We start from the raw sequence: 142,604 nt of genomic DNA on the forward strand, positions 1-142,604 counted from the left end.
AAATCTACAATATATAGAAATGCAGTCTAGAAAAATAATATAAATGGGCAAAAATATATATAGAATCACTTAATATGAAATAATTAATTTGGACACTAGAGTAGAGAATGTTACCCAATGTTGCCCCGATGGAGTAGTCCTGTTTTCAGCCACCCACCCATCCAAAAGCCATTCGTGGCCAGCAGAAAATCTATCATAGTAGACAGAAATTCTTCTCCTCCCTTTTGTTTTTCTTGCCCTTCTGTGAAGGGCATAACATGTATCAATAGTTTCTTGATGTAAGAGATGATCGTGCCCATTTATATTTCCATTCACAAGCGATGCAATTGCCTCTTCTCCGTTAGGCATAACATAGCGTACTAAATCCCGCGGTGGTGGTGGCGGCGGCCTTGGGGGAGCCACTAGCCGCCCTGTGCGGTAGTCCCACACAACGGCGTTGGAAGCATGGATCTTCAGGGCTTGGTAAGGGGCCATGATCAAGGATTCATGTGTATGAGAATAGTGACTAGCAGAAACGAGTAAATGTTAAGGGTTGGTTATATATATATATATATAGAAGAGAGAGAGAGAGAGAGAGAGAGAGAGGAAAGGAAGCTGGTAAGATTAAGTTACTAGAGTTTGATGAAGTTTTGGTTAATTTATTTTTACCGCCAAGTGTGAATATGTTACATATGGGAAGCATGCAAGCATGGTAAGAAATCCAGGTGAAAAATCCGAGCTGTGTAATTGCAGACCTTCCATTTGGTTGTCATTGGACGCATGAAAGCCATGCAATAAATAATATATTTGTCTTTTTGGTAAAGTCGCAAAATATTTATGGAAGAAAATATATATGTAGCGCTTTTTAAAAAGAAAAATATATATGAAACGAAATGTTCAAGTGGATATTTAATGGAGCCAGCTTTTATGATTTTGTTCTTATCTAACTAATTAAAACAAATCTATGGGCTTCTTGCTTTAAAACAAATCCATAGACTCGGAGTGTATTTAATTAGAATTTTAAAAGATTTTAATGAATTTATAAATTGTGGATTTTGATAGAATTTAATTAATTTTTATCGATTTATGCAAAATTTTGATTGAATTCTCTCAAATTTTCAGGGAGTGAGGTGAGATTTGAAAATGCAGAAAATATACTATGAAATCTGTCGAATTCTCTCAAATTCCTAAATTTGTTAAAATACTTTAAAATTATATTCTAATTGAATACACCTAAATGTTATAAACGTTTTTGAAATCCTGATTGAATACACCTAGGCTTTCAGATAATCACTTAAAATTCTAATTAAACCCCTGGATTTGAACTAAATTAGTGTATCTGACATATTTTGTGGTTTAATCCAAATCCTTCATTCTTTTAATGAAATATAATGTTATATACACAGTATATTTATACATAGAGCATTAAATTCAAACATCTCAATAGTGCATTAAATTCAAACATCTCAACTTTTTTACTTATTTTTATATTTGCTAACCCCCTTAAATAAAATGAAAAGGAGGGAAAAAAAAGAGAGAGACGGAATTGAATATTTAATGTAGCTGGATTGTATTTGTCGTTATCCAAGTAAGAAAAACGTGAGTCGCTTGCATTAGGCTTTCTCGTGTTCTTACAAGGAGGTTAAAACCGAACCAATCAGGTTATCGATGCAAGTAACTGCCATGATTTTCAATTTTATACTATGATTTTCTTTTAAAAAAAAATCGTATTTTTATTTTAAAAAAGAATAAAATCCTTAATTTTTTTAGTATGTAATTAGGAGGCAAAAATTATATATATATATAGTCATTGTTGTGCCATAAAATAATGGCTTATTAATCAAAATGCCTTTTGAAACTGTCATTGAGTCTCAGTTACTTTTTGAAATTGGTTTTGTCTCACTTTGCCATCTGAAACTGACATTTTCAACTCGTTTGTCTCACTTACCCACTTCCGTTAATGGACTGCTAAATTTAAGGGTATTTTAGACATTTTAATTTTTACACATTTATTTGCCTCTATACTACACACTAAACAAGTCCCAATTTTATTTTTGACAACTCTAATTCAAACGCATAAATTTTGGGCATTTTAAAAAATAAATTATTTAATCAATAGAAAAATTTCAAGCAACAAAATCATTGTATCAACCAAAATAAGAGTTACATTTGTTCGTAGAGCATCACTTGCAAGACATCCATGTATTGGCTCGAAAATTTGCAATTGAAAAATATTAATTATAACAAAATCATTATACCATAAAGCTATCATATTCAAAATAAAAATCATTTAAAGCAAATGTGCATAGTATGAAGCAAACAATTTCAAATTGTTGAGCACTGATTCCACTAGGCATGAGCTTATTCAAACCGTGCACATTTGCTTTAAATGATTTTTTTGGTTTGGAAAGTATTTTGCTTGGGTAGGATAGCTTAATGGTATAATGATTTTGTTGTAATGAATATTTTTCAACTGCAAAGTTTCGAGCAAATACATGGATGTCTTACAAGTGAAATGACTCTATGAACAAACGTAACCCTTATTTTGGATGATACAATGATTTTGTTGCTCGGAAATTTTCTATTGATTGAATAATTTTTTTTTTAAATGCCCAAAATTTATGTGTTTGAATTAGAGTTGTCAAAAATAAAATTGAGATTTGTTTGGTATGTAGGCTAGAAGCAAATAAATGTGTAAAAATTAAAATGTCTAAAATACTCTTAAATTTAACAATTCATTACCAAAAGTGGGTAAAGTGAGACAAAAGAGTTAAAAATGTCAGTTTTAGGTGGCAAAGTGAGACAAAACCAGTTTCAGTGGATAAACTGAGAGTCAATGACAGTTTTAGGAGGCATTTCGACTAATAAGCCTAAAATAAATACTAAGAAGTGCACATTGGAACCCTTAATTCGAATCCCTTTTTTAGTACAAAGTATGGTGTGAATAATTTATGGCACTACCCTATCGTTTGTCTGGCGAAAGTTTGTATTTGCAAGTAAATTGAGATGCACGCTCAAGAAGATGAGTTAGCCAAGAGTTTCATCTAACCTTTATACACCCAGATGTGCTCATTCTAAGGTTTTTGGATCAATGACGAGTTAGAAAACTAAAATGGGCGAAATAACAAAAATACTCTTAAGGCCAATCGACGATCAAATGGTCAATTTAAGTTTAGCACTTGTCGAATGTGAATTGCATAACTTAATAATAGGACGATTTTACGGAACTTTGATCAAAAAGCCAAATCTTTGTCAAAGCCCTAGAATATCACTACCGATCATGAAATCGGCGGCCAAACATAATTTTCGTTCAAATGAAAGAATCTTATGAAAACCGAGCAAGGGTTAGACTCACAACAATGTAAAGAATTATGTGTTCTAAAAACAAGCCATGAACTTCGGCCCCAAACGCAGTGGCAATTTTGAAACCCAATTTCCAAAACACAACATATACACAGTATTTCTACATGGATAGGTAAATCACAAAAAGAGAAGTGAATTTCATACTTGTGTCAACTAGCGAAAGTGGTCGAAAACGGTCCAAATCGTCGAGAAACGCGTGGTGGCAATATAACGTCGCGACTCGATCCTCACATACAGTTGTTTGGTGGCTTAGTCTTTGATGGATATTGCTCATGCAGTGATGTGCTACAAGCCAATGGTGGCGGTGCACATCGCTGCCAGAGCAAAAATATCAAACTGATTCAGTTAGGCTTGGCAGTTCGATCGCCTCTCTCCTTTAAAAAAAAAAGATTTTCCTCATTTTTATTTTATGTTTAGTTATATTCTGATCAAAACAATTTCGAAATATTCCCCTTTATTTATAGTTATTAACTAATATTATGTATTTTATTTTAAATTTGAATCTATTTTGTTCATTTTATAATATAAAATTTCTCGGAATCAAATATACTTATATATTAAAAAGGACAAGAATATAGTATACCACAAAATTAATTAAATTTATACATTAATCATATCAACTATTAAGAAAGAACAATAAATTTTATGTGCGGTAAAGTTCAAGAATATTAAAAAAATTGTAAAATATATGAACTACCAAAGCATGTTTCGAAATTTTGAGATTACTCTGATACCAAACTTTGAAATTTTGAATTTGAAAATTATGATATGATCAAATTCTTAATTTTAGAATGAAAATTAAAAACGTTGTTTCCGATCTGATATGATCCCAAACTTTAGAATGAAACTTGGAATGTTATTTTTGATCAGATCCTGAAATTTTAGAATGAAAATTGGAAATGCTGTGTCCGAATTTCCGAAAATCACCCCTAATTTTCTTTATAATGCGGCTGCCATTGTCCCATTTCCTTTTATGTTGTGCTATGCTTTTGTTTTGAGCTGCTTTTTTGGGCTTTTTTTCTGCCTTGTATTAGTTGAAACTTATTGTGCTTGACACAACAAAAAAAAATTGCAAATTTTGGCAAAACTAAATAATTACCAACAACAAAAAAATGTAATTACGCATTTATCCAAAAGACAACAAAATAAGAAAAAAGATTTTATTTATTCAGCTTTTTTTCTCTTCATTAAAATCCGGATCAGGACAAAAAACCGAACCCTTCTGAACAGCGTCTTAACGTCGTTAACGAGACACAAAGCGGGAATAAAATGAAAAGACAGGAACAATATCGGTATCAAAAAATTAGGAGCTGGGGTATCGAAAGGCAAGCAGGACACGCGGCCCCATCGCATTGGATTTGGACGACGTACAATGCCATCATCCCTTGCGTCCGTACGGCTGCCGCGTCACGAAGAGAGCGCGCACAAAACAGACAAAACAAACGTTGCAGGAAGCAGCAGCCTTTTGTGAGACCACTCTCTCCGTTTGCTGGGATTCCCATTCGCATATAAATACAGTGTAGGATATATAGATATACTCTTATTTCCAAGGACCCCAAAAGCCATAGCTTGCAAGCAGAAAACCCTAATCGCTCTGTGATTTTGCAATCTGGGTTTTGTTTTGCTTTGCTGGGTTTTGAGTTTCTCTCTCTTCTGGTGGGTCTCTCTTTCCATCTTCTTCGTACTGTTTGTTCTGGTTTAGGCCTCTGATAGGCCTCAATGTGCTTGCTATGTGAAAACCCACTTGCTATGGAGCTCTGAAATGCTCGTTCTAGCAGTGGGTCTTCTTCTTTCTTTGATTTTTCTTAGTCTCTGTAAACTTATGGATTTTTGTGGGTTTCAGAGAACGATTGGCATTTTGATTTTTTTAAGATTTTGGTTATGGTATTATTGACTCCCACTGAAAAGCTCTGATATGCTCACTACGCTAAAAAGCGATTTTCAGAGCTATCGTGCTTATATCAGCAGTGGATCGTCTTCCTTCTTTGATTTTTGTTGTCTGTGTTTGTAGATTTCTGGGTTTTTTGTGTTTATGAAAACGATTGGGATGTCGAGTTTTTGGTTTTAGTATTTTTTTCACTCCCACGGGGAGCTCTGATATGCTCACTGCGTTAAAAAGACAATTTTCAGAGCTCTCATGCTTATTTCAGCAGTGATAGCGTTTTTTTTGGTTTGATTTGTGCGTTTAGATTCTGGGTTTCTTTGGTTTCTGAGAAAGATTTGGATTTTGGGTTCTTAGTTTTTTGTTTTGGTATGTTTTTACTCCAGCTGAAAAGCTCAGATACGCTCACTAAGCCAGATTTTCAGAGCTCTCATGCTTCCTTCAACAGTGGGTATTTTTGCTTTTATTTTATTTTTTTAATTTATTTATTTATTTTAAATTTTTAGCCTTACTGCTACAGAAACCATATGAGACATCGGACGACTGGGAATTGCTTTTGGAATTTGAAACTTTTGGTGATGTTATTGCATGCTTTTGGGCTTTCGTTTTTGTTTTCACTCTGGCTTCACGTTTATGCCAAATACGTGAAAGCTAAACGTTGTTTCAGAGCTGGGTCGTCTCTGATTTCTCTGAATCTGCGCTTACGGGTTGTTTTTGTTGCTTCTGACGACTGAGATTTGCATTTGGGGCTTCACAAGTTTGGGTTTTTCTGATTCCTTTTCATTATTTTTAAACCTTTTGTCTCTTTGCTTCCTACGTGAAAGCAAATAATAATATTTTTATTATTTTAGGGCTTGACCTTTTTTTTACAAATTGAGTTTGATTTTTGTAATTTTATATTTTTTGGGTGCTACTATTAATTCTGTACTCTCAAAGGTCTCTCTTTAAATGCCATTTTAGAGGCTTGCCTTTTGGTTTATGGAGCTTAGATCTGAGTAATAAAGCACATAATATGTGTATATATATACACATCCATATATATATATATGTGTATATTTTCTTGGGTTTTGGCATATTCTTTTGTGTATGTAAAAAGATCAGAAAATTTTCTGAGCAAGAAAATGGTTTTTTTTTTCCTTGTGAAAATGTGTGTGGATGTTTTTTTGCTGTTTTACTGCAACGTTTTGTACGAATGTTTGATTGTTCTGCTGCCATTTTCTTACTTCCATTGGCTTAATATTGGGCTTTAATTAGCTTTTTTTTTTTAATGTTTCCATAACACCGTTATTGTTCTTTTCTCTTCATGAATGCTGTGTTTTGATTATATGTAACCATTTAATTAAGAAGCCTTGAGCTTACAGTTTTCATGTTTGTATATATATTTTTAATTTTACTGTCGATACATTACTCTATTTGCGAAGTTCCGGTTCTTGGTTGTCCTTGAGATTTATGAAACTCTTGGTTGCCTTTAAGATTTATGAAATTCTTTCAGTACAGATTTGATACTGTGGTAGGCCAATATGGTACAAGTTTTTATAACGTTTTCCCTCACGAAAATTCCTTTTGCTTGAATGACACACAATAATTGGTTTTTCGAATGTTTGAGAATTCCTTCATGTGAAGTCTTGCAGACTGAAAATGAAGTAAATGAGTGAGACAAGAAAACATTACTCTAACGAACATTTATATTTGAAGAATCGCATTTGAACACATTCGGTAGAACGTTTTTCCGTTAATTTATCTGCTTTGTCCTAAACTGTTCCTAACGAATAGTATCTACACAAGATTTGTTTTCGTAACGCTTTGTTTCCTCTCCTCCGATGATTTTCCTTTTAACGGAGCTCATCAAGTTTATAAATGCGGATTCAACCTGTTCATTAAATTTAGTGAAGTTATCTAATTAGAGAAATAAACTCCTCCTGTTTTCCCCTGCATCTAAGAAATATTGACAGTGCGCACATCATCTTACTTGTCTGCCATGATTGCCACAATACATGGGTTCGGATCCTCTTGCAATTCCCTGTGTCGACGTCCTTTGATCGAATTGGCTTGTGGTTGAGCAGGTCTTAGGACATGGAGCGCTTGAATCCCGATAGACTCGAACTTCCTCCACCACCACCCATTATTCCTCCAAATGTTGTCCCAACTGTGGCAGAGGAAAAGTCTCTTGAACTATATAAGAAAGCATCAACTCCAAAACGTGTTCCCATGGCAAGGAGTGGGAATGGAACTAAAGGGCAAAAGATCCCTCTTCTGACCAACCATTTCAAAGTGGCAGTGAACAAGTCTGATGAGTACTTTTTCCATTACAGTGTAATTACCTATACTCGTTGTCTCTTGCTTTATACTTTGAAGATAAGTTTATGTTTGTATAATTGTGTTGGTGTTAAATACTTAAATGGTGGTACAGATTGCGATGTCTTATGAAGATGGTACCCCCGTCGATGGGAAAGGCATTGGACGAAAGGTCATTGATAAAGTGAAACAGACATACGCAATGGAGCTTGCCGATAAAGAATTTGCTTATGACGGAGAGAAAAGCTTGTTTACCGTTGGCCCTCTTCCTCACAACAGACTTGAGTTCACAGTTGTACTGGATGACATCTCATCGACCAGGTACTGACATGTCGTTTATTATGTATTTTTCCTGCTCTTGTTTCCGATCAGGAAATTGTCTCATTGGTCCTTTCGCACAAATGTCTAGGAGGACTGCAAGCCCAGGAGGTGGCTCCAACCGTGCTGACAGTGAGGGAGATCGGAAGAGAGTTAAGAAGCAATTTCAATCCAAACAATTAAATGTGCTGATCAACTATGCTACTAAAATTCCAATGCAAGCAATCGTGAATGCAATACGTGGTCAGGATTCAGAACATTTTCAGGAAGCGGTGAGGGTTCTTGATATCGTACTGAGGCAGAATGCAGCGAAACAGTAAGTACTTGACTGTTGTTGTATCTTTCCTCAGTGATTGTCTACTATTTCATTTGGTGTATAATAATGTGTTTTTCTACAGGGGTTGTCTTCTTGTCCGACAGTCTTTCTTCCACAACAATCCAAGGAACTTCGCGGACTTGGGATCAGGTGTGTTAGGCTGCAGGGGTTTTCATTCAAGTTTCCGAGCCACCCAAGGGGGTCTATCTCTTAATATGGGTAAGCTTCTAAGCGAGAATGCTTGGATTGTTTTTGTTACTCTACTGTCAATCTAATCTCTGTCCTTGACACCTTGTTTCCATGCAGACGTATCCACTACAATGATTGTAAAACCTGGCCCCGTTCTAGACTTTCTGATGCTAAACCAGAACGTTAAAACTCCTTACCAGATCGATTGGACGAAGGTAATATTGGTTGCTTACTTTTTTTATATTGCACTGGTGTGGCATTGTTCATGGTCTGAGCTTTCTTTAATCTCATACTAGGCTAAGAGAATGCTGAAAAATCTAAGGATCACAACCTATTCATCTAAGATGGAGTACAAAATCACTGGACTGAGTGATAGACCATGCAAAGAGCAGAGGTGATCTATTTCTTTATTCTTATATCCATGCCATATGAGAAGTAGGCTTTATAGATCATCTCAATTTCTGGTTTCTTGTTTAATCTAATAATTTACTTCTACACATTTTTGTCTAGGTTCTTCCTGAAATCGAAAAAAGGACAGGATGGTGATGGAGAAGAAATTACGGTTTCTAAATATTTTGCTGTGTATAAAAACCTACCATTGCGGGATTCAGCAGACTTCCCGTGCATCAATGTTGGGAAACCAAAGAAGCCATCTTACTTTCCACTTGAGGTTTTAACTTTCGACTACTTATTGTTAAGCTTAATTCTAGAAACTTTCTCATTCTTATTTGCCTCTGTAGCTTTGTAGCTTGGTTTCACTGCAACGCTATACAAAATCTTTAACCAATTTGCAAAGGGCTTCACTAGTGGAGAAGTCTCGGCAGAAGCCCCAGGAGAGGATGTCAGTTTTGCGTGATGTAAGTAAAGTTATGTGTGCCATCTATATGGTACTGTTCTATCTTTGTATCTAAAACTCACTGACTCCTCAAATTTTAATTCTCTCAGGCACTGAGGACTAGTAATTATGATGCTGACCTGATGCTTCGTTCTTCTGGAGTGTCCATTGGTGTTGACTTTGTGCAGGTTGAAGGCCGTGTATTGCCAGCTCCAAAGGTAGACATCTTTTATTATCATTTTTGTTTCCTTCATAATTGATCTGACTTGTCTTTTGGGTGCTGTAGAAGTTCTTACGTTCTGATCTTCTCTGTTTATTGATACTTCCCTGCAGCTAAAAGTTGGGAACGGAGAGGACTTTTTTCCACGCAACGGGAGGTGGAATTTTAACAACAAGGTACCACTCCTCCTATTTATTTTCTGTTTCTCCAGAATCAAGATTTATTTTTACCTCAATTCACCTTAATTTTTTGTGTGCAGAAACTGGTACAACCTGTGACTATAGATCGTTGGGCTATTGTCAATTTCTCTGCTCGCTGTGACACTCGGAACCTGGTCAGCAATATGATGAAGTGCGGAAATATGAAAGGAATTGTAAGAGTCTCTCTCTCTGAACTATATTATAAAAGAACTATTCCTTTACTGTAAATCAATTCCTTTGGTTATTTGTTATTCTAAAAAGAACTATTCTTTAATATAGGCCATAAAGGAACCGTTTATGGTATTTGATGAAAGTAACCAGCACAGACGTGAACCAGCTCCCATTAGAGTGGATAAGATGTTTGAATACATAAAGTCAAAACTTCCTGGACCACCTCAACTTCTGTTGTGTATTCTTCCTGAGAGGAAGAATTCTGACATATATGGTTAGCTCATTATTCTTTTCTTATATCATTTTATCTGCACCTTTATGTTGAGGATTCATGTATTGATTATTCTTCAAATTCAAGGTCCATGGAAAAGGAAGAATCTTTCTGAGCTTGGGATTGTAACACAGTGCATTGCTCCTACAAAAGTGAATGATCAGTACATCACAAATGTGCTCCTGAAAATCAATGCAAAGGTAAATTTCCGTTTACAAATCTAATTTGTGGAATTGTCTTGTGGTTTATGACTCATGCATTAATTTTGTCTTCCTTGCTTTATATGAGCTTGTGCAGATGGGTGGAATGAATTCGTTGCTAAGTGTGGAGCATTCTCCTTCTATTCCATTGGTTTCCAAGCGCCCCACTCTGATTCTCGGTATGGATGTGTCACACGGCTCACCTGGGCGGTCAGACGTGCCTTCTATTGCAGCGGTAATATTTTCCCTTGACACTGAACTTGTTATAATTATGTTCTCTGCCATAATTGTTACTATTCTTTTTGGACTAGTTAGAGAACTTCACTCTATACCGTCAACCTGGTAGTTGCTGCTGTGTCATGTTGTAAGTGTCTATTTAATATGTAGCTCTCTGCTTATCTTGGGAATTTTGTAGGTGGTGAGTTCCAGGCACTGGCCCTTGATTTCTCGTTACCGAGCTGCTGTGCGTACTCAATCACCAAAAGTGGAAATGATAGCTTCTCTGTTCAAGCCTGTGTCAGATAAAGAGGATGATGGCATAATCAGGTTGGCTCCCCTGGGGCTTTCACCACTACATTCAAACTGCCACTTGATATTTTTGCACCCAGTTTTTCTTATCCGATTACTATTAAAATTTTACAATATATGTTTCAATCAATCTTGTAACGTTTGGGTTCTTTTCAGGGAACTGTTGGTAGACTTTTATGCTACTTCAGGAAGCAGGAAGCCGGATCAGATAATTATTTTCAGGTGTGGTATTCCTAATATATTCAAGGAGTAATAAATGAGCCACAAATGAACAACTGCATTTCTAGTTTGTGCCTTCTCTAGAATGATCTGCTCTCTTTGTTATTAATCTCATATCGTTACCATTTGATACCCCAATGAATATGGCCTAATTTACTATATAATCAAAGGATGAGGAACCTGTTAATGTTAGTCACTAGAAATGTTTTGTAATACTATGAATATCAGCTAGTGTTATCCCTCTTATCACTCTTTCAACCCTTTCATTCAATAATCCTCTAATGTGTATTTTATCTCTTATTGTTTGCATTCAATTAAAACTTACCATTTAAATGCATGTTCCGATTAACTCTAGTTTCTGTATGTGTACGTGTAGCGTACATTATTTTCTGTACCAATTTGCCAACATCTTTTTTGATTCTTTGTTTTGTAGTTTCAAAACAGGCTTCTCAACGTGATACGTTTTTCAACAAATCAATGAACTTTCAATTTCATATTTATTAACTAAAAGACCAGTGGTTTCAACAGTTAAAATGTTGTATCACTTATAATGGTTTTGAAAAGATTGCACATTAACACTCAACTCTTGCTAATCTTCCTGTCACTTGGTTTTTCTCCTATTTAGGGATGGAGTGAGTGAATCACAGTTCAACCAAGTCTTGAATGTGGAACTGGATCAGATTATTGAGGTTTTCACGATGCGAATCCACATTTTTCTTATTAGTTTTTACATTCTTTACTTGCAAGTGGAAATGTCTTAACTGTAATTTGGTGTTTTTAATCTTTTTGCAGGCCTGCAAATTTCTTGATGAGACTTGGTCTCCAAAGTTCATGTTGATTGTTGCACAAAAGAATCATCACACCAAGTTCTTCCAGACGCATTCACCTGACAATGTTCCACCGGGTTAGTCATTTTACCACCAATTGGATTACAGAATACTAAAGAACAAAGAAATGTTCTTTTGTTTCTAAATCAAGTTTTTTCCTTGATTACTTGAACTCAGGAACCATCATAGACAACAAAGTCTGTCACCCCAAGAACAATGATTTCTACTTGTGCTCTCATGCTGGGATGATTGTGAGTATCCTAAACCAAAACCTGCCACTTATTATATAACAAATTTACTCCATGTTTCTTGGACATTATTGCTTATTACGGAAAGGAATAAACAAAACTTGAGTCCTGAGTCCCTTTCTGCTGATTTGTTTTAGACAGTATTGTTATCTGATTCAGCTACTCTGAATGGAGATTAAACTGACTTTGGATTGTTCATGCAGGGGACTACTCGGCCTACCCATTATCATGTTCTGTATGATGAACTTGGGTTTTCAACGGATGACTTGCAAGAATTGGTTCATTCTCTGTCTTATGTGTAAGTATTCTCTCAAGTCACTGATGAAATTGAGGTTCCATCATAAAACCAATTGGCAATCAGAGCGGGTTATCCTCGTGTGAAGCCAAACGGTCACACGCGCTTCACGTCACTCAGTTGTTGTCCACGTGTAGGCTTGAAAATCCGCCACACGTGCGGGGGCGTGTTGAGAGTTGTCCCGCATCGGTGAGGAACAAGGCCGGTTTGCTATGTGCTTATATGGTTGGGCTACTTCCCATATTGCCAATTGGTTTGCACAATGAATTCCATCCCAGGAAACAATAGCTTTTTGTATATTTATCTGTCAAGTAGTTAGCGTGAGTTTTAAACCTGACTCCTTACTTTGAGTTTTGTACAGGTACCAAAGAAGCACGACAGCCATATCCGTAGGTAATATAAGCTGTCCTGTTTTGTTTTCTGCTCCAATGTCCAATTGACTTCATTCTTGCTAGCGTGACTACACTGATTAATGTTCCGATAAGCCTTGTTCTGCAAAGGAAATCACAGAACATGCTGTCTTTTGTACATGTAGTTGTTTGAAAATTTAAATGGTAGTAATGACTAGAAAATTAAGTAAAGGTTATGAGACGGTCTTCAGAAGTTGCTCTTTATTTTCTCCTTTGCTCTGTTTTCCGCACGGTATTTTATGAGATCCTTGATAAGTTTTTTTCCGGTTTCTCTATACCGCAGTTGCTCCAATCTGCTACGCCCATCTAGCTGCTGCCCAGATTTCCCAGTTCATCAAGTTTGATGAAATGTCGGAGACTGCCTCAAGCCATGGTGGTGGAATCACAGTTCCAGGTGCTGTGCCGGTGCCCGAGTTACCCAAGCTGCATAAAAATGTGATCAACTCCATGTTCTTCTGTTAAAGATTGGTTGCAGACTTCAGTTTCTTATCCCTCGATGCCGTTAGAATAACATATGAACTTTGACTAGTGGTTTTGACAGCAACTATTTAAGCCTTGGGGAATTTTGGCAGGAACTTTCACTAATATATCACAGTGCTCATATAACATATATATATATATATATATATATATATATATATATATTATCTGTCTGGTCTGGTGTTTGACATTCACCAGTATTTTGAGAATATCTGGTGCTGGAACACTTCAGAAATTATGTATGGATGATGTCTGTTTCTGAGAATTAATCTTGGAGTTTATTTACTTGTTACATATACTCTTATATATGCTTAATCATAAATTGGCCTTCTCCTCATGAGAATGACTTGTATGAAACGGATTCACCATCACTCTATCGTCCCGTTTTAACAAAATAATGATGTGTAAGTTTTTCAACACATGCCATTGTAATTATCGGATCGGGACACTAAGTGGGGGTGAAACCTTTCAATGTAAATTGTTCTTAGTGGTGGTGAAACCGTTTTAAAACTTGACATTTATCTTTTGACATCTAGATTGGAGATGCTCTAATCATAGTTGTCGGATTCGATCAAATAGGGTTCGAATTATGTATTGGTACAGACATATCGTTACTTCGACAATTGGTTTTAAATTTGGTGGATCTGTAATTAGATTAGGAAAATTGAAGAAAAGAACAGAAAAATGCACATGTCCTCCTTGTGAAATTCGCCGTTGTTTTTTGCTGTAAAATTGAGAAGGAAGAGAAAGGAGAGAGAGAAAAGGAAAAGTGATCATAAGTTTCTTCTTTGTGATTGTCGGGAAGGAGAAAAAGGAGAGAGATGAGGGAGAATGAGAAGAGGGAATCACAACTCACAAGTGATCCATGGCAGGTTTATTATTTTTTAAGAGATGATTTTGGTTCTGGTCCCTAATCAACGTAATTGTTAGACTGTAACCTTGTTTGTTTAAATATTTTGATTGACGTCCTTAGCCTCATTTAACAGATTTAACTCATGCATTTATGCATTTAATGTTCCACAAATTTATGAAATTTAAACAAATCAAATAATATTTTTTAAAATATAATAAATACTTAAAAAATCAATTTTAGAGTAATATTGTTCTTTGCAAAAATTATAGCAATAAAATAGTGTACCCACATAATTATTAACATATTTTAAAAAATAACTATTGATATATTTTAAAACATAAAATAATACATATAATTAGCATGGGTACAGTTACCAAAATTAAAAATGGGTACAAATACAAATAAAAGTTTTAAAAAATATGGTAATAAAAAAGAATTAATATATGGGTACAAATAAAACTAAAAAGAAAATTTGAACAAAAAAAAAGGGATTGCAAATTAAAAATGGGTACAAACTAAAAATAAAAATATATGATAAAAAATTTAGCCATAAATATAAATATATCAACGGTAACGTTTCTAATACTAAATTAATATATTTAGAAATAAAAAATATTTTATTATTAAAAAAATTAATGACATTTATTAAAATCTAAGGACGTTGATCACAAATTGAAAATGAATAAGGTTTTAATCAATAAAATAGGAAAAATAGGGATGAGAACCTAATTTTTTTTTCTTTTTTAAATGTGGATTTTCATCACAAGTGATCCATGAGGTCGACCCATAGCCTCAAGACAGTCCTTGCTAATGAAAATTGGTCGTTGTTGTCCTTCAATATGAGTGTCGCAAGTTAATGTGGTAATTCCGTTACAATTTCGTCAAAATTTTTGTTGATGTGCTGATGCGGCATATATGTGGACCCATAAGTCTATTAAATTTTGTTAGAAGAAGCACATCAACACACACATATTTAAGGGTTACATTGATTAATTTTCGCTTTGAGGGATCATCTTGATGTTATGAATTAATTTCAAGGACAAGTGATAAAAATCTTTTTTTTTTTTTTTGAATTTTGAAATTGTTAGATTGAAAGTTTTAAGACTTTGAGCTAGGAATTTATAGGTTTAGGCTTTTGAGTTACCAAATTAGGTTGTCCATTGTATGGTTTAGCTGAACTCCTCATCTCCTTAGTGTAAAAATATAGATATACTCAAAAAAAAAAAAGTTGGGTCATGATCACATCACGATGAATGGTTATTCAGTTAATATGTTTATAATTTTCTTCCTAATGTTTCTTTAAAAATATTTCTTTGGTTTTAATTTCGTAATAAGCGCATGTTAAAATATAACCAAATCAAATCAAACACAACAGTTGCTGAGCCGATCTAATCAGTTATAAACCATTGTCGTTCAATGGTGTGCTTAAACTGAACTAACCCAAATTGTACCCGCCTTTAAAATAAATCATGCATCTACATTTTTTTCTGAAAGAAATCATGCGTTTACATGATCCTAAATGATTTCACAACTCTGTATGTCCCACGTCATGTGAAAAGTTTGAGATAATGGTTGCATAATTTAATGACTGAATTTGTGCATATCCACTTGTCTTATTTTTTACGAACTCGTCTAATGTAAAAGCTAGTTTGGTATTGCGGTGTTTTTTTTTTTTAACAAACGATAGTATATACACTAAATAATTGAGAAGTGAGCTAAGTTTCACACTAGTATTATTGTGCTTTTAAAAAAAATTACTTCTATTGTGTTGTATGAATAAACAGCTGTAAAATAAAGTTGTTGATTGTTCGATAAACTTATTTTTGTAAAAGTGCTTTTAACAAGTGTTTGAATATATGGTAAATTTTTATATAGAAATGCTGTGTATATGGTATTCGATATGATATAATAATTGCCAAAGAAAAATAATACAGGAACAAAAATTGTAATTTGCAAAATGCGGGGTATACTTGCCATCTCAAAATTTCATTGCATGGGACTGTGTACTATAATCCCAAATTAGCCTTCAATGTGCATGAAAAAAAGTACTTATAAAGGGGATAAAAAAATAAGCAAAGTAGGTGAAGTCTAATCGCAAATTTATTTGGGTTAATTGATGAGAAGGCTCACATAACACCTCCAATTAATTTTTAATTTTTTTTTTTCGCATGAGCCTGGCAAAAGTAAGGAAAGCGAAAGGTTGTAAATTTCAAAACGGAAATGTTAACTGAGGCCCAAACGGCGTTAAGATGACAAAACCGGAAAGGAAATTAAAAGGCAGGGTCAATAAAGGAAAGTAGAAAACAGAGAGGCTTGGCGTTGGGAAGGCAAACGAGAAGCAGAGACACGCGGCACTAGACAATTGGGCGGAACCCCACATATATCCATTTGTAGTAGCCTGCATTTTTCGATGCTCTTTGCCTTATTGCGCAAGGAACACACACCCAGCTCTCTCACAATACACCCTTCTCTCTCTCGCTCACACAAGCCACTCCCTCTCTCTCTCTCTCTCTCTCTCGCTCACACAGAAACCACCCTCTCTCTCTCTCTCTCTCTCTCTCTCTCTCTCTCTCTCTTACTCACAGAGTCACAAACAGGTCTTTCTCTCTCTCTCTCTCTCTCTCTCTTACTCACAGAGTCACAAACAGGTCTTTCTCTCTCTCTCTCTCTCTCTCTAAACTTCTGTTTATCTTGGTAAAAGCCATTAGTTAATAAAGTAGATCTGGGTTTGTATGGTTTGTATGTGATTTTCTTAGTTTTGTGTGTGTGGGTTTTACCTTTTGGTTTATGAGTCTGAGTGAGAAGAGGGTAAATTTCCAAACTTGTGCTAATTTGTGGGTTTTATTTTGCTTTTATAATCAGAGTTTACTTGCTTCATACTTAATTTTACACTAAAAAATTCCCTTTTTTCTCCGAAAGAAACAACTAGTTTTATTTTGCTTTTATAATCAGAGTTTACTTGCTTCATCCTATTATTTCTTAATTTAGTGCAACATTAAAGTGCAATCTTTTTTCTAAAGGCTGTTTCTTTTCTTTTTTTTATTTATTTAAAAGTGTGTTTGCAGTTTGTACAACAGATCTGCTCGGTGGTGGAGCAATATTTTTAAAGGTTTGTTTTTTCCCTTGCTTTCGTTGGGTTTTTTTGTTATATGTAGCTTGTTTTTTTTTTTTTTCTTTGTTCTTGTCTGACCACCGTTTCTTTGTGATGCAATGTTCTTTGGCTGGCTTTACATTTGAGTATTAGATGAATTGTTTCTTTTCTTTATCTATTTTCTTGTTTGTATTAAGATTTTCAGTCTTGAAAAATATTAAGGGCCTGTTTGATAACCAGTTCAATTTTTTTTCATTTTTTTCGTTTTTCATTTTTCGGAACATTGAAAACAAACAAGTTTTCAAAAAAAGTGAATCCAAAAAACTGAAATTGAGAATGAAATAATTATCAAACAACCCCTAAATGTTCTAAGTTTTTTGCTTTTAGATCGGAAGCAAATGATGAGATAATGGACTTTAAAAAAATAAAATAATAAATAATAAATAATAAAAAAAATTTAAAAAAACTTTCCATTTCTTAGCAATCAATAAATCAATAAATTAACAGATTAAGATTATAGTTTGAAGAATGTTTGAGTGTGATCCAAACTGCAATTTATTTGTTATTTAAATCCTTGAAACCATCATCTTGTTCCTTTGTAAGAGAAACTGTCTCAAGTTTGAATTTGGTAGAGATGTATCTCTTTGTTACCTGCAGTTTACACCTACATTGTTTATCAATTGCGGGGTTGGCAGGTATAAGGTAATGGAGTCTTCCGATCCCAAAGGAGCTGAGCTTCATCCTCCTCCCGCCATTATTCCTCCAAAAGTTGTCCCAACTGTGGCAGAAGGAAAATCTGTTGAAGTGTTTAAGAAACCATCAACTTCTAAACTTGTTCCCATGTCAAGGCCAGGCTTTGGATCTAGAGGAAAAAGCATCCAACTAACAACTAACCATTTCAAAGTGGGAGTGAAAATTTCGGATGGCTACTTTTTCCATTATAGTGTAACTTGCTCGTCCCTACCTATCTTAATTAGCATCTATTTTGCAGCTTAATGTTTGTATAATGTATTGATGTTAGATATGTTGTTAGTACAGATTGACATGTTTTATGAGGATGGAACCCCAGTTACAGCGAACGCTATTGGACGCAAAGTTGTTGAAAAAGTTAAAGAGACATATGACAGGGATCTAGGACGAAAAGAATTTGCTTATGATGGACAGAAGAACTTGTTTACTGTTGGCTCTCTCCCTCATAAAAGACTCGACTTTGTGGTAGTATTGGACAACATCTCGTCAAGCAGGTACTTATTTGTGGATGATCATGTTGAATTTATCTTGCTCTCATTTTCTCTTGAGATCATTGGCTCAGTGGCTATTTTTCACACACTAGGCGAATTGGGAATGTTGGAGGTAGTAGTAGTTACGACCCAGCTGAGAGTGGAAGCGATAGGAAGAGACTTAAGCATTCATTTCAATCCAAAACAATAAAGGTGCTGATAAATTATGCTGCTAAAATCCCAATGCAAGCGATCGTAAATGGATCACGAGGTCAGGATTCAAAGGAGTTTCAGGAAGCAGTTAGAGTTCTGGACATCATTCTAAGGCAGCATGCAGTAAAGCAGTAAGTAGTTGAATGTTGTATCTTTCCCTCGATCAGTCTTCCCTTGTTGGTTCATCATACACTGTTTCTGTCCAGGGGTTGTCTCCTTGTCCGACAGTCTTTCTTCCGTAACAATCCAAGGAATCCAGACTTGGGAGAAGGCTTGTCAGGCTGCTCGGGCTTCCATTCAAGTTTCCGAGCTACCCAAGCGGGTCTTTCCCTGAACATGGGTAAATTTCTAAGCTTTCATTTGTTTTCTGTCATTTTACTGCCACATTAATCACTATCCCTGCCTGAATGCAGATGTATCCACTACAGTGATCATAAAACCAGGTCCCGTTTTGCACTTCCTCTTGGAGAACCAAAAAGTTAATCACCTTCGCCATATTGATTGGATCAAGGTACTTAAAAGTGATTTCATACAGTATTGGCATTGCATTGATATGACTTCATTCATGAGTCTTAGGCTCTGAGCTTCTTTATTTGATCATAGGCTAAAAGGACGCTCAAAAATCTACGGATCAGGATCGAATCCTCTGGTATGGAGTACAAAATCACTGGATTGAGTGACGATTCCTGCAAAGAGCAGACGTAAGTTCTTTCTGTGTTGTGCTAGGACAGCACCAAACCTTATGGAACCAACTCAAGCTAACCCACAGGAAATTTATCAAATGAAAATGCAAGAACAAAATATTAAAGAACACCAAGATTTTAACGAGGTTCCTCAACAGTCAGTGTAACTGGAGTACGTCCTCGGAGCAGTAGGAGCTCACCCAATAATCCACTATCAACCAAATGGGAGTTTACAAAGTGTTGGCAATCTCACAACCCAAATAACCCAATACACCCAATAGCTCTCACACACCACAGAAACAAATAGAGAAAGAAATATAATGTATAATTTCTTCTCTATACATATAGCTTAAAGTTATTACAACAACAATTATGATGGATGATTGCTAACAAAAAAGAAGAGCACTTTCTTCTTCTCTTCAACGAAGGGTTACTGCACCCTTTATATTTTTCTGATGCTCTGCAGCTTGCAGCTCTCTCCTATCTCTTCTCTAAAACAAAATGAGCTTTTATTTCTCACCCTTTCTTCTACCCGTGACTTCTCACATGGACCAAAGAAAAAGTTTAGACAAAGCGTGCTTTTCTTTTCCCCAAAACAAGGAAGAAACATCATCATGTTGTCTTTTTTTCTTTTGAATTGTTTATAGCCAAGAGTTGGCCACTTGGCCACATACTCCAACAATCTCCACCTTGGCCAAGTTCCGAAATCACCGTGATAAGCCAACCAACACAAAAACACACAACATCACTCTCAAACACTAGCAAGAGAACAACTCATGCCGAGCCAAATGCTCTAAAAAACTCCTACTGCTCAACGCCTTCTTTATATAGGCAAAATGTGAGCCAAGTTCAAGCAATGAACAAACTTGGCGACACCAACAACCTTAGTCAACATATCAGCGGGGTTGTCTTTAGTTGGAATCTTCTGGAGAATGATTTCCCCTTCACCAACAATTTCACGAACAAAGTGATAACGCACATCTATGTGCTTGGTCCTCGCATGATGAACCTGATACTTAGCCAAATAAATGGCACTCTGACTATCACAATGTACCTCCACCTGCTTCTGATCAACCCCCAAATCTCTAATCAGCCCATGTATCCAAATGGCCTCCTTTATAGCTTCAGCAACTGCCATATATTCAGCCTCTGTAGTAGACAAGGCAACAGACGACTGCAAAATGGACCTCCAACAAACTGGTCCTTTAGCCATAGTAAACACATAGTCTGTAGTAGACTTCCTTCCATCCAGATCACCTGCATAATCTGAATCAACATAACCAACTGCAAAATGACCAATACCAGAGTCATCTCTCTCAAAGCATAAACCAACATCTCGAGTACCATGGAGATATCTCAATATCCACTTAGCTGCTTGTCAGTGCTCTTTACCTGGATTATGCATATATCGACTCACCATGCCAACTGCATGAGCAATATCCGGTCTAGAGCATACCATTGCATACATCAAACTACCAACCAAATTTGCATATGGTATATTTTTCATTTGCAGCTTCTCTTTATCATTTTTAGGACATTGTAGAGAACTCAATTTAAAATGAGGAGCCAAAGGGGTACTAACCGGTTTGGTTGAATCATGAACTCCAAACTTCCGAATCAACTTCTCAAGGTATTGTCTTTGATTCAAACTGACCAAACCCTTCTCTCTATCTCTAGTGATCTCCATGCCAAGGATCTTCTTCGCTTCACCAAGATTCTTCATCTCAAACTCATTCTTCATTTGCTTCTTCAATTTTTCAATCTCTTCAACATTCTTTGAGGCAATCAACATATCATCAACATATATCAACAAATAAATGAAAGACTCATCTTGCCACTTCTTGAAGTACACACAATGATCATATTGACTTCTAGAATAATTTTGGCCTCTCATAAATTTATCAAACCTCAAATACCATTGCCTTGGAGATTGCTTCAAGCCATAAAGTGATTTCTTCAATTTGCAAAACAAATTCTCCTTCCCTTTCACTATATACCCATCCGGTTGACACATATAAATCTCTTCATTCAAATCACCATGTAGGAAAGCCGTCTTCACATCAAGTTGCACAAGCTCAAGATCATATTGTGCAACAAGAGCTAACATAATACGAATTGAGGAGTGTTTCACAACCGGAGAAAATATTTCATTGTAGTCAATGCCCTCCTTTTGTGCATACCCTTTAGCAACTAATCTTGCTTTGAATCTCACATTGCTTTTCTCATCAGCATCTTCCTTCTTGGCATACACCCATTTGCAACTGATAGCTTTCTTGCCCTTAGGCAATTTAGCTAACTCCCAAGTCTTGTTCTTCAAGAGAGAATTCATTTCATCACCCATGGCATTGCACCACCTCTTCTTCTCCTCACTCTCAATAGCTTCCTCAAAATTGGATGGAATCTCTTCAGTGATAATAGGAAGAGCAAAAGCAACATAGTCACTATACCGACCTGGCTTGGTAATTTGTCTATTTCCTCTGTTCTTGGCAATAGACTCTTGAGGTGAAACTTCCTCTTCAACTTGAATAGAATCTTCAAGTTCAACTTCTTCAACATCCTCATGGTCTCCAACTTCTTCACTTGTAGTGGCATCGACATCAGCGGAAATAGGATTTGAAGTACTAGAGGCAACTTTCTCAAGCTCCACCTGTTGGACATCTTTCACATTCTTCTCAGAGTCTTTGAACATACTTTCTTCATCAAATGTCACATCTCTGCTGATTACAAGTTTTTTCATCTCTGGGCACCACAACCTGTAACCTTTGACACCACTACTAAAACCAAGAAAGATAGCCTTTTTGGCTCTAGGATCAAGTTTATTTTCAGTCACATGAAAATATGCAGGTGAACCAAAAATACGGATATAGTCATAATCAGAAGAAGGTTTTCCAGTCCATACCTCCATTGGTGTCTTACCCTGAATAGCAGCTGAGGGTAACCGGTTGATGATGTGACATGCATAATTAACTGCTTCTGCCCAAAATGACTTGCTTAAACCCGACTGAGACAACATACATCTAACCTTCTCAAGCAAGGTTCGATTCAATCTTTCTGCAACTCCATTTTGTTGTGGAGTTCCCCGAACACTGAAATGTCTCACAATTCCTTCTTCTTTGCAAACTTTAAAGAAAGGATCGGATGTGTATTCACCACTATTATCCGATCTCAAAATCTTAATCTTTCTCCCAGTCTGGTTCTCAACCATTTTCTTCCAACCCAAGAAAATGCTTAACACCTCACTCTTGTGCTTCATAGTGTAGACCCAAGACCTTCTTGAATAATCATCAACAAAGGTCACGAACCAATGTCTACCACTCAAAGAGGGAGTCTTTGTAGGACCCCAAACATCCGAATGCACATAATCAAGAATGCCCTTCGTTTGATGTACAGCAATACCAAACTTCACTCTAGTTTGCTTTCCCAAGACACAATGCTCGCAGAAATCAAGCTTACAAGTCGTGGCACCTTTTAGAAGACCTTGTTTCACAAGCCCTTGTAGAGCTTTCTCACCAGCATGGCCTAATCTCATATGCCACAATCTAGTAGTATCTGAATCAGATGTGCCCATATTTTCAGAGACTACAGATGCTTCACCTTTCACAGTGCTTCCCTGCAATAAATACAAATGGCCACATCTAGGAGCTTTCATCACAACAAGTGCACCATAAGTAACTTTCAATGTCTGTCCATCTGAATGAAACCTGAAACCCTTGGATTCCAAAGTACCCAAAGAAATAAGATTTTTCTTCAAATTCTGTACATACCGAACACCTGTCAACTCTTTAACCATACCATCATGCAACTTCAAACGAACTGTACCAATCCCTTTTGTTGTGCAAGGATTGTCATCTCCCATGAACACAACGCCACCATCAAACTCTTTCAAGCTTGAAAACCAATCCTTGTGAGGAGTCATATGATGAGTACAACCCGTATCCAACACCCACTTAGTAGCACAATCAAATGATGAGGAAGTGGTTAAAGCAAAATCAAAAAGATCTGTTTCAACCTCAGCAACATTGGCTTCAGAACTTTCTTTTCCTTTGGTCTTCAACTTAGGACAATCTTTCTTCCAATGGCCCTTATTATGACAAAAGGCACATTCATCCATTTCCAAAGGTTTTCTACCTTTAGAGTTTCCTCTAGGTCGAGACTGTGATTTTTTTCTACTAGAAGATGATCTCCTCTCCGATGATCTACCTCTAACAAATAAAGCTTCAGAGGTACTATCATGATTTTTATCTCTATGCCTCATTTCATAATTCATCAAGGCATTTGACACATCTTCAAATTTCACAGTTTCTTTACCATGCATAATAGTGGTAACAAAATGCTCATAAGAGTCCGGCAAGGAATTCAACAATATTAAGGCCTTATCTTCATCCTTAATATCCTCATCTAAATTTAACAAGTCGGCAATCAACTTATTAAAAGCATCAAGGTGTCTAATCATTTTTGTACCTTCTTTGTATTGAAAGCGGTAGAGCTTTTTCTTCAAGTGTAGCCGGTTCTCTGCACTCTTCGTCATATACTTATCTTCCAATTTTTGCCACAACACACTTGCTACTGTCTCCCGCATCACAAAATATTTCTGAGTTTTTGCAAGGCACAACCGAATTGAAGAGCAAGCCCACAAATTTAATTTCTCCCATTCCGGCTTCGACATAGCTTCCGGCTTCTCTCCCAAAGCAGCAAGTAGATCTTGTTGAGCTAACACATCTTTGACCTCACATTGCCACATCCCGAAGTTGTTTGTGCCATCAAACTTTTCCACTTCGAACTTTGCATTTTGCACCGTAGTTCTTGCAAACCCGGAGCTGCTTCCAAAAGGATTCTCATCTTGCCCGTCTGACATCTTTGGCAACTAGACAGTACCCAAGAGCAACCAATGCTCTGATACCAATTGTTGTGCTAGGACAGCACCAAACCTTATGGAACCAACTCAAGCTAACCCACAGGAAATTTATCAAATGAAAATGCAAGAACAAAATATTAAAGAACACCAAGATTTTAACGAGGTTCCTCAACAGTCAGTGTAACTGGAGTACGTCCTCGGAGCAGTAGGAGCTCACCCAATAATCCACTATCAACCAAATGGGAGTTTACAAAGTGTTGGCAATCTCATAACCCAAATAACCCAATACACACAATAGCTCTCACACACCACAGAAACAAATAGAGAAAGAAATATAATGTATAATTTATTCTCTATACATATAGCTTAAAGCTATTACAACAACAATTATGATGGATGATTGCTAACCAAAAAGAAGAGCACTTTCTTCTTCTCTTCAACGAAGGGTTGCTGCACCCTTTATATTTTTCTGATGCTCTGCAGCTTGCACTCCTTTTCTCTGCAGCTCTCTCCTATCTCTTCTCTAAAACAAAATGAGCTTTTATTTCTCACCCTTTCTTCTACCCGTGACTTCTCACATGGACCAAAGAAAAACTTTAGACAAAGTGTGCTTTTCTTTTCCCCAAAACAAGGAAGAAACATCATCATGTTGTCTTTTTTCTTTTGAATTGTTTATAGCCAAAAGTAGGCCACTTGGCCACATACTCCAACATTCTGTGCATTACCAATGCCATCGAATCCTCTTGTATGTATGAACCTGTTTATCTGAAATATTTCACCATGTTTTCTCTATGTGAAGGTTTTTTCTAAATAAGAGAAAAGGACAAGATGGTGACGGAGAAGAAGTTACTGTTTATGAATACTTTGTTCGCCATAAACACATACCTGTACGTGAGTCAGCAGATTTTCCATGCATCAATGTTGGGAAAGCAAAGCGGCCATCTTTCTTTCCACTTGAGGTGATACATTAACTTCAAATGATAACTACTATGGTTAATATTGGAATTATTTTTCATGCTCCTTTGCCTGTATAGCTTTGTACCTTGGTTCCATTGCAACGCTATACCAAAGCCTTGTCCACTAAGCAAAGGTCTACACTAGTGGGGGAGTCCCGGCAGAAGCCCCAGGAGCGGATTTCAGTTTTGCAACGTGTGAGTTATTTCTCTCCATGTGTTATAGTTTAAACTTTGAAATTTTGAATCTAACACTTTCTTTCGTCTCATATGTTATATTCTTGCAGGAGCTGAGAAGTAGTAACTACAATGCTGACCGGATGCTTCAATCTTCTGGAATATCAATCAGTCCTGAATTTATGCAGGTTGAAGGCCGTGTGCTGTCAGCCCCAAGGGTAAAAATTTTGGATCCTTTCTTTTCATGTCTCTACTATTATTTTATTGATGTATGTCCCTTTTATCATCTCTCTTTTGTTGCAGTTAAAAGTGGGCAATGGGAATGAGTTTTTTCCCCCGGAATGGGCGCTGGAATTTCAGCAATATGGTGCTCTTCTTTTCTTGTGCTTTCTTGTTTCACCACTTTCAAATTCTGAATTTCTTGTACTGAATTTAGCTTGCTTACCTGCATGTAGAGTTTTGTGGAACCGGTAAAAATTGAGACGTGGGCAATTGTCAACTTCTCTGATTTCCGTGACATTGATTTCCTGATCAAAACTATGTTGAAGTGTGGAGATATGAGAGGAATTGTGAGATTTTCCCTTTCCTCTGAATTATATTATGAGATCTACTCCAGGCTGTACATCTGATCCCTTAATTCTTTGTTCTAAACATTTTTTGTTGTTTTTCGGTAGGCCATACATCCTCCAAGTCATGTATTTCAAGAGAAAAATCAGCATAAGCGCGAGCCAGCTGCGGTCCGAGTGGACAAGGTGTTTGAAGAAAGAGGATTGAGAATTAAGAAAGAAATACCAAAGCTTCTGCTGTGTATTCTTCCTGAGAGGAATAACATATATGGTCACAATCAGATCACAATTTTTTTTTTCATCTATTTATTGTTTTCACATTTTAGTTTGGGAGTATATATTCTGTACTAACAATTCCTTACACTTAAGGTCCATGGAAAAGGAAATGTCTCTCCGAGGTCGGGGTTATAACACAGTGCATTATCTGTAAGGGTAAAAGGATGAATGATCAGTATATCACAAATGTGCTCCTCAAAATCAATGCTAAGGTATTTGTGGAAATTGGCTCTTGTCATCTCGTCTATGGTTTGGTTTTAGTTATTAGTCATGCCTTAATCTTATTGTCTTAATGTCGCATATGCAGCTTGGTGGAATGAACACCTATCTAACAGCGGAGTATTCTCGTTCTATACCTATGGCTTCCAGGTCTCCTACTATGATTTTGGGTATGGATGTGTCCCATGGCTCACCTGGGCGGTCAGATGTTCCTTCTATTGCAGCGGTAACCATTTCAACCTCTAAACTGATTTTTTTTTTTTTTTCAATCATGTCACCCGGGAAGTTTGCTGCTGTATCATGTCATGTGCATTTGTTGATGCATACCTCTTTACATATTGTAAGTTGGAGGTTTGTAGGTGGTTGGTTCGAGGAAATGGCCCTCAATTTCTCATTATCGCGCCTCAGTTCGTACTCAATCACCGAAAGTAGAAATGATTGCTTCTCTGTTCAAGCCTGTGTCAGAAAAAGATGATGAGGGCATAATCAGGTTGGCCTCTCCCACCACTTACATTGACCTCGCCACTTTAATATTTTTGCATCCAGTTATCTGTTATCTGATTATTTAAAACTTACTTCTGGTGTACTTGTTTCATTCAATTCTGTAACATATGTGCTCTTTTCAGGGAACTGCTACTAGACTTTTATCGTTCATCAAACAGCTGTAAGCCGGCTCAGATAATAATTTTCAGGTGTAGTATTATTCATAAGAGTTATGCCACATATGTAGGGAGTTATAAAATTCATTTTGATTATGCCCTTGATCGTCACCAGCGAACTATTGCGAGTCCTTTTTTGTACTTTAAATAAAAAGCTAGAAAATTTTCTTGAGGTATAGTAGTATCGTTGTATTGACATTTTACAACAATTATTCTGACATATATAATCACAGATCTACAACTGCAGGCTCTCTGTGGTATTGTTCTTTGCCTGTTTAGGCAATGTCCTACAACAATGAGTAGAGAAATAAAATAAAATTTTGTTAATGTTCTCTGTGATTAAGTGTAAGAGTTGTTATGCGTTTCATCCTTATATCCAATTTTTATTAGTATCATATCTTGAAAGGTTAGCATCTCAAGCGATCGGTGTTGATGACATCCCATTCCCATTTAAATGAATCTTCAAATTAGCTCTGGTTCATATTTGTCTAACAATGTTGAATCATTCATTGAATAGTTTCACAAAGGTCATGTACAATTCCTGCTGAACTTGTTTTGGTTTTCTTTTGCTTAGGGATGGAACGAGCGAATCACAGTTCGACCAAGTCTTGAATGATGAAATGAGCCAGATCATTCAGGTCTCTCTTGGTCAATTTAAATTTTCTTTCTAATTCTTTCCTGGAAATAGAAGATGTTCATATCTAAATTTTGTTATATCTATATATATGTATTTCAGGCCTGCAAGTTTCTTGATGAGGGGTGGTCTCCAAAGTTCATGGTAATTGTAGCACAAAAGAATCACCATACAAAATTCTTCCAGACCGGTTCTCCTCATAATGTTCCACTGGGTTAGTCATTTTCCCATCGCTGCATGAATTTTTGAACAGAAAACCAGAAGGAAATGCACTTTCAGTAATTGTCCCATAATCAGAAGTTTCCTTTCATAACTTGAATGCAGGGACTATCATTGACAGAACGGTTTGCCATCCAACTAACAATGATTTCTACCTGTGTGCTCATGCTGGGATGATTGTGAGTATTCTTAAGAACCCGTTGCTCTTCTTATTGAAGATAATATACCTCAGCAGATAAACTAGAGAATGTATTTCCTGCGATGCAAGTTGGTCGTCCCCAGAACGATTTTTATCTGCTAATTTAATGGAATCGAGAAATTTTAACTTATGTCTAATAATTTGTTTACTGGATTATGTTTATCTACTGTAACCAGCACATATTATTGCTTGTCTACTCGACATTGTTCTGCGTTTTGGATTGTTTTACTCCGTATAACTATCTGATTGAGCTACGTTGAAGAGAAAACATTCAGTCGACTTTGGATTGTTGATGTAGGGGACTACACGACCTACTCATTATCATGTTCTACTTGATCAACTTGGCTATTCAGCAGATGACTTGCAAGAACTTGTTCACTCTTTATCGTATGTGTAAGTATACTCATATTCTCGTTTTGCGTAAAAAATCTTTGAAGTCGGGAAAAATAGGTTCTGGTTATGTTTTCCGAAGTATGAGTTTGCTTCAGACCTGAAACCCTGCTATAATTTATATACAGGTTCCAAAGGAGTACCACAGCCATATCAGTAGGTAATATATTCTCTTCCGGTTATTTTTCCCTACTTTTTTTCTGCTTGGTGTATGATGAAGTTGTTGGTGGTTGCTGTTTTCTCTTTACTACAGTTGCTCCGATACGCTATGCTCATCTGGCAGCCGCCCAGATGTCGCAGTTCATTGACTTCGATGAAATGTCGGAGACTTCCTCAAGCCGAGGTGGTAGTGTTACAGTAGCTGGTGGTGTGGCGGTGCCTGAATTACCAAAGCTGCATGAAGATGTCAAGAACTACATGTTCTTTTGTTGAAGATATTTTGGCCTTACAGTAGCAAATGAACTTGTGTGATATTTATGTTCAGATACTATTTCGGAAACTACTTGTGCCATTTATGTTTGACGTTCTTTACTTTCGTAAATTTCCAGACAAACATTCAGAATTTGTCCCTCTGATACTTGTCATATATGTCTTTGATTAAGAAGACTGGTGCACCATACGCGAGCTTTGCTCAATTAATTAAATCTCAACCGTTCACTTGTGAAGAAAAAATGTGCAAGTGAAAGTTTCTGACAGTTAGCTGTTTTCTCTTTACCACAGTCGAACCAGTACGCTGCGGCCATATTGGTAGCCGCTCAGATGCAACGTCAGAGACTCCGTGAAGTGACGGTGGCGGCAGTGGTGGATCCAAGAAATAATATTAGGGGGTCAGTAAGAATGGCGTGCAACACGTAGATTTTTTATACCAAAAATAGCATGCATATCGTCATTTCATTGAGTCTTGGTAGACCTAAAGTCATTTGGAAAGGCATATTGCACACCTGTTAATGTATGCAAGGTATTCATGGACATTCACCGAGTCTTAGTAGGCCTGAAGTTAATTGGAGGGCATGTATGAAGCCAACTCTAATCTTCAAAAGGGCAGCATCCAAAATAATATTATGGATATTCACCGAAGTTCGGAAGGTTAACACCCAAGGTATCCATGGATGTTCACCGAAGTTCAGGGGGTCAGCTAACCCCCCCCCATCGGCGCCCCTCAATGCATCCGCCATTGGTGGTGGCAGTGTGGCAGCGCCAGAATTCCCCAAGATAAATAAGAATGTGATGACCCCAATGTTTTTCTGTTGAAAATATTGGATACCCTATGGCTTTCAGAGGTCATTTTTCCAAGAGTTATTTCTGCCCTACCTTCTCTTCTTCATAAACATCTTCTGGGAAGAATTGACAATAGAATGGTGACTCGGACTCCTTGTAAACCCAAACACGGTTTCTTAACTTTCCGATGTAGAACAAATCTTAACATCTCCACAAGAATTTATACAGCTCCAATAAAGGAATAATACTAGGTACACCAAATGATGCGGCATCAATCAAATTTGTTCGTTAGAATTTGATTAATAATTGTAATAAAAATTTATATGATGTAGAATGTGCGACATCATTTAACGCATAAATTTAATGTACGTAGCACCACCCCGAATAAAACCTGAAAATGGCGCTTCGTGCCAACCCTCAACCCCTGATGTCAAAGAGTCATCACTTACCCTAACCAGATATATTTGTACTACGAGTTAGTTTACTAGAACCAGAACCCGAATCCGAACCCCAGCAAAGAACATGGTTTCCAAACGGCATGGGTTGCAGCAGGCAGAGAGAGACCATGAACACAACAATTTCGAAAACAACTCTAAAATTTTCTGGACAAGTCTTACAGACAATTGAGTAAAATGGTTCGACGAAAATTCCTAACGAGACTAATGTCACAAAGTGAAAAAAAAGGAAAGCACAAGCAGCTGGTGCATATAGATACAAATTTCAGAGTGGAGCTGATGATGTTCTCCGAAGCTGGTACTTTGGCTCCGGAGGCGGTGCACTGGGCAACACCTTCTCTAGCTCCTGCAACGACAGAAAGCAATACGAATAAGATATCTATTATATAAAAATAAACGATAATTTCTTTCGTTGCTAATTTAAAATTCAGAAAATTCTCAAGCCTGGTCTGCGAAATTTCTTTATTTTCAATTATATTTGAGTAATGGAGAAAGAGAAATGATATAGAAAATGATCGTTTAATCATGGCGTTATCTCAACGTCGTGCAAAGTCAAGAACAAACTAGGCAACAAGTTTTCTACCAGCTTGGAAAAATGGAAAGCAAGTTGAATGCAAAGTGTAGATAACAAAAGGAGGAGGTAGATCCTCCAAAACAACACTAGTCCAAACTACAGATGAAAATTAAAAACTGGGACATCTTAAGCAGCATTCTTTTAATTACATATGCGGGGGGAAACGAACATTTTATTAAGTAAAATGGCAGTGGACAAGAAGTCCACTTCAAACACAAGCGAGAAGTCCAACAAATGTAGCATTTGGCTTCCCAACTATCATTTTAAGGTACAATTCTGTTTGCACCATTGCTGCCCATTTTGAGTCCTCAATGAAGTTAAAGTTTCTCCACTCTCTCTTCTATAGTAATTTCTAGGAGGTAATTTGAGTTAACACGTGTCGGAATGGGTTGCATCACTAACAACTGGAACAGCAAGGCCCTAACATGTGGGTAATCCAGTCATATTTACAACTTAAAAATTGGTGGCATATCAATCCTTGCAATCTTGCACTTTCACCATAATACTTGGACATGAAATCTTTTTTATGGCCAAACTTTCAAAGAACCAAGTGCTCCTCATAGGGATATCACTAGAGATATTATTATGCTAAATGCTCAGACCCATTCCCCAAACCTAAAGCAAAGTAGAAAAATAAACCCACACACAATTCTACACCTCATCCACAATCTATCACCACTTTCCGAAAAATCATGCCATGTCGAACTTTGTCCTTGAACTTGAACATTCATTAGCAACTAGGAGTATCTGCTTGTCAACAAAAGCATTGAGGGAGCAGGAAACAATCCCAATATTCAAGGTGGAACTAGTAGTAAGAACATTCATCGGCTACTACACAAACTACTACCTAAACTTACAACGCTAAAACTCTAAACTACTAACTCTGGATCACAAGTCTTGAAAGCATGTAGAGTAAAAACATTGATAATAAGTCATAACATCACGGAAAATTCAATAGGGGTACCCAACAATTTACTCAGCATTTACCCACGCACCTTATTTTCCCGAAACTTCCTATCTTTACAATTTGTAAAAGCTTAAGAGAGCAAAAACGAAAAAAAACTTTAAAAAAATGAAAAGAAGAGTCTTCCCTGCCGGCTCCCCTGCCGTTGCAGGAAGGCACGCCGATACCAGAGCCGGCAGCAGAAGCAGTTTAGTTTTTGTTTTCCTGTAAAAAAAGATGATGTTCAGAGGGTGAACGGAGGTTTTGGAGTTTACATAATAGTAGGTCGGTATAGTATGCATTGTAGCATACCTATAGAATTTCTTTCTGTAAACAAACTCTAATGTATGAGGAAAATAGCCATATACGGAAGCCATCCAGACAGAGAGTCTGATATATCTAAGCACAGGTAAAACTTCATCTAGACATTCAAAACTATCTCCTCAGTAATGCCACTTGTAAAGCTGTTCATACCTATCCTTGAGCGATAATCCTTTAAAATGCTCATGAAAATCCTTCAGGAAAATCCTACTCATGCACAAAATAACTGCCTTAAGAAGAGGTATCACCCATAAGATTTAACACTATTTAAGAAAAATCATCTTCATTCAGACAACCACATCATCTACAAACAAACGTGATAGAAAATTGTATTGGTTATTCCAATTACTAGCCTTAAAACATGCAATAAACAAGTGTGTGATGACTCCAATATCTTTGAAATGTTTAAAGTAATTAGTAGATGGCTTTTCCTGGTTAGACATTTGTATCAAACACTTTGGAATCAGTTAGCTAACTAATGGCCACAAGTAAAAGAGGGGGTGAAAAGGGATGAGCCCCCAGCACCTTTAAGGTTGTATAATAGAACAAAAAAAAATGCGCAACCCATCATCACCAAACTGTAATGTATCAGCTATCATGACCCATAAACAGTGGTTTATATGGCAACCTGTGTGGACACCATGCTTGTCCATTACATTTGGCGTACCAAACTGTTTTGCATTTTATCATTTGTACTAGTCCGTAGTACAGGCCAAATACTGGTACCGGCCAGAATGAGTTTTTCTGGTATTTACTAGGTTCATAAAACTGAAAAATACAGTATTCCTGGTTCTTCCATGAGTTTTTCTTTTTGCTTCTTATGTTTCTAATTTGTTGTATATTGGATAATGCCCCTTAGCATTCTTCATTCCTTCTATAGAATTTTCTTAAGGAAAAAAGAATCATGTTTTTCAATCATGCAGCTACCAATCTGTAATATTATCAAACTCTAGCTACTAAATTACCAGTTAAACCTTTTATACAATGGTTTTCAAACCTATCCTAATTCCTACATCACTATTTCTCTACAATCAATGACTCTGCATCAGATTAATCTGATTTCAGCAGTATGCCAATATCCAAAATCAAGAAACATAAAAATCATCCATTGCAACCATGAATTTATGTTAGCGGTGTCTGTGTGCGTTCGTCTCAATTACCTGCAGGCTTGTATCTGAATAATTAAATCTGATGCAAAACAAACAACTTCCTACTACCAAATGAAAGAAAAGAAGCCAACTTAGATTATCTCTTTTCTAACAAGGAAATAAAATGTTTTACTAATTGCAGTTATACTGAAGCAAGCTACAATCATCAGTCAACAATTCAAGATGTATTAAAGAAATCAAATGATGCAAATACAAATATACAACAGACAAAAAGAAACCTGACCTTCTGTTTCCTTAGCCTTTCATTTTCCTCCTCCAGACGTGAAACTTTGTTCTCCAGTTCATTTGTATATGCCTGTTAACAGTTTACAAAATTCAGCTAAAATTGCAAAAAGAAAACCTTGTGGTGGACTAATAAACCAAAAGATAGGAAATATTGACCTGCTTCCTTGCTCGCGAACGCGCAGCAGATTCCCGGTTCTTTATCATTCTCTTTTGCCTTCGCTCAACAGTCTTCTCAACAATGTCCTCAGGGTTGCCCCTTTTCCTCCCAGGTGTCGGCGTATCTGATAGAGCACCCATTAAGGGTGAAGGCAATGGAACTTGGTTGTCAGGATACGGGACTTCCATCATAGCTCCAGCCCCTACGTGCATTGGCGGTGGTATAGGTTGGCTTGGCATGTATACCCCCATCATACTTTGTTGTGGATGCTGATATTGTGGTTGTGAGTACTGCATCCACTGACCTTGTGGAAACTGTGCTGCCACATTCGCATCAACCCCAACAAGAGGACCAGCACATTGTTTGTCCGAAGATGCTTCAGCTTCAGCAACAACTCCGGCTTTGACCAAGAAATCCTCCAAAGTCATCTCTCCCAAAGTCCGTTGTCGTTCTTGAGATTTCTTTTCTTCTTCATCTTTGCTTTGTTGAATATCTCTCCAAACCTCATCGACTGTCTTCTTGCTCAATGCACTAGTTAATGACAGGCTTGCCTGACGCTGCAGTTGAGCTTGATTGACCAGTGTCGTGCCTTCAATATCTATGCCCATGGTCTGATTTGCTTCCACACTCCATACATTTTTTAGAAGCTCATCAAGGTTCATGCTGCTGAGTGGCTTCCCCAAGTCACCTAACTGATTCTGTACCTCATCCAATGTGAGACTGTACATTGAGTTTTGCCGTCCCAAAGGCTGAAACTGTGGCTGTTTGCAATTACCATCAGCCCCACCTTGAGATCCCATTGTCTGTATCCCCATTCACCAATTCTTAATAAGAAATTGTCAGTTACACTGAAAGTCTAAATTTTCAAATATACAAAACGATAACATAGTTCAGCCTTAAACCCACAAGACGCAATCTTCAATCAACCTGAATATCAGAAACCTATATCAAAAAAACATCGACGGTTCAGACTCTGAATTTTCTAGTATTTAACAAGATCATGGTCAAAATACCAGGTAACTAGACGAAGAATGACAACGACGGTGAGTACATATCAACATGATTTGCAAATGAATACAAAGTTGAATGACGGTTAGAATGATTTCATCAGTTCCATGGAATAAAACATGGAGGCATGCAATCAGTAGAGCCATAAGCTGACATTAACAAGACGGAAAAAATGAAGAGAAAAAAAAGAAGAAAAAAAAAAGCTAGATTAATGCCCATAAAATTACAGCTTTCTCCCTTAAATGGATAAGAATTAAGAGCAGTCCAATTTATTCGAAATATAAACAAAAACCAAAAGATTACCAACTTGCAAATTCAACTTAAAATCATGAACCTCTATATAGAGAAAAAAGAATTCTAATAAACCAGGGTCTAAGTGATTGAAACCCAAATCTAATCAAGCACATAAAGATATTTAAAAGCAAAAAAGGTAAAAATTAAGGGTCTAAACTAACAAAAGGATTTGCCAGAAAAAGCGGTGAACTCTTGCATGCAAGTGATTGAAGGAGTTGAAGAGCCTCCATTTGACCCAATGCCTTCAAACCCTAAACCCACCATCAAAATCTCACAAAGAAAAACCCCAAAAATCCAATTTTCCCAGAAAATCAATGAGCAACACTATGAAAAATGAAAAATGAAATTACCTTATTCCTCCAAAAAGGAACAAAATCTCACATCACCTCACCACAGAAAACCCCAAATCCGAGAAATTCGATTTGCATGCAACAGAAATCAGTGTGTTCTTAAATAAAAAAAATTAATTAAACGAAGAAAAAAATCACTGACCCAACTTCATTCCCAAATGCACGAATGTTTATCCTCAGGAAAAAAACAAAAGTTCCAACAAATTCAATTTTTTACAAGAAGAAGAATGACTGACTGAGAGGTCTGCCTGAATAAAGAGCATCGGATACACATATATATATATATAGAGAGAGAGAGAGAGAGAGAGAGAGAGAGAGAGCACTCACTTTAGAGAGAGAGAGAGGGAGAGAGTCCGATCTGAATCGCAGGGAGAGTTTTGGGTTGAAGAGATTGCTGTTTGTTTGAGTGTTGAGGTTGGAATTATCAGCAGTAGCACTCACACATACCAACTGTATCTATTTGTTTAATGTATCCAATTTGCAGAAACACAAACAAAACTCAAAAAGCGCAGTTGAGAGAGAGAGAGAGAGAGAGAGAGGTTTCTGGCTTTCTGCAGAAACCAAAAATTCCCAAATTCATTTTTATAAAATTTAGTGCTTTTTTTTCCTTGCTAGGGTCCTCTACTTGCGCCCTCATGGCTTCAATATGGTCTTTCAAATTTGCTTGGTCCCCTTAAATGTTCATGTACATTCTCACTTGCTCTTAGATTCGATTTTAAATGTGTAGATTAAATCGTGTTTTTAATGTTTTAATTTTAAATTTGATGTCAAATTCAACTATAGATATTAGGTAATCATGGATTATTAGTCACTAGGTGACCAAATAAATGTCACCGTCTATAAAAGTTATCTGATAAGGTTTGACTATGATTGTCTGATGAAACTTATTCAATTTATTCTTATTTTTAGTTTTCTTTGATTTATTTAACTTGTGTCTAAAAGAACTAAGAGAGTGCAAAATCACTACATTTTTTCATACAATGAGTGCTATGTCTTATTTTACATAACGAGAGTTATGTCAGACATCACATAACCGAGCGTTATATCAGATGTCACATAACCAAACGTTAGGTTAGAAGTCACATAACCGAGTGTTATGTTTGATGTCACGTAACCGAGCATTATGTTTTAGTCATATGGTTCGGATCAATTAAAATTTTAAAGTTGTTTACTGGTTTTGATAATGATTGTAATTTTTTAGTTTGAACAAAATAGAAAGTCAAATATTCGACCCCAAAATTACCAAAAAGGAGATTTACTTGTATTGGCTGGAACGGTCGTCCCACAGAAATAAGCGTGGGAAGGCAAGCAGGGGAGCAGGTGTGAATGGAGTGAACTCAATGAACGAGAGTTTTGTCCAAAAGTGATTAAAACGCTGTGGAAGTGGGATATGCCTTGTAGGCACAAAATCAAATTAAAAAAGGAAAACTAATGAAAAGGGCTTGAAAACTTTGAGTTTTAATGATAAGGACAAAATAAAGGGTAAAATGAATAGTACCATGATTGACTTTTTAGTGTAAAAATGTGGTTTTTCGTTAAAGTGAACAGTACCAGGTGCTTTTCGTTAAAGTTCCCAATTAAAAACTCAAATGCAACAGATAACGGCCGCGTGGCACTCCATGCTCCTGCTGCCTATTTGTAAGAGAAAAATTAATAAAAATAGTTTGAAATTTTTGAGTTTTAACTATAAAAATAAAATAAAGGATAAAGTGAATAGTACCAGGATTGACTTTTTAGTGTAAAAATGTGAATTTTCGGTAACGTGAACAGTACCATGACCTTTTCGTTAAAGTTCTCATTTGTAAGTTTTGCGTTTTCAAGACATTTTTAATTCTATTTATTCATTTATACGTACATATATATACAGTAGCGATGGTTGTGGTAATAGTAGTGGAAACGACGGTGATGTAATGTTGGTGGTTGTAGAGGTATATAGGTAGCATGGATAACAACGTTGGATGGTGGTGTTAGTGATGGCAATGTTAATGACGGTGTTATGGTGGTGGTGTCAATAGTGGGGTGTTGACGTTGAACGTGTAAAGATAGCTATGATGGTAGGGACAATGTTTGTGACAATGATGACAGTGGTAGCGGTTAGATGTGGTGACAATTGAGGTGATGGTGGCATTGGTAGGAATTATGGTGATGATGATGTCGGCAACAAAGGTGGTGGTGGTGGCGTAAGGGTGGTGGTTGCAGTGTTAACTGGTGCAGTCACCTTGTTCCTCAAGGGAGAAAAGCATGTGTACAAGGATAAGCAATGTCATTTTCTAAAACTAAATAGGTATTAAAAGTATTAAAGGTGAGTTTTGTTTTTTTTATGAAAATAGTTTTCAAAAGCAATCTACATGCGGCTTTTAAAAGCTACTGTCTAGAAGTCACTTTTTTTTAAGATAAGCTAAATGTGATGACCCGTTCCTACTTTTATGATTTTATTAATTTTAAAAGAGTGAATGGACGAAAATGCCCTTGAGACGAGATTGTTGACCTTCATTGACCGTCAATTCGTGAAGTACTCGACCAGCTGTTATTTTACCATATTCTCGAAGTACTCAACGATACGAACGCGCGGGCACAAACGGATCTTAATTCCGAGTTAGAACGAAGAAGTTACGAGCCTAAGAAGTAGTGAGACCTTTTAGACATGTGGACTTACTATTAGTAGTAAGTCTCTATAATTAGTCAGCCAAATTAGGAAGTTTCCATTTGAGGAAACTGACCCAAAAGCCCAAAAACCCAAACCCAAACCCAATTCGCGACCTAATTGACCCCCGCGACCTCCCATGTTCCAACGCCGATTCCAGCCAATTCCGGTGGAGTTTTTCGACGCCACCACCACCATCTTGAAGCCCTCACTCCCCTCTACAAAACCAAACCAAGAACCACCTTGATTAACCACCGTACGTGGTGGTGCGAGGCCACAAAACCTAATGATAACCAATGGTGCTCCGCCCACCCTTTTCCTTTTTTCGGTGAATCGGCAAAGCGATGGCCGATGCCACCACTTGGGTTTTGTAGCCCATCATCCCAGGAGTAAATCCTGACCAGCTTTGACCTCGTTGGACCATCGTAGGCGACGAATTGACGCCGAGAAGCTTTTGGCACCCACCGGCTTTATCGCTAAATTGATCATCTTCCGTCCATTTTTGGACTTCATGGCAGGTATAAAACTTGTTCCTCTTGTTGAGCTCTATCTTCCTGTAAATTTTGGTAAAATTTGGAGTTAGTAAAAAAAGTGAGTTTTCGGTCGTCGGAAACCACCACGCGCGGCGACACGGGACCAACGGGCTGACGCTACCTTTTGAAGTTAAATTCGATGTTCTGATTTCAATTTGATAACCGTTTGATATTGTCACGTCCCGATCCCAACATACGTTGAAAATCGACACGTGACAAAGAAAATAATGTTCGTTGAATACGGTATAAGTTACAGAATGAAATACTTTAACTGATAACCCAAAATAACGTGAAGGTGGCTAAGTTCTCCACAAAATATTTACAAATATGTACATCCCAAAAAGAAGCATAATCTTTGTTTTACTAAGAACAAGTATGAGGTGCTCAAAAGAAAGTCCCAAAAGATAAAGTACAAGAGTGAAACAAGGGTAACCTAACGCTCCAAACCTCTGATAACTGCACTGCTATCCCCACCTACAAACTTCCCAGAGTCTACTTAAACCTGTCACCTTTATGATCAGTGCCTACACCATCGGAATGGTGCACTAGGCAAACAACAACCTGGATAAGTTGTGAAGTTTATGCGAGTGACAATAATATCAAGTATGTGAGAATAATGCTAATGCCAACCATCAAACACAATTTACATATCTTGAATATAAATCATTCATAAGAAATCAATACCAACTTTTGCAAACCCCGAATGAGTCACCCAAACACCCAACGGTTCATCTGAAACCAATCACAACATCTCACAACCATCTTCTCATACAACACAATGAAAAGTAGAGTTAGAGCGACACAGTTTGATCGCAGCCTACCCCTTTGAAGGCATCTCAATTCAAATTCAATAAATCCCAAGGTGAGTAAGATCTCGGACCTTCACTCAATGGAATCGCGAAATAGGAGGGATTCCAGATCATCTCTCAATGGAATCCAAGTGGATACGATTCCGGACCCTCACTCAACGAAATCGCTAAATACAATACGTAACAATAACTAAATGAAACCCAATTTAGATACGATTCCGGAACATCACTCAAAGGAATCGCAAAATAGAAGAGATTCCGGACCATCTTTCAACGGAATCCGAGTGGATACGATTCCGGACCATCACTCAACGGAATCGCAAAAGACCAACAATCAGAATGTACGATGGCTCAAAGAAATGAGACAAGTACATGCTACTTAATTTACAAAAACTCAACAAATGAAGGTTAGGCACAATTACTAAATTTAGAACCAATCACCAAAGCGGAAGGTGAAACCATATCGAAGCAACAAATCCCCATCATAATGGTTAACGGTCATTACTAGTCCTCACATTAATCTCAACATGCCAATCATACAAATCAAACCACATTTCCAATATACATGCCACACCCCATTTTATAAACATAAATTGATGTCGAAGTATTGGAATAACAATTCAATAGAACATATTCATAAACAAATTCATATCCACACAGGATCATAATTATGACAACCTAGTAATTACCAATATCACATATATTAAAGTCACTCACCTGGAGTCCGTGCTAATGTACCCTAGCACGATAGTCAAGGCATCACGTTCTATCACCGCCTAACAAAGCACAAGTCCACATTTAGATTTCCTTCGATAATTCATATACTCAAAAATTCTCATATGTCTCCCATAACAACATTTAATGAGGAATCGAACCGTCGTTCTAATGAAGGGTCCATGATCTTACGTCATTTGCTTCGTAAAATCCAATCACTAGATTTTCACTTATAAGTCCCTAATGTCCTTAAACAATCTACAATAGCATATTAAAATCTTGTCTCAATTCAATGATAAGATTGTCAATTGTTAAAATAATCAAGTGGCAGACCTTATCGATAATATATACAATCAACAACATTTTCATAAATCGAATGTCACATATCGGAAAATTCGACTTTTTCCAAAAATTCTCAAATTTTACAAGAATGAAGATTTCAACAAGTAGAGTAAACTTTATACCTGTGGCCAAGTCCAATTTGGCCAGGAAGGCTCTCAAACTGGCTCGCACCCAACGAAACCCTAAGGTGGGTGTTCTTCAATTCGGCTTCCTTGGTGTTCCAACGCCCCAACCACCAATTGGGTCTTGTTCTTGGGTCCAAGGGAAACTGATTAAGGGTGATGGTGAATGGTGATACTCTCCGGAATGACAATTCATCGTCGAGAACCCCCTGGTTCTCCTATGGAGTTCTACATGAAATAGACCTTAAAACCCTTGATTTTTTTGTAGAGAGGGAAGGAGGAAGGTAGTGGAGCAAGTTGCAGGTGAATGAGGCAGGACAATCAGAAGAGAAATGGTAGGAATTGGCCTAACATTGGCCAGTTTGAAAATAAAAAGGGTTTGGTGGTGGTACACGGGTTCACCCAATGGAAAAAGAAAATGTCAACCTTTTCCTCCTTCATATTGATCCTTTCTCCTCTTTAAAAAAATCTGCTGGGTCCCCTTAATAGTGGATGCTGCCTAACCTTTTTCCACCACCTAATTTGCCCAATTCCACTTATAATAGCCGGTACGGTTTGGGTCTTTTACCCATAAGTGGAAAATAAAATGATTCCCACAATCTAAAGTTTCACCACTTCAAATGTCCGTAACTATACCGTTATAATTCGGATTCGCAAACGGCTTTCTCTTATGCGTTTGTGGGTTCAAGATTTATTTAAAAACACTAGTTGTAACTTTGAAATGTCAACGAAAGATAAAGATTGTTTATGAAACTTCCAACTCGATAACTAATCAATTACTAAACTTATAATTAGTAGAATTAAAATTAACTAATAAAGATAACGTAATCTCAAAATACGAATTTAAATTACGAAATACGTAATAAATGGTGAAATTCTGGGGATGGGATTTCACAGATATAGTTCGATAGTTTGAACCTAGTATGGAATACTACGCCACTTGACCATTTCTTGATTCGACGATCCGACCATTAGATCGTCACTAAACCTTAATATGTTATAGTACGTAATATTTGAGGACCATAGGAACTGATAAATTGGGAATCCGACGTACGGATCTTCCAAAATTGAATTTCTAAGTTTGTAAAACAAACGTTGATAGCAACCTAATTCTAGCAATTGGCAGGGATCCGACCGTTGGATCGTAAAAAAGTTTTAGTATGTTGTTCTAGAAGCATAGTGTGGACTACGGGAAGTTACGGATTGGAAATTCATGGGCGAATGTTCCATGTTGACTTGTATAAGGTTGTGGACCTCACCTTTGATAGAGACTTGACTTTTGGACACTATGCTAAGAATTGATCTCAAATATTAAAATTAGTATTACTAGAGAATATGTAGGGCTTAGTGGACCTATATTGATTAGTGAGTTATCCCATATAATATATACATCGGCTGACTTTTAGGCTTAACCATTGACCTTTTGTAAAATTTGACAGAGACATTCCTTAGCGTATTTCGACGCGCTAATTCCGAATCCACTGTCTGTTTTTCGAAATTTGACCGTTTTAGGATAGTTCCTTTATTAGTCGTACGTTGTACGAAAACGGTTAATTTCATTAGCACGTTATGTAAGATCCCACATCACCCAAGGGAGTGATCCTTATATGTATATTCTCATCCCTACCTAGCACGAGGTCTTTTGAGAGCTCATTGGCTTCGGGTTCCATCGGAACTCCGAAGTTAAGTGAGTAGCGCGCGAGAGCAATCCCATGATGGGTGACCCACTGGGAAGTTCTCGTGTGAGTTCCTAGAAACAAAACCTTGAAGGCGTAGTCGAGGCCTAAAGCGGACAATATCGTGCTACGGTGGTGGAGCGGGCCCGGGATATGGTCGACCCTGGGCCGGGATGTCAGATTGGTATTAAAGCCTAACCTTGGCCATGGTGTGCCGACGAGGTCGTCGGGCCTCTTAAGGGGGGTGGATTGTAAGATCCCACATCGCCTAGGGGAGTGATCCTTATATGTATATTCTCATCCCTACCTAGCACAAGGCCTTTTGGGAGCTCATTGGCTTTGGGTTCCATCGGAACTCCGAAGTTAAGTAAGTAGCGCGCGAGAGCAATCCCATGATGGGTGACCCACTAGGAAGTTTTCATGTGAGTTCCTAGAAACAAAACCGTAAGGGCGTAGTCGGGGCCCAAAGCAGACAATATCGTGCTACGATGGTAGAGTGGGCCCGAGATATGGTGGACCCCAGGTCGGGATGTGACACATTATATTTACCTAAATGGTTTCATTTCTAGGCGAAATGGATCGCAAGGACTCTTAATGCTACGAGGCGGGTTTGACTAGGTGACATGATCTGTGAGTGGATCGCAAGGACTCTTGATGCTATGAGGCGGGTTCGACTAGGTGACATGATCTGTGAGTGGGTCTTTTCTTTGATACATACATACATATATATATATACATACATACATACATACATACATACATACATACATATATATATATATATATATTGGTTAGTTTCCATATATACATTTGTAAACAAATTCTCTACGTGATGGCCATGATTAAAATAACGTTTATAAGAAATGCCTTATGGTTGGGAAAGTATGAAATAATCATACGGGATACTCAGGTAAGCTTACTATAAAGGGATGCCTTAATTATATTTATGTTCATGAATAATGTGATGTTGACTAGAGTTATTGAGTCATTGTGGCATGACTATATTTAAGTTATTTGCTCATCATTCTTGCACCGATGTTAGTACTCATCCGAGTCAGGGCCATTGTTTCACGTGTATGTGCACATTGCACTGTACACTCACTTTGGATCCATTGTAGCTATTAGTCTTGTCGTACAAGTTGCAATAGGCAACTCCGACTTGTATGTGTTGCACATAGCATTAGTCTTCACGTGATTGTAATACTATAGCGTATATTATTATTACACCCAGTCCGGTTCATGTCAGAATACCTTTGCATGAACTTATGTGCCAACATGTGTCAATGAGCACCAGATATGATATGTTGCTTATGTGAGATGTTGTGATTATGGATGTCATGCCCTTATTTACGAGATATTGTGCCGTAATAAATTCTTGAGATTTTGCAGGTTACGGTAAGTATTCTCTTATTATACGTAGTATGCATATTTTGGATACTATACTTGTTTTACAGTAAGGGGTTATTATGTTTTCAAAAAGGTTTTTACAAATATTTGTTTCTAGGCCCACTCACCCTTATTTTTCGCCCCTCCAGGTTTTATTGCTAAACTTGCATGTTGACGAGGATTCTTAGCAAATCTTGGTGTAGACGATTACCTTCGATGGTATAATTCTCACCCTATCTTACTGTATTGTACTTATGCTCTGACATCACGTGTGAAATAGGTTCATTCCCGCTCATAGCGCACTCTTATATTTAGGCACTTCTAGGTTTAAATTTATTTACATTTTCCACTACACTAAACTTTATCGCTTCATCACCTTCTAGGTGTCGGCCAATACAGCTCGATTTGGATTTCCAAGTGGACATTCCGGGTCAAGGTGTGTCACTAAATATTTTTTTAAACAATCACTTTTTATTGCTTAACTTTAAAATAAAGCAGTTTTTTTGTTTAAAAAAAACAGTAGAAATCTAATCAATAAAAGGATGCTTTATTTTGTAATAATCTAATTCTAATTCGAATTCAACTCTATTTAAATATGAATTGACAAGTTAAATCTGATTATATGAATGCGATTTGAATTCAAAATCTAATCAATAAACTTATGAAATCTGGATTAGACCGTTCTAACCCAAACGTTATAGATATGTCTACTTACAGTGTCTACTATACATGGTTATAGCTTCATTTATTTCAATGAAAATGACTTTAACGCTTCGTTTGTGTTCATTTGCACTCCTTTCTTCTAATAGTTTTCAAGGCGAATCTAGACCAAAAAAATAGAGAAATGCATAGGGAGAAAATAGGAGTCAAAATCATTTCCCTTAGTTCAAACTAGCAATCTCACACATGGTATGCGTGCGAATCAATTATTGTTGAAGCGATAATAGGAAAAAGAAAAGGTTGGAAAGAAAAATAGATATTTTAATTATTTATATACTAAGTTCTTACTACATGCCTACGCGTTTTTTTTAATTGTTTTACTTTATTTTTATTTACCTATTTTAGATATTATTGTGTTGATATTAATTCGATATTATGAAAGTTTCACCAAATTAGTGTGCTCCCTTTATATATATAGACAAATTATAAAAAATTTGTAAAATCAGAACTTCACCTTTATTATATATATTTTTTTATTACAAGTAATATTATTAAACTAAACAAGAAAGGAGAGAGTTTGAAACTCAATGCGATAGATAGAGGTAAAATTGTTGATTTGTCAAAATAGTTGATAAGCAAGTGGTGGATTGCCCTATTGAATAAGATATTCTTCAATAATTCATTGCATCATTGGTTCAAGCTCATCCTATTTCCTTAGTATAACTTAGAGTCGTATTATCGTTTGTATAAAATAAAAAAAAGTGGTTGATAAGGAAAAGTTTACTTAATTTATCATAAGAGATTACAAATCCACACTTGACAATTTAAAAACTTTAGGTCGTCCATTCATTTGACAATTAAATATTGTAGGTACCCTTTTTATCTTTATTTGGAATCTTTTGTTGGGTGGGTTAGTCGGGTTGGACTTCAACCAGTTGGCCAACCCAATAAGCTCGGGTTGACATTATTGAAATTCATTTCCACCCAAGAAAATAGGTAAGTCAACTCACCTGAACCATTCTAAGGCGGGTTGAGTTGGGCGGGTTTCACGGTTTGGGATTATTTACTTTCTTTCTTCTCCTGAAGGTGAGTATGATTGACAAAAAATTCAAATACATATCATATTTGGCTTAAATCATGTGAATTTGGTGTTGCATAATCACTACTTGTTACTTGATATTTAAATTCACTATTGAAATAACAAGTGTGTTTAATAACTTTTAGATTTATATGTATTAATTTGTAATCTACATGCATGTTCAAGAATTGTTATTTGGGTAAGTTAGTTCTGTTCGAATTAATAACACTTCAACCCGACTCAACCCACATATTTAATGGGTGGTCGGGTTAATAATACTACTTTCTATGCTTGACAATTGATTTTGGATACAAAATCGTATGTTTTCAGTGTTTGCATCAACAGTGAGAAAGATTTTTAAAGGTATTCAATAAAGAATAATACTTGGCTACTCAAAGAATGAGTAGGAGTTCCTACTCAAAACTGTTCCTGTGACATCCCACATTGCCCAGAGGAGTGATCCTTAAATGTATATTCCCATCCCTACCTAGCACGAGGCCTTTTAGGAGCTCACTGGCTTCGGGTTCCATCGGAACTCCGAATTTAAGCGAGTAGCGCGCGAGAGCACTCCCATGATGGGTGACCCACTAGGAAGTTCTTGTGTGAGTTCCCAAAAATAAAACCGTGAGGGCGTAGTCGGGGCCCAAAGCAAACAATATCGTGCTACGGTGGTGGAGTGGGCCCGGGAAATGATCCGCCCCGGGCCGGGATGTGACAATTGGTATCAGAGCCAATCACTGGCCGAAAGTGTGCCAACGAGGACGTCGAGCCCCTAAGGGGGATGGATTGTGACATCCCACATCGCCCAGGGGAGTGATCCTTAAATGTATATTCTCATCCCTACCTAGCACGAGGCCTTTTGGGAGCTCATTGGCTTCGGGTTCCATCGGAACTCCGAAGTTAAGCGAGTAGTGCGCGAGAGCACTCCCATGATGGGTGACCCACTGGGAAGTTCTCGTGTGAGTTCCCAAAAACAGAACCGTGAGGGCGTAGTCGGGGCCCAAAACGGACAATATCGTGCTACGGTGGTGGAGTGTGCCCTGGAAGTGATCCGTCCCGGGTCGGGATGTGACAGTTCCTTGCCGATTTATCAAATTTCTTATTTATGACCAAAACCGTTCATATTATAAATTACCCTATAAAGACCAGTTTTGCAGAAAATGAATTAAAACTAAGGCCATTTAGTCATCAAATAGTATAAAAATATATGAACGAAATTGGTAAAAGTATTACGAACCGTCTATGTATTTGCTACAATAGATGGACTAAACGATCTTGTTTTTAATTCACTTTTTGCAGAAATGATCTTTACAGAGTGATTCATAATTACAGAGTGATTCATAATAAGAATAGTTTTGATTATAAGTACAAAACTTTGTGATTCGAATACGAAAAGTTTTAAGTAGGAGTTCATACTCATTTTTGAGTAGCTAAACATTGTTTTTGCATAGATGGCTTCAAGACAAAGTTTGCGGCAAATCATATTAAGGACTTCAAGATCCTTAAAAGGAGTGGAAAAGATGCAGATATAAATTTTATAATTCATAAGTGATTAATAAAACACAAAGTTTGTACAAATTAAAGATTGAAGATTTTACTTAGTCCATATGCAACATCAACATGTTCAATTAGTAAACAAATATATAAACAAGACAAAAGCAATTGAATCCACAATGGCACATGGCCATGCATTTGAAGCATTACATTTTGAGGAAATTGTAGCAATGGTCTCTCAACTTTAATTTTATTGGAATGGTTTATCAACTAAAAATTTATTACTATTGGTCATTTAACTCCACAAAATGTGCAGTTATGGTCTTTTTCGTCAACTCCATCAGAACTTCCATCAAAATGAGTAATGTTAGAAGAATAATTGCTACAATAGGGTTAAAGTTGAGGATCTATTGCTCCAATTGGATAAAAGTTGAGAGACCATTGCTCTAATTGGATTAAAGTTGAGAGACCATTTATACAATTTTCTCATTTAGGTTTTCATATTTGCCTCTTGATTCAATCTCACGTACATTACACCTGACTCATTTTGACAGAAGTTTTAACGGAGTTGACGAAATGATCATAGCTGCACGTTTTGATGAGTTGAGGGACAAATTATCATGAATTTTTATTTGAGGGATCAGTGCTATAATTTTTTCTTAGATTTTTATTTATTTCTTCTTTTAAAAGGAAATTAGCTTGCGGCTTCACCATCATAATTTATTTTTTTTGAAGGCTGAAAAGACTTACAAAGACATTTTAGTCTCATCCTAACCATTATTGTGTGATTTACAGAGGCATTTAAAGCATTAGATTGAACTTTCATAAACACACTAGATGTTGAAATACCATTTGGGTGGTTTTTGGAGGAGATTTTTATATAGTCCTAACTAATTCAAGTTAGTGTGGTGAAATCATCATTTTAGATACAAATAAAGATGTTGAAACGCATGCAAAACATGAGATCTCGAGGTGATCATCATTTTTCATCATTTTTTATTTGTGTTGTTAATGGCGAAGAACCAGTCATCATAGATGACATGATAAAGCTTTGCTGAATGATATGTTATTTGGTTTTAAGGTCTCAAATTTTTAGGGTATCAGTGGCAATTTGATCCACAAGTGCTCCATATCATTCCGTTTGTGTTGTTCACCTAGACGTTAAAGAGCGTGTGAGAATGTGAGACAAAATTCATATCAATAAGGGACCATGCAAGAACTTATGTTGATCTATTCCTTATATTGCCAATTAATTTTGGATAAATTACATAATAACCCTCAGGTTTGAGGTCTATTATAACCTCATACAACATCTTTAAAATATTTCACTTTCATACCTTATGTACTATTTTATTTCAATTTCATACATCCGTTACATTTTCCATCCATTGATCCGTTAAATGCTGACGTGGTTGCCAAATGTGTGCAACGTGGCAAAATTTTTTTAAAACTAATTTAAAATTTTTTTTTTTTAAAACTAAATCTTTTAAATATAAAAAAAATAAAAAATAAAAATAAAAAAACTAAAACCTTATTCCCCTCATCCTCCTATCTTCTCCCCGCAACCCCCAAACCTCTCCCCCATCTTCATCTTCTTCCCTACAACCCAGAAAGAAAAAAAAAAAAAACCCTCTTCAGTTTGTCTTTCCCCCCTTTCCCCCTCTATTCTCCCCCATTTTCATCTTCTTCCCCCGACCCCCTACTTGCAACCCAGGAAAAAAAAAAAAACCCAGATCCCGTCTCGCCATCGCCGAGTTCGTGGAACGGGTGTGGATTTAAGGAGTGGGGGGTGTTTAGAGGAGAGTGGGGATGTGTAGAGAGGAGAAAAAGGTGGGTGGTGGGGTTGCGGATGAGAGAAGGGATGGGGTCGGGTTCTGGGTGACCTACATCGCGGGGGGAGAGGGGTTCTGGGTTGACCTGCATCGCGGGGGGAGGGGGTTCTGGGTTGACCTGCATCGCGCCGCAGGGGGGGCTGGGGTGGCTGGGGTGACAAGCATTGCACCAGGGATATGAGTTTTGGGGGATATAGGGTTACGGGGATATGAGGGACAGATCTGGGCTTTTGTTTTTTTGGGGGGTGGGGGTGGCAATAGGTTTTTTTTTTAATATATATATATATATATATATATAGAAAATTTAGGTTTTTTTAATTAAAAATTATTATTTTTGCCACGTGGTGTGTCACGTTGGCAGGCACGTCAGCACTTAACAGATTAATGGATGAAAAATGTAACGGATGTATGTAATTGAAATAAAATAGTACTTAATGTATGAAAGTGAAATGTTTTAAAAATGTTGTATGTGGTTGTAATAGACCTCAAACATGAGGGGTTACTATGTAATTTACCCATTAATTTATACAAAAACCTCAACTTTCTTATGTGATAAACAAAAGTCTAATTATCACACGCGTACCCATAAAAATTTATTCATCAAAATCACAAGAGAGCATGGCCTGATAACCAAGTATAATAATACAATCACATGAAAACTTATAAATGTTTTTTAACCGATTATATTAGTTGGTGCAGCAAGGAAAGAGATCATCTCCGAATCTCTTCTACCAAAACCACTAAATCAAGTGATCCGGACCATTAAAATTTGATTAAACCGTTAAAGTTATTATAACTTTTAAAGAACTCATGTTTTTAACCGTTGAATCAAAATTTTAAGGACCTATATCCCTTAATTTGGTGGCTTTGATGAAAGAGATCATGAAAGAATCTCCTTTCGTGCAGCATCACTATATTCTCAAACATAAAAAAAAGTTTTAACAAACAGAAAAACTAATGAAAATGATTTGAAAATTTTGAGTTTTAACGATAAGGACAAAATAAAATATAAAATAAATAGTATTAGGATTGACTTTTTAGTATAAAATGTGATTTTTCATTAAAGTAAACAGTATCGAGTACCGAGTTTTTCGTTAAAATTTCTTGACAAGCTCATATCCCAAACTTGCCACAGTCGAAAGAGATTCAAACACCAAAGCGCCCAAAACCGTCGCGCCGGTTCGCCCAAATTCCTAATTTCTCATTCTTTTGTTTCTTAAATTTCTGTCAGATCGCTCGATCTCTAATTGGCTCAATCATTTCAAATCAAGCCCAAAATTCCCCCCTTATCTTCTAAATTTTTGCTTTCCCCCATTTTCCCTCGTTTTCAATCCTCAACTTTTCAATTCAAATTTTTTTGATCTAATCCAAGAAAACCCAATTCTCAAATCCAATGTCGGCGTCGACCGTTTCAATAACGGCGAACCCGGCGACGACTCGGCGGCGACACGTCGTGGCCGTCGATAAGAAGACATCCAACATCGAGCTTGTCTCCGCCGAACCCCAAACCCACAAAGCCGACGACACCGCCACCAATTCCAAAGATCTCAGCCACCATTCCATCAGAGGCGAACCGGGTCTTGACCGGTCCGCTCAACCCAAGAAAACCGGCCCCAATTCCACCATTTCGCCGCCTTCCAATCGCCGCTCTCGCAAAACCCTAGACGCTGATCCCAAGCCTCGATGGGTCACAGTCCTCCGAATCGTTTCCAAGAACTTAATTCTGCTTGTTCTGATTGTGGGTTTGTTTCAGATAGTCAGGAGACTTGCTCTTGGGCCTGGTGTAGCGGTTCCCATGGCTTTTTCGGATTTGGAAGGCCGAATAGCGGAGGTGGAAGCGTTTATGAAGACCACTACGAAGATGGTTCAGGTTCAAGTGGAGGTTGTGGACCGGAAGATTGAGAGCGAGGTTGGAGGGTTAAGGAGAGAAATGGAGAAGAAGATAGAGGATAAAGGGGTTGCGTTGGAGAGTGATTTGAGGAAATTGGAGGCCAAGAATGAAGGGTTGGAGAGGTCGGTGAGCGATTTGAGAAGCGTGGAGTGGTTGTCGAAGCAAGAGTTTGAAAACGTGTATGAGGATTTGAAGAAGAAGGTGAAGAGCAGCGAAGATAGCGTATTGGGTGCGACTTTGGATGACATAAGGGCCTATGCGAGGAATGTGGTTGAGAAAGAGATAGAAAAGCACGCGGCGGATGGACTTGGCAGGGTGGATTATGCTTTGGCCACTGGTGGGGCTTCCGTTGTGAAGCATTCAGAGCCATATTTGGTGGGGAAAGGGGGAAATTGGTTCTTGAAGAGTTCCAAAAATGGGGTACATAGCGACGCTGACAAGATGTTGAAACCCAGTTTTGGGGAACCTGGCCATTGTTTTCCCTTGAAGGGGAGTAGTGGATTTGTCCAGATTAAGCTGCGGACAGCCATCATTCCCGAGGCTATCACTCTGGAACATGTTGCAAAGGTGATGCTCATGTTCACTATTTTGTCTTTGTTTGTTCATGCATTGTTTCAGTGTATTTTATCTTTTGTATTTGTTATGCTGGATATAATTTAACTTCCGTCAATCTTCCCGTTAAGAAGTAGCTTTGAACCATCAAAGTAATAAATTCAATAAAATGTAGGCATTGTTTTAAGATTTTTCAAAGGTCTGTTGGTATTATCTTGCAGGCAATAATATGCTAGGAAATGTGGGATTGAAATGTATAGTCAATAACCTTCATGCAAGAGTATATCTATTGTAGTTATTGTTCTCAGAAATTTGAAGTGTTTACCCTATTGGTACCAAGTTGTTTCGGTTATTAGTTATGTTGACAGTTAGACTACAAAATGGTATGCTAGGCAGATTCAGTTCTTAATTTTGTAGCATGTTAGATAGTTAATTTGTTGGGGATAGTTAATGTGTTTGTCATTCTATACAGCATTGTTAGGCACTAGGCGGCTGACCACTGTCCCGATTAATGCCTAGGCATTTGAAAATTAAGAAAGGGCACCTAGATCTGCTAGGCACCTGGTTAGCCCGCCTTGACCTGCCTAGGTTGCGACTCACTTAGACAAAAAATAGATAACTTTCATTTTGCATTTTATTTTTCTCAATAAATTGTAAGAGACATGTTGAATACTTAAATGAACACACATTATATGCTTGTTCCCTATTTTTTCATTATGTTCCAATACTTCATAATATACATGTCATTCTATTTTGTAGTTTACGATGAAATTATACATATTTTAAGTATAAACAAACACTTATTTACACGAAGCCGCCTTGGCGCCCGCTTAAGCCCTGCCTAGCCGCGCCCCAGCCCGCCGCCCGACTAGCGCCTAGCGTCTTTTAGAACCTTACCATATAGCATGTAACTTTGAATTTGCAGAATTTCTGGGACGGGTTGAGAAGTAGTCTAATCTAGGTGAATTATCTTTAGGCTGGGTTTATTTTACCTTAGGTAGAACAGGCTATGCCTGCGTATGTCTTGCCTCCCTAGGCCCTGCCTTAGTAGAAGACTAATGCTCTGGGGTGTTTGTCAAGAGAGATAAAATGGTTGTCAATTTAGTAGAGCTGTCTGATTTTTTGTTGAAGACTCACCTTCATTAGGTCTAAAGTGGTTCCATATCTACAAATTGAAAAAAAAAAAAGACATGTATTACACTGAAGGCTGTATTATGAGACAGATACACGAGGCAGAAGGGTTTTGGACCTGTGAATCTCTCACAAAAAGTGACAAGTTTCATTGCATTTATATTCTCATTTGAAATCCTTTGCTATCTCTGCTATTAGTTTGTTGATGGGCAGCTTTCATCTGCTTCTACTTTAAGCAATGTGGTATGCTATCACAGCGTTGATTTGTATGTAGTTTTATGTGCTGACTTATAATTTATACTAATATAAAATGTCAAAACATAGCTGCTGGTTTTGCATCATAAATCTCTAAAGCCTTTGTAGTTAAAATAAAATTAACAATACATGGAGCAATCTCTAACTTGGTTTGCAAACTAGTTCCACAATTGAAACCCTTTGAACCTACGGAATGGGCTTTAATCATGTCTTTTTTCCTACTATTTTTTGGAGGGTTTGGTCGCATGCTCTTAATTATATTAATATTTTCAAGTCTCCATATTTTGTTTAAGAAGTCTATGTTGGTTTTGAATGGTAGGCTGTTAAAACTGAAACAGAGTTATTACTTTTATGAATTTTAGTTGAGGTAGGCTGTTTACGCTCTTTGCCTCTGGATTCATGTGGTAAAAAGATATGAAAGAGTTGTATATGCACTTTTCTGACAAGAAAAACCTTTGATTCTTCTTGTCTGTTTGCTATTATGCACAAGGTTGTTGGCGTCCTAACTGGAATATGTTTGCAAGTTTATTTGATTTCTTTAATGGACAAACTAGAGTGCTTATGTTACCTTTATTTAACTGATTTAAGGATAATATATGGAAATGGTGCGTCTGAAAAGAAACATGTTTGATTTGGCAGTTAACATGTTTGATAACTTATGTTAGTTATGGTAGGTGACAGGAAAGATTCAGAAACCAGCCTCTATTTGCTTATCGTAGGATGACTTGGGTTGTAAAATTAGGAGATCTGTAGACTTAAGCAGCAAGCAAATAGGAAAGGATTGAACCAGCAGAATCCTCTAGTTGTTACACTGGACTGATGTGGATCATGAATCCTACTATGAACTGGAACTCATAATTTATCAGTGCATAAAAATGGTCAAATAATTTATTAGAAACTTTTTTTCTCTAAATAAGTAATGTTGCCCAGGAAACACTTAGTAGACAAGCAGAATTTCTTAATTTCTAGTGTGTGTATGTCTGTCCTGTTTTAAATGCCTTCCAGTGCCAGTTATGTATGGTTCTGGTCGCCTATTCTTTATACATGTGGTCTTGTGATGTAAACTAGACCCTAAATTCTATTGGGCAGGATATTTTGGTTTAACTGGAGATTAAATTAAGACTAAGGTGTTGCAATGAACTTTAGTTGTAAGGCGGCACCATATTAAGTATGTGAAAATGTTAGTCTTTGGGTACATTTTTCTGAATTTTTCTTTTACTATTTTAGAATGTATTTTGATTCTCCGTCTTTTTCCAGTCCCTACTGGACCAAATAATTGCCGTTCTGATTAGTTATATAAACAATTTACATATTCCCTCTGTCTTGTGGTCTGGCATGGCAAAATTGGTTGCAGATATTGTAGTTACTTCTGCCAATATCTGTCATGGTTTGCTTTCCTTATGTTTAGAAAGCATTACTATAATTATCTTTTGTTAAACATGTGTTGTTTTCTGTGTTATTTGGTTACTAGCAAGGACCTCCATTAAAAAAGAAAAGAACCTGAATAGTCTTACTGATTTTATAACTATGCGCTGAAATTAACTTTTACAATAAATATTTGACCTGCTTGTATACTTCCTTCGCAAAGCAACTCCCTAGGATTACTTCGAGTTACTTCTGTGGCGTGATCACTTTGTTGCTTTAATTGCACCAGTAGCATCTTTCCCTGTCAAAATCTTTTCTGACTTGAGTTCACCATCATTGCATTCGTTCTCTGTGTGTTTGAGCACCTCTTTGTGCTTGTTTTTCTTTTGATTGTGTTGATTGGTAGCGTCCTTAATATATGCTAACATAGTAACATATCTGTTTTTATTTTCAAACAGAGCGTTGCTTATGACAGATCGAGTGCTCCTAAGGACTGCAGGATCTCTGGGTGGCTGCGAGGACAGGATGATCCAGAAGTCTATACAGAGATTCGCCTGGCTGAATTTACTTATGACCTTGAGAAAAGCAATGCACAGACATTCAATGTCTTGGACTCGGCAGTGTCTGGCCTTGTCGACACAGTGAGGTTGGACTTCACATCCAACCATGGAAGCCCTTCTCATACTTGCATATATCGATTAAGAGTGCACGGACATGAACCAAACGCCGTTTCTATGATGGCCATGCAGCAGTAGCGTCAGTGCCATTCCATACCATACTTGTGCAGAAGCATTCTCGGGCCACGTTTGTATTAAGTATGAATTCATTTTCTCTCCCTTTAATTTGTAACTTGGTAGGTAGAGATCTTGTGGTATGTTTCTAGAGTTCTCGATATTGTGTATTGTCTCTGTGACATTTTAGTGTTATCTAGTAATTGTGTATCCATGTACTGTTAGGTGTATGTCATTTTCTCTGTGTTTTCCTCTCTATGCGCTCAGTAATGATATCAGGCACGGGCTACAGATATAGAAGCAGAGATTTTTCTAAATTTCGAGTATATTTTGGAGTATTATTATGGTTTGTCATTTTTTTTTATTTGTGTTTGTTTCTGCATGCTTATTGTTCCATTGATGTGAAAGAGTACTTGACCTCAGACCTCACGAAGGCGGTTCCTCCCCCTACGGAGGAGCTTCTTCACTTCCGAGTTTGGGCGCTCCCTTGAACTGATATGTTTTACTTTTCATCTTGGTGACAAAAATTTACTTCAGAAATTTAATGGTAATCTTATTCTTTCGCACGCGGTCAAAATCCCATCAAAGTTTTAACGAGACCACATATAAACACTCTACCCTCTTTCATTATCAAAACCCTAAATAAATAAATAAAACCGTTGATTTACGATGCAAGGTTGAATGATCAATATCTAAGTCCTGTAATAATCTAAGTATGTTGTTGTGTTCTTTCATTCACTTGCTAAAATGTTTCACTTATCTAAAGCTCTTTTATGTAAAACTTGGGGAAATGGATACCCAAACTAAATACATGAGTAACTTTTGTAACGGGAACGCCTGAAAAATTGGTATGAAACATAAAACAACTTTTTAGCGTGTAAATAAAATGATTAGGGATGAGAAATTTTGCCATAAACCGATTTACTGACCGAATCATACCGGTCGGTTCATAATGGTATGGTATAGTTTTGCTATTTTTTCATAATCGGTTGTCATTATACCGAACCGACAATTAATGGTATGACTTTGGTATTGGATTTTGTATACCAGCGGTATGCCACACCTACCAATATATATATATTTCCATTTAGATATTTTATGTATTTTTTACATGCTTGACATGTGAAGAACTGGAAAAATGTAAGTATTGCTATATATTTGTTTTTCTAATTCTAATTATAGTACTTCAATCCAATGTTTATTGATATTTTTAATTTATTACTTCTTATTTATGTAACATTTGAATTGAAATAGTTGATGGTTCTACATCTCAAGTAACATCAATTCCAAGTGCTTCGAAGAATTGATTCATGGAACATTTCACATGCATTGGTTGCTGCTACTTCAGTGATGTTGCATTATCAAAACAAGTTATTTGTTTTGGGATTATAATAAGGGGATCTTATAACTAGAACTTTTGAGTTTTGAGTTTTTTTTTTTTTTTTTTTTTATACATTAGTTGCTACAATTGAATTTAGACAATTATGTTAGTTAGGCTTTTGAGTTTGTGAACTTGTAACTATTTGGATTATGTTTGTTAACATTGTTATTGGCTTATTAACTTTTGATTTGATTTCCATTTTAATTTGTTAAGTCATGATTATATTGGCCTATCATCAATTGAAAAATTGCAAGAACAACTTCTTTTTCTCTTTTCTGGTTTGTTGTTTACGGGTCGGTATATGGTCTTGAGCTGTTGTTTTTGTAAACCATTGGTTATGCCATGTACCAACTGAACCAACCAATAATTTTGGTTGAACCGATTTTTGACAACCATAAGAAGACGGTTGACTAGCGGTAACTAATTTTCGATAATTATGTATATGTGACTGGCAGATAGCACAAAGAATTTAGCAGGGTTTGCCAACCGAACCCAGCCCTAAAAATGACAATGAAGCCTACTAATAGATGAAGCTTATAGGATGTAGAAAAGAAAAAAAAATTATAAACGTGAAATAAATAGAATGTGATAATAATGGTAAACCATAACTGCTGCTTAAAATATTTTGGTGGGTGAAATCGAATGTGCTTCTACACTAGAAATGGAATTGTGAGCTCTTTCATGTTCATCGTAAGATGAATCCTATGGCTGATGAATTGACTCTTAAAAAATAAAAAATAAAAAGATGGAGGTTGGGGTTGAAGAGGGGAGACCTACGGTGGTAAGAGCCCCCCGTTGCTCTGATTAAGTCAACGGGATTTCCCTTAGAAGTGACCTCTGAGGGTCCAGAACTCTGCCAGCTTCTTTTTTTAGCGGCGGAAGGTCCGTAGGCAACGTCCCTTACAAACAAGGCGGAATGAAGACATCGCGCTTGTTCCAGGGCGGGCTTCTTATCAAATCACGCGCGCGAACACCTGTGTCGGTGCCGTCCAGGGTGGTGGGTGCGCGTGGGATTGGTCTGACGCTCTTCTTAAGACACCTCCCAGCCATCCTTAATGCCCCCACTTGGGTCACAAGTTCACGCGACTGAACTCGGCAATTGCAAATGCACGGGTCAACTATATAAAGGGATAAGTTTCTGATTAGCTTGTCAATGTGGGACTAACAAAACAAGTCCACACTTCACATATTAACGTGAATCTGCTCTCTCTCTCTCTAATCTGCGGACTGCCATCATTCCCGAGGCTATCACTCTGGAACATGTTGCAAAGGTGATGCTCTTGTTCACTATTTTGTCTTTTGTTTGTTCATGCATTGTTTCAGTGTATTTTATCTTTTGTATTTGTTATGCTGGATATCATTTAACTTCCGTCAATCTTCACGTTTAGAAGTAGCTTTGAACCATCAAAGAATAAATTTAACAAAATGTAGACATTGTTTTAAGATTTTTCAAAGGTCTGTTGGTATTATCTTGCAGGCAATAATATGCTAGGAAATGTGGGATTGAAATGTATAGTCAATAATCTTCATGCAAGAGTATATATATTGTACTTACTGTTCCCAGAAATTTGAAGTGTTTACCCTATTGGTACCAAGTTGTTTCGGTTATTAGTTATGTTGACACCCGATTAATGTTTAAGCGTTTGAAAATTAAGAAAGGGCGCCTAGATATGCTAGGTACCCAACATACCGTCTAGGCGCTAGGCCCTAACATACCGTCCGACTAGTGTCTAACGTCTTTTAGAACCTTACTATATAGCATGTAACTTTGAATTCGCAGAATTTCTGGGAGGGGGTTGAGAAGTATCTAATCTAGGTGAATTATCTTTAGGCTGGATTTTTTTTACCTTAGGTAGTACAGGCTATGCCTGCGTATGTCTTGCCCTCCCTAGGCTCTGCCTTAGTGGAAGCCTAATGCTCTGGGGTGTTTGTCAAGAGAGTTAAAATGGTTGTCAATTTAGTAGAGTTATCTGATTTTTTGTTGAAGACTCGCCTTCATTAGGTCTAAAGTGGTTCTATATCTACAAATTGAAAAAAAAAAAAAAAAAGACATGTATTACACTGAAGGCTATATTATGCGACAGATACACGAGGCAGAAGGGTTTTGGACCTGTGAATCTCTCGCAAAAAGTGACTAGTTTCATTGCATTTATATTCTCATTTGAAATCCTTTGCTATCTCTGCTATTAGTTTGTTGATGGGCAGCTTTCATTTGCTTCTACTTTAAGCAATGTGGTATGCTATCACAGCGTTGATTCGTACGTAGTTTTATGTGCTGACTTACAATGTTTTTTATATTGTGTAATCTATACTAATATAAAATGTCAAAATATAGCGGCTGGTTTTACATCATATATCTCTAAAGCCTTTGTAGTTAAAATAAAATTAACAATACATGGAGTAATCTCAAACTTTGTGTGGTTGTGTGTGTGTGTTTGCGCACTTGTATTTTAAAGGATCTCTAACTTGGTTTGCAAACTAGTTGTGACAACTGAAACCCTGTGAACCTACGGAATGGGCTTCAATCATGTCTTTTTTCCTACTATATTTTTTGAGGGTTTGGTCACATGCTCTTAATTATTTTAATATTTTTAAGTCTCCATATTTTATTTAAGAAGTCTATGTTGGTTTTGAATAGTAGGCTGATAAAACTGAAACAGAGTTATTATTTTTAGAGAACTTTAACGAAAAATTATTCGCATCTGGATTCGTGTGGTAAAAAGATATGATAGAGTTGTATGTGTACTTTTCTGACAAGAAAAACCTTTGATTCTTCTTGTCTGTTTGCTATTATGCACAAGGTTGTTTAGTTTTGACCTGGCGTCCTAACTGGAATATGTTTGCAAGTTTATTTGATTTCTTTAATGGACAAACTAGAGTGCTTATGTTACCTTTATTTAACTGATTTAAGTATAATATATGGAAATGGTGCGTCTGAAAAGAAACATGTTTGATTTGGCAGTTAACATGTTTGATAACATATGTTAGTTATATAAACAATTGCCGTTCTGATTAGTTAAATAAACAATTTACATATTCCCTCTGTCTTATGGTCTGGCATGGTAAAATTGGTTGCAAATATTGTAGTTACTTCTGCCAATATCTGTCATGGTTTTGCTTTCTGCATGTTTAGAAAGCATTACTATAATTATCTTTTGTTAAACATGCGTTGTTTTCTATGTTATTTGGTTAGTGGCAAGGACCTCCATTAAGAAAGAAAAGAAACTGAATAGTCTTACTGATTTTATAACTATACTCTGAATTTAACTTTGTGTACAATAAATCTTTGACCTGCTTGTATACTTCCTTAGCAAAGCAACTCCTTGGGATTAGTTCGAGATATTTTTATGACGTGATTGTAACATCCCACATCGTTCAAGGGAATTGATCCTCTATGCCTTATATATACATGCTCACCTCCAATTAGCACGAGGTTTTTTTGGGAGCTCACTGACTTCATATTCAATTGGAACTCCTAGGTTAAGCGAGTTTGCACGAGAGCAATCCCAGGATGGGTGACTCATTGGGAAGTTCTCATCTGAGTTCCCAGAAACAATACCGTGAGGGCATGCTCGGGGCCCAAAACGGACAATATCGTGCTATGGTGGAGTCGAGCTCAGAATATGATGGAGCGGGGTCAGGATGCGACAGTGATCACTCTGTTGCTTTTATTGCATCAATAGCATCTATTGGATGTTGGAGTATCATAGCATGTGAATCAGCTATCATGAAAAGGCATTTTCCCCTCTCAAAATCTTTTCTGACTTGAGTTCACCATCATTGCGTTTGTTCTCTGTGTGTTTTGAGCACCTCTTTGTGCTTGTTTTTCTTTTGGATTTGTTTGTGTTGATTGGTAGCGTCCTTAAAAATATGCTAACATAGTAACATATCTGTTTTTATTTTCAAACAGAGCGTTGCTTATGACAGATCGAGTGCTCCTAAGGACTGCAGGATCTCTGGGTGGCTGCGAGGACGGGATGATCCAGAAGTCCATATAGAAATTCGCCTGGCTGAATTTACTTATGACCTTGAGAAAAGCAATGCACAGACATTCAATGTCTTGGACTCGGCAGTGTCTGGCCTTGTCGACACAGTGAGGTTGGACTTCACATCCAACCATGGAAGCCCTTCTCATACTTGCATATATAGATTCAGAGTGCACGGACATGAACCGAACGCCGTTTCTACGATGGCCATGCAGCAGTAGCGTCAGTGCCATTCCATACCATACTTGTGCAGAAGCATTCTCGGGCCACGTCTGTATTAAGTATGAATTCATTTTTTTCTCCTTTTAATTTGTAACTTGGTAGGTCGAGATCTTGTGGTATGTTTCTAGAGTTCTCGATATCGTGTATCGTCTCTTTGACATTTTTGTGTTATCTAGTAATTGTGTATCCATGTATTGCTAGTTGCAGTGACGAATCCAGGAAATAATATTAGGGGGGTTAGTAAGAATAGTGCGTGCAGCGCGAAAATTTTTTTATACTAGAAATAACATGCATATTGTCATTTCATCGAGTCTTGGTAAGCCTGAAGTCATTTGAAAATGCATACTACAGACATGTTAATGTAAGCAAGGGACAGCACCCAAGGTATTCATGAACATTTATCAGGTTTTGGTAGGCCTGAAGTCGGTTGGAGGGCAAGTATGAAGCCAACTCTAATCTTCAAAAAGGCAACACTCAAGGTATCCATGGACATTCACCGAAGTTCGGAGAATCAACACTTAATTTGTCTATGGACGTTCATCGAACTTCGGAGGGTCAGCTGACCCCCTTGCCCCTTAATGGATCCGCCAGTGGCTAGTTGTATGTCATTTTCTCTGTGTTTCCCTCTCTATGCGCGCCCAGTAATGAAATCAGGCAAGGTTACAGGTAAAGAAACATAGAATTTTCTAAATTTCGGAGTATTATTATGGTTTGCCATTGATGTGAAAGAGTACTTGACCTTGGACCTCACGAAGGCGGTTCCTCCCCCTACGGAGGAGATTCTTCACTTTCGGGGCTGGGCGCTCCCTCGAACTGATATGTTTTAATTTTCGTCTTGGTGACAAAAATTTACTTTAGAAATTTAATGGTACTCTTTCTCTTTTGCACGCAATCGAAATCCCATCAAAGTTTTCACGAGATCATATGTAAACACTCTACCCTCTTTCATTATCAAAACCCTAAATAAAATAAAAAAATCCATTGATTTCTTTCATTCATTTGCTAAAATGTTTCACTTATTTCAAGCTCTTTTATGTAAAACTTGGGGAAATGGATACGCAAACCAAATACATGAGCATTTAAAAGAGGATATTGTAGACATCGAAATTTCGGTAAATAAATGTTGACCGATAAATCAAAGTTTCAACGCTCATGTATTACATAAATTTTACACGTAGCGTATGTCTAAACAAAAAATCGAAATAAGTTGGAAAAGTCATCAAACAGGACACATGTCAACATCTGGCAGAAACGACTTATTTCATCTGGAATATTATATTCAAAATTAGGCCTTGGAAAATTCTATAAATAGAAGCCATTTCATTAATTTTAAAAAAGGAACCAAAATCATTAAGCAAGCTCTGAAGCTCTGAAACTCCGAAGCTCTCAAGCATCCAGGTTCCCGAAGAATCAAGAAAGCTCTCTTCGTTCTTCGTTCTTCGTTCATCCTAAGATCAAGCCCCGACGGCCCTTTGGATCAACAATCATCCACCTTCAAGCCCAAGCCTCAACGGCCCCTTGAAGAAAGCGTTCATCGTTCATCGTTCATCAACTGTTCATCCTCAAGGATCAAGCCCCAACGGCCCCTTTGGATCGACAACATCAACGAATCCGCTCATCCGTTGTTCATCAAGCCCAAGCCTCGACGGCCCTTGAAGAAAGCGTTCATCGTTCATCACTGTTCTTCGAGATCAAGCCCAAAAGCCCTCGAAGATCCGTTCAAGCCCAAAAGCTCTCGAAGATCCGTTCATCACTGTTCTTCAAGATCAAGCCCAAAAGCCCTTAAAGATCCGTCAATCACCATTCTTCAAGATCAAGCCCAAAAGCCCTTGAAGATCCGTTCATCCTCGTTCATCCAAGATCAAGCCTCGACGGCCCTTGGATCAATCGCACATCCCATAAATCAACACCTTACGGAGATCGAATCAGAGGATCAAAATAGAGAGAGATTGTAACCCAAAATCATCAAATCAAACACAAATATTTGTTTGTGCACGTCGTTCTTGTCTCTTTCGTTTCAGGAATTTTCCGTGTTCACAGATATATAGAGTAACTTTTGAACTGTTCATCATAAGATGAATTTTGTGATTTTGTAAATAATGAACTGACTAATTTAAGTTCCTCGTGTTTTGTTGCTCCAATATTTTTATTAAAGGATGCTACAATTCACAACCTCGAATTCGAAGGATTTACATAAATCTTTTTTTTTTTTTTTTTTCTTGTAGACATTGGGAAACTATAAGCAGACGTGTACACACAGATAGGATAAAAGCATATCCAACAGCCTAGTTAAATGAGGTTTTTTGGCTACTTTAACAAAAACAAAAAAATGCAAAAAAACAATAAGCTTCAACAGGCTAGCTAAATGACTAGCTTATCTTATTCGTCGAGATATGCTTCTCCTGCTGGGCATTTTAAAAGTAAGAGATTATTTGGTTGCTAATTTGTGATTTCACTTAATACACCTAGCTCAGAGAAAAATCCAAGTTATTACAAAGGTCACTATATTTAGATATATTCGTTGATATGCGTTCTCATCTATGTATTTTTTCTCCTTTACGGGCTGTCAAAGTCCCATCGAAGTTTTAATGAGACCACGTATAAACACTCTACCCTCTTTCATTTTGAAACCCTAGATAAATAAATAAATTCATTGAATTACAATACAACGTTCGACGACCAATTTCTAGTTCTTCAATAGTATTTAGTTTTTATTTTTTCTTTTTAAGTTTTTAAATTTTTTTTAACTTTAAATGAGGGTGGAATTGGACTTCAAGGAGTTAAAAATTAATAATAATCTCCGTATGTTTTTGTTTTATTTCATTGACTTGCTAAAATGTTTCATTTATCTCAAGGCCTTCGATATAAAACTTGGAGGAAATGAATACCCAAACTAAATACACACGACTGAAAAAATTGGTATGAAATATAAAAGAACTCACGATCGCTTAAGAACTTTTTAGCGTGTAAATAAAATGACAATGAAGCCTACTAATATATGAAGCTTATAGGATGTAGAAAAGAAAAAGAAAAATTATAAACGTCAAAATAAATAGAATATGTGATAATAATGGTAAACTATAATTGCTGCTAAAAATATTTTGGTGGGTGAAAGCAAATGTGTTTCTACACTAGAAATGGAATTGTGAGCCCTTTCATGTTCATCTTAAGATGAATTTTGTAGCTGATAAATTGACTAATTTGAGTTCACTGCATTTTGTTAGTCCAATATTTCGATCTAACTCTTATCTTCTGTCATCATCTCTTAGTTTCAAACATTGCTAAATCTCTAAACCTCGTGACGTTTTATTGTAATTTCTCTTTGTTGAGCGTTTGAAAAAAAAAATTTAAAAAGGGGGACCTACGGTGGTAAGAGCAAAAGAGATGGAGGTTGGGGTTGGAGAAGGGTGGGGTGGGGGACCTATGGTGGTAAGAGCCCCCCGTTGCTCTGATAAAGTCAGCGGGGTTTCTTCTCAGAGTGACCTCCGAGGTACTAAACATCCCTTTACAAGGCGGAATGAAGACAGACAGCGGCAGCCGGAAGAATTTGCTCGTCGGCGGCCCGGAACATCGCGCTTCAGGGCGGGCTTCTTATCAACCACGCGCGCGTACACCCGTGTCAGGTAATTGACTTAGTGCGCGTAGGCACTTGGGTCACAAGTTCACTTGACTGAACTCGGCAAATCGATGTGGGACTAAGAAAACAAGTCCACACTTCACATATTAACGTGAATCTCTCTCCTCTATCTGCTGTCTCATCTCTCTCGTTCTCTTTCTCTCTAATCTCCCTCCTTTCCGATCCTCTTTTTGAAACAGAGCGTTGCTTAAATATATGCTGACTTATCTGTTTTTGTTTTCAAACAGAGCGTTGCTTATGACAAATCGAGTGCTCATAAGGACTGCAGGATCTCTGGGTGGCTGCGAAGACGGGATGATCCAGAAGTCTATACAGTGATTCGCCTGGCTGAATTTACTTGTGACCTTGAGAAAAGCAATGCACAGACATTCAATGTCTTGGACCCGGCAGTGTCTGGCCTTGTCGACACAGTGAGGTTGGGCTTCACATCCAACCATGGAAGCCCTTCTCATACTTGCATATATCGATTGAGAGTACATGGACATGAACCGAACGTCGTTTCTATGATGGCCATGCAACAGTAGCGTCAGTGCCATTCCATACCATACTCGTGCAGAGGCATCTCGGGCCACGTCTGTTTTAAGTATGAATTCATTTTTTCTCCTTTTAATTTGTAACTTGGTAGGTAGAGATCTTGTGGTATGTTTCTCGAGTTCTCGATATCGTGTTTGTCTCTTTGACATTTTAGTGTTATCCGGTAATTGTGTATCCATGTATTGTTAGGTGTATGTCATTTTCCCTTTGTTTTCCTCTCTATGCGCTCGGTAATGAAATCAGGCACAGGTTACAGGTATAGAAACAGAGAATTTTCCAAATTTCGAGGAGACAAAAATTTACTTTAGAAATTTAATGGTACTCTTTTTCTTTCACATATGGTCAAAATTCCATCAAAATTTTAACGAGATCACATGTAAACATTCTACTCTCTTTCATTATCAAAACCCTAAATAAATAAATAAAATCCATTGATTTACGATACAAGGTTGATTGACAATATCTAAGTCTTCTAATAATCTCAGTATGTTTTTGTTTTCTTTCATTCATTTGCAAAATGTTTCACTTATCTCAAGCTCTTTTATGTAAAACTTGGGGAAATGGATACCCAAACTAAATACATGAGTATTTAAAAGAGGTTATTAAATAAAAGGGATATTTTGGATGCGGCTCCTAATCCTTAACATTCTTGGATTAAAAATATTCAAAGTTTGATCAAGGTCCCTTGACTTTGTACACCTCATTATATTACTATTAATATTTATAGTTTTATAGTTTTTACATTAATTGTTTGATATTTTATGAGATTTTAAAATCCCTCATTATAATACTATTAGAAATGGTTACAATAAAAAAATTCAAACATTTTGATTGAATAAATGGATAAAAACTATGTAAAAATAATAAATGGAAAAATAATGTATCCATAGTGTTAAAAAAATTGGTACATTTTACAAACAAATTGGTACATTTCACATATAAGATGGGTACAAATTAAAAATGAAAAGAAAATTGGCACAAATTTAAAAATATTTGCAAATTAAAAATAGGTACAAACTAAAAATAAAAATATATGATAAAAAATTTAGCCATAAATATAAATATACTAATTGTAACATTTTTATCATTAAAGGAATATATTTAAAAATAAAAATATTTTATTATTCAAATAATTAATGATGTTATTAATACCCAAGGACATTGATCAAAAATTGAAAATAAATAGAATTTTAATCAATAGAGTAACAAAAAGAAGGATGTGAACCTAATTTTCCCTATTGGTAAACTATAACTACTGCTTAAAATATTAGGAAAACTAATGAAAAGGGCTTGAAAACTTTGAGTTTTAACGATAAGGACAAAATAAAGGGTAAAGTGAATAGTACCATGTGTTGACTTTTTAGTGTAAAAATATGGTTTTTTGCTAAGGTGAACAGTACCGCGGGCTTTTCGTTAAAACTTCCTAAAATATTTTGGTAGGTGAAATCGAATGTGTTTCTACACTAGAAATGGAATTGTGAGCTCTTTCATGTTCATCATAAGTTGAATCCTAGAGCTGATGAATTGACTAATTTGAGTTCACTGCATTTTTGTTAGTCGAATATTTGTATCGAACTCTTTATCTTTTGTTGTCGTCCCTTAATTTCCAGTAACCTCGTGATGTTTTATTGCATTTTCTCTTTGTTGGGTGTTTAGTCTTGTTATCTTTTTGGCGAGGTTATTCATCGCGCGAATAAACATCTTATTATGATAATTCGAGATTTTTCTTTGTGAAAAAATAAAAATAAAAAAAAATAAAAAAGATGGAGGTAGGGGGTCAAAGAGGGGGTACCAATGGGGTAAGAGCCCCCCGTTGCTCTGATTTAGTCAACGGGGTTTTCCCTCTGCCAGCTTTTTTTTTTTTTTTAAGCGGTGGAAGGACTGAGCAACGTCCCTTTAACAAGGCGGAATGAAGACAGTTATTAGCCGGCCAACCGGCCCATAACAAACATCGCGCTTCAGGGCGGGCTTCTTATCAACCGCGCGCGCCACCACCTGAGACAGATGTGCCGTCCAAGGTGGACGATCGACAAACGCCTACATATCGAGTAGGGTTGATTGCCTCGGGTGCATGATTGGTTTGACCCGCTCTTCTTAAAACCCCTCCCAACCATCCTTAATGCCCCCACATGGGTCACAAGTTCACGTGACTAAACTCGGCAATTACAATTGCACGGGTCAACTATATAAAGGGATAAGTTTCTGATTACCTGGTCGATGTGGGACTAACAAAACAAGTCCACACTTCACATATTAACGTGAATCTCTCCTCTTATCTCCTCTCTCTCTCTTATCTCCCTCTTTTCTGACCCTCTTTTTGAACATCTTTGTTTGTCCAATCAAATTTTATAGTAATTACCGAATCGACTTGAGAGTTACTATAGAATTTTTCTTCTTTTTAGTTATTAAGATATAAAAATAATTTAAATCACATATGATAATTTTATAATGTGGGAAGATTGATTCCGAACATTACTATTGAGTCTCATCATGTCCATCATATTTGCAACATACTCAGCAAACATTTACTAAATAACCTTATTTTAAAATAATTTAATAAATCCTCATCACACCCATATATCCATTCATAAAAGGCACAAGGAAGACCACATATTTATATGGTATATCAATGCATCATTTCATGTGGCAAGTGATGCATATAATCAATATTTAATGAGATAAGTTCAGTAATTGGTGTGGCATGTACACATCATTTGTCACATCAAATAGTATACAAATATGGTACCAACATGTGGCCTCTCTAGCATTTTCCTATTTTTCTAATACATACGATATTATCTACACTAAAAGATGAAAAATGAGCTAAGCCTTGCAATATAAGGGCAATGGACATTGCTTTTGGTACCTGTATGCATAATTATCTTCTTCCCAAAACCAATACCTAGCATTTTATGGTTACACTGTCGACAACCAAAAGCAAGTTGAATAGTTTTGGTTGGAAATTTTTGTTCCTTCCAATTTCAGTCTAAAAAGTTTCAGTTTTACACACAGTATAAAAATTTTAAACGTCTTATTAATCCCGATTATCTGGCAAACATATTCTCCGCATCATCATGATAAAACATCTAATTAATAATCCGGTTATTCCAACAAACCTATTTTCATATCATTGCGATAAAACATCTTATTAATAATCCGATTATTCCAATAAACCCATGTTCAGATTATCACGATTAACATCTAACTAAGAATCACGAGTAAATATTTAATTAATAATCACAATAAAACATCTAATTTTTATCTTTTATTTCAAATAATCACTTTTTGTTGGTCCAATATTTTGATCCAACTCTTAATTTTATTTTGTCATCTATTAGTTGCAAACGATGCTAGAACTCATGATGTTTTGTTGCAACTTCTCTTTATTGGGTGTTTAGTGCCGTTAGCTTTTTTTATCTTGTTTTGGCAGGATATTCTAACGACCAAAACCTTAAATTTCTAAATCCAAAGATGAGCATCATTTGGTACTACGATTTAGTAGTATTACTCTTAAGTGAGAGGGTTTAAGTTCGACTTTTGTCAAATGTCAATTTAAACAACATTATTACTAATTTATTGTGAGGTTAAGCACATCCTTCTCTTAGCATAAGCAATATCGTTTGTTAAAACGAGAGACAAGAAACATAAAAGGCAATGAAATGCTTCGAAGAGGAGCAGGCTTGAAGTCTTCTTCAGAGTGTCAAAAGTCGGACCAGGATGTTAACCCCTTCATTTTTCTTCGCACCCATTTTTATATCATCACGAATAGACATCTAATTAATCTACAATAATTAATAATCTTTTCTTTTAAAAAAAAAAATGGAGGTCGGGGGTTGAAGAGCGGGACCTACGGTGGTAAGAGCCCCATTGCTCTGATAAGCCAACGGTATTTCTCAGAGAGATTATGAGTAAGCCAAGAATTAGTCCACAAGGACTGTAAGTAACAGCTTTGTTACGAAGGTCAAAAAGTTCAAACGAGGTGGGATCATTTACCACGCGCAAGCGCCGCGTCAGGTATGGTCCCCCTAAAAGAACAGGAAAACTAATGAAAAATGTTTGAAAATTTTAGATTTTAACGATAAAGATAAAATAAAGGATAAAATGAATAGTACCAGGATTGACTTTTTAGTGTAAAAATGTGGTTTTTCGTTAAAATAAATAATATTGGGAACTTTTCGTTAAAGTTCCCCTAAAAGAACACGTGCTGACTTTCTCTTTAACTCCTCCACATACCATCCTTAATGCCCCCACTTGGGTCACAAGTTCACGTGACTGAACTCAGCAACCGTCGGTGCACGACTCAGCTATATAAGGCCATCTTCAACCGATGGCTGGCCAGAGGGCTCGTTTTAGCCCTCTGACCCTCCAAGATTCTCCAAGATATTAATATTTTAATGAACAATACGTGGTCATATTTGCCTCCGTCTCCAATCGAGGGCCAAAGGACCAGAGGGCTCGTTTTAGCCCTTTCACAAAAAACAGTCTCCAACCGAGAGCCAAACATAATTTATTATTTAAAAACTACAATTAAATTCAAATCCAACGGCTAAGTGACGTCAGCTAGCCGTTGGATTTGAATTTTTTTTTGCTATAAATAGGGTGGATATTGGGATATAATTCACACAACTTTGAATTCAATCTATTTAAATTCAATCTCTTCCAATTCAATCTTTTTCAATTCAATCTCTTTCAATTCAATCTCTTTCAATTCAAGTTTGCAATGAATTTTAACTTTGGATCCTCTTCAGATTCCAACTGGGAGTCCTTATCCAATTCCAAAAGAGAAGCAAAATGGGAGCAAATGAGACGAGAAGATGAAGAGTTTGATGAAGAAGTTCAAGTAAGGCGCAACAAACAAAACATAGCAGTAGCCATGGCTGCGGCCATGGTGTGTCAGCCAACTAAAGAATAACCTCAATGGGGTGGCTCTATTGCTGGTCGATCTTACAAACCACGAAATATAGCAATAACGCATACAAATATGATAAACAACTACTTCGACCCCAACTCGGTGTACACAGAAGAGGATTTCAGACGTCACTTCCGGATGAGGCGTCATGTCTTCGAGCGTTTACTTTGTGATGTCTAGCAGGTCAATCCGTACTTTTGACAGAAGCGAGACAGAGCAGGTCACCCTAGTTTCTCACCTCATCAGAAGGTTACTGTTGCACTCCGAATGATGGCCTATGGCTCCCCAGCTGATTCGATGGATGAAACCCATGGTATGTCTGAGTCTACATGCCTTGATACTCTTGAAGAATTTTGTGACACAATTGTTCAGCTTTACAAAGACGAGTACCTTCGCGAGCCAAATCAAGAAGATCTAAATTGGCTCCTTCACAAAGTTGAAAACCGTGGGTTTCCGGGCATGATAGGGCCATTAGATTGCATGCATTAGGATTGGAAGAACTATCCCACCGGATGGCAATGAGGCTTTAGCGAAAGGTCGAGAAAGCCAACTGTTGTGTTAGAGGTGGTTGCCTCATATGACACATGGATCTGGCATGCTTTCTTTGGAGTCCCTGGATCCCAAAATGACATTACAATTCTTGAACGTTCACCCCTCTTCAATAACTTGACGGAAGGTAAAGCACCTCAACTTGACTACTACATCAACGACTATCAATACAATATGGGGTATTACGTGGCAGATGACATCTACCCAAAGTGGGTGACACTTGTCCAAGCAATTCCAAACCCTAGGAGTGACGCGGAAAAGTTGTTTACCTTACACCAAGAGGCATATAGGAAAGATGTTGAGAGAGCTTTTGGTATTCTACAAGCACGGTGGAAGATCGTCAGCGAACCGGCAAGAGGGTGGAGTCGAGAAAATTTGGACTCCATCATGATGTCTTGCATCATATTACACAATATGATAGTGGAGGATGAGTGAGATGGGTATATTGATAAAGAGTCCGATGACGACCAAGAAGATCCAAATAGGTCAAGAAGGGCTCGTGCAAAAATATATGATGAGCCTAATTTGCCTTTCAATCCAAGAACTGGTAGTATCTCTATAGATGAGTACATGAGGCGCTATAGAATGATACGTTCTCGTGCCACAAATAAGTACCTACAACAAGATCTTGTTGCACATCTTTGGGCCTAAAGAAGCATGGAGTAGGCATTTACGTTTTATGTTTTTTAAATGTTTTTAAAAATGTTGTTTAAGTTTCATGTTGTATAATTTTTATGTTGGTTAATGTTATTTAATGTTGTTTCATATTGTTTAATGTTGTTTCATGTTACTTAATTTAATTTAATGTTGTATAATGGCTTAGGAAGTTATAGGAAAAAAATAGAATTTAAAAAAAAATATGAAACAAATTTTGTGAAATAGAAGTTATAGGAAAAAAATGGAATTTAAAAAAAAATATGAAATAAATTTTGTGAAATAGAAGTTATAGGAAAAAATAGAAGTTATATGAAAAATTTTGTAAATAAAAAATAATAATAAAACTGTAAAAATAAAAAATAAATAAAATATCAAATGCAACCGCTACTAGCCGTTGCATTTGAATTTTTTCTTAAGAAATCATGTCGATTGTACATGCTATTATTTAGTATAAATGTATTACTGTCGGTTATAATAACAAAACATTAAAAAAAAAACCAGCCAGCCAGCCCTCTCCGATTCCATGGGCCCCTCTCAGATTCCAGAGCCCTCTGGCCTAGCTCTCGGTTGGAGACGGTTTTCGTGCTATTTTCATCCATCTAGCCCTTTGGACCCTTCGATTGGAGATGGCCTAAGGGGATAATCTTATGCTTAGATGGTCAATGTAGGACTTTACAAAACAAGTCCACTTTCTTTTTCTTCAAATTTTACCGTGAACTTCTTGCATCTTTGTCTTCAAATGCTTGCATCATCTTGTTCCCCTTTTTTCTGTTTAATGAGGGAAATTTAACTTAGGTAAAGATGGAATCGAGAAGAAAGACTAGATTAGAGTGACGAGTTAATTAGCATGGTTATCTTCATTGGTAAATTATTCTGATTGTTCAAACTTCAAAGTCCAAATCTTGGCAAAACCTTGAATGCTTCAGAAGAATAAACATGGGGACGTTTATTTGTTGATTGTTTCATACGATTATCAGTTAAGTGCATGATCTTGATGCCTGCTTATATGTGTTGGATTGTGTACACTTATCATCAATGAGATTTTTCAAGTTGATAATCTTGCTTCATTTGAGTTTTAATTCAGAGATGGGTTACCAAGGTTTTGAAATTCGAATCTCTTTGTGCAGGTCGGATGATTAAGATGTTACAAAGGTCACTAGATCCAGATATATATAGATCGTTTAATATTTTTATGCTTCAGCCAGTCCAATACTATAACCAAAAGAATTGAAAATGCTCTTCCTTTATCTTTCGGAAGCTATAATTTTTATATGCTTAGCCTTTGCCTGTAACGCCTAAAGTAAGCCTACTGTTTGGAATGTAATAATATTATCTTGGATGCTTTGGGGACCAGAAGAGAAGACTATAAATCTCACAAGCTGATGAGCAACAACTGGTTCCTCAAAAAAAAATTGCACCTTTCTGCTTGGAACGGAAACCTAGTCTTAGTTTTAACCTTTATTTTGCTCTTTTGATGTTTTCTCGACGTGGGAATAAGAACGAAGGGTTTTCCTGTTTACTTTGTTAAGTTGTCAAAACGAAGTTTATACAAGTGATATTTTTGAATGACGGAATTCAAACGCATGAGCTCAAGTGCAAGACTATAAGCTTTTAATTGAACCATAAACTTGAAATATTAAATCATAAGAATAGTTCAGGCTGAACATGTTAGCATCAAGGGGGCCCACATTAATTTGTTGTAAGGATTGCTTAATTGGTTTGGACCTAGGCCTCCAGAGAGAAGCTATATTTTACTTCGACTTTGATTTGACAGTGAGAGAGACAAGAAACACACAGAAATTTGACAGGATATAATGAATACATAGACAAAAAGAATGATTGATTTTATCCTCTATATAGAGAAGTCATCCTTTATTTCGGCTTTAGACTTATAGAGTGAGAGACAATAAAACAAAGAGATTTGATGGGACAATGAAACGTAGAGACGCCAATAATTTAATAAAACCATACTCTAATACTACTTGTGAAGAAGCTTATAGGTAAAACTTGCACCTAAAATATAATTACTTATCACACCCTTGTATCCATTAAACTGAACATAAGGCACAATTAGACTTAATTTTTTTTTTAGTAATGTTATTAGGATTATCAGCTCATTTGGAAAGTAATGCATCTAATTAGATGTATTCATAAATTAACGTAATATGTACAAGTTACTTGTCACATCAATAGAGAGTGGGGGTGCATAATTCAAAGCCTTTTCAATTCAACACACAATTGCCCTGTGTAAACCTCTCACACACACTAAGATTTTTATTTTATTTTTCCCCGCCAACACATCTTCGGTTTAGATAAACAATGTTGTGGAGGCAACCGACAACATCTTCAATTTAGATAAACAGAACTGGAGCCGTAAAATCAGTCGACCGAGGAGCACTTTCAGTTTAGATAAACAGCACTGTTTCGAGACCGACTGATTATTTATCCAAGTTTCGATCAACAAGGATTTCCAAGTCCTTGTTGGAAGAGGTTATCTCATCAGCCTTCTCGGCGAAGTGAGGTGTTATCAGGTTACTATATTTGGCATATTGAAAGCCGAATTTGATATTGAACTTCACTGAACTAGCAACCTTGTCTTCAGACTCTAGAACCCGAAGACCGAGACGTGTTCCTTACTCGATTGCAATCGCAAGATGCAAAAGTCAGCAGAGCGCCCAACGCCATATCAACATTCATTTTACTCCTCGGCCAAGTTTGGCAGATGAGTTGGCACGCCCCGCATTTGACCGAATGACGTATACTTCCAATGACTACTTGCCATATGAAACATTCAAACAAACAAATGGCCCAATCTCAGTTGAATGGCTTTCAACAGATACTTCCAATGACTACTTGCCATATGGCCCAATCTCAGATGTCCATTTCAAATTTTTACTTTAATCGAACTATTGTTATTATTTTTCATAATACTTTTTGTTAAAAAAAGATCTCAAAAACCAGAAGAAAAAAAAATCCAACGGTTACATGTAATTCTTTTCTATAAATACTAGTAAATCATTTTTTTTCATTTTCACTTCCCACACCAAAATTCTATACAATCTTTTATTTTCTACATTCCTACTTTGTTTGTTCTTACAAAATGGCATCTCCCATCGAATCCAGAACAATAGCAACCGAAATCTACTCAAAAATCTAAACAAGATTTCTTATAGATATGACTGAATATGAGATGATAACATGTGGCATGACAAGAGAAATCAAAATCTACTTGAAAATCTAAACTAGTTTTTTGATAGATATGGACAAGTGGCATAATCATAGTCACCTATTCTAAATTAATCTTATCCTTTTAATAATTATTAAATAGTTGAATTCTACATTAAAAGGAAAACAAGTCATTGTGAAAATGTTGAGAGTGAATCTCACATTAATGAGAGAATAGACCTTACATGTGCTTATAAGAGGTTGAGCCACTCCACGTGTCATCAATGAATTTCATGGTTAAACGCCAATTTCCTTACACTAGTAACTTCCATGTCAGTTACTATCCACAATTGGTTGATAGTGAATAATAATTTTGACTCATAAATATTAAATCATAAAAATTTATTCAGTCCGAACTTGTTGTCTCTGCTGTCTGGGCAAATTTGGATTTTTATTCTTTGTTAGCATCAAAGGCCCACATGAATTTGTTGTAAGCATCGCTTAATTAGTTCGATACAGCAAGAACCAAAAGCAAGCATATTATTATCACTATAGGTTGCGTATACTATATATAAATATATAGAAAGTTTGATGCTTTGGGACCAGAAGAGAAAACTCTTCTCGCTGACTGGTGCTTTTCAAGGAATCTGCCCCTTTCCGCTTGAAATAGAAAGCAAGCAAGTCTTAATAACATGCATGATTGAACCATATTTTGAACACCCTTTCCTTGTAAGCAGCGTTGTGGTCCAAAAGGAACGGAAAAGAAGGGACTAGAGATTCACAAGTAAATATAATTTAGATTTCATGGGTACAACTTGTCCCAAAAATTTGACTTGTAAGAGCAACTCCACCGGGAACAAAATGTCCCAGCCCTCAGTCCAAAAAACAAGCCAGCCCTCAGTGAATTTGCTCCAACCCACAAAATGTCCCAGCCCCCAGCCCATGCCAGGCAACAGGCCAGCCCATTTCGGACAGACCCAGAGGCCGGCCTATTGGCTGGCGTGTGCAGCAGAATCGCGCCTGTGCGCGAGTAGCAGACAGGGTTGCAGGCGGCGGGGCCCGCTTGTCAGCCCACTTGTGTTCACCCGGAATAGGGCTACGTGGCCCTCCTCAGTGCCGTTGGATTTCCAACGGCTATTTTTTGTAGACCGTTGGATTTCCAACGGTAAAAAAAATTTAAATTTGACTTTTAAAAAGGACCGTCCGATCACAGATCAACGGTCCACGTTAATTAACTAAATTAAAATTTATTAAAAAATACAGAAAAATTATTAAAAAATACAGAAAAGTTTTAAAAAAAAAAGAAAAAAATTCTATAAATACCTAACCCTCATCTTCCACCTTACACCACATTTCAATATTTTCTACACTTTCTACCAAAGCTTTCATATACTTTTTGTGTGAAAAAAAATACCAAAAAGCTTGTGGTTGAAGAATAAAGTGTATTTGATGAGTTTATGTAATTTCATTTTAGTGTGTTTTTTTTTATAGTTTATTTGATGAGTATGTAATTTTATTTTAGTGTGTATTTTTTATAAGTTTATTTGAAATTTTATCCGAAATTGGTTAAAAATCTTATCCGAAATAAACTTTAAAAAAAAAAAAACACCAAATAAATGCGTTGGGTGCCAGCGCATTTTTTTAGGGGTGGAGATGCCTTGGTCTATTACTATTCACTCCAGTCTATTACTGTTCACTTGAGTGGATAAATGCGCTGGGTGCTGGCGCAAAGTCCTTAGGGGTGGAATTGCTCTAAGAGAATGGTGTTTTTTCTGATGAGAGATAATTAGATCCTAACATTTTACCGCGCTTGAAGACCGTAGAGAATTTATACTTTTTTTTCAGTTCAGACTTGACAATGATAGGCAAGAAAACACAGAAATTGCCTAGACATAGTGGATGCATAGACGAAAAGAATGTTATCGATATTATCTGCTACATAGAGAAGCCATCTTTTATTTCGGCTTAGATACGCTAAGCTCATTTACCAAAATGTTATCAATTTTATCCACTTCCAAAGATAAACTATACTATCACATCCCATCAAATCTCAATGGTATATGTAACGATCTTCAAAAACAAAAACAAAAACAACAACTGTGTCCCATTGAGAAGTGTGTGACTGTGTGTAAAGATCCAACAGCTTCAAATTTGAAGTACAAAAAATGTTTTGAGTCCAAAACATGTGGTCTGTGAGCCCCCCTGGCCCCCTCCCCACTCCCTCTCTTTGCCAGCCTTAAAGAAATTGGTCCTCCCTTATTTTGGGGATTCTATACTATTACTATAGTCGTATGACAAGGTATTTTTCGACATTGTTTTTGGTACCATCAAATTCACACATTTGTTGTACGCTTAATTAGCTTCTTCCCAAAACCAGTACCTTGCATTTTTTGGTTAAACTGTCGACAACCATTTCTTGTAAGCTGTGTTATATGGTCCAAATGCTTTGCCTTTAACTAACCCAAGACCGATACAAACGAAAACAAAGGACTAGTAATACAGTGGAGCCTTGCAAGTAGAGTGGTTTTGGTTCGATATATATAAGATTGCAAGTTGGATTGAAAATTTATGTTTCGTCAATTTTAGTTTAAAAGGTTCCAGTTCCGCACTAAAATATGAAAAAAATTCTAAACATCGAGCTAGTTGGTTCTGTTTTATTGATAGTTTAAAGATTGGATTTGCTTTATCTATTCAAGATTTGGAACCTAGTTTGACCTTTGACCCGATTGATTTTGGTACAAAATCGAATGAGATTAGTCAGTTATCAAATTCACAACAAACCAAGCTGATTGGTTCCAATAGAAGGTTTTCGACTTGAAATTACTAGAAAACGCCAACAAAAAGAAGGAATAATTGAAGAAATTGACAATTGGTGTAGGTATAAGTATAGCCAAGTTAGTTTAAATATTGTAATTCTTTCTTTGCACTCAAATTCAAATCTCGCTTCGTAACTAAAAAAGAGGCTAAGTACATTTTACACCATCGAAATTTGGAGTCAATTTCAAATCAAACGACCAGATTCCAATTTTTTTCATATCGCACCCTAGCCTTTTGATATTTGTCCAACTTACATCTTTTTAAATTGATTGTATGGTCAACCATTAATTGCTCATATATCATAGCAACAATCACCCCTCTAAACCCACTAAGTGTATTGTACCCCAAATAAACACCTATGAAACTTTAGGGCGAGTCTTGCGTATCCATGTCCTTAATTAATGACGGTCAATCCAATAAAAAGTGTAGCAAGTAGCCTTCTACTATAGTGATAGAGATGAGTATTGCCCTTGCAGCACAATGCAGGTTCGATCTCCATCAATTTCCTAATCTAACAAATTTATTGTTTGACAAAAAAAAAAAACAAAAACAAAAACAAAAAGGTGTAAACTTGTTGAATGTCCGTACAATTGTCATGGTGTACGTAAAAAAAGGTGTATTTTTTCTCACCACCATACTTATTATCTAACGATGATAAATAAAGTAATGAACATCATTGTCACTTGAGAGTAATTAGCAAAAATTTTTTTTTTTTTTAAATTAAAACCTCGTTGCTCAATGTGAAACTGACTCTAAATTTTGATAATATAAAATAACTTATAACCCTCTTGAAAAAAAAAAAAAAAAAAAAAAAAAAAAAAAAAAAGAATTGGCAAAGTGGTGATAAGCCCAAAAGCCGAAACCGGGGACCGGGCGAGTGCATAATATTAGATTGGTACCAGCGGGAGCAGCGCCTGCCGTACCGTCAAGAAACCAGCACCCACAAAGAAAGCATCCCCAGCTTTGACTGTATGACAGAGACACATACATACACACGTGTGGCGTCTTTTTCCTCTTCCAAAGCCAAACTATCTCTGTCCTCCAACCCTGTCACACAAAAAAATTATATATATAACTCCCCTCATTTTTATTATTTTGTTGAATAAAATCTCTTTCACTTGGCTCCGGAGATATAGCTTGGTAGAGTTCCGTTCTTGCAAGTGGATCGTTGCGTGGATAGTTAATTGTTCATGTGGTAATGATAGTATCTTGTACTTGAACCGATGACTCATTTTTTTCAAGTGATGGAGAAGAGGACTGAAACATACCACTGAAAAACTCTACTGAGACAAAGATGGGCTATCAAGAACGTAGAGAAGGTAGGATGGGCAGTGGTAAGATCTAGTATGGATCGTACATGGACGATAGTTGAAGTCGGTAGACTCTCCGTAATAATTATGACACATCCCTTTAGCCAATTTAGCTCTTAACACAAGATCATTCAAGTCAGTTTTTTTTTTTTGTTATGAGGATATGTGAATTATTCTAGATCATCCCCTAAAAGAACCAAACATAATAATTTTTATCATCTAGCTCAAGCACGAATCAAATGAATCAATATATAAAAAAAAACTCCCCTTATTTTTATTATTTTGTTGAATAAATCTATTTCAAAAAATTTTGAGACTGCTAAATTTTAAATTTTTTGAAATAAAAATTTAAGAATTAAAACATTTAAAGTACCAACTACTTAGGGTGATTCAGGGGTTGGAGATGAATTTCACACGCGTATTTGACATGACACGTTTCAGGTTCAATTTTTTGTGCTGATAAATTGCACGATTGTGCTGGAGAAGACTAAAATATCTCTGTAAGTCTTCATTACCTCCAAAAAAAATAGATTGTATAATAAGGAAAAGGATCCAGATCCAACGAGGATCCTTTTCCTAGGGATCCGGGGGGTCTCATGATCGTATCCATTTATCGTACATCGTGCGGTCATAAATCATTTAAAATTTAAAATTTAAAATTAAATATAAATAGTACCTAACGTGTAATGACCCATCCCCAATGATTACGATTTTATAAAGTGAATTTACGAAAATGCCCTTCATGGCAAATGCATTGACTTTTGTTGACTGCCTTGTCGAGTTACGTAAAATTCATTTTCTTGGCGTATCATCGTAGTAATCGTCACTACGGACACGTGGGTGCAAACAGATTGTGATTTGGAGTTATAATGAAGGAGATATTAACGTTTAAAATTAGGGGCATTTTAGTAAATTGGTTATTTTCTAGAAAGCTCCAGATTTTGGAACTTAATCTGGAAAGCCACGTAGGTGGCCCAGATTTAAAGAAAGAAGAAATGGATGGTTGAGAGAGAAAAGAAATGAGAGAAAGGAGGGGGATGTGAGACTAATTGGAAAAGGAGAAAGAAATGAGTGACTAACCAGAGAAGAGAGAAAGGAGGGAAATGAGGGAGGAGAAGAATGAGGGGAACCGAACCGGTTCTCCCTTGACCCAACAACCCTGCTCAACCCAATGGTGATTCCGGCGATTTCAAGGTGAATTGACCGTCGCCACAACCTAAGATCAACCCCACAACATCTCTTCTTCACATTCCACCCAAAAATTAAAGGAATTGGGCTCTAAATTATGAAGTTCGAAGCCGTCGGCTTCGATGGCAACCCGTGAGTCTTTAGGAGGCAATCCGCCATTCCTGAATGCAATCTCATCGATCCCCACCATCAAACAACTCCCCTTGAGCCCAGGAACAAAGCCCAAGCCTTGGTTGGAGCGTTGGCGTGAGTTTGGAGGTCAAATCAAAATACACCCAAACATAGGGTTCCGACGGGTTTTCATGAAATTGAGGCTTTTCCTGGCCAAATTGGTCTTAGTTACAGGTATGAAAGTTCCTCTACTCACTGAGATCTTCATTTCTGTGAAGTTTGAGAATTTTTAGAAATAGTTGAATTTTCCGGCGAGTCGAGGCAATCGACCGCCGCGTACGGCGATGCGTAGGCCGAGATGTCCCCTGACCTCCCTAGGCTAAATTTGAACGTAGTTCCATTAAGGTCTACCGCTTGATTATTATAGCAATCGACAATCCGATCGTTGAATCGTCACCAAACTTTGATACGTTATAATACGTAATATTTTAGGATATTAGAAACTTACGGATAGGGAATCCGACGTACGGATCTTCCCAAATAGGATATGTAAGTTACATGTTCTATTGATAAGAATTCTAATACATGATTTGATAATTGTTTTAAGCGCCGATTGTTCGTGGCGCGGACTCCAGGTGAGTGGGTTTTTGGTTATATATATATATATATATATATATATATGTATATATATATATATGTATATATGTTTTACATTTTCCCATAAACTGTTTTGAAATGAGCGTATTCTTTTAAATGCCATGTCATGCTTGCATTTCATTTTATTGTATGCATTGGTATGTATATGCATACTATTGTATGACGCTACAGAGGCCAAGTAAGTTTCATGTGAGTATTGTATGATGTTAGTGGTGGCATTGTTTATGGTTATACGTAGATGCATTTAGAGCTCATTATCTTGCACCCCGGTGTTAGTGCTCCCGCCCGTGGCCAGGGCATATTCCTTCACGTGATGTTCACCTCCTGCATCGCACACTCACCTTGGATCCAAGTTTGGTGCATAGCCCTGTCGTACATACCACATTAGGTGGTTCCAACTCATAGGTGACCAGTGATTATTCGCACAGCCTTCGCGTGATCGTAGCACTTGAGCGTACTTATTTACACCCAGCCCTATTGTACAAACCACAATAGGTGGTTCTGACTCGTGTGCAAGCATATTTAATGAGCTATAGGTTCAGTCATACAGGTCACGTTAGGTGACTCCGGTTGGCAAATCATTATACATTAACTTATTTCACCTGACTTACTTATTTCATTGCTGAAATACTTGACATGGCATAAACTCGGTTTTCACTACTCTCAAGCATGATTTCTATATACGTATGTATTATTATTTTTTGAGAAATTATACGGGTTTTACGGCGATGGGTTATAACGTTTTCAAAAGGTTTTTATTAAAAACTTTATTTTTAGGTTCACACACCCTTGTTTTTGCACCCCTTCAGGTTTTAGCTGCTAAAAGTCCGTATTGACAAGGATTCTTGGCAAATCTCAATATAGGTGGCTACCTCCGAGGGTATGATCCTTACCCACACTACTGTACTTTACTTATGCTCTGACGTCGCGTGTGAAATGAGCTCATTTCCGCTCACATCGCACTCTTGTCTTTAGACACTTTTAGGTTTAAATTTATTTGCATTTTTCACATCACGATACTTTATGGTTTCGTCACATTCTAGGTGTCGGCCAACACAGCTCGATTCGGAGTCTAAGTGGACATTTCAAGTCGGGGTGTGTCATAACAAAAACTGACCACACGATATACAATGAATGAATAAGATCATGAGATCCTCCGAATTCCCAAAAAAAGAATCAAACGAGAATCTTTTTCAGTATAATAAAACCACCAACTAATCACTTAAAAAAACATTTAAAATACCAAGTACTTCGTAGCATCTTAAAAAATCTCCTTTCTTTTGTTTTTCTCTCCCATCAAATGTTAATGAAGCTGAAAGTGGGAGGCACGAAAATCATGATCATAATCTGCCAAGATTGAAGGCCAAAGTAGGAAAATACTTCCAAAACCAGCATCCTTCCGGAGAAGAAAACAAAGTACAAACTGACATAATAAACTCAACGTTTTCTTCACAATTCCCGATTCCATTTCCCAACTCATCGTCTTTGGACTTTGTTCGATGGGACATTTCACATTCTTCTCTGCCCTTTATCTTTTGCCCTTCGTCATTGTTTGTCTTTTATATTTATTGTTTTTTTTAAGTATAATAACATAATTTACATTAAGTATACTATATATTTTATATTAAGAAAAGAGAGAGTTCGACCAAATCACACAATGAGCAACCTACTTTAGTATCGAATTTCCCATTCACGAGATTCAAACCTAATATCTCTTACTTACAAGTGAAGAGGAATATCATCATATTGTAATATTGAGTGACTTTTATATTTATTGTTTTTCATAAGGGAAAAATAATAATGTTTAACATCTTGTGGATTGCAATTTGACATACAATCATCTTAACGTTCAAATTTATTTCAAGGGTTATGCCGAAATTAGCCACAATATGAAATTTACGCATGAAAGTTCATCAGTTTTCAATCAAAATTTAAAGAGTTCATAAAATTAGCAAAATTTAATTTTTTGTAACTTTGTAAATATAAAATATATTTTTCTAAAAGAATATATTAAAACCCAAACGAGTTTGGCTCGTGAAGTTTGTTGCATTTGTCTTTGTATTGTCCACCAACAACATGGGGAGGGTACTTTTCTTGAAAAACTAACTGTAGAAGAACAAGTAGTGGAAGTTTGAAGCCATCCACTGCAAAATATCACACAAACAACAACATACGGAATATACAGGTCTCCGCCTTATCACCTTCAATTCTCCATGTCCTTCTATTTTTCTGGAAAACAGAACTTAAACAAACAAATCCAGATATTTTATCAAGGAAAGGAATAGGGAATTGCTTTGTCCAGTTTACTTTCTCGAGAAAACCCATGTTGCCTGTCAACTTGTTTCATGGGTTGGTTGTTCTTGTTGCCATTGCTACTCTTTCTTTATAATAATAATTATATATATATATATATATATATATATTATATAAGTTTACAGAGATCTCTTCCCTCCTCCTTCTCCAAAGTTTGGTAATTTATGTTTTTTTTTTCTGTCCTCTGAAACTGAATTGCATTTTGGTGTTTGTGTTTGATGCTATTTTTTGGATGTTTAGGTAATTAGATTCTTCTTTTCAGGGAGTTTATTTTTGTATGTTCAATCTTAATATTTTATCAATAATTCTCACGCTGTCCTCTTTGTTTTTAATCTGTAATTTATCTTTCTTTCTCCAATTCATGAAATTCCTTTTTTTTGGCATTTAAAAAGAAATGCGAGGAATCTAATTATCCGGTTGTTCTAGGGTTTTGATCTGATTGCAGTATTATCTGTTATCTGTATGTTTGTGAAGGTCTGTGAATCACAGTTGATGAAAAACTTGCAGTTTCAGAAATGACTGTCAGCAAACAAGACGTGAAAAAGAAGGTTCCCTTTCTTATTTTTGTTTCCAAATTCTTCTTCTTTTCTATTTTGTACATAAATATTTTTGGATCTTTTTGCAAAGAAAATGGTGTTTTTAATCAGATTTTGTTAATTAATTGAATTTTGTGTTTAACCCTTTTGTTTCAGTCTTTCATTCATAAAATTTTCACCACAAAGGAGAGAGAAGGAAGCGGCTCATCGGATTTCTTCGGTGAGACTAATGAATTTCTTTCTGGTTTCAATCCAATCACTTATCCCCATTGTTTTCTATTGGAGAAAATCTAGAGAGAGAGAGAGAGAGAGGATACTCCTTGCAGTTGGGGACTCATATTGTAGTTGATGTTATCTTTCTTTTTGGATACAGAAAGCAGATAGAGAATCCCATCTGTTTTTTGAAGAATTTGATTTTACTTTTCTTTTTTGAAGGGTTTTGTTCTTCTTTTAACTTTTTCGGGTAAGATAGGGACGATTAAGTGGTCCAACTCCAACCATATAGACATTCGGGGACTAAAAATGGCGTTTTTGGTAAGAAAGATATCGATGGTTAAGAGAGAGGGAGAGCGTGATGGAGGTTTGAACGTAGAATATATTCATGTTTGAAATCTAATCGAGTGTAAGAAAGGTAGCAAGCATAAAAAGTGTCCCTCTCATACCCTCTCTGTCTCTGCTTCGTGTTTAATTTTCAAAGGAAGTTTCTGTCTTGCTTAACCTACAATTCTTATAAATTTGACATCTTACCGTGAAGTCTTTTCGTAATTGTTTTCTCTTTCAGAAGCACAGCAGTCTACTCCAGCAGTTGACATTCAATCTACAAGTGACACAGGGTCTCAAATGCCTGCTGGTCAATACGTTCAGTCCCTTCGGTAATTGGAATATTTTCTACAACTAGTTCTTGTTAACATCTTTTTATCCCTTTGACAAGAATGCATATGCACTAACTTTTGACTCTTATTTTTGTTTGTTTCAGGGTTTTTGTAGCGACATGGAATGTAGGAGGAAAATCTCCTCATATTGGCCTTAATCTGGATGATTTTCTTCAAGTTTATAATGAATCAGACATATATGTCTTGGGGTATATGGTCTCTTCATTTCTTCTTGCTTTCGTCTACTTTGTGTTTCCCTTCTGATTTTTCTTAGTTTCAAATTGATAAATTATCATTTTTTTTTCAAATGAAATAGTATAATTGGGGACTTGTTTTTTGAGTCTCCGTGCCTGTCCCAGTATTTAGCATATGATGGTGTGTCAAACAGACACGCCTGCGCACACGCTGTGAAAAGAAACTTGTGACTTCATGCTCTGCGTGTAGTTTCTGTTTTGTCATATCAATTTTATAGAACCTTTAAAATGAAAATGTATTTCCATATTGTTTAAGTTCTTCTGTAGAAGATATTGATAGTTCGTGTGATTAATTTTTTGCTTTCTACCTTCAGTTTTCAAGAAATTGTTCCGTTAAATGCTGGAAATGTGCTAGTTCTAGAAGATAATGAACCTGCAGCAAAATGGCTTGCTTTAATCAATCAGTCACTAAACAAATCACCTGAGGGGTGTTCAACAAGCAAATCCAGCCTAGGTGGTTCGCGATTTTCGTCAAAGCCTTCCCTTAAAAAGGTCAGTAAGGCTTTTAGGACAGAGAGCAAACGGAGGCTGAAGAGTTGCAACTGCACTTTTGAACTAGAGAGGAAATATAGTAAAGATTTTTGTTTTAGATGCCAACAACCAAACATAAACGAAGACGACCTTTCTTCAGAACCGGATGAGGACGGATCTAATGTCTTTGATATATCAGAAATTTCCATGGCCTCTACTACCAACCAAATGAAGTACAGCCTTATAGCAAGTAAACAAATGGTAGGAATTTTCGTGACTATCTGGGCAAGGAAAGAGTGTATACAATATGTTAGCCACTTGAGAATCTCTTGCATCAGTCGTGGGATCATGGGATGCCTTGGAAACAAGGTATTCTTTAAAATCTTTTACAAGCATCAGATGTCGGTTATACATGATTGAAGATATCAAATAACTTTTTTGCAGTACATTAATTATCTGTTCACTGGTTTCAGGGCTGTATATCTGTGAGCTTTTTATTCCATCAGACAAGCTTTTGCTTTGTCTGCAGTCATTTGGCATCTGGTGAGAAGGAGGGCGACGAGCTTAGGAGAAATTTGGATGTATTAGAGATACTTAAAAGCACTCAGTTTCCGAAGATTTGCAAAACGGCTCATAGTAGGATGCCAGATAAAATTCTAGGACATGAGTAAGTATCTTTCAACCTTGTTATTTAGTACTGAATCCTTTTCATAATCCAACACTACTTTCTCACACTTATTGACACTGATTATCTGATTAATCTCTTTGCAAATGGATCTAGTATGGTCATATGGTTAGGAGACTTGAATTACCGCATTGCTTTGAGCTACTCTGAAACCCGAAGGCTTTTGGTGGACAATGACTGGGATGCACTTCTTGACAAAGATCAGGTAAATGATCTTACTATCATATCAGGTCACATTCTAATTGTCTTATGGTATACTCATATTTTTTATTTGTTTTTGGTTGCATATATAGCTCAAAATTGAGAGAGAAGCAGGGCGAGTATTCAAGGGATGGAAGGAGGGAAAAATCTACTTTGCACCTACTTACAAATACTTTTATAACTCAGACACTTATTTCGGAGAGATAAAAACATCGAAAAAGAAAAGAAGAACACCAGCCTGGTATGTCGATTGGAAGAATGTACTTACAGAACCCAATTGACAAACTAAGAAGTTTATTTGACGAGTTTAGAATTGCAGGTGTGACAGAATACTATGGCATGGAAATGGGATTAGACAACTTTCTTACATAAGGGGAGAGTCCCGGTTCTCTGACCATCGGCCAGTGTGTGCAACATTTTTTGTGGATGCTGTAGTTAATGAGAATGAAACGAAGAAGGGATCGCCTAGCTCTAATATGAAAATCGAAATTGAAGAGCTCTTACCAACTGCGAGATACCTGAACAACATGCAAGTCATAGCTAAATTTGGTAGTTTCTTTGATTGTCCACTGTTAAAGGTCTTTGCCCTGACTATCCTCTTGTATTGTCAGGTACTAAACAGCTAACCGTAACTCGCTGAAAGTTTGAAGAAATACCCACTTTAATTTATCAAATGAAATGAAGTAGGTTTGATGATGCAGAGTTTTTTTGCAGTACTAAGGTGTAAATAATTCTCCAACAAGTGATATATGTACTGTACTGAAATGGTTGACTTCTCCGGCGTGCAATATGAAGGATGTTCTCTCACAACGAAGATGCTCGGCTTTTGATATTCGGATTTCCTAACAAGTTGAAGGGCAGAGATGCATAGGTGACAGATTATTGTGTGAATTTCTGGCGTCTTTGTTCTTATCATTTATCAAAGTGTAGTTACAATTATTTATTTGTAGACATTCCCATTTCTCTTTGCCTAAATTTGGGTCAAAAGAGAATGGAGCAGATAATACAAAATTGCTTGAGTCACAAGCTACCTGGTTTAATACACTATCTCATTGTGTTTAATACGAGCGATATTAAGGGTGCGTGAGAATTGAACACAAAACCTCAGATACAGAAAAAACCGGTCTAACCACTAAAGCTACAAGCCTGTAGCAGGATCTCAACACATTTAACTGCGCGAATCATTTTAGATTGGTGCTGGTGAAGGTGAGAATACAGCATATGGTAGTTGAAGTACAGGATTATAATATTAAGCAGCAGTCAGTTTCAAACTATGAATTCAAATTGGCATTGCCTTGGTAATCGAACCCTTTTAGTTTTAAGTTCAGTGTCAAATATTTAAGGCCAATGTAAGTCAGATTATTGAAATTAACTCATCAGAAAGGCAGAATCCAAAGCTTGCCAACCAATTATCTGTAATTTAATCACGTGCCTGATCACATGACTGCTCTCTTTAAGTAAAAGTTATGGGCAAAATTTTCTTCGGGAGATTTAACTTTGGAACTTGGAAGCTGAAGCTAGTCAAAGATTCATCACATGACCCTCCTGTATCCAATCTCCATTTAATAATATAACTTAACAGTAGCACATCAAATGTTCGGGAGGTGATTTCGACATTATTTTTTTTTTCTGCTCATCGTCTGTTTAGTTATGGCCATTAAATTAAATAAGTCAGAAGATAATCAAACAACAAAAATAAAATGAGGTGTTAGGTGTACAGAAGAGAGATAAGGATGTGGAAATCATTTACCAAATCTTGTTAAGGGAAACTACTCTCTCTCTCTCTCTCTCTCTCTCTAGATCTCATGAGGTTATAAATAACCTTAAACTCAATTATTGGAGCAAGCACTGGCAAGAAGACATCCTCTGAGTCAACAAAAACCATGAAATCCTGCTGTAAATCATTGGCTGAGGTTATCATTGCTGTGTTGTTACTCATGTATTTAGTTTGTAGTAATACAGCTCTAGCAAGAGTTCATCCACCATCCTCTCAAGCTCTCCTACATGCACACGCAGACAAGAAAATGCCCGTCACCGTCGAGCCGGTCGTCGATAGCCTCCGAAGAATACCTCCCAGCATTCCAAATCCTACTCAGAACAAGTAATCTTCATCAATTAATTCCCTTAATTTCCTTCTTTGCTCTTGTTAATTAGCAATTACTTCTTATGCTTTCATCTGGAAATGCATTGACTCCAAGACAATGTTTGTGTGCCAGGTTGAAGCCTAGGAAGGGCTGAAACATTACAGTTGCATGAACAGCTCAAAGATATAGATGTTGCTCTACATGAAGAAATTAAATTAATTTGTTGTTTATTTTAGAATCTCTTTTTTAGCTCTGTGAGAGTGTACTTTTTGTAGCTCTTAATAATTATTGTTATTATTATTTTTGCTAGGATTAGCAGAAGTGATTAAGAACAGTTAAAACCAAGTAAGAAGGCTTATGGAAATGTTTAGATATGACCCAATTTTATCAAATTTTAGCAAGTATAGATTATCTACTTTGAGTAACTCAATGCTTTTGGCAACAATATTTTGAATTAGCAATTTAGCATTATGAATGTACCCATATTTTTATTTGCTGCAAATACACAGAGATATACCAGTAAATGGTGCAGTATATTGTTGATTTTTCTTAGTACAAGCGATATTACGATTTTAAGTTAGACAACGAGAAGAGAGAGTTTCAATCTGAAGCACAATGAATTAAAAAATAAAGATCCTATTAACCAGATCAATTCACCGCCAGCGGATCAATATGGGGTTGGGGTTTTAGTGGCTGACTGATTAGACAATATACTCGAATCAATCTTCCATAAATCTGGAAAGCTCCATAGTCTTGTCCAATTTTAGTTTGGGCCCGATGCAATCAGAAGTCCAAGTCCAGTTGATCCAAATAAATAGTTAACAAACTTAGGTTAAAAAATTGATCTGAGGGTTTAAAGCCCAAGTTTTAATTGGCAAAGTTTCGTGCACATAACTTGGGAACTTTCCAGACATACAGTTGATTCTATTTATATCACTTTTACCATTTTACTGATAGACTTTTAGGCCCAATGTTGTCCACCATCATCATTGATATTGTTCTCAACGTTATATTCATTAGTTAGTATGTTGTATGCAATATTCATTCACTAGAAGCAACACACGACTTTTGAAGGCTTAGTCATAATTCAAGCCAAGTAAATCAGGTCCAAAATGTGTTGAGAAATAAACATGTTCTAATTTAATGATAAAATTTTAGGCAAAGTATGATCCACCAACATCATCGATATTGTCCTCAACTTAACCGAGTATTGCTAGCTAAGTGTGGGGTTTTATGGAGTATTTTATATATAAAATATATATTACTTTATTATATTATCAATATAAGACTCTGTTCTCCAACATTCACAACTAATTAATTTTATTGATCTCAGTCGATTTTGGGTTCATTTCTTTTGTACTTCTAAAGCCTAATCCAATCTTGCATGCGTGCAAGCTATATAACAATATGGCTTTCTTAGTTATGATAGCTATTGTACTCGCCCAAGGAAGCAAACACCGGAATCTCCATCCACAACTACTCTAGCTCAAACCTTAAGAATATAGAATGTAGCGAGTAGCCCTTCATGACCCCCCAAAAAAAAATAAGAATATAGTTAGCCCTAAAAATACGATGGATCTAGAGTAGTTGGAGATCAAATATCCTACACCAAAAGGAAAGGATGTGGTTTCTCTATAGTCTCAATTATTGTTTGACACGTGTTTATAAATTTAATTTTCTTAGCTTTTTTGTTATAAATTTTATATTTATTAAATAATGATTAGAGCCACACAGAGATCACACCTATTTTGAGCGCAGAAATGTTGGATCTTCAGTAGTAGTGTGTCCTTCCTTACACGTTCTCATGAATTGCCACCTCAACTAGAGAGATTTTCAATGTGACAAAAACATGATATGTTACATCACATATTATTATACAAATAAAAAAATATATGTGTTAAAAACTTAATAATTTGAAAAATAAAATTTTCTACCGTTTATATAACAGGTAATGTAAAAAAATATCTCCCTCAAGGGCCTCAACTGCATTGCATACCTCTGCATTAAAATTGCCGACCTCTAAATTGTCAAAACCGACAACGCGCATTTCTCTGGCACTCCACAGTCCACAATTCACATCTCTCTCTGTCTCTCTCTCTCTCTTTATATCTAGATATGAGATCCCAACACACACATTTTCATGCACTCAACTCAACCTAGAGCCCCCCGAAAAGCAAAACATTTTCACACTCAAAATGCCAAGGGTAGCCTTCTCTCCTTTCTTCCTCCTTTCTTCTCTTCTCCTCTTTTCACTACTGTTGCTAACTGCTGCTGCTGCATCATCCCCCTCATCAGCCTCTTCAGCATGCAAGTCCACCCTCTACCCAAAGCTCTGCCGTTCCATCCTCTCTACCATCCGCTACTCACCCTCCGATCCCTACAACTACGGCAAGTTCTCCATCAAACAATGCCTGAAACAGGCACGCAAAACCTCCAAAATAATCAACCACTTCCTTGGCAAAACCAAGCACAAGTCCTTTTTCATAAACGACAGCGAGGTGAACGCCCTGGAGGACTGCCAGCAGTTCTCGGAGCTGAACGTGGAGTACTTGGAGGCGACCTCGACGGAGCTCAAGTCCGCCGAGTCGCTGAACGAGGAGCTGGTGAACAAGGTGCAGACGCTGCTGAGCGGCATTGTGACCAACCAGCAGACTTGTTACGATGGGCTTCTGGTGTCCAAGAGCACCGTTTTGGGAAACAATTCTGCTTTGGCCGTGGCTTTCTCTAATGTTACGCAGCTCTATAGTGTGTCGCTTGGGTTGGTCACGTATTCCTTGGCTCGTAATCTCAAAAAGCATAAGAAAGGCAGCAACGGCTCCGGCACCAAAAATGTGCTCAAATTCCATGAACCACTTGAAACTTTCATTAAGGTAAAGCTTTTGAATTCATTTTCTAGCCTTTTTTTTTTTTGTGTGATAATTTTAATATTTGATTATACCAGCTAAGGTTTCAATTTTGATGTTTTGATATTTAATTGGATAAAATATTGTAGCATATCTGATAGTCAGAGGCTACATGCTTATAGTTTTGTTGGAATATTGGGTAATAAAATCTTGTTCAAGATCTATGCATGAAGTGAAACTATATACAATTGTAATTCGGAACCAAGTTAACATGTGATTAAACTATTTATAAAAGGTGCCACAATGGCAGATACAATATATAGGATCTGGTGGAAAGAGATTCTATCCGGATCTCTTATTTCAAAGCTCATGGATCAATTGATTCGGACCTTTGAAATCTGATCCAAAAGTCAAAAATTATTAAAAATTTTAAAATTTTTTACTAACTTCTCTATTTAGCATTGGATCAAATTTTAAGAACCCATATCACTTAATGTGTGAACTTTAAAGGAAATGATCTGGAAATGATCTCTTTACGGATCTGGGATGTGACACCAGATGCCAACAAACAAAGCAAGACATATTACATAACATTGTAGGGTCGGAAAAAAATTATAGAGTAAAGTAGGATTTTTTTATTTACAAATGGGCAAAATACTTAAATTTTTATTATTGTGGGGTTAGATGAATCTTATGTTAGTTCTAAAATGAACAAGTTATATTTACATAACACTGTAATATTGACATTTACACAAAGGTGAATATATTAAATTTCCACTTTTCATTTAAATAATTATAATGAAGTTGTAAACCCATTGTTACACTATATATTAGAGTTTTCCTAATAAAAAGAACAATTGAGTTTTTTTAATTAACTTGTATATTTTTTATTCAACCTTTTCTGATTGTTTAATGGACGATATATTTTAGGAAAGTGATTTTCACATCCTTTTTTTTTCTAACCATTAGATTGAATAAATCCTACTAAATTAATAGTCATAATTAAACATGGGCGTATAAAAGATTAAAAACAATGTGTGTGTATCATTTCTCATAATTTAAACCAGTTAAGCTACACCCAACCTTCTTCAAATAGTATTAAAATAATGTGTATTAAGTTGAATGTGCATATTTACTATCCAGTGGTCCACAAAGATCTCAGTTTAGGGTATTAATTGTTGAGTAATGCTATTTAATCATGTTTTTATACCATATTTCTATACGACCTTAGGTGGCATCTGATGTAGACAGCCACATCATTTGAAAAATTTGCAAAACCCAAGGAAATGAAGGAGAAAGACTCCTTGTATACCACAATCATCATTTAATTAACTAGTTTTTTCTTAATTATTAGTATATTAAATAATGAAGTAAATTTAAAAATCTGATTAATTCAAATGATGTGACTGTCCACATCAAATGCCATCTAAAGTGGTATGAAAATGTGATACAAAAATATGGTATGAATAGCATTACTCTTAATTGTTTATTCAAGTCAACTGGGTCTTTCGTGTGATTGAAGTAGCTAGATCTGGAGTAATGGAGTCAACTAAATAAGAGGGCTTGGCCAAGTGCCCTTTGTCAATTATTGTACGGGACTTGTAAGCAAGTAACGTCACATGGTTTCTGCATATCGCAAGGCATTTGCACCGCCAATGGCGTCCCCCATCAAATCCAGCACGCTGCCGCCACCACCACCACCCATCCTTTTATTTTCTGGTGACTCACCTCCCATCTCATATGACATAAAATACTCTTTAACACATGTTATCAAGGTAATAAGTATATTGATAAGTGACTTTGGTAATAAGTATATTTCAAAGGTTGGTCTTGATATTGTGTTAATTATGTTTTGGTGTTTCAAAAATGCTTAAATTTTAGCTATGCGTCTTCAAAAATACTTGGTTACCAAGGACGGCATGTTAAACAGAACCTCAGTTATCTATAAAAGAACAAGTGATTACGTAGAGATTTGTGAGTAACTATGGAAGAATTAATTTGAATCAGTAATTAAATGGCAGGCACTTCGGAAAAGTTCTGGAAAAAAATCGACGACTCCCGAAGGAGGTGAGAGGATTCTTGAAGAAATGGAGAGTAGTGGTATTCTGGTTAATGACACAGTGATTGTGAGTCCATATGGTACGGACAACTTCACATCGATTGGAGATGCCATTACTTCTGCTCCCAAGAACTTACAGGCTGAAGATGGCTACTTTGTGATCTATGTTAGAGGAGGATACTATCAAGAGTACATTGTCATCACCAAACGCAAGACTAACATAATGCTGCTCGGAGATGGTATTAATAACACTGTCATTACCGGAAACCATAGTTTCGTTGATGGTTGGACTACCTTCAACTCCTCAACCTTTGGTACGAATTACATTTCTGTTAGCTCTCTCTTCCGGCCCTCCTGATATTAAAGTACGTATCAAAACTATTTTGAATCACATTCATCCCATCAAAACTTGAGTAGGGACTCGAGAAAAACTTTTAATGGAGTTGTTCTCGTCACGTGATAATGCTAAGTGACAAAATAGTCTCAGTTGAAACATGACATGTATCAAAATTTGATGATAAGTTTGTATATCTTAAACACGTCATTTTTTTAACTCAATTATTGTGCCAATATACTCGAGAACAACTCTACATGCATGGGTCATAATTTTGAAGCTATTACATTTATTTTAATTCATTATTCTTAGTCTGACACTCAATTTTGTTCTGTTGCAGCTGTTTCTGCCGAGCGATTTGTAGCCATAGATATTACATTCAGGAACACTGCAGGTCCAGAAAAGCACCAAGCGGTAGCTGTAAGAAACAATGCTGACCTCTCCACATTTTACAGATGCAGTTTCGAAGGCTATCAGGACACACTATATGTACATTCCCTAAGGCAGTTCTACAAGGAATGTGACATATACGGAACTGTAGATTTTATTTTTGGAAATGCTGCAGCTGTCTTCCAGAGTTGCAACTTATACGCTCGAAAACCGATGCCTAACCAGAAGAACGCCTTCACAGCGCAGGGACGAACTGACCCAAATCAAAACACCGGAATCTCCATCCATAACTGCACAATTGAAGCTGCACCGGACTTGGCAGTGGACCTCAACTCCACATTGAATTTTCTAGGAAGGCCTTGGAAGGTGTTTTCTAGGACTGTTATCATGCAGTCTTACATTGGCCCTCTGATCAGCTCAGTTGGATGGTTGGAATGGAATGGGACCGTTGGATTGGACACGCTGTTTTACGGTGAGTTTCAGAATCACGGGCCGGGGGCAAACACGACGGGGAGAGTACAATGGCCTGGTTACAGTCTGATGAATGTTACTCAAGCTGTGAATTTCACCGTCCTTAATTTCACATTGGGTAATACTTGGTTGCCTGACACCGATATACCCTTCTATGGAGGATTGCTGAATTAGTGTGTACTTAAAACTTCTCAACTTCCAAATGAAAATTAATCTTTCTAGTTTCTACTGATTATTATATTCAGTACCGTTAAAACATTCTAATCATTCATTAGCTTAATTTCATGGCATTGATTCATGTTCAACATATATATCCTCGGTTCATAATTCCGGCTTCTAGGTAGCTAGTGTTCTACAAACAGATGCTAATAGAACTATAAGGAAATATGAATTATGAAATGTCAAACATGTTGGACTTTATATTTATGTGTGTGTATTTATATATATTAATTTCAACAATTGCATCCAAAAAAAAAAAAAAAATTGTATATCACAATTTGCTGTGCAAAAGCAATGAAAAAGTATAAGAACAGACAAAACAATCATGATAAAAAAGGGAAATGGAAAATAATAAATTGGGAAAAGACAAACAACCTTTGTTCATGAAATTATCAAATATATTGGTCAGAGGCTCGATTTGTAGGTAACACCAGCATCAGAGATCCACTTAGTTCCTTGGAGAAATGAATGCACTGTAAATTTGCTGGCTACTTCTTGGTTGATGGATCTCAACCCTTTCCATTTAACTCTATTCTTTGTGGAAGAACCAGGTCCAGAATTTTGAAATTCCGAGTAAAATATGGTGTCGGGAGCGCTTGTGCCCACCCATGGCATCCATCCATTAGGGTTGATGAGGCTTCCCATGTATGTTTGCATGTACACAGTTGTGGAGTGATTCTTCCATGGCCTCCCGAGGTAAGTTTTGACCCGGGACAAGTCTCCGAAGGGCGATATGCTGCAATTGTGAATTGAAATTCCTGTATTTTGATTGGGATCAATTTTCCCTTGAGCTGTGATGGTGTTCTGCTGGCCTGGCATGGGAACTTTGGGCATTATGTTGCAGTTCTGGAGCACAACTGCTGAGTTCCCGAAAATGAAGTCAACCGTTCCATAAATGTTGCATTCGCGGTAGAACTGGCGATTGGAGTGAGCATAGAGAGTGTCCTGGAACGCATCAATGTGGCACCTATAGAAGACTGACTGATCGGCGGTTGACATCAAGGCTACTGCCTGGTGCTTGGCTGGTCCGGCAGTGTTGCGAAATCCAATGTCCCGAGCAATGAATCCCCTTCCAAAAACAGCTGCACACAAAGAAAAATGTTTCTGTTACCATTATGTAATAAAACATTTACTGGCAACATTACTGATCATATCTCTCACCACTTAAAAGAGACATGTCAGTAATGTGTTCAGTAAATATGCGAGCTGTGCAAAAAGATTTATCGAACTGTAAAAGAAAGTCAAATGAAAGTTTACCGAATGTGGCAGTGGAAAATGTGGGAGTTCCATCCACAACGTTGAGTTTGGCAGATACAATAGTTGCAGTCGAACCATCACCGACCACCAAAACATTCCACTTGGATTTCTCAACTCTCACATTCCCGTAATAAACCCCCTTCTTCACGTAGATGATTGTTCTCTTCTTGCTTTTATTCGGGACAGCCTTCAGTGCATCGTGAATTGTTTTGTACTTGCCACTGCCATCACGCGCCACGACAATGTCTGCCTTCTTCCTCAAATCCGAACTCTGAAGCAGCTTGCGGTCCTTCCGATGCAGCCACTCTGGCACACCCTGGCTGTAGCTATCTGTGGGGTCAGGGTGTGTCAGCAGTCGCCTTAGCTTCACCGAGTTAAGGATTTTGGAAATCCAAGAGACTATGGCAAGACTGTTGCTAGTTAACTCAGTGGAGTTCTTCAAGTAGCCGATAACTTTATCCTTGAGTTCTCCTTTTACTTCATCAAAACCTTCAATGCAAGTCTGCTGATAGGTGCCTGAAGAGCTCAGCCAAGTCGTGAGATCATCAAACACATCAACCAACGAGTTAGCATCGGACAATGTGTCGTTGAGATGATCCAATGCCAGACTCAAAAGGTCTTGACAATCTTTCAAAGCTGCCACGGACTTTCTGTCCTTGGCAGTCGCATTAAGAACCCCACCAGCCGAAAAATGACTAGCGGCTTTCGTCAATTCATTGATAGCCACCTGAACAGCCAACTTGAAAAGCTCCTCAGGCTTAACATTGTTGGAGTTAACCAGAGGACTAAGACTGCTGTAACACGAGTCCTGGTACAAGGTCACATCGCAAACAGCCTTGACAGAAGTGGAGATGCCCGAGCCCTTAGAATTCCCACCAGATTTATTATGAACGGTGGTTCCAACCACAGCAGCAACAACGATACAGACAAGAACTATGGATGATAGGCTTATGATGGCTACTCTTTTTCGAGTTTTCCGACAAGCGTCGAGCCGGGCTTGCTCGGATTCATCAACCTTTCCATAGGATTTGAAGGAAGACATAATGCTTAATTATTTTTCTATGTGGTTGAGATTTGCATGAGGGATGGTGGGCTGGGTGTATTTATATATATGGAGGGTTTAAATAAACAAATTGGTAGCCTAACGCGGTGCTACGTGCTTTGCACTATACTATTTTTGATAGCAATCAACCGGTGGAGTGCTTGACATGTTATTGGAGGCTCAAGTCATACATTCATAGATTTGCCTAGTAGAAGTATTTTTCGTGCACTCGGTTTTCCTCCGCCGAACACATCGAAAATTATTAAATGAATATGGTGTTTTTGACTTTATCTTACTTCTTAGATATGTATATAAGCGTTATTTATAAACTTGCTATTAGATTGCATAGGAAATGCAAGTATTGTGATCTTGCACTGTACATGCATGTACCGCATGGTTGTACCGTAGGATTTGCCAACAATACTTACAACTAATCGAATCTAACTTCCAATTTTAATTAAAATAGTCGAGTGCTTCGTAACTTTCATCAAAAGAAAAGTCAAAGGATAACAAGATGAAAATCCCAATTATTGTGATGGTTGCAACGACTAGGCTTGGGAAATGGGTTGGTCATGATCGTATTATTTTCGTGTCATACCAGTTATTTTAACGGGCGTATCATGGAAAACTTGTTATCCTAATAGAGTTCTCAATAGGTGACCTGATAACAACCCGATTCGTTAATAAATCGTGTCGTTTTGTGTTGGGTTAACGGGTTATGCAAGAAACTGTCATGCCTAATGCTTAAGATCTGGCAAACGATATCTTATCGAATTATTAACGAGTTATCCGATAACAATCCAACTCATTAACGGATTACCCGATAATGATCTGACTCGTTAAAAGGTTGATCCGAAACTTAGTATTTTGTGTTGTGTCGCATTGAATTAATAGGTCATGCAAAAAATTATTAAGCTTAGCAACGACCATACACCTGATAATACTAACAATATTGCTAAAATTTCGTATGTAGTATTTTGCGGAAATCATAAATTTGAGATTACAATGTCTCAAAAAATTTCTGTAAACTTTTGTATATATTGAGGCTAGTTAATTGTTTGCTCCATCATAGTTGAACATCTTTTCATACACTTGAATATTGTGTACTTGTGAATAATTGTCACACCCCGATTCGGGTTCGGCTCCGCCGTAACACGATATTATCCGCTTTGGGCCCCGACCAAGCCCTGACAGTTTTGTTTCTGGGAATTCACACGAGCAGAACTTCCCAGTGGGTCATCCATCCTGGGAATGCTCTAGCCCCTTTCTCGCTTAACTTCGAAGTTCTTACGGAACGCGAAGTTAGTGAGTTCCCAAAAGGCCTCATGTTATATGAAGGTGAGCATGTACATATAATATATGGAGGTGAGCATGTACATATAAGGCATAGAGGATCCACTCAACTGGACGATGTAGGATCTAACAATCCACCCCCTTAGGGGCCCGACGTCCTCGTCAACACACTTTCGGCCAAGAATTGGCTCTGATACCAAATTGTCACACCCCGACCCGGGCTCCATCACATCTCGGACTCGGCTCCGTCGTAGCATGATATTGTCCGCTTTGGACCTCGACCACGCCCTCACGATTTTGTTTCTGGAAACTCACGCGAGCAGAACTTCCTAGTATGTCACCCATCCTGGGAATGCTTGACCCCTTTCTCGCTTAAATTCGAAGTTCCTATGAAATCCGAAGCCAATGAGTTCCCAAAATGCCTCGTGTTATATGGAGATGAGCATGTACATATAAGGCATAGAGGATCCACTCCTCTTAGCGATGTGGGATCTAACAATAATGGCATAAGCTTAAAATAAATTAAAATTTATTATTTCATAACACGTATGTCGTACAAATTTGATGAGAAAATTTAGTTCTCAACTGGCAAGGCAGACAATGAAGGAGAAACTGTGATTGCAACACATCTGTTCCAAATTTCGTTACTCTTTTCTAAAACTCGAGATCTGTCTACATTAGGTTGAGACCTTAGAGACCGGTCGAGAAATAGTTGATGGCATGGTTTTTTCGCATGCACAATATGCCGGCAACAATTATCGCTGATAGTTTCACCTTTGGAAATATGGTTGACAAGTTCCAACCCACAGTTTTTGCTGAAATGTATTCTACACTTATCCAATGTTAAAAGAGCCCAACCCCAGCCCATTCCACACAAATCCAAGTACCAAAGTCGGTGCAGCATGCAGACATGTCAATATGCTAGATAATTCTAGCATTATCTTATTAAGTCAGGTGGATGTGTGTGTATAATCATGTGCTAGAAAGCTCTAGCAGCTTGTACAAGTTGTGTGGATGCCATGCAAAGCCCAAAGGCAATGGGGAATTGTAGTCGGCAAACATCACCTATAAATAGGTGTGTGATGTTGTGAAAGCAATCAACCAACAAGAAAGAAGTAATCAAGCAAGCAAGCAACCAAGTGAGAGTGAGAAGTAAGAGTAGTCTTGTGAGGAGGAGTGTGAGTGATCTAGAGTTTGTCTCTAGAAAGTGAGTGAGTGTCATTGCTTCTAAAGTGTGTCTTTGTGTCCTTTTGAATGTTGTAATATTTTGTGTGTGTAATACAAGTAATTTGTTTACTTGTGTTGTCTTTCCAACACTTGTGTTGTCTTTCCAACACTTGTGTTAGAGTTGTGTACTCTAAATTTTTCCCAACATCCAAGGCCTTCTGGTTTGAAACCTTCACGGGGTATATAGAAGACGAAGGAGAAAGTGCGACTGCAACACATCGGTTCCAAACTTTGATACTATTTGCCAAAAACTGAGGTTTTTTAGCATTGGATAAAGAGTCAAGAGCATTGGCGACGAAGAAATCCTGACATGTTTTTCCTAAAGACACAAGACCGCGACAACAAGCATCGCTTACAGATGAACCTTCGAAAACACTGTTTCCCACTTCATAACCACATTTTTCTGTGACATGTTATGAGCATTCATCCAAGGTTAAGAAAGCAAAAACCATTCCGAATGGGCTCGCCAAAAGAAAAACTACTAAAATTGGAAACATATTTAGTCCGGCCATAGTACTTTATTGAATTTAATAAATTTCAATTTCTTAGAATGAGAATGAGCTCTTGGATGTGGATGGAGTTGATGTTTACGACCCCGTTATTTATAAGTTTGTTTTGTTAAGGTGCATGCCGTTTGAATTATGACAACGCTTTCATTTAGTACAACAATAATGATGAAAGTTTCTTCTACTAATTATGTTCAGTTTTAATAAACTTTGTTACGTCTTAGTGACAATAGTGTTTGTTCAAAAAAAAAAAAAACCTTTGTCCAGCCACATGTACTATACAACATCACATAATGTCCATGTGACGCTTTTGTAAGGAGTCACGTACTCTCTCTTTATGTGACCCGCAATTTTCACAAACCTGAATTACAACTTCAAGGGTGCGGCTCGGATGTTGATCATCTAGACTAATTCGTGGTGGCATCGCCTTCCATGATCAGATTTGTTGAGGCTCTGCCTTTGCTTAGCAGCGAATCTCACTAGAAAGGGTAAAGTTATAAGTGGAGATGAGCCAACCGGTGGATTTTGTTCTCTAATTAGTGCAGGTTTGTTTGCACTACATCTAGCGGGTGATGTCTTGCCTAGCGAGTGATGTTGCATTGCTTGTCAACGATGGTTTTTATGTGGTCTTGCTTGTTGACAATGACATAGTACAAGAATAGTGATTATTAGGAGCAACGGATTGGAGGGGATAGAAGGATATGCCCCTATTAATCTTCATTTGGGATGGAAATATATATTTGCCTCTTTTAATTGTAATAGAGGCGAAATACTAAATGCCCTTATTCGTTATTAATTTTTTATTATAATGTGGATGGAGAAATATAATAATATGGTGGTTCAGCATCACTCCTTTTAGTTCTTTGTGTAGCTATGATTTTTTTAGCATTTTATGTCGAAAAGTATATAAATTGTTGATGCACAAAATCAGTGAGGACTTTAGTACAATAGAAAGTGTTAAGTTTGTGACCTTTGCTAGATTGTTCCGGTCACTAGTGTGGATAAGTATGTAAATGGATAGGGACAGGGAAGCAAACACAAGATGTACGTGGTTCACCCAGATTGGCTATGTCCACGGAGTAGAGGAGTTCTCATTAATTGTGAAGGATTTACACAAATACATAGGTTCAATCTCTCCTTTAGTGAGTACAAGTGAATGATTTAGTACAAATGACATTAGGAAATATTGTGGGAGAATGATCTCCTTTTATAGAAGAGAGTTTCTAGCTTTGTTCTGACATTGACACGTGTTGTGTTGTGATTGACTTCTGATTTTAACATGTGTCGCGCTATGATTGGCTTCCTATGTCGACATGTGTCACTCTGTGATTGGCCTCCTGGTTGGAGGGAAACTCTTCTGGGTCCTTGACGGTATAACGTTGATCGATGCTCGGTAGTTTCGGGATTGGTCAAGTATGGTACAAACATAAATTATATCAACAATCTATAAGTAAAAAAAAACACATTGAATTCTATCTTTTAGATCTTTACCAACTGTTGAGATTAAAAGCTTATGTAAGATTATTATATATGTAATAGCTAAACTACATTGTCATTCTTGGAAAACATGACTTTTAGATTAAAATCTTGTGTAAGATTAAAATCTATTTTTAATCTCTTAATACACTTAATTGCCTCATTTATTAATTATGTTTAATTTTTTTTATTTCTCATTTTCTTTCTAATTTTAATGTAGTAATTATATTTAATCCTAATTTTTATTTCATTCATCATAATATAATTTGTTGTAGACATTTAGATAAACTAATTTTTTTTATAAAATATTCTAATACACTTAATGTTCTTCATTTAAGCACATTAATTCAATTGATATATTTGGTATTTCATTCCGGTACAACATTTAATTAGTATATTATAATTTTTTTTTGGTTGAATTAATATATTATATCTCGATATAAACATTTAGGGATACTAATTCTTTTTTATATATTTTCGGTATCTTTATGTATTTACATATTTGTTTTATGTGTCATTAAATGTTTTCTCAATTAGGTAAATTTATAAGGATATAACTGAACGAAGTTAAACAAAATTAATAAATCCAAATATGCATATTAATTAAATCCAAATATTTAATAAAAGATATTAAATAAAATCCACATTAAGGGACCAAAAGCAATATCTAATATAATACTAGATCTTTATTAAATCTAATTCTTTTTAAGAATTAACGTTCAAAAACCCCTAATATGACAATGCATATCTCGGTTGTTAATCATATATAGTGGAATATTAATTGTGTTTAATAATTAAGCTAATTAGGTATGCATATCAGCCATATTAATTAAGCTTACATATCTTATCCCGCGTCAAGTCAAAGACATGTGATAAGTATCAAAACAGGTGGATGGCCATTTTTGGAAAATATGAAAATCTAGTCCATGGTTTTCTCGATATAGAATTTTAGACAACATTTTTAACTTGTAATAATCTAGTTAAAAGATGAAGTGAAAATACAAAGCTATCCTTATCTTAAACCTCCAACTTTTCTCTTTCTTCAAGTGAAATTTAGACATTTGACGTGGAGTGTGTAAAAAGGTAAAAAAAATTTAAAATGTGTGCTTATCATTTCTCTATTAGGATTTATAAAAACATGAGATAAATAATACGAGAAGTTTTTAAACTGCATGATTTTTGAGCTCCGATTAAAAAAGGCGTGCGATTACAATTGATGGAATGTTTATACTGGGTTTGTAATATTATGAAATTGTCACATTTCAATGACGAAAAAATAATGATTATATAATAATAATATACTCACACGTGACGACATGTAAGCTAAAATTTATGTTTTGTCTTTAGTGCGAGTTTTAGTTCAAAAAAGAGAAACCTTTCCGTTATAAAATAAATATGTATTTTTTAATTTTATCAACATAAACAACGAGATTATTCGTACCATACAAGTTACTCTCGTAAAAAAAACTCTCAGTGCCAAGTGTTAAACGCGGTTATAACGCATGCTGGCTCTAGTTAAATAGCACACCCTCCGACAAAAAAGTCACTTTCACTTCTTAACTTTGTCTCTCTTTTTCCTCTTCCATTTCTGTCTCTTCTGGCCAGTACACCACCTCTCTCTCTCACTCTCTGAGGAATCAGAGGGTGTTGAGGAGGAGGAGCTTCCATCCCTCCGCCCCGACCTACCCATCAATTAGGTACCTTAATTTTCTGCTTTTCTATTTATTTATATATTTAAACTGCATGTTTCATTTCTCAGTCTTCTTGTCTATACGATTAAATTAATAGTAGAATTGATATATTTTTATTTTATTCATCTCATGATTTTTCATGGATTTTTTATGGTTGATCTCTGTGCTAATGCTATCTGGTTACTCTCCTGGTGTGTATGTTATATTGTAGTTCCTTTAGTTGCAGGTCCTGGTGTGAGAATTTACCATTCTGTTTCTGTTTGATCCTTTTTATTTTTCGTGTATTTCTTTGAATTTTTTTTTCTTCTAGAATTTTGTATTTATATGGTTTGTTTTTATTTTTTCTAAGAGTAAACTACACTAAGGGGAGGGGCGGGTTGAACCCGAAACGCAGTGGGTTGAGGAGGAAGGCCTAAACCACGGGGCAATCCACTTATGATCCGAAAAGCTGCCACCCCGAATTTCTGTATCTATGTTAAATAATGATTAAACGGTTTAACAAGTGAATTAATATGTTGCTTAGATAGGTGGAATATGTGCTGCAAACCTGCATTATAATCTAGCTATAGCATTTTGAGTTAAATCAAGAAAATCAGTAACATGGTTTTGTGAAAAAAAATGAAACTGAACAGTTGTGATCTGTTGTTACTTAGCTCTGTTCTTTGTCCTTTGGAAGTTGTTTGCAGTTGCATGGTATGCACTTCTAACATTTAGTTTTTGTTGTAATGATCTCATGTTACTCATGTCGCTTATTGATTTTTTTTTTTTCATTTGCCTTTTTGTTTTTGACTATATTTTCTCGGTTATTCAAAACATCATCTTTTGTTTTTGGTTTGTGACTGATGTTGTTGCTTTTATGCATAAGGCCCTTGTACTAGGGTTTGGCTTTGGATTTTTCCGTCTTTTTTTGTGTTGAAAGCGAAAACATGGAGATCCATTGCGTTTCTTTGTCTGTTAATTTACTTTTTTGATTCATGATCATTTAACATATATGCTTTGCTTGTCTAAGTGGTTCTGACTTCTTTAATGTATTACTTGTTATGTTTGCAGTTAATCGTATTCGTGAAATTATGTACTTTACCTTGTTTTTTCTTGCATTGAATAAAAGTTGTTATTGCTAGTTCTGTTCTTGATCTACCATATGCGACAATTGCGGGTTTAACTGACTTATTCGTAATTATCATTTGCAGAAGATTTCATTTCTTTTCAGGGTTGAGTATCATTTAAAGAGTAAAAGGGTGGTGAAGTTGACGTGGACTGCATTTAATTATCCGGTTGCTATATATTTGTATACAATCATCATTGTTCTTTGTGTTGGTGCTGGATGGAGATCTTTGAGGAATTGGGGTTAAGTGGTGATCTTGACTTTCTTTCGGCTCCCCTCGAGGAAGATGAGGCAGCCCCAGAGCATGACCCAGAGGCAACAGTGGAGGAGGATAGCAGCGATGAAGAATTGGGGGTTGATGAGCTTGAGAAGAGGGTGTGGAAATATAGAATGCGACTGAAGCGGCTTAAGGAACAAGATAAAGGAACAGAAGGAGCTGACAATGCAAGGCAGTGCCAACCAAAGGAACAATCTCAGAGGAAGAAGATGTCACGGGCACAAGATGCAATCCTGAAATATATGTTAAGAATGATGGAAGTTTGCAAAGCTGAGGGTTTTGTTTATGGGATTGTCCCCAAAAAAGGTAAACCAGTGACTGGTGCTTCTGACAATCTTCGTGAATGGTGGAAGGGAAAAGTAAGATTTGGTCGTAATGGCCCTGCTGCAATTTCTAAGTATCTGGCTGAACATTCAATCCCTGGGAAGAATGAAGACTCCAATGCAGTGGCATCAACTCATCACACCTTACAGGAGCTCCAAGATGGCACTCTTGGTTCACTTTTGTCGGCTTTGCTGCAGCACTGCAATCCACCCCAAAGACGTTTCCCCTTGGACAAGGGTGTTGCCCCACCTTGGTGGCCCACTGGCAATGAGGAATGGTGGACTCAATTGAATCTGCCCAAGGATCAGGGTCCTCCACCATACAAGAAGCCTCATGATCTGAAGAAGGCTTGGAAGGTGAGTGTTCTCACAGCTGTGATAAAGCACATGTCGCCCGATATTGCCAAGATCCAGAAGCTTGTTCATCAGTCTAGATGTTTGCAGGACAAAATGACTGCTAAGGAGAGCACTACTTGGCTCGCCATCATTAACCAGGAGGAAAATTTGGCCCAGATGTTATATCCTGATAGATTTCCACCTCCATTGCCTCTTTGGAGTGAGTCTTTTGCAATCAGTTGTACCAGTGATTATGATGTTGAAGTGGTTGATGACGAACAGAATAATGAAGTAGAGGATTGCCAACCTCTTTTTAATCACTTCAATACTGAAACCGCTGGACAAAGAGATGTACCGATGCATCATATTAAGGGAGAGCTGGTTGAGACCAATTCGAAATTTGGTCAAAAGAGGAAGCAGCTGCCTGAAGAGCCACACATGATTCTAAATCATCAGATTTACACCTGCGAATATCTGCATTGCCCATATCATGATTATCGCCTAGGCTTTCTCGACATAACTGCAAGAAATAATCACCAGTTGACTTGTTCACACAGGAATAATTCTTCACAAGTGTTTGGAATGTCAAACTTTAATTGTAACAGTGACAAACTTGGGGGCTCTCTACCCGCTTCCCAACCTATTCCAGCTATTCAACAACCAGTGAACCAGACAAGTTGTTTGAATGCTTCGGGACATGGAGTTGCTGGGGATGGGCAGAAAATGATATCTGAGCATGTGTCATTCTATGACAGTAATATTCAGCAGAGCAAGAACTCAGATCCTGGAAGTCTCAATGGTATAGAAGACAACAACCAGCATCAGGTGAATTATCAATTTCCGATGAATGATAACTTCTTTGATCAGGGGGTGGTTATGGGACCCAACATGTCTGAACCGTCACCTATACCTATGCTTCCTCCAGCTCCTCCAGCTCCTCCAGCTACTCCAGCTCTCTTCTTTGATCAAGGGGTGGATATGGGACCCAATCTCTTCTTTGATCAAGGGGTGGATATGGGATCCAACATGTCTGAAGCGTCGCCTATGCCTATGTTTCCTCCAGCTACTCCAGCTACTCCAGCTACTCCAGCTCCTCCAGCGCCTCCAGCTCTCTTCTTTGATCAAGGGGAGGTTATGGGACCCAACACATCTGAAGCGTCATCTATGCCTATGCTTCCTCCAGCTACTCGAGCTACTCCAGCTCCTCCAGCTCTCTTCTTTGATCAAGGGGTGCTTATGGGACCCAACTTGCCTGAAGCATCGCCTATACCTATGCTTCCTCCAGCTACTCTAGCTCCTCCAGCTCTCTTCTTTGATCAAGGGGGGGTTATGGGACCCAACATATCTGAAGCGTTGCCTATGCCTATGCTTTGTCCAGCTCCTCCAGCTCTCTTCTTTGATCAAGGGGTGGTTATGAGACCCAACATGTCTGAAGCATCGCCTATACCTATGCTTCCTCCAGCTACTCCAGCTCCTCCAGCTCTCTTCCTTGATCAAGGGGTGGTTACGGAACCCAACATGTCTGGAGCGTTGCCTATGCCTATGCTGCATCCAGCTACTCCAGCTCCTTCAGCTCTCTTCTTTGATCAAGGGGTTGTTATGGGACCCAACATGTCTGAAGCGTCGCCTATACCTATGCTTCCTCCAGCTCCTCCAGCTCTCTTCTTTGATCAAGGGGTTGTTATGGGACCCAACATGTCTGAAGCGTCGCCTATGCCGATGCTTCCTCCAGCTACTCCAGCTCCTCCAGCTCCTCCAGCCCAATTCACAAAAACTCAGTTTGATCCGTGCAACTTATTTGATTATCCATTTGGTAACCATCCCTATAATGCTGACAACTTAGGATTTGGCACCAACTTGCCGCAAGGTGACTATAATGTTGACTCGCTGCTGGAGCAAGGTCCATTTTGGATGTGTTGAAGCTGGGTTTTCTTACTTTGACTGCTCCAATATATGAATAAGGATGTTCATATGTTAGTGGGCGGGAGAGGGAGGTTTTCTCAGCACAGTTCAGGTTTTCTAGACACAGTTCAGATTATCTCGACACAGTTCAGGTTATCTCGAGATAATTCAGGTTTTCTTTAGGTTTTCTAGACACAGTTTAGCATCCGATTGGGTGAAAGTTCTCAAGTTAGTTGTTTAGTTTCATCGGTCGGACTCTTTAGATGTTTATACCCTCAACAACTTTGGGGAGTTTCTCTAACTGCAAATTTGACATCCAAGTATAGGATACATAGTTGTTCTCAGTGCAGAACATCAGTTGAAATGGTTTGGACACAGTTTTGGATTGATAAAGTCATCGTTGGCATGTATTTAATTTTAAGGAAAACTAATGAAAAGGGCTTGAAAACTTTGAGTTTTAATGATAAGGACAAAATAAAGGGTAAAGTGAATAGTAACAGGATTGACTTTTTAGTGTAAAAATGTGGTTTTTCGTTAAAGTGAACAGTACCAGGTGCTTTTCGTTAAAGTTCCCTTTATTTTATGCAATCTATACGTACATTTATGTATGGAGAAAGACTTACATGAAAACTTACATGAAACAGGTTCACTATCACAGTGATGTCCAGTTCTAATAAAACAATGAAATGTGTGAGTTTTTCAACACTAACATTGTATTATTGGATTAGAACATCACGTGGCAGTAAAACCATTTCATGTTGGTCGCTCTCTAATATATATTGGTCTTACACCAACAATTTTCATTCTTGCTTGTGTACTTAAATTAGGTGCCCAAGTTAAATTTGTTTCTCCTTGGACAAGGACGTACATGAGGTACACAGTTATGACAGGGTCATGTGTCATTAAATAAAAGATATGTTAGGTGTCTTGTGACGGTACATACGTGTTTTAGTGTTATACGTTACATACATGTCATGTATGTCATTTTTATATGAATTGTCCTCGTATCATTCTATGAGACGAATGAAGTTGGCCCCTCCAAGCCACGATGTTTTTGTCGTATCAATCACAATGGTCTTTTGATGTTAGGAGTGCTGGGACTAGGAAAAACAAATCACTAAGAGACATAAAACGGGTCAAAGTTAGGCAAAATATTTTGAAAGGTGGTCTCTATTTTACACCATGTGGTGGCTAAACTACGTCTATATCGGCACACGTAATTATACATATTGTAAATATTATGTTATCATATACACAGGCTCTTTAAGGCAAGAAATTTCTATTTTTTTCAAAAAATGAGAATTAATTGTGAGACCCACTCTACATTGAATTTCAACGATCCAGACCGTTTATTTTGTAAGTTTCGATTCACGTATCATCTTTACAAAAATTCAATTAAATCTGAAACATCACAATGCAATTTCATTATTTTTTATAGAACAAAGTGTTCGTCAATTTCTTTAAAGTCCATTAGGTGTCTCAAATATTTCCGATTTGGCTAATATTTTGTAAGGATGATCCAAGAGATGTAATTTTAAGAATAAACAGTTCAGATCGTTGAAGTTCGATGTGGTGTGAGCCCAACAATTAATCTATATTTTAAAAGAAATTGGGTGTCCCTTCCCTTAAAGGCTTCCATCGTATACATATTTCACACAATGGTTAATAAATTTGTGTATTATTATTAACAAAGTGTTCGTCAATTTCTTTAAAGTCCATTAGGTGTCTCAAATATTTCCGATTTGGCTAATATTTTGTAAGGATGATCCAAGAGATGTAATTTTAAGAATAAACAGTTCAGATCGTTGAAGTTCGATGTGGTGTGAGCCCAACAATTAATCTATATTTTAAAAGAAATTGGGTGTCCCTTCCCTTAAAGGCTTCCATCGTATACATATTTCACACAATGGTTAATAAATTTGTGTATTATTATTTTAATGTACATACGTATTTATTAAAATATTTTCATTTTTTTGTACGCATTTTAATGATTCTATATTTTATGTTGTTTTACAACTCTAACGTATAATATACATATTAAACCGCACTATCCTGATGCAAGTTACTTTATTAGGGCTCTGCGTGAGAAGGAAAGAGGGTACGGGTCAAGTTTCTAAAGAAGCGAAGGTCTGCCAAGCTTTAAACATAATTTTTTTATGAAGCATTGCATCTTTTTTATCTCTCCCCCATTTTGATAGTATTTTATTTGTTTAACTATTTCATATCTACGATGAAATTTATGAAAATTGGCTCGCTATTTTGTTTTGTTATTTTGTACAACTTTTTACATTTGGTACATAGTAATTAAACATATTTTTGAATAATACACATAAAATTCACGTATTCTAGATATATTTTAACATATTAAAAATAAAAATAAATAAATAATATCAAAATTTTCAATGTATCATTCTGACAAAGTTGTCGAATAATATATACTAGCCTTCATGCACGCGCGTGAGCGCGTGCAGAAGACATTTTTTGAATCACAACGTGCTACGCGCGACTTACGCGTTTTAAATGTATTTATATGTATAAATTGACAAAAGAAAAGTCAAGTTAGATCATGCTAGAAAAAAACCCCTCACAAACCAATCAAAGCAGCTGAATTCACATAATAAAATCGGTCTTTCAATTTCCATCTAATTCTATTGAATTTACATTAAGAATAGAAAAAATAATATTTAATAAACGACTGATTGAATCACATTATTGCTAGCCCATTGTGAGGCTAAGAGCTTAAGCCCACCCCCTCCCCCTTAGTGTAGATAATATCGTTTGTTCAAAAAAAAAAACAATCATTTGACAACTAATTTAATCACATTATTATGTGCGTACAAAAGACCTTTTTTTATAACTGGTATTACACGCCTCTTAAGATGTTTTGAACGTGTTTAAAAATAGATAAAATAATATTTAATGAACAACTAATTGAATCATATTATTACTAACCTGTTGTAAGGTACTAATTAAAAAAAATTGTACAAAAAGAATTAATTATTAAAAAAAACACTGTTACAATGATGAAAATACCACTGCATTATTTGGTGCATTATTTTGGGTTGCTTTTGAAATTTTTTGTTTAGGAGGCATTTTGTCCAAATTTTTTTTGTGAAGCTTGTGATTCTAAAAGGAGTTGTTGGCCTTATATATAAAGATGTATTTTCAACGTACTATATCTATACTTTAATTTACTAACTATGTTTCATGTAATACAACAATATTTTAGATCAAGAAGATGATAATTTGGACTGAGTCACGTGATAATAATATGATATCAAATTCGCCACAACTTAAAGTAGGAGGAAGAAAGGTCAACACGTGGTTTGTAGTTTTCAGATTTTAAATGGGTGGTTAACGTGGCTGACGACTGCTTGGTTAGTGGATTGGAGGTAAAAGGATGGAAGGAAGAAGACAAGGAGGGGACACAAACTTTGATAACAGCAAATATCACCTCCCAAATTAGTTGTCTCGTACATACGTGGATGGGAATGATTAACCCAAATTGTGATTTGAAAAGTCATCAAGGCTTTTATGGTAAAAGCCTCTCCGTTAATCTATATTATTATTAAGAGAACCCTCATTGTCAACATTTTTGCCCACTTTTTCCAATTTTGCCCCTCACTTTTGAATACACAATGTTGAGATGAGGAGGGCAAAATAGTAATTTTGTACCTTTTGACAAAAAGACAATAATATCCATAAAAAGAGAGGTTAACGGTAGTTGGCAAAGTGTGAAATTGACTGCCCCACTTCCTCTTCAAAGTGCGAAAAATGAGGGGAGAGATAGGGAAGAACAAAAGGCAGCAAGGCAAGAAAGTAAAAGCGAAACAAAAAAGAAAGAAAGAGGAGAGGAGCACAGAAGGGTTGATGGCAAGGAGGAAAGAAAAACTGATGAAAGCCCCTGAATACAAGCTCAAACACATCAAAGAAACAAAACTCAATCAAAAAACAAAAAATGGCGATGGCGTCGAAGACAAACACAGTGTTTGCCTACACGTTGGTTTACGTGAAGGATGTTGCCAAATCCACAACCTTTTATTCCAAAGCCTTTGGCTACGATATTCGTCGCTTGGACGACTCCAACAGGTACATACATGTTTTTAGGGAAATTATTTTCTCACATCATTTTTCTTTTCAATTGTCTGTCATGTACCTATTAACTGCATATACAGCGGTTTTGTAAATAATCATGAAGAAATTTAATAATTTATGATAGTGATGGTGATGATATTAATTGTTGATAGGTGGGGGGAGTTGGAAAGCGGCCAAACGACGATAGCATTCACATCGATACACCAACAAGACCGATGATCTAACAGGTGACATCCAGACCCCAAGCTCCGGCCGCGAGAGGTAGCCGATTGAGGTTTGCTTTGCGTACGGTGACGTTGATGCTGCCTGTAAGGTAAAATCGTAATTAGCTGCCTTAACATGAAGGATACCATATTCTGGTTTAAAACTCTTTTTTATCTTTCTTGGTTTTGGCTTTTGTTTTTCTATTGTGCAGAAACCATGAAGAGACACCCATCACGAGGATTTCAAACCAGAGTAGAAAGCCATAAGCCTCTGGAGACCTGTAAAAACAACAAGCGTGAGCCTGCGAAGTGGGAAAGTGGCAATAAGCACGAACCTGCAGCGAAGGAAGACAAAAAATAAAATGAAATTGTTCACACACACAAAGTGTATGCTTATCTGCTAGTTATGATTAAGTAAATTGTTTAAAGTAATCTATCTAATTGGTTGTTTGGACCTTCTTGGAAAGAAAGGGTTTCCATTAGAGCCCAAACCGTCCAATCGGGGGCTCGCTCAAGCAATTGCTTTCTAGCATGTTTGGACGCTTCCCTTTTCCATTGTGACTTTTATTGGTTTTACAGACAATTCTACTCTGCATTCACTCACACCATACTACCATATACCATAGCTAAAATGTCAATTTCAAGTGTAAGAAACTTGTAGCTCAAATTCACTTGTGTTTGTTTGGCTTTACAAACAATCATTAGACTAGACTAGATTAATTATTAGTCTACAAAAAGCTAGAAGAAAGATAACCGGGGCCGGGAATCGAACTATTAAATAAAAATAAGGACCGATGAGACCTTTATATTATAATCTTACCATAGGTACTTTGACGGCGAAAGAGGCGAAAGAAGCAATCCATAGAAAGATTTGGCGCCGCTCACTAAATTCTGTGGTTAATAATATTTGTAAATCTGTGGTTCCTGTCCTGGGCATATTTTCCTTGATTCACAAAGGTGCTACCTTCTTTCTTATAATATAAGAAATCCCAATTCTGTGTTTATTCTGTGCTAGGATTAAGATTAATGAGACTAAAGAGGACTCGCAGGGACAAACCTATTCGCTAAGAGGTCTTAGTAAGACCCCCAATAACCATGAGACTGTTAAGACCTCCATCCGCTTCATTTGCTCTCTACTTTCATGCCCACATTGGTTGCTTTCTATCCTCAATCTAGTGAAATCACACCACCAAACCACCACATTCTCTCCCTCTCTCCTCGTTCTGGTCAACTACTACGGTGTCTTCCTGAGAGAGCTTTAAAAATGTAAAATACTGGCAGTTGGGCCTTCTAGCTTTTCTTGTATGAGGGTAGAGCTCATTGCTACCTTTGACACTGCCAAATAGATGTATAAGTCCGCTAATACTTCCAGCTTGGATATTAGGGGAGGTGATGCCAGGTACTTGCACAAGTCCTAAAATGCTTTCTCAAACTTGTCATCTTACTTGTCTCGTTATGCCTTCTTCATTGCCTTGAAAAAAGGCTTGCATCGATTGGTGGACTGCAAGAGGAAACGGTTGAGTGCGACCGCTCGTCCAGCCAGACTTTGGATCTTTCAAGGCAGTGAGGGACTTCATATCTAGGATCGCTCGGATCTGCTTTGGGTGCGCTTCGATTCCTCGTTGGGTCACAAGGTACCCCTAAGAATCTACATGAGGATACTCCGAACGTGCATTTGTCAGGGTTGAGTTTCATCTTGTACTCCTTGAGGATGTTGAATGTATTCGTCAAGTTATCGATATAGTATGACCGCTGCTTACCTTTCACCATGATATCATCGACGTAGACCTCCATAGTTAGTCCAATTTGCTTATTGAACATCATGTTTACTAGTCATTGGTAAGTAGCTTCTGTGTTCTTGAGGCCAAAAGGCATAACCTTGTAGTAGTATGTGCCCTGCTTTATCAGGAATACGGTATTCTCCTTGTTAAGCTCATGCATTGCAATCTAATTGTAGCCTAAGTATGTGTCCAAGAAACTAAGCAGCTGGTGCCATGATTGTATGGATCATAATCTCTTAATATCCTGCTTGATCTTTTCTTTTTAGTCCCTTCTGGAATGATCTTATCTATTAGCCCTTCTGGACTTGCATACTTTTCCTTAGGTCTTTCTTGGCTTAATAAACCCATCAACTCTGCTGAGTGGAGGTAACATAGCACATTGTTTTACATGAGTCCATCAAGTGAGGCATGGTGCGCACATTAACCTATCAAATCTGTCATATGCAAGGTGTGATTTAATGCTTAACCCACACGAGGGTTGAATGTTGGCAACGCCTTAAGGGTACTTCTGTCAATCTGGTCTAGCCTAGTACACGTGGTTTTCATTTTGGGACCGGTGAAATTTGGTTACTACATACATAGTACAAAATTAGCACATTTTTGCTTTACATAGAGGTAAATTATTAACAAATACGTATGGACAATAAATAAGAAATTTTTAAAAGAAAACTATAACCTTCTAAATATATAGAAAAATGAAAAATGGCCCAAATGTCATCAACCTGGTAACCATGTAAGGAAATGATATTCCCATTGAATATCTGTAAAGAATCACAATTAACTGGACAAATTAACGTACAAAAGAGCATGTGATGTAATGATTTATAACTTTATGGCTTTTCCTTGTGGCAATTAACTTTTTTTATTGTTTTACTTTTGTTTCTTTTATTTTACTTATTTAATAAATTATTGTTTATATTAAAATGTATTTAAAAAAATAATGTGCGTAATCACTCATAGTCCCACTACGTGGGGTTTGTGAACTTGTTATATTTTGAAATATTAATGAGATAAGGGTAATTTAGGTATTATGAAAATTCACTATTTTTGTCTTCTCTTTTATTTATACTAGCCTTCACGCTCGCGCTCACACGCGTGCAGAAGACGTTTTTTGAAGTACAGCGTCGCGCGACTTACACGTTTTAAATGTATTTATATGCATAAATTGACAAAAGGAAAGTTAAATATTTGAAGTAAATGAATCATTTTAGATCATGCTAGAAGAAACCCCTTATAAACCAATTAAAGCAGTTGAATTCACATAATAAGATCGATTTCTATATAATTTACATTAAGAATAGAGAAAATAATATTTAATAAACAATTGATTGAATCACATTATTGCTAGCCAATTGTGAGGCTAAGCCCACCCCCATCCTCTTAGTGTAGATAATATCATTTGTTAAAAAAATCATTTGACAATTAATTTAATATTCCTCATAAACCAATTAAAGCAGTTGAATTCACATAATAAAATCGGTCTCTATATACTTTACATTAAGAATAGAGAAAATAATATTTAATAAACAATTGATTGAATCACATTATTACTAGCCCATTGTGAGGCTAAGTCCACCCCTTCCCCTTAGTGTAAATAATATCGTTTGTTAAAAAAAAAAAAAATCATTTGACAACTAATTTAATCACATTATTATTCGTTTGCGAAATACCTTTTTTATAACTGGCATTACACGCATCTTAAGATGTTTTGAACGCGTTTAAAAATAGAGAAAATAATATTGAATGAACAACTGATTGAATCATATTATTGATAGCCCATTGTGAGGCTAAGCTCACCATTTCCCCCTTAGTGTAGATAATATCGTTTGTTTAAAAAAATTTATTTGGCAACTAATTTAATGTAATTTAATCACATTATTATCAGCATGTGAAAGATTTTTTTTATAATCAGCATTGCACGTCTCTTAAGATGTTTTGAACGGCTTGGTAACACCAAAATCACTATTTGTGACAACCCGTTCCAAAAATTTCGTTTTCTATTTATTTTAATCGAGGGAATTGATGAAAATACCCTAGAAGCGAGGTCATTGACTTTAGTTGACCATCTTTTAGTAACTCGTATGTGTTATTATTTGTCGTACTTTCGAAGTACTCGACGATACGAACACGTAGGTGTAAGCGGAAGCAAAAGCAGAACTATGGATAAAATTTTATGAGACTTCGAGTACCGAAGTCAAATAGATAAATTTCATAATTGGGAAATATTTTTGTGACTTGGTTTTTGGGAGCCACGTGAGTGGCTGTAAAAGAAAAAGAGAGAGGAAAAAGGGTTGTTGCCCAATCGAAAAAGGGAAGGGAAGAAGGAGACCTAGGAGGGTGGATAGACCAACCAGGAGAAGAGTAAGGAGAGTCTAACCAATCAGGAAGAGAAGAAAGAAGGAGAAAGGAAAGAAAAGAGAAACGGGGAATCACGACCCGCGAATGGGTAACCCGACCCGGTTGGTGTTCTTGCCATTTCCGACGAGTTTTGGCCCATTTTTCCTACGAATTGCACCAAACCAACCCTTGTAAAACCCTCCATGACCTTCCATCTTCCTATTACACCCCTAAAATCAAGGGTTTTGGCTTTGAAATTGGGAGAAACCGCAAGGAATGGTGCAGCGGGTTTGGGTTCAATTTACCTAAATCTGAAACTAATCACACCCATCTCTACCACCATTAAACTTCCCTTGAGGTATGTAACAAAGCCCAATCAGTTGTAGGGGCGGCGGATCGTCAAGGAGGAAGAATCGAAGCACACCCACACTTAGGGTTCCGACGGATTTTAGCTAAATTGGAGCTTTTCCCGGCCAAATTAGACTTGGCCGCATGTATAAAGTTAACTCTACTCATTGAGATATTCATTCCTGTAAATTTTGGTAATTTTTGGAAATAGTTGGATTTTCCGGCGAGTCGGGGCTACCGACCGCCACGTGTGGCTACGCGTGCGGCTGGCTGCGCGTGGCCAGGGGGCCGTCGATGTTATTCTTAGGCTAACTAGATGCTTTGAGTTCATTTTTGGTAATTGTATGACATAGGTTGATTGTTAGAATCTAAATTCTCTACGTTACATTAATAGGTCATTCTATAAATCGACGATTTGACTGTTGGATCGTTACCAAACTTTAATATGTTATAGTATGTAATATTTGAGAACCATAAAAACTTATGGATCGGGAATCCGACTACGGATCTTCCCGAATTGGATTTGTAAGTTCATAAAACTTATGGATCGGGAATCCGACTACGGATCAGAAATCTGTGATGCAGATCTTCCGAATTGAATAATTTATCGGTTAGAACTCTGAGATGTGATTTGATAATTGGTCATAGGCGACGATGGTTCGTGATGTCTCGACATGCGTGCTAGGGAGTCGTGGCACGGACCTCAGGTGAGTGGGTCTTTTCCATTCTATCGCGTATTATATATATGTATATATATGATTGACAATTCCATAAATGTTTATAAATTGATTATTGCTTATGATTACTGTGAATGCTTTGAAGTACTATGCGAACTACGAATGACTTGATCCCTGTTTAAGGTACGTAGGCAGTCTAACGAGACGTTAGATGCAGCCATACAATATTTGAAACAAAAACCTTGTTTGCGAGTTGAGCAATATGAAGGAAATTGGTGAAAATATGAGACTTAACCTTATGTTTTTAGTGATTGGATGTTGATCATAAATCAATGTGGAAGGAATCAAGGAAACGTAAGTAATGATAGTTAATTAAACTAGTGTTTAGTTGGACCTATCCCCGATAATCATTTCTGAAAATAAATAATTCGGGAGTAGGGCGTTATAGATTATGCATTTTGTGCCACATTATATATATATATATTGGAAAAATACTATGATATGGTTGAGTTTTAGATTGCATTATGGCATATCCATGTGTATACTACCTGCACAAAATTATTATGAATGCTTTGAAGTACGAAGATGAATGCGGAACCCACATGTAAGTTTAGGTGAGTTATGGTATTAGTTGAAATGATTGAGTTATGGCATGATCACATTATGTTTTAGGCAACTCCGACATTGTCGTACAAGTTGCCTATGAGATGTATATATCACATGAGATGCATTTAGAGCTCATAAACCTGCACCCCGGTGTTAGTGCTCCCGTCTGTGGCCAGGACACAGTCCTTCACGTGATGTTCAGCTCCCGCACCTTACGTTTACCTTGGATCTAAGGTAGATGCACATGCCTGTCGTATAGACCACTATAGATGGTTCCGACTCGTAGGTGATCTGTAATTATTCGCAGTCTTCACGTGATCGTAGCACTTGAGCGTATTTATTTACACCCAGTCCTGTCGTACAGACCACCTTAAGTGGTTCCGACTCGTGTGCAGGTATACTTATGAGATATGGATAAGTCGTACAAGTCACTATAGGTGACTCCCGACTTATGAGTTAGCATATGTGATGAGATATGGATAAGTCGTACAGGTTACTATAGGTGACTCCCGACTTATGAGCTAGCTTATGTGATGAGATATGGATAAGTCGTACAGGTCATTAGAGGTGACTCCCGATTTATGAGCTAGCATATGTTATGAGATATGGATAAGTCGTACAAGTCACTATGGGTGACTCCTGACTTATGAGCTAACATATGTGATGAGATATGGATAAGTCGTACAGGTCACTAGAGGTGACTCCCAACTTATAAGCTAACATATGTGATGAGATATGGATAAGTAGTACATGTCACTATAGATGACTTCGACTTATGAGTTAGCATTGATTAATAAGATATGGGTGCAATCGTACAGGTCACCATAGGTGACTCCGACTTGCGTGCTAGTATGAATTATTAATCACATGATTATTGATATTGTTGATGAGATGCTGCATTGTGGTATATTTATGGTTTACTGTTGATATACTTTTGATTTCACATTGATACGTGGTATGATTTTTTGGAAATTATACAGATGTTGCAGCGATGAGTTATAATGTTGTAGATGGTTTCTATTTAAATTTCATTTCTAGGGCCACTCACCCTTGTTTTGTTTTCACCCTCCAGGTTTTATTAGCTGAGCTTTCTTATCATTGAAGATTTGTGGCGTTCTTAGTATTGGAGATTCTCTCGAGGGTACGATTCTTAATCCATTCTATTGTATTTACATATGATCTAACGTCACGTGTGAAGTGGGTTTATTCCCGCTTACCAGCGCACTTTGGTATTTAGGCACTCTTAGGTTTAAATTTATACACATTTTCTCACATCTTCACACTTTATGACTTCGTCACCTTCCAGGTGTCGGCCAGCGCAGCTCGATTCGAAGTCCTAGTGGACATTCCGGGTCGGGGTGTGTTACTATTCACAACATATGATTGAATCACATTATTGCTAGCCTATTTTAAAAAAATAAAAAAAATAAAAATAAAAAACTTTACTAATTTATCACCAGCACTACACATCTCATAAAATGTTTTAAACACAATATTCATGATTTTCCTTATTTTTTTTATTATATTTTTCTTTCCCATTCACATGGGCACCATCAACTTTCACTTATCCTTTCATTTTTTTTATTCTTTTCTATCTTCACACTTATATTTATATTATATTTATGATGACGAAATTACCGAATTACCCCTGCATTATTTGATATATTATATTGGGCTGCTTTTGGATTTTTTTGGTTGAGGGGCAATTTTGTCCTAATTTTTTTGTCGAATGGGGTGACCCCAAAATTTTGTCACCATGTGTGACCCCAGATTGGGGCTCTCGCTTAATATATAACTAGCCCTCACGCGCGTGCAGAATGCATTTTTTGAATCACGGCGTGCTACTCGCTATTTACATGTTTTAAATGTATTTATATGCGTAAATTAACAAAATGAAAGTTAAATATTTGAAGTAAATGAATAATTTTAGATCGTGCTAGAAGAAACCTTTCATAAATCAATTAAAGCAGCTGAATTCACATAATAAAATCGGTTTCTATAGAATTTACATTAAGAATAGAGAAAATAATATTTAATAAACATTTGATTAAATCACTTTATTGTTAGCCCATTGTGAGGCTAAGCTCACCCATTCCCCCTTCGTGTAGATAACATCGTTTGTTAAAAAAAAAAAACAATCATTTGATAACTAATTTAATCACATTATTATCCGATTGCGAAAGACATTTTTTATAACTGGCATTACACTCGTCTTAAGATGTTTTGAACGCGTTTAAAAATAGATAAAATAATATTGAATGAACAACTAATTGAATTACATTATTGATAGCTCATTGTGAGGCTAAGTCCACCCCCTCCCCTTTAGTGTAGATAATATCGTTTGTTTAAAAAAAAATCATTTGGCAACTAATTTAATGTAATATAATCGCATTATTATCAGCATGTGAAAGATTTTTTTTTATAACCAGCATTACACACCTTTTAAGATGTTTTGAACGGCTTGGTGACACCAAAATCACTATTCATAATATTTGATTGAATCACATTATTGCTGGCCTATTGTAAGATACTAATTTAAAAATAAAAATTATAAAAAAAACTTTACTAATTTATCACCAGCACTACGCGTCTTTTAAAATGTTTTAAACACAATATTCATGATTTTTCTTATTTTTTATTATATTTTTCTTTCTCCTTCACATGGGTACTATCAACTTTCACTTATCCTTTCATTTTTTTTATTCTTTTCTCTCTTCCCACTTATATTTATATTATATTTTATGATGACGAAATTACCGAATTACCCCTGCATTATTTGATATATTATATTGGGCTGCTTTTGGATTTTTTTGGTTGAGGGGCAATTTTGTCCTAATTTTTTTGTCGAATGGGGTGACCCCAAAATTTTGTCACCATGTGTGACCCGGGCTTTCGCTTAATATATAAATAGCCCTCACGCGCGTGCAGAATGCATTTTTTGAATCACGGCGTGCTACTCGCTATTTACACGTTTTAAATGTATTTATATGCGTAAATTAACAAAATGAAAGTTAAATATTTGAAGTAAATGAATAATTTTAGATCGTGCTAGAAGAAACCTTTCATAAATCAATTAAAGCAGCTGAATTCACATAATAAAATCGGTTTCTATAGAATTTACATTAAGAATAGAGAAAATAATATTTAATAAACATTTGATTAAATCACATTATTGTTAGCCCATTGTGAGGCTAAGCTCACCCCTTCCCCCTTAGTGTAGATAACATCGTTTGTTAAAAAAAAAAAAAACAATCATTTGATAACTAATTTAATCACATTATTATCCGATTGTGAAAGACATTTTTTATAACTGGCATTACACGCGTCTTAAGATGTTTTGAACGCGTTTAAAAATAGAGAAAATAATATTGAATGAACAACTAATTGAATTACATTATTGATAGCTCATTGTGAGGCTAAGTCCACCCCCTCCCCTTGTGTAGATAATATCGTTTGTTTAAAAAAAAAATCATTTGGCAACTAATTTAATGTAATATAATCACATTATTATCAACATGTGAAAGATTTTTTTTTATAACCAGCATTACACGCCTTTTAAGATGTTTTGAACGGCTTGGTGACACCAAAATCACTATTCATAATATTTGATTGAATCACATTATTGCTGGCCTATTGTAATATACTAATTTAAAAATAAAAATTAAAAAAAAACTTTACTAATTTATCTCCAGCACTATGCGTCTCTTAAAATGTTTTAAACACAATATTCATGATTTTTCTTATTTTTTATTATATTTTTATTTCCCCTTCACATGGGTACTATCAACTTTCACTTATCGTTTCATTTTTTTTTATTCTTTTCTCTCTTCCCACTTATATTTATATTATATTTTATGATGACCAAATTACCAAATACCCTACATTAGTTGATATATTATATTGTGCTGCTTTTGGATTTTTTTGGTTGAGGGACAATTTTGTTCTAAAATTTTTGTCGAATAGAGTGACCTCAAAATTTTGTCGTCATGTGTGACCACAAATTGGGGCTCTCGCTTAATACATAATAGATAGATAGATAATAGTAATGTATAATATCCACTTAGTATTATATTAAAAAAATAAAATAAAAATGTATACATAAGTAAAAAGTCTACTCTTGTGCGATGAGTTTCAAAATATAAATACAAGCTTGTTAATCTACTAAACATAAAGTAAAGTTTGCTTTGACCAAACATAAATATCAATGACTTGACTATTTGAATGCGCACGTTTCGTAAAGGCATCAAGTGACTTAAGGGAGAGAAAGTATATAATTATGTCAGTAAAGTTGTATAATTTACTAAATGAGAAATCTTAAAAGAGATTATCCGAAAAGTTGAACTGTTCGTACTTTCTGTCACTTTATATTTTTTACACATGTTTTATAATATTAATACGAAAATTGATGTTAAATATGAAGTGACAAAGGATCCATAAAATAATCTTTAAGCTCACAATTTTTTTAAATGTAAATAATGTCGTTTGTTTATAAAAAATAAATAAAAAAATAAAAAACCCAAAAGGTTTACCCCACGTCTTAACCACGGTTAAAACGTAACCTAATCCTAATTAAATAAGTTCACCTTCGAAAAAGGAAAGCCACTGTTCATATCCTTGTCCCTACACAGCCAGCCAGCCACCGCTCTATCTTTTCCTCTCACGTTCTTCTTCCATTAACAAAGGAAAAGAAAACCCACTAAACTCTCTCTCTCCCTCTCTCTCCTCTGACCAGAAGAGGAAAAAAATTCTCTCTTTTTTTCTGTCTGTCTTTCTCTCTCTGAGTAATCAGGGAGTGCTTGAGGAGCTTCAGTGCCGCCTACCACCTCATGATATCCATCAATCAGAATCAGGTACCTTCATTTTCTGTTTTTTTATTTTTTTAATTTTTTTTTATGTTGTTTCATTTCTGATTGTTGTGCTTATTGGGTTTATGTTAACATGTTCTTATCTGCATAATTAATTCATTAATTAATATATGTTTGTTGTTAAATCTTGTGACTTTTCAAGGTTTATGATGGTTGATCTGATTGCTTCTACTGTATCTGATATGTAGCACACTCTAGGGTTCTTCTGTTATTCATTTGCATCTACATGTAATAGTTTTTATCTGGGTCTTGTTTTAGTCGTTTACCGTATATCAAAAAAAAAAAAAAAAAAAAAAAAAAAATATATATATATATATATATATTGTTTTTTGTATTTTTTGTTTGATCTTTTTATTTGCAGGGTTTTTTCTGCTTTGTTTTGTTTTAAGCTTTTGTTCCATAAAATTTGAATGTGATCAGTTTGAATCTGGATGGAGGGATGCGTTTGAACAGACTTTTGATCGAGTATTAGACTCTCCGGGTGTTCTAACTGTTAGATCTTTGTTTTAAAATACAAAAACCAAGATCTAATGATTAAAACACGAGTATCCATTTTCTGGAGCACCCTAGGATTTTTTATCTGAATTTTCGGATTTATATTAAATGATGATGAAAAAGTATTAATAAGTGAATTGTGTTGCTTAGATATGCGATAATTTGCTGTAAACCTGTGTTATAAGCTATATCAGTTTGTGTAAACAAAATTTAAAAACCCAAAACTTGGTCCTTTCAATACTCATCAATAACGTGTTATTGTAAGGAAATGAATCTGGATGATAGTAGATCTGGAGATCCCTGGCTCTCTTCATGTTAGCGGTATTCGCAGTTGCAGGGTATTACGTGTAACTTAAATTTGGATTTTATTGTAACTTAAATTTGGATTTTATTGTGACTACCTCGTGGTTTTCGTGATGATGATGGATACCTTGTTTCCCTTTAGCCGACCCCACTTAGTGGGAAAAGGCTTTGTTGTTGTTGTTGTTGTCTCTTTTTGCTCGGTTATTCGAGTGCCACTTTTGGTGCTTGTAGTGACGAGGACCATGTGTTGGGATTATCTTTTGGTTCTTTTTTTTGCTTACGTTTTTCATGTGAAAACAAGGAGATCCGTTACGTTCCTTTGTTTGCTTGCTGCTTTAGTTGTTTGGTTTGATACCCATTTGATTTATGGCATGATTGTGTAAGTGGATCCGACTTCTTTGTTGTGTTACTGGTTTGTGCTTAATCGTATTCATAATATTATGTACTTTAATTGAATTATCATTACTTTTAGTTCTATGTACCTGATTTATGATTTGCGACAATTGTGGGGTTAACTGAGTTATTGTAATTTATTGTAGTTGCAGCATTGACATTTCGGGGTTTAGCATCCTTGATCGGCAAATCTTGGCTTTCAGAAATTTAAAGCTAATAACTGTGCGCAAGAGGAAATCTTATAAGGACTGTGTCGGTCCTAATGGGGATCTTTGAGGAAATGGGTTTCTGTGGTAATCTTGACTTTCTTACGGCGCCATCTGGGGAAGGTGATGCAGCTCCAGAGCATGAACCAGAGGCAGCAGTGGAGGAGGATTATAGTGATGAAGAAATGGATGTTGATGAGCTTGAGAGGAGGATGTGGAGAGATCGAATGCTATTGAAGAGGTTGAGAGAACAAACTAAGGGAAAGGAAAGGGTTGACAATGCAAGACAGCGTCAGTCACAGGAACAAGCTCGAAGGAAGAAGATGTCACGGGCACAAGATGGAATCCTGAAATATATGCTGAAAATGATGGAAGTTTGCAAAGCTCAGGGTTTTGTTTATGGAATTATCCCTGAAAAGGGAAAACCAGTGAGTGGCGCCTCTGACAATCTGCGAGCATGGTGGAAGGAAAAAGTAAGATTTGATCGTAATGGTCCGGCTGCAATTTCTAAGTATCAGGCAGATCATTCAATCCCTGGGAAGAATGAAGACTGCAGTGCAGTGGTATCTACTCCTCACACTCTACAGGAGTTGCAAGACACCACTCTTGGTTCACTTTTGTCGGCTTTGATGCAGCACTGCGATCCACCCCAAAGACGTTTCCCCTTGGAGAAAGGTGTTGCCCCACCTTGGTGGCCTACTGGTAATGAGGAATGGTGGCCTCAATTAAATGTTCCCAAGGATCAGGGTCCTCCCCCATACAAGAAGCCTCATGATCTGAAGAAGGCTTGGAAGGTGAGTGTTCTTACGGCTGTGATAAAGCACATGTCACCCGATATCGCCAAGATCCGCAAGCTTGTTCGTCAGTCCAAGTGTTTGCAAGACAAAATGACTGCTAAGGAGAGCGCCACTTGGCTAGCCATTATACACCAGGAGGAAGCTTTGGCGCGAAGGTTATATCCTGATAGATGTCCACCTCCACCGGCTGGTGGTGGCGGGTCTCTTGCAATCAGTGGTACCAGTGATTATGACGTTGAGGGTGTTGATGATGACGAAAATGTTGAAATAGAGGATTGCAAACCTCTTCTTAATCACTTCAACATTGGAACTGCTGGTCAAAGAGAGAGGCTGGTGCCTCAGATTAAGGGAGAGCTGATTGAGATCAACTCGGATTTTGGTCAAAAGAGGAAGCAGCTGTCTGAAGAACCACAAATGATGTTAAATCAGAAGATTTTCACCTGCGAATATATGCAGTGCCCGTATCATGATTATCGCCTAGGCTTTCTCGATATAACTGCAAGAAACAATCACCAGTTGAATTGTTCATTCGGGAGTAATTCTACACAAGTGTTTGGAATGTCAAGCGGAATGTCAAGCTTTCAGCTTCACAATGAGAAACCTGTGGGATTCTCTATACCCATTGCTCAACCACCTGCACCAGCAAGTCAACCACCAGTGAACCAGGCAAGTAGGTTTAATGCTTCGGGACTTGGACTTGTCGATAATGGTCAGAAATCTGAGCTTATGTCATTTTATGATAGTAATATTCAGCAGAATAAGAACTGCAATCCTGCAAACCTCCATATCGTAGATAACCGCAACCAGCAGCAGTCAAAATATCAGTTTCCAATGAATGATAACTTTTTTGGTCAAGGGATGGATGTAGGACGCAACATCAACATGTCTGAACTGGCCCCTATGCCTATGCTTCATCCAGGTTTCGCATCCCCGGAAGTTCAGTTTGATCAGTGCCTGGCATTTGATTCTCCATTTGGTAACAATACCAATGAAAATGTTGACATAAGATTTGAGTCCCCCTTGCACTTGGCACCGGCTGATTATAATGTTATGGACCAGCCGCCGAAGCAAGATGCATCCCTTTGGTTCCAATGAAGTGGGATTCTCTCATATTGACTGCTCCAATATATGTGTTGGAGTTGCACAGTTGCGGACCAAATAGGTGAAGTTTCTTTTTTAAGTTTAGTTGCTCTTCTTGTATGTCGGACTTGTTAGGTTCTTTTAGACTGTTCCAATCTATGGGGGTGGGGTCATTTGTTCTGGAACGAATAGACGAAGCTTCTTTTCATGTTTAGTTGCTTATACGTCTGTCGGAACTCCTTAGATGTTTATAACCCTCAAAAACTCGGGGGTTCTCGTACTGCAACTTTCTCATTTAAGTATAGGTTATCTAGTTGCAGTATTGAGTAGACCCAATAAAGGACCGGAAAACGCAATCTGATGTTCTGTGGTTGGAAACATTTTTCCGGTTTCTGAAAGTCAATGTTGGCATGTAGTTAAGTAATGTATACTCAGAAGACATCTATATATGTGGTGGTTTTTATGTACCTTTTGCTTTGTTTCTTCTGCTATCAACAGTATTCATTCTATGTGCTAGATTTGCGTGCTATCAACTATTCTTCCTGTACATTGCATCACGTACACCGATGTACTGGAGGAATCTTTATTGTCGAAAATTCTACAGTGCATCGATGTATGGAGTGCATCGCTTTAGTGGGTGCTGGATGGCTAGATTTGCATGCTTTAATCTTAAACATTCCTATGTAGTCTTGTTGCATAAGCAATGCCCGTATCATGGTGAGAGAAACTTACACATTGCGATGAGAGGTGAATTGGTGGCTATGCTGAAATTGCACCATGCAGAGAGACTCACATGCAACCAAGTATCTTGACCTTATTAAGTGTCGTTGTCATCATTTGCTTTAACTTATTCATGTACCGTTGAAATTGCACCACGCAGAGAGACTCACATGCAACCAAGTATCTTGAGCTTATTAAATGTCGTTGTCGTCATTTGCTTTAACTTATTCATGTACCGTTGTGTGATTGATTTTGAATATTGTCGGTCACATCAGCATCCTGGATACATCTCCCTTTTTATTTATTCAAATTGTTAGATTCTCTTCACCAAATAAATGATAACGATTGACAATAGTAAAAACCTGAAAAGGAAAGATGATTTCTCTTCTCATTGACTCTTGAGTCTCCCTATTCTTATTTAGGTCTAGATCAAGTCGTATACGCATAGAAAACAAGCAAGAAAGAAAGCAATCAGTTACTACTGGTGCTGCTATAAAACATCATCCTTCACCCCAAGCAGCCAAGGCATCTGCGGGCACCGCCGTTCCGTTCCGTTCTGTTTCGTTGACGATAGTTCATCATATTCGCATTCTTCCTCTTCCCGATTCACGACATCCGCACACCAAGCCTCGGGATCGCAATGACTATCTATTCGATTTGTGGCTTGACAGAGTGAGCTTTAGGTAACTTCTTTTCATTTGTTGGGGTTAGGCCTCTGTCTCTTTTACTTGAGCCTCAAGAGATATGTTTAAGATGGGCTTCCTATAAATCTCACTTGTTCCAGATATATGCACAGTGCGGCTTGTAAGCCCAAATCGTTTTGTAAAAAAATCAAATTAGTGTAAAGATATTTTTGTCATTTTATTTATAATTCAATCAATTTTGAAAATCTAGTTAAACAAAACCTGCACCAAATTTATTTGTTTCTCTCAATCATTGTCCCAATCTTTGTGAAGCAGCCACTTTACAGTATGCTCATATATATATACACTAGCAACGGTGCCCGCACGATGCTACGGGTTTTTAAATAGCATACAACATGTAGAAAGTTATATTTACAACTCTGCTTAACTCAATCTATTTACAACTCTGTCTAACTCAAGGAATAGATAAAAGTTTGTTTCTTACCGAAATATACAAATTTGAATGAAATGTATCAAAGAAGTATAGAGTGGAGCAAACCTTGTAATTTCTGTAAGGTGGGCAGCTGCAATACCAATAGTGATATAATTTGACGAAATCTGGTTGTAATCCAACTTGGTTGTTCTTTGTAAATTTGTTGGAAAATGTAGTAGTTGGCTTGAAAATAACAATCAAGACCGTTGAACGAATGAAACCTGAATGATATCAAATCCAATCCAGATACAAAAGATTAAAAACCTGTTTCCTTACATATAGACAAAAAATATTACAGTGATTGATTAGATTCTAACACTTGCATCTACCTCTCAAGTGGAACCAACATTTACATACAAAAAATTAATGAATGCTGGGTGACATGGGATGCAAAACCTTGTATAAATACTATCAAGAGATGTTCCCTGATGGATCTAACTCTCCAATATCATCAAATTCAAGCTGGAAAGTTAGCAGGCATGCAGGCACAGAAATGGATAATGCAATGATGGTTAGCTCTTTACTCGGAATGAATATTTAAGTACTGCAACTTTTCATTAAGTTAATAAAATTCTCACCAATAAATATTTAAGTACTGCAACATTTAACATACTGTTGTTAATGAATTTGCTAAACAATTTCTTACAAACATATTAAGCGCAAGAAAGCCTTCTCTTTGATTCTTTATTTATTATTCTCTATTTTCTCTGCTCTAATTTAAACACTAAATTCATCCCAAAACAGAAAATAAGGAAAATTAAGCTGAAAAAAAAAAGAGAAAGAAAAAAGACATACTTGAAGCACAAACAGCATGAAAACGCCAACACAACAACTGGGAGAACGAACAACACCGTTTTCCTGAAAATACAAAACACAACCAAATCATACACCCATGATCACAACCACAACACAGAAACAAAAAAACGCAGAACACCGTTTGCTAAAAATAAAATGAGAACCAAACCACACAGTCACACTTAGAATCCCAACACATAAAGAAAACCCTATTATTCTATAAGTCTCACCCCCATAAAAAATCCAAAGGAAATAGTTGACTCTAAGCCTTCAAAATCAGGTAAACCCAAATTCAAACAAAAGACTTAAATCTAAATACAAAATTAAAAACAAAAAAGGGCAACCAACTCGAAACCTTGAAAATCAACTGAACCCAAATTCAAACAAAAGACCTAACTCTAACTACAAAATTAACAATAAAAAAAAAGGGTAACCAAAAAGACACACAACTAACCAAAAAATGGCAAGACTTGAAACGCAAAGAACGCGGCATGCGAAGAGCTGGACCAAGGATGAGAAGACGAAGACAGAAAACTGAAGACGAAACAAAAAGAGGCTAAAGAGAAGCAGAAAAATGAAAGGAAAAAGTAAACAAAGAGAGGAGTGAAAACGAAACAAAAAGGGAAAAATCCTCTCAATAGAAACATTGCCGATGTTCAACACATGGAAAGCATGTATTGAAAAAGCAAAGCAAAACCCAAAAAAAAAAAAAAAAAAAAAGACCAGAGGCAGAGAAATGAGAGATGCGCATGCAGCAAGGACAAAACGGTCAAATCATTGTACAAAATCAGCATTAAAACGAAGAGGATGGAAAATATTAGGGGCATTCTCGCCATTTTACTGCTCTAGAACAGTACCAAGGGAGATTGGGTTTTAGCATATATAAATATAGAAATTCTTTAACAAAAGGGATCCTCATTTTTCTAGAAAAATTGGGACATCCTCTTAACCGTTGGATTTGACTTTTGAAATTGTGTGGTTGAGATTGTATGGCCTGTGATTTAATTTTAACCACACAATTTCATTAAAGTCAATCCAACGGTTAAGAGGGTGTTCCCAGATCCCCCTTGTTAAAGGACCTATATATATATATATGACCATTAATAAGTGCAAACTCCATAATCGATACGATTTTATGATATGGAAACTAAATAGCTGATATTAAAAATTAAAGATCTAAATAGTTGTAAAAGTAAAATTTAACAGCTAAAATACTCGTACCATTATATGATATGTAGCATTGAAGTCACATCGAACAGACAGATAGATATACATACATACATACAAAACCTACTACAAAAATGACATGCGTGCATGATATACATGGTTATTATTAGTTGACTGTGTCTGTCTTTTCTTCCTCAGCAATTAACTTGGACAATATATTCCCTCCCTCCCCGTATGAATAATTCCACCCATATTTTATGCATTAAACAAGTTGAAGAAACTGCTCGCAAGCTGATGTCAAACGATACCAACTTGTCCTTTCGACAATATTAAAAACACCATTTGTCTCTGCAAGACTACTTCCTTCCTTCCCTCCTCATCAGCTTCCAAGATTCCATCTCTTCCCTCTTGGTTCGGTCTCTGCTTTGCCTGTTCGATTTCATCAAGGTTTGTTTGTCTTTGTCTTCATTGGAATCGTAACCATGATACAAGAAACAAGAAGACTTGCAGATGAGTATGAGATATCAGAGATTTTAGGCAGAGGAGGATTCTCTGTGGTCAGAAAAGGCATCAGCAGAAAGTCAAGCAGCAGCAGTGACAAAACCGATGTGGCAATCAAAACACTCAAAAGGCCGTTTGCACCCTCGAACCCTCCTCCTCTGCCGCCCCACGCCCGGCGGAACGACCAGAATAGCTTTGCTGCTGCCGCTTTCCAAACCCGGAAGCAGGTGTCCATATCGAATGTGCTGCTTACAAATGAAATCCTGGTGATGAGGAAGATTGTTGAGAATGTGTCGCCGCACCCGAATGTGATTGACCTCTATGATGTGTACGAGGATGAGAACGGGGTTCACCTTGTGCTGGAGCTATGTTCTGGAGGGGAACTGTTTGATAGGATTGTGAAGCAAGAAAGGTATTCTGAGGTTGGAGCTGCAGCTGTGGTGAGGCAGATTGCCCAAGGCTTGGCGGCTCTTCACCGCTCGAATATTGTTCACCGGGACCTGAAGCCGGAAAACTGCCTCTTCTTGGACAACACCGTTGATTCTCCGTTGAAGATTATGGATTTTGGGCTGAGTTCCGTGGAGGAGTTCACTGACCCTGTTGTGGGACTGTTTGGTTCCATAGACTATGTGTCACCAGAGGCTCTTTCTCAGGGGCAAGTAACTTCCAAGAGCGATATGTGGGCTCTTGGTGTAATCTTATATATCCTCCTCTCCGGGTATGTTCATATTTTTCTCTTGATATTATGGGCAACCAAACAGAAGACGGTAGCATTAGTAGCGTATGAAGCATATTACAACACAGAAATAATATGATTTGCTTTTTAGGTACCCACCTTTTATTGCTCAGTCGAATCGGCAAAAGCAACAGATGATTATGGCTGTAAGTAATTAGCATTGACATTCTATTAGAACACATAAGTTAGTATGTTTTGATTTGTCAAAAGGTTCGTTCAAATTAAAAGAGAAAATGCTTGTGGTCCTGCAGGGAGAATTCAGTTTCTATGAGAAAACCTGGAAGGGGATTTCTTTGTCAGCAAAGCAATTGATTTCGAGCCTCCTCAAAGTCGACCCTGACAAGAGACCTAGTGCTCAAGAGGTATGCTTGGAAATCTATGCAAAAGATTAAGCATCAACAAACACAACTAAAATATCGAGAGAATGTCAACATCGGTCTGAGCTATATAGAAACTAAATGAACTCTTATAGTAGTTCTTGGTAGCACCAAAATGCAGTCTCCTAGAATTGTTAGCCTAACTAATTTATTTCTTGTGTTAAACAGCTTCTGGACCACCCATGGGTTGTCGGTCTTTCAGCCAGAGAGGATCAAATGGATGCTGAGATTGTATCACGACTGCAGAGTTTTAATGCTCGGCGCAAACTCCGTGCTGCAGCAATAGCAAGCGTGTGGACAAGCTCGATTTTCTTAAGGACAAAGAAGCTAAAATCGTTACTAGGATCCTATGACCTTAAACCAGACGAAATCAAGAATCTGAGTTCACATTTTAAGAAAATGTGAGTAGTTAAAAGCACATTTTGCACCTTCCTATATTGTCTATGAATGTGGTATTAAAATGTAGGTCAGACCGAGAATTATCAGTACTTAGCATCCAGTTTCTGCTAAAAGTTTGCATATATAGTAATAGCAGTTATATGGATCACTTCTCTACGTAAGTTCAGTTTAATGACTAAGACTTATTGAGATAACAAACGAAAAATGGCATTCTTTTTAAGTGATAAATTCACTTGGGCAATCCTAAACTACACTGGCTAGAGCCTAAGCTTAGTTCTCCTGTAATCCAATATTTATAAATTATGATCAACTAATATTTCAAAGTACAGATGTGTAAAAGGTGACAATGCTACTCTTTCTGAATTCGAGGAGGTACTGAAAGCAATGAAAATGTCGTCTCTAATGCCTCTAGCACCCCGAATCTTTGACCTATTTGACAACAATCGTGATGGCACCATTGACATGCGAGAGATACTGTGTGGGTTCTCTAATCTCAAGAACTCACAAGGAGACGATGCTCTCCGCCTGTGCTTCCAGGTGCACTTCTTCTGTGTTTTCATCTAGTACAAGTACATAAATGAAAACTCACTCTAACCAACTAGTTTGGACCATAAGGTTTCCTGAGAAAATTAACCCTTTCTCACTTAAAGAAACTACTACTAATCGAAAATCATATATATATATTATGATCCATAGTTCTTCTCTATTGCTCTGCCTAATTCACTGTCATTATTCATTGAACCATATTTTAATAGTCCAACTATTCTGATTCACAACCAGATGTATGATACGGATCGGTCTGGATGCATCAGCAAAGAAGAAGTAGCATCTATGCTCAGGGTAAAGTCTCTTTCCCTATCACTTCAATTCATATCACACGGTGTATCCTGCTTGTTTGTTGTAAGATTATGACCAAATAAAACTATACCTCGCAGGCTTTACCAGATGACTGCCTTCCAGCTGATATCACCGAACCTGGAAAACTAGATGAAATATTTGATCGGATGGATGCAAACAGTGATGGAAAAGTTACCTTTGATGAGTTCAAAGCTGCCATGCAGAGAGATAGCTCTCTCCAAGATGTAGTCCTCTCCCATCTTCGACCAATATAGTTTTCCCACTATCCACATTTGTCGCCGTTAACTTTTTCAGTAAACTGTGGAATGTGTTTGGAAGACCAGTGACCAGAAAGCTGCAACTAAACTGTATGCCAACTTCTGCCATGCAAAATAGGAGCACCTTGCTGCTTTAACTTACAGTGCAAGGAAAATAGAAAATCCAAGGTATTCTACTTAGCCTGGTAAACTGAGGAGAAAATTTCAGTAGCATCAATGACGAAAGCCGCTCCAAGTTCATTTTATCGTTTACGTTCTACAAGCCGTAGAAGATATTCTGTTTAGGGCTGAGTTTTTGTTTAGCATTTAGGTGTTTTATGTTATCAAAGCATGTACCAGAGTTAAGTGAAACTTACATTATCCGACTTGAAAGAACAAATCTAAGCTGTGTTTTCCTTTCAAAGAAGAAAACAGTGCATCTGCACACCAAACAAGGCAGATAACACACATAGCAAATACTTTCGAAGAAGGTGCATCTGAGATTTATAAATTTGCATCACATCAACACCATTAGAAGAAGAAACAAAGAAGTTCTCACACACCCCTATTTTTTTGTGGTCATCGAATTGAATAAATCAAATGAAAACAACAAACATGTTTGAACAAATCCTAAGTTCCCAAGTGTGTATATCATTTCCCTCAAAGAGTACGTAATTAATTTGTGTGCGTGTCTGTGTGTGCGCGCGAGAGAGAGGAAGGACCTTAGCATCTATAACAAACTCTATAAATGCTACTTTTTTGCTCTGACTGGCTTGATACTCGGGGCAAATATATAAGCTCAAACGTAACTTGTTTCTTCTTTAGTACAAAGATATTCTACTGCACTATGGAGATGTGAAGAGTTTGAACGCGGGGATGTAGTGATTTGAAAAAGAAAAGGAATTAATCATCATGACATCCATTACTTACAATGTAACTCGTTTCTTAAACAAGTCAAATCTGAACAAAACTAGATTGAAAAATGCATGGCATGACATGCTAACCCTCGCATTATGGCACGCCAAAACATCTTTGTTTACCCCGATATGACAAGCGTCGCAAATTGTCGACAGAATGCATGTCATGACACGCCATGCATTCTGTCAACAATTCACGAGACTTGTTATGTCATGCCACAATGAGAGGGTTAGCATGTCAAGACAAGTCATGGCTTGTCTTGACATGTGACTTGTCATTGTATGCCAACAACGATGTTTTGGCATGCCATGATGCGAGGGTTAGCATGTTAAGTTTAGAAAAATGCATGGCATGCCATGCAAACCCTTGCATCGTTGAACGCCAAAACATCGTTGTCGGCCCCGACATGACAAGCGTCGCCAATTGTCGGCAGAATGCATGTCAAGGCACGCCATGCATTTAGTCGACAATTTAAGTTGTGTGTTATGCCGTGGCACAATAGGAGGGTTAGCATGTCAAGACAAGCCATGACTTGTCAAGACATGTCATGCCCTGCATTCTAGCGACAACTTGCGAGGCTTGTTATGACATGAATTTTTCTAACACTATGCCTACTATTTCATAATAATGTTATAAAAATAAAAATAAAAAAATAAAAGAAAGGATCTAGGAAAGAGTAGACCCTGCAGCCTAAAATTATTTTTTTAGAAATTAGTACAAAGTAGGACGCTAGTCATATATGAACGTGGTCTTACCATAAGAACATGTTCATCGGTAGAACTAAAAATTAACACTTGTTTTTACCAGTAAGAGCACATTCATTAGTAGAGTTGAAATTTACAAACGTTTTTACCGGTAATAATCTTTGTAAATTTTCAGCTCAATCTGTGAATGTGTTCTTACCAATAAGAATTCTTCGTATATAATTGCCTACTATGTAGTAGTAATTTCCAAAAAAAATAATTTAAGGGAGGATAGTAGCGATGTTTTGGCGTGCCACAATGCGAAGATTAGCATGTCAAAGTGTTAGAAACTCATTAGCATCCGTTAATTAAGTGTGTATGTGTGTAATTTCAATAAAGACGTAAGTGTTGACTCTCTTTGTCTCGCACTGTTGCACATTATCCGCCATTTGTGCTAATGTTCGCCCCTTGCGTTTGGTTCCCTCTCGCTCTCTACTTTCTCTCCATTCTTCTCTGGCCCATCAAATTTTGCGGGAAGAGTACACCGACATGTAAATTAGGTTTTTCAATTTGGGGATAGTGTTAAAGGATTTCGATTTTACTTATGTGTATTGCCAATTGCAAGACTTATCAACTTTGCATTTGGACCTATTAGCTTAACAGATTGGGTTTGAATGATTAATTAGCTTAACGGGTTAGATGTGGTTGAGCCGTTAACGGATCCGGTTATATATTATGAACACGTGCAAACTTTTTCTTAAATGGTTTTTATCACAAATTGTCTCAAAAATTGACTCATCTCATCAAGATAGTATTTAAAATTAAAAATTGATCAATGTAGTCCCTGAAAATTGGTGTCATAAATCAATGTGGTCATTCCGTTATAATTATGTCAAAAACTATGTTATGTACTAACGTGGCAAATAACTGGACCCTACAAATCTAATTAAATATTATTATTTAACTATTGAAATAAAAAAATTCATTTTTAGAAATTTAAAAAAAATGATAATGATTTCCCCTCCCTACCCACAAGAGATTTTTCAGTGTGACCGTCACACAAGGTGGTACATTACGTGTCTTCATAGAAATTGTGGGTTATATGTATTAAAAGGTTAACAACTTAAAAATTAAAATTTTCCACCACTTGCATAAAAACACGTGGTGTACCATCTGTATTCCCGTCACAACTAAAAATTTCTTCCTACCAACCACCCGAGACGCCCATCCGTCCGAAATCAGAATAAGTGCGGTCGAGGATGGCTGATCGGACGTGCGAAAACGGTAGAGGAAAGCACACCGTCTTCTTCTTCTTGCGAATCAGGGAGTAGGTCTTGGTGAGGGAGTCAGTGACTCAGGTCGCCGGCGAGGCCATTATTGACGTGTGACAAAGCACCAAAGCTTAAGAAAATTGGATGTCCCCGAAGCGATTCGGGTTGCGGACTGATTGCGTTTCCGGGAAAAGTGAGGATGAGGGTGGGGCCTGGGATGTTGCATTTTGTGGCAATGTATGAGGGAAAGAAGTGGTTGCTCGGGGTGCATGCACGACGGGGTGGGGTGGGGTGGGGTGGGCCTGGTCGCTCGGTGGAGGGGATAGGCTCCGGATAAGATGATTTGTTTCATTTTTTTTTTTTAAGTTTTTAATTATATAAAATAAAATAAAAAATATTTTATATTATTTAAATATTTTTAATGGCCATGTTTAATTATTGTGGAACCTAGTTATGTGCCACGTTAGCACATAACAGAAATTTTAATATAAAATTATAATTGAAGGATCACGTTGATTTACGACATCAATTTTCAGAAACTACATTAATCGATTTTTAATTTTAAAGATCATCTTGATGGAATAGGTCAATTTCAGGACGGTTAGTGATAAAAACTCTTTCTTAAATAAAGTACTGTATCATATCACATGAAGTCAGAGGTTGGATGGGAGGGAAATCGCTGACCACAACGATGGCAAAGTAGATGAAGATTTTCACTCTTTAGTCCTTGTTTTCACCTATAAACCTCCAAAACGATGCTCAAATTCGCGTCATGTTATTGGACGGAAGGGGTTTCGGCCTCGGCCATAACGATCAATGCTGCACGTTCATATTTTCAAACACATGGATGCTAAGTATGAAACTGTTTAATTTGATGATTTAAACTCGATATCACATTGTCACAACCAACTAATCTCAGACAAGATTAGTAGTCAAACTAATCCCTACATATTCGATTCGATTCAATTCGTTGATCTGCAACTAAAAGAGACATAAATCTTAATCTAATCTTTCTGGTAATGCCACACGAGTAAATTATAGAATCGGTCACTCAAACCTTTGATCCCTAAACTAAGAAATCGTTAATTAAGTCCTTAAATTTCACAAAATGTGGAGAATTTTCATAATAATAAAAAAAAAAAGATTTGGACAAAAAATCTAACAGATGCCTCGTTTTACTCTAAATAAAATTCACAAATCTAAATTAACGGATTTTTAATTTAGGGACAAGATCTAAACTAAGGTTTAAGTCCAAAGACCAATTCTCTAAGTTACAACACTGAAGCACCCGTCCAAAACTTGAGATACAAAATATAGGAAAATGATCTATTGTGACCGTTCATCGTATATCGTACGGTTAAAAATCGTTTCAAAATTTAAATTTTAAAATTAAATATAAATAGTATCTAACGAAAACTGACCACACGATATACGATGAACAATCACGATCACGGGATCCCTAGCATCCCCAGGAAAAGGATCCCCGCCGGATCCTTTTCCCAAAATATACACCGAGGCTCAATTGCACCTGGGCAGTCACAACCAACAATGTGCATATAAATATAACGAAAACATTCGAGGCTCAATTGCATCTGTAACGAAAGCATTCGAGGCTCAATTGCATCTGGACAGTCACAACTAACAATGTGCATATAAATATAACGAAAACATTCGAGGATCAATTGCATCTGGACATTCACAACTAACAATGTGCATATAAATATAACGAAAGCATTCGAGGCTCAATTGCATCTGGACAGTCACAACTAACAATGTACATATAAATATAACGAAAACATGGTTACATGGAAACAATTTATATACCTCCTACCTAAAACTAAACAAGACTCTAAAACTAAACAAGACTCCAACTAACTACAACTAAACCAAATTTCTTCATCCAACACTCAATCAACACGGATCCGTTGGTTATGGGGCAATACATCCTCACTTGTCTATCTCTAGTGCCGCCTTTCAAGCAACGATAACTGTGATACGGTTATTGGCTTCAGGGCTTGGCAAAGGCATCTTCAAAGCAGATGAAATAACTCTTGTTTATAGACTTTCACATCAGAATGCAGCTCTCTGTTTTCAACACAGATTCATGATACAGTCACCAATTATAACACTTGTACCAAAATTGAACAAATCCATTCTCCCAAAAATTACTTCATCATACCGAATAAATACAATAAGTAGGAAATGATATGTAAATGCTAAATTGCTAAAGTATCCTAGTGTGGTTTTGAAGATATCATGATGGTCTCGACAGTACGAAAACCTTGAGCAGCTGCAGCAGCATGAAGACAGTCAGTTAGACTCGTAGTGGGGTGAGCGCTCATAGAGGTTCCTATTTAACAAACCTAGCAAACAAGATTACTCCAGGCTAACCCTAGGTAGGTTGTAAGACCAATCATCCTTGATTCTCAGATTGTTGTTAGGAAGTTGGATTTTCAGATACTGTTTTTCTCTGCCGGACCAGCCTTTCCAGTTGACAACTCAAAGAGGACAAGTGAACAGAACTCGTACGAGCCTTTGGATTTCAAAAGCCCCGAGTGACCACAACAATCAAGGTCTCGACACTGAGAGCTGACCACATCCTTTATTTTACTTTTTATTTTTATTTTTTAAACTTCAAGCTTCAACGGAAATCTTTACCCTTCAAACCTCAGAAAATTTCAGCATCACTGAGAGCGATGGAAGCTTGAGAGCAGATAATAGTTTCTACTGCTGTTAGATGTCATAGCGGAATACTCCACCTTCCTAGTTCCCAGATAGTGCAAACACGAGAGATGGAATTGGAAATCCCTCTGTGTTAACAGGGAGCTATAGACAGTTTGATTTTGAATTCCTTGAACTTTAAGCATTACACAAGAACCGCCGGGCCAAGGAGGCCACCGTGAACGGCAATGGGAAAGGCAACTGCACCGTGTACAGTCGTGTACACGACGGGAGAGCTGGTGACTCTGCCCTACATTGTTCGGCAAGGGGAATACGCCCGCAGGTTCATAGATTCATCCAATTTTGTTGAATTTGGTTTGGTTTTATGTTACTTTGGGGTTTTGAGAACCTACTCTACATATCAAGATTTGTCTTATGCTCTGGAAAAGATGTTCAGCTTTAGCAGGAGATAAATGGGAAAAATGTGTGTCCAAGTGCGTATACTCTCTCTGTCTTTATTAATGCTTTGTGCAAGGAGAGTAAACTCCATGAAGCACATTTCGTCGAATGTTAATTCAATTTTGGTAAGGTTTTCAAGTGGTGGATTGCCCTGGTGGTAAGGAACTTCCCTTTCAACCCACTGCTTCTGGTGCTGAGGAGGAGGTAGTAAATTATTTTTACTGATTATCTGTGGAAATTAACCTTCCTACTGATATATTCCATGCTGTAGAAATACACTGAAAGACAATATAATACTGGGGAACTTTTTTAAAGTTGTGTAGAGTATTGCGCTGTCTATTTATCTAATGTGATTATCACAAGGTATTTCCTGTAAGGTTTTGGGCGAAGCAGACTAAGAACCTATTTGACATTGTGGATTTGCATAGGCCAGGCAACGTTGAAAAGAAATATTTTAATGTTTAGGTCTCGGTTGGAAAGCTAAACAACTTATATTATGTGCTTCTCCTATTTGAAAGGTTTAGGTTATACATATAAATATAAACAAGGATTAGATATCAATTTTTCTAGATGTTTTGGTAGTACGGATGTAAGAAAAAGACATTAAAAAGTATTCTCCAATCAACTTGTAACAATATGGCAGAAAGGGAAAGGGACAGAACAACGCCTCAAAAGAAATGGAAACTAGAATGCATCAAAATAAGTCATTCAATCATTTCATAATATAAAACCAAAATAGTACTTCAAATAGTATGCTTACATTTGTCATAGCTGCTCACGTATGCAAGCCATTGATCTCAACATGGAGCCTAGTGTGTCTCTGGAAACTTGAAACTTGACCTCCATTTCTCCAGAAGTTGTCTTTGTATCTTGAAGCTGAGAAACCACAATAATGTACAATGAACACTTGTGCTGACAAATTTAAGGAAACTGAATAATTTCGTATAAATTTGGATTACTTAAAAATATCATATGTTGACCACTTAGTGCCCTGGTAGACCGGATTATGTGCAATCCGGCTAGGCCCACCCTAAATATAATAGGATTATGAATCCCATAAAAAATCTGAGATAACATCCAGGACATATCAGCTTTTGACCAAAAAACAAGGACCCTTTTAGCTTCGTCAGAGCTCAACCATCAAATCCCCAATGACCGCTATCGCCTCTGGCCACTTCCGCTCGCACCTCTCTGTTTGTTGTTCGTTGAATGATGAAGTGATGAACTTGGTTTCAGTTTATACTTGGCAGTTGTGACTAGATACGGATTTGTGTATAAACTGAATGTCAGATTTAGGTTTTTAGGTTCTATTACATCCATTCATGGTATCAGAAATACAAAGGAAACACTTGGGAAAACTACTTAACTGGTTATCCTTTTTTGTTTAATGTGTCTCAGATGTTAACACATTTAGAAACCACGATGATATATTTCCCCAAATGTCACATGATCAGTGATACATCAATTGAGCTCATTTCATAACCATTTAGTTTTTAGTTTTTATTTTCCATTTTGTGCTATAGATAGAGGACAAGTATGTCAGTGAAAGGACGAACAAAAAAAGGGTGAAGGAAGGATGGTAAAAGATAAGTGAAAAAAAATCTGTATGGAATGACACAAAATGAAAACTAAAAACCAAAAATTGAAAACAATTTTAAGTTGTATGCACTTTCAAGTTTTTGCTTCATATAATCTCCTTCATTTCTCTCTCCATCTCTAGCACGAAAATTGAATACTAAATACAAAATAATTATCAAACATACCCTTAACTTTTTACCAAACAATCTCGTATTCATCAAATTAATTCCAATAAACTTCTACGAGAACAAACTTCACAATCTCTAAGAAAAAGAACTTGACGATACATTAAAAAACAAAAAGACAGTATAATAATTGTACTTGTTTAGTGTAACTTCCAATTAGTTAGTTATTGTTTACTCCAACCAAGCTCTTATACTTAAACTCTATTTCTATTCACCTAAATTTTTATCATTTACCAAACTGAAAAATATGCATTGAGCTGGATGTCAAATTAGCAAAACAACGAAAACAAATATTCTAATCCCAACTGAAAAATACAGGAACAGAAAACCCCAGAGTTCCAACCACCTCCCTACCATCTATGAGCCAAATTATCCCTCTAGTCCTCGAAGTATCCATAATGTCACAAATATTTTGATGAGTTTCTTTCCAGATAACAAATGCTCTAAGGGAAAATCTGCTCCCTGCCCCTCATGGAAACAGAGTTTAATGTGACTCAAAGAAGCTGCATCAACCCATACAAATCCTATTCTAAAACCCCCAAAACTACCCAACATTAATTAGCTTGCAGAAAGACAAAAGGAATAGGAAACAATATTTTCAAGATACTGTTCACAGCCCCAAAAACCTCCCTGAGCTTGGCATTTCCTACCTTGACCCTTTAGGGATATCTTTTTACAACCAAAAGTCTGTCTTTCCCTAACATTTTACCGACAGGAAATCCTTATTCTGGAAGCCCAAAATCTTACCTCCAAGCTACAGCACAATTCCTGTAACTCAACTTTGTTGAACTAAACCCACAATTTTTTGCAGGATGTGATGCCAATCCTGGATATCAGAGCCGTCTCACATTCGACAACTCTGTGTCAAAAGTCTAACTGTGATGCCAATCCAATTGTAAAACTAGGGTGAAAGCCTAGAAATTAAATTGTGATTACCTTAACACAAAGAAAAAACTATTATAAGATCTCAACATACTGAACTTCCTCAGAAAAATTGATGGGAGATAGGTTGAAATTTTTGAGTTTTCATACCTTCAAATTGATGACAGCAACTCTGTTGGCTGGAGCAGAGAGCTGCTGACTGATATAGGCCATCGATTTTAACATAGGCTCTAGTGTAACCCTTGTTAGCCTAAACTGTACCTCTTTCTCCCCTGCAGGATTCTTTCCATAATCTTGTAGCTACAGGTGGAGTAAAAGAAATTAGAACAGCAAGCCAAGAAGGCTACTCTAGTGGAGCCAAATTCAGCATGCATAAGTTATTTGAAAATACAGCAAGAAGAATAATTAAATGGATTGAACAGAAATAGCACAAATATTTAAATGGTTTTCAAAAGATGATAAATCATTTCTGAACTAAAGTAGCATTTTTTAAGGAAAAAGTTTATCACCTAAAATGACTTATGATGAGGGGCAATGCATTCAATGGTTAAATTTGACACAACTTTTGAAATAAATAATTCACTGAATCTAGCCCCTTTAGTGCATTGTTCCTCAACTTAAATCCCTTAGTTGAGCACTTCTAATGATTAAGGTATCATGAGAATGAAACTGGCTTATATATTGATTTGCCTCATGAAACTGCCTATTAGTCTCAGTGACTCACTTTACCCCCGAAATTGGATTTGTCTCACTTTGCCCCTTGAAACTGCCAAAATCAAACCATTTCACCCCATTTCCGTTAATTCTGTCTCAAGGATAAATGAAAGGCATTATGGACATTGCATACCATGCTGGCAGAGATGAGCTATTGTGGTTGGCATGGTATGAATTTTTAGACTGCCCTTAACCTCTAAAACTGTCAAATCTCTGCCAATGTGGACATAAATGGTGTGAAATGATTCGATTTTGGCAGTTTCAAGGGGTAATGTGAGACAAATCCAGTTTCAGGAGGTAAAGTGACATATGGCGGTTTCAGGCGGCAATTCAATGAATAAGCCAATGAAAATTGTTATACTCTTCTTGAGTGAAATTGAAGAAACCTCAAACATATAGAAGCAAAGTTAGAAATATTCTTCACATATACAAAATGGATATGCATACCTTCAAGTTGATAACAGCCACTTTCCCAGCTGATGTTGAATTCTTATTTTCTATGATCCATGTCATGGACTTGAAACAAGTAACGACCAACTACATCAAATTAAAAATTTTGAATGGGTCAAAATCCTATATCTTTAGAGAACATATTCAAAACTAAGACTCTCCAGATATCAGGTATAAAATAAACACATAGTCAGAGAAAAGGGTATAAATGGAAACAAACTAAATAACAATAAACCTCCTAGATTCATACCGTGCTATCAAGACTGCCACCATCAGGGTGAATGGAGACAGGAGCCATGCTGGGCTGGTTCAAATCAGCAGCAGGAACTCCTCCATCATTAAGATTAAAGCGATGTGGCAATGCTTCTTGCCAAGGCCACAAAGAGGGGGCAATTTCACCAGGTGGCAATTGGCTTGTCTTCAAACTGTCTTCCTGTGCATTTCCACTAGCCTGAGAGCTAGGAGGCGTGACTTTGGCAACATTTTTCTTTACAACAGCAATCTTTTTCCCACCCTCTCGTAGAGCACTCATTGCCGCATTGTAAGTCTCTAGACCAACTGCCCCTTCTTCTGCATACTTAATGGCTTCCCGACATAGATTGTTAAAGCGCATAGTCAATGTCTCAATACCTTGCAGATCTGAACTTTGTTCATCTGGTCCAACCCAAGATTTAGCATTTCTTGTCCATCGCTTCAATATGTAATGTGATGGAAGGGTAAGAACATTTGTTACTGTGAAGACGGTCAAAATATGTCTACATAGGATGCCTGAATATTCAAACATTTGACAGCTGCAGCTTGCTTTTATTTCGGAGACATTTAATATGACCATATATGCCTTATCATCATGTTCATATTTTGCAACCCTGTATTTACTGACTATCCCATCGCCCTCAATCTTATTTGCAGTATAAACAAAAGTTTCAACCAATTCCTCTTGAAACTTCGCAAAAACTTTTTTGGTATACAAGTTAGCTGCCTGCTGTTCCATTGGTGAAGGTGTTTTCAGTACAGGTGTAGTGCACATTGTATCAATATCCGCCTCTATTTCTTTTTCTAACGAATGCTCAAGAGCCCTTTCATACTGCTTAAAAAACATAGGTATACTCATTTGTTGATTCACATAGCCATCAAAAAAAGAACTAATACCTTGGTTTGAGGAAATTGCAGCAAAGAAAGTTCCATGAAAATAAACTGGGGCCCATTGCTTTCGAGCATTATACACTGCCTGCAGCCAATCATTTCTCAGTAGATCATATCTATCAAGAAGGGATGCCCACGATGATTCAAAATCCTCAATTGTCTCCGAAAAGTTGATGCAACTATATAGTTCTCCGTAGAAGGAAGGATGGGCAAGATATACATGAGCCAATCTTTCTTGGCCTTCCCTTAAAATATGCCACTTGCATATACAGTGCCGCGTTTCTGGAAAAACCTGAGCAACTGCTACTTGTATGGCTCTGTCTTGGTCTGTAGTTATAGAAACAGGAGGCCGATCATTCATGGCAGAAAGCCATGTCCTAAACAGCCATGTAAAGTTAGACTCGGACTCATCTAGAAGTAATGCACAACCAAACAAGACCTTCTGACCATGATGATTTACACCAGTGAAAGGAGCAAAGGGGACTTGGTAATGATTTGGTCGATACATTGTATCAAAAATTACAGCATCGCCAAAGTGGTTATAAGCTGTCCTAGATCTTGCATCGACCCAAAAGACATTGGTCATGCGGTTTTCATCATCAAGCTGTATAGCATAGAAGAAGCCAGGGTTTTCAGCTTGCATCTTCTTGAAATAGTTTAGAAGATTTTGAGCATCTCGCCCGAGTGTTCTCTTTCGGCTACACGGCCTTATACAGTTAACAGGCCGAAGGTTCCTTGCTGAGTGGTTTGGTTCTACAGGGGAGACGCTCCTGCCTCCACGATTTGGTTCATAAGAGACATGATTACCATCCATGGAAAAGTATGAATCAGTAGTGGCATCCAAAGTCTCAGATGTATTCTTCGTAGCACCAGCAAAGTGTCTACGGGGTCGAAGGT

General features: G+C 36.9%; 10 protein-coding genes, 3 long non-coding RNA genes and 1 pseudogene across 32 annotated transcripts in view; 9 read left to right on the plus strand and 5 right to left on the minus strand.

The window, feature by feature from the left end:
* The first annotated feature begins 4,898 nt into the window (after positions 1 to 4,898).
* LOC126628069 (protein argonaute 4A-like) lies at positions 4,899 to 13,546 on the plus strand. Of its 2 annotated transcripts, XM_050297653.1 has the most exons (24): positions 4,899 to 4,998; positions 7,288 to 7,537; positions 7,635 to 7,840; positions 7,929 to 8,153; positions 8,236 to 8,372; positions 8,460 to 8,557; positions 8,639 to 8,736; positions 8,853 to 9,012; positions 9,083 to 9,199; positions 9,288 to 9,395; positions 9,511 to 9,573; positions 9,657 to 9,770; positions 9,877 to 10,042; positions 10,127 to 10,239; positions 10,337 to 10,474; positions 10,655 to 10,785; positions 10,924 to 10,989; positions 11,612 to 11,675; positions 11,779 to 11,890; positions 11,991 to 12,064; positions 12,265 to 12,359; positions 12,494 to 12,581; positions 12,718 to 12,749; positions 13,050 to 13,546. In XM_050297653.1, exons 2-24 carry the CDS (start codon positions 7,298 to 7,300, stop codon positions 13,108 to 13,110), a joined length of 2,706 nt encoding a protein of 901 aa, XP_050153610.1. In that variant the 5' UTR covers positions 4,899 to 4,998; positions 7,288 to 7,297; the 3' UTR covers positions 13,111 to 13,546. The 2 variants fall into 2 exon arrangements, with proteins under 2 accessions (XP_050153610.1, XP_050153609.1); XM_050297652.1 differs by lacking the exon at positions 12,494 to 12,581.
* Positions 13,547 to 16,886: 3,340 nt separating this feature from the next.
* On the plus strand, positions 16,887 to 29,023 carry LOC126627871 (protein argonaute 4A-like; annotated as a pseudogene).
* Positions 29,024 to 30,254: 1,231 nt separating this feature from the next.
* Positions 30,255 to 35,729, minus strand: LOC126629872 (ABSCISIC ACID-INSENSITIVE 5-like protein 2). Of its 6 annotated transcripts, none has more exons than XM_050300019.1 (4): positions 35,495 to 35,729; positions 33,515 to 34,318; positions 33,357 to 33,428; positions 30,255 to 30,472 (listed from the first exon to the last, which is right to left on the minus strand). In XM_050300019.1, exons 2-4 carry the CDS (start codon positions 34,313 to 34,315, stop codon positions 30,392 to 30,394), a joined length of 954 nt encoding a protein of 317 aa, XP_050155976.1. In that variant the 5' UTR covers positions 34,316 to 34,318; positions 35,495 to 35,729; the 3' UTR covers positions 30,255 to 30,391. The 6 variants fall into 6 exon arrangements, with proteins under 6 accessions (XP_050155976.1, XP_050155975.1, XP_050155974.1 ...); XM_050300018.1 differs by having other exon boundaries at positions 33,515 to 34,339; XM_050300017.1 differs by having other exon boundaries at positions 33,515 to 34,442.
* A 2,793-nt stretch (positions 35,730 to 38,522) lies between these two features.
* LOC126630795 (uncharacterized) lies at positions 38,523 to 40,652 on the minus strand. The gene is made up of 3 exons (XR_007626112.1): positions 40,332 to 40,652; positions 39,871 to 39,929; positions 38,523 to 38,889 (listed from the first exon to the last, which is right to left on the minus strand). It is a non-coding gene; the product is annotated as an uncharacterized LOC126630795 (long non-coding RNA).
* Positions 40,653 to 49,566: 8,914 nt separating this feature from the next.
* LOC126630784 (SUN domain-containing protein 1-like) lies at positions 49,567 to 64,357 on the plus strand. 3 transcript variants are annotated; one of them, XM_050300996.1, is made up of 3 exons: positions 49,567 to 50,915; positions 59,674 to 59,861; positions 64,024 to 64,357. In XM_050300996.1, exons 1-3 carry the CDS (start codon positions 49,851 to 49,853, stop codon positions 64,130 to 64,132), a joined length of 1,362 nt encoding a protein of 453 aa, XP_050156953.1. In that variant the 5' UTR covers positions 49,567 to 49,850; the 3' UTR covers positions 64,133 to 64,357. The 3 variants fall into 3 exon arrangements, with proteins under 3 accessions (XP_050156953.1, XP_050156952.1, XP_050156951.1); XM_050300995.1 differs by lacking the exon at positions 64,024 to 64,357 and having other exon boundaries at positions 49,568 to 50,915; positions 59,674 to 60,036; XM_050300994.1 differs by lacking the exons at positions 59,674 to 59,861; positions 64,024 to 64,357 and adding an exon at positions 54,110 to 54,723 and having other exon boundaries at positions 49,570 to 50,915.
* Positions 64,358 to 81,560: 17,203 nt separating this feature from the next.
* LOC126630778 (type I inositol polyphosphate 5-phosphatase 10-like) lies at positions 81,561 to 85,863 on the plus strand. 6 transcript variants are annotated; one of them, XM_050300972.1, is made up of 11 exons: positions 81,561 to 81,690; positions 82,293 to 82,366; positions 82,511 to 82,574; positions 83,136 to 83,226; positions 83,331 to 83,435; positions 83,795 to 84,320; positions 84,425 to 84,618; positions 84,733 to 84,841; positions 84,930 to 85,078; positions 85,157 to 85,448; positions 85,539 to 85,863. In XM_050300972.1, the coding sequence occupies exons 2-11, from the start codon at positions 82,334 to 82,336 to the stop codon at positions 85,566 to 85,568; spliced, it is 1,593 nt and encodes a 530-aa protein (XP_050156929.1). In that variant the 5' UTR covers positions 81,561 to 81,690; positions 82,293 to 82,333; the 3' UTR covers positions 85,569 to 85,863. The 6 variants fall into 6 exon arrangements, with proteins under 6 accessions (XP_050156929.1, XP_050156933.1, XP_050156934.1 ...); XM_050300976.1 differs by having other exon boundaries at positions 85,552 to 85,863; XM_050300977.1 differs by having other exon boundaries at positions 85,157 to 85,366; positions 85,449 to 85,863.
* A 3,176-nt stretch (positions 85,864 to 89,039) lies between these two features.
* Positions 89,040 to 93,244, plus strand: LOC126630774 (probable pectinesterase/pectinesterase inhibitor 47). Its single transcript, XM_050300967.1, has 3 exons — positions 89,040 to 89,791; positions 91,786 to 92,137; positions 92,498 to 93,244. Exons 1-3 carry the CDS (start codon positions 89,117 to 89,119, stop codon positions 93,190 to 93,192), a joined length of 1,722 nt encoding a protein of 573 aa, XP_050156924.1. The 5' UTR covers positions 89,040 to 89,116; the 3' UTR covers positions 93,193 to 93,244.
* A 118-nt stretch (positions 93,245 to 93,362) lies between these two features.
* On the minus strand, positions 93,363 to 95,573 carry LOC126630776 (putative pectinesterase/pectinesterase inhibitor 24). The gene is made up of 2 exons (XM_050300968.1): positions 94,495 to 95,573; positions 93,363 to 94,319 (listed from the first exon to the last, which is right to left on the minus strand). The coding sequence occupies exons 1-2, from the start codon at positions 95,534 to 95,536 to the stop codon at positions 93,643 to 93,645; spliced, it is 1,719 nt and encodes a 572-aa protein (XP_050156925.1). The 5' UTR covers positions 95,537 to 95,573; the 3' UTR covers positions 93,363 to 93,642.
* A 6,031-nt stretch (positions 95,574 to 101,604) lies between these two features.
* Positions 101,605 to 106,065, plus strand: LOC126630770 (ETHYLENE INSENSITIVE 3-like 1 protein). Of its 4 annotated transcripts, none has more exons than XM_050300957.1 (3): positions 101,605 to 101,735; positions 102,920 to 104,818; positions 105,218 to 106,065. In XM_050300957.1, the coding sequence occupies exons 2-3, from the start codon at positions 103,054 to 103,056 to the stop codon at positions 105,688 to 105,690; spliced, it is 2,238 nt and encodes a 745-aa protein (XP_050156914.1). In that variant the 5' UTR covers positions 101,605 to 101,735; positions 102,920 to 103,053; the 3' UTR covers positions 105,691 to 106,065. The 4 variants fall into 4 exon arrangements, with proteins under 4 accessions (XP_050156914.1, XP_050156915.1, XP_050156913.1 ...); XM_050300958.1 differs by having other exon boundaries at positions 102,920 to 104,680; XM_050300956.1 differs by having other exon boundaries at positions 102,920 to 103,791; positions 103,879 to 106,065.
* Positions 106,066 to 109,443: 3,378 nt separating this feature from the next.
* LOC126630792 (uncharacterized) lies at positions 109,444 to 110,573 on the plus strand. The gene is made up of 3 exons (XR_007626109.1): positions 109,444 to 109,761; positions 109,920 to 110,080; positions 110,183 to 110,573. It is a non-coding gene; the product is annotated as an uncharacterized LOC126630792 (long non-coding RNA).
* A 9,783-nt stretch (positions 110,574 to 120,356) lies between these two features.
* Positions 120,357 to 124,325, plus strand: LOC126630773 (ETHYLENE INSENSITIVE 3-like 1 protein). Of its 2 annotated transcripts, none has more exons than XM_050300966.1 (2): positions 120,357 to 120,569; positions 121,928 to 124,325. In XM_050300966.1, the coding sequence occupies exon 2, from the start codon at positions 122,038 to 122,040 to the stop codon at positions 123,871 to 123,873; it is 1,836 nt and encodes a 611-aa protein (XP_050156923.1). In that variant the 5' UTR covers positions 120,357 to 120,569; positions 121,928 to 122,037; the 3' UTR covers positions 123,874 to 124,325. The 2 variants fall into 2 exon arrangements, with proteins under 2 accessions (XP_050156923.1, XP_050156922.1); XM_050300965.1 differs by having other exon boundaries at positions 120,358 to 120,569; positions 121,922 to 124,325.
* A 132-nt stretch (positions 124,326 to 124,457) lies between these two features.
* On the plus strand, positions 124,458 to 131,325 carry LOC126630780 (calcium/calmodulin-dependent serine/threonine-protein kinase). Its single transcript, XM_050300978.1, has 8 exons — positions 124,458 to 125,261; positions 127,855 to 128,875; positions 128,985 to 129,039; positions 129,145 to 129,255; positions 129,439 to 129,671; positions 129,999 to 130,206; positions 130,450 to 130,509; positions 130,605 to 131,325. The coding sequence occupies exons 2-8, from the start codon at positions 128,139 to 128,141 to the stop codon at positions 130,779 to 130,781; spliced, it is 1,581 nt and encodes a 526-aa protein (XP_050156935.1). The 5' UTR covers positions 124,458 to 125,261; positions 127,855 to 128,138; the 3' UTR covers positions 130,782 to 131,325.
* LOC126630794 (uncharacterized) lies at positions 125,494 to 127,112 on the minus strand. The gene is made up of 2 exons (XR_007626111.1): positions 126,490 to 127,112; positions 125,494 to 125,915 (listed from the first exon to the last, which is right to left on the minus strand). It is a non-coding gene; the product is annotated as an uncharacterized LOC126630794 (long non-coding RNA).
* Positions 131,326 to 135,330: 4,005 nt separating the features above from the next.
* The window catches only part of LOC126630771 (protein FAR1-RELATED SEQUENCE 3-like), an 8,751-nt gene continuing 1,477 nt past the window's right edge, over positions 135,331 to 142,604 (minus strand). For 2 of the 3 annotated variants that reach the window (XM_050300962.1, XM_050300960.1), the window contains 5 exons: positions 140,815 to 142,604; positions 140,562 to 140,651; positions 139,551 to 139,700; positions 137,516 to 137,631; positions 135,331 to 135,720 (listed from right to left, as the gene is read on the minus strand). The exon at positions 140,815 to 142,604 is cut by the window's right edge and continues 510 nt beyond it. In XM_050300962.1, the coding sequence (XP_050156919.1) occupies positions 137,521 to 137,631; positions 139,551 to 139,700; positions 140,562 to 140,651; positions 140,815 to 142,604 (2,141 nt within the window). In that variant the 3' untranslated portion in view covers positions 135,331 to 135,720; positions 137,516 to 137,520. Of the gene's footprint in view, positions 135,721 to 135,744; positions 135,926 to 137,515; positions 137,632 to 139,550; positions 139,701 to 140,561; positions 140,652 to 140,814 lie in introns of those variants that run through there. The other variant, XM_050300961.1, reaches the window with a different exon arrangement.

Source organism: Malus sylvestris, chromosome 7 (assembly GCF_916048215.2).
Source record: "Malus sylvestris chromosome 7, drMalSylv7.2, whole genome shotgun sequence".
NCBI lineage: Eukaryota > Viridiplantae > Streptophyta > Magnoliopsida > Rosales > Rosaceae > Malus > Malus sylvestris.

Bases quoted from the DNA above. Each gene is read 5' to 3' on its own strand.
- LOC126628069 (XM_050297652.1), top strand. From the start codon at position 7,298: ATGGAGCGCTTGAATCCCGATAGACTCGAACTTCCTCCACCACCACCC. The intron at 11,676-11,778 runs GTTTTCACGATG...ATCTTTTTGCAG, and splicing joins AACTGGATCAGATTATTGAG to GCCTGCAAATTTCTTGATGA. The intron at 12,750-13,049 runs GTAATATAAGCT...TCTATACCGCAG, and splicing joins CACGACAGCCATATCCGTAG to TTGCTCCAATCTGCTACGCC.
- LOC126629872 (XM_050300018.1), bottom strand. From the start codon at position 34,330: ATGGGGATACAGACAATGGGATCTCAAGGTGGGGCTGATGGTAATTGC. The intron at 33,429-33,514 runs GTCAATATTTCC...AACTGTTAACAG, and splicing joins GTTCGCGAGCAAGGAAGCAG to GCATATACAAATGAACTGGA. The intron at 30,473-33,356 runs GTCAGGTTTCTT...CTGTCGTTGCAG, and splicing joins AAAGGCTAAGGAAACAGAAG to GAGCTAGAGAAGGTGTTGCC.
- LOC126630784 (XM_050300996.1), top strand. From the start codon at position 49,851: ATGTCGGCGTCGACCGTTTCAATAACGGCGAACCCGGCGACGACTCGG. The intron at 50,916-59,673 runs GTGATGCTCATG...ATTTTCAAACAG, and splicing joins CTCTGGAACATGTTGCAAAG to AGCGTTGCTTATGACAGATC. The intron at 59,862-64,023 runs GTTGGACTTCAC...CGACACAGTGAG, and splicing joins GGCCTTGTCGACACAGTGAG to GTTGGGCTTCACATCCAACC.
- LOC126630778 (XM_050300972.1), top strand. From the start codon at position 82,334: ATGACTGTCAGCAAACAAGACGTGAAAAAGAAG. The intron at 82,367-82,510 runs GTTCCCTTTCTT...CTTTTGTTTCAG, and splicing joins AACAAGACGTGAAAAAGAAG to TCTTTCATTCATAAAATTTT. The intron at 83,436-83,794 runs GTATATGGTCTC...TTCTACCTTCAG, and splicing joins TCAGACATATATGTCTTGGG to TTTTCAAGAAATTGTTCCGT.
- LOC126630774 (XM_050300967.1), top strand. From the start codon at position 89,117: ATGCCAAGGGTAGCCTTCTCTCCTTTCTTCCTCCTTTCTTCTCTTCTC. The intron at 89,792-91,785 runs GTAAAGCTTTTG...ATTAAATGGCAG, and splicing joins CACTTGAAACTTTCATTAAG to GCACTTCGGAAAAGTTCTGG. The intron at 92,138-92,497 runs GTACGAATTACA...GTTCTGTTGCAG, and splicing joins CTTCAACTCCTCAACCTTTG to CTGTTTCTGCCGAGCGATTT.
- LOC126630776 (XM_050300968.1), bottom strand. From the start codon at position 95,536: ATGTCTTCCTTCAAATCCTATGGAAAGGTTGATGAATCCGAGCAAGCC. The intron at 94,320-94,494 runs GTAAACTTTCAT...CTTTGTGTGCAG, and splicing joins ATTTTCCACTGCCACATTCG to CTGTTTTTGGAAGGGGATTC.
- LOC126630770 (XM_050300955.1), top strand. From the start codon at position 103,054: ATGGAGATCTTTGAGGAATTGGGGTTAAGTGGTGATCTTGACTTTCTT.
- LOC126630773 (XM_050300966.1), top strand. From the start codon at position 122,038: ATGGGGATCTTTGAGGAAATGGGTTTCTGTGGTAATCTTGACTTTCTT.
- LOC126630780 (XM_050300978.1), top strand. From the start codon at position 128,139: ATGATACAAGAAACAAGAAGACTTGCAGATGAGTATGAGATATCAGAG. The intron at 128,876-128,984 runs GTATGTTCATAT...TTTGCTTTTTAG, and splicing joins TTATATATCCTCCTCTCCGG to GTACCCACCTTTTATTGCTC. The intron at 130,207-130,449 runs GTGCACTTCTTC...ATTCACAACCAG, and splicing joins CTCTCCGCCTGTGCTTCCAG to ATGTATGATACGGATCGGTC.